This window comes from Hyla sarda, chromosome 1 (assembly GCF_029499605.1).
Source record: "Hyla sarda isolate aHylSar1 chromosome 1, aHylSar1.hap1, whole genome shotgun sequence".
In the NCBI taxonomy this organism is placed as follows: Eukaryota; Metazoa; Chordata; class Amphibia; order Anura; family Hylidae; genus Hyla; species Hyla sarda.
Window position 1 is genome coordinate 29826668 of NC_079189.1, and position 122568 is coordinate 29949235.

Here is a 122568-nt window from a genome sequence, read left to right on the forward strand (position 1 = left end):
TGTTAGGGGCAGAGATCTCCTCGGAGGAGCTAGATCGGGCCCTTAAACATCTCAAACTTAATAAAGCCCCTGGTCCTGATGGCTTCTCCGGGGATTTCTTCAAGATCTTGGCAAATGAGGTAGCTCCCTCCCTGCTGGTCCTGTATAACTCTTACCTTTCTGGTGACCCGATCCCACCATCCTCTAATGTGGCGCACATCAGGGTCTTGCCTAAGCCGGGGAAGGATCCTTTATTACCAGGGAGTTATAGACCTATCTCTTTAATCAATGTAGACTTAAAGTTAGTCTCCAAAATTTTGTCTGACAGACTGGCAACTGTGTTACCAAGATTAATATCTCCGGCCCAGGTTGGCTTTGTCAAGGGACGCTCCTCGGTTTCACATATTAGAGCGGTGCTCTCGGTACTGGATGAGGTAAATCTACGGCCCCACAGACATCCCACAGCGGCATTGTTATCGATAGACGCCGAAAAGGCCTTTGACTGCGTTCGCTGGGAATGGCTGTGGGAAGTACTGTCGGCAATGGGGTTCGGAGGGCCCTTTCTCGGTTACTTACGTTCCCTTTATGCCTCACCTAGAGCACGTCTCCACACCATGGGCTTCTTATCTGATCTCTTCACTCCTGAGAGGGGGACTAGGCAGGGATGTCCCCTATCCCCTCTTCTTTTCGATCTGGCCATTGAACCGTTATCTCTCCTCATTGAGAGGGAGAGGGGATCACTAGGTATACAGATGGGTTCTCAAACGATTTCCCATACTTTATTTGCGGATGACATTCTCTTTTTCTTATCTGATCCGGTAAGGACTGTACCGAGGGTGTTTACCATCCTCTCTGATTTTGGGGAGGTATCGGGGTTCCGAGTTAATGTAGAAAAAAGCGTCCTACTGGACATTTCTCCTATTCCCCTGTCTCGCAGTTCTGCATCAATGCCATTCCCGATCCTAGTTACCAGATCCTCAATTAAGTACTTGGGAATATTGGTGGGGAGGTCCCCCTCTTCAATTTACTCTCTTAACTTTACCCCGTTGTTCCGCAAAATAATGGGAGAGTTGCAGAGGTGGATGTCTCTACCACTTTCCTTGCTAGCCAGATGCCACCTACTAAAGATGCTTAGCTTTTCGAAGATGCTTTATCCCATTCAAATGATTCCACTCCTCCTTAAGAGGGTCGATATCCAGTCACTTCAGTCAGCATTTACTAAATTTATTTGGGCCAATAAGAGACCCCGTATTGCCTTATCAAAGTTGATGCTTCCTAAAGAAAAAGGGGGGGTGGGGTTCCCGGATGTGAGGCACTATAATGTGGCATGTATATATAGGCATTGCATAGATTGGCTTAGGGGTGAATCGACATACTCTAACATTGCACTGGAGTCAGCCATGGTCGCACCATGGTCCTTGGCTGGAATTCTTCACTCCAAGCTCCAGAACTTGCCAGCCCACATAAAAAATAGCATTACTATAAGGGACACAATTGCCACGTGGAAAATAGGCAGGGACCTTATGCGCCTGCCCTTTTCCCTGTCTAAGTACATGCCCCTATGGTCCCACCCTGAATTCCCACAGGGTTCGGAGAATAGTTTATTTGCCCTGTGGAGATCAGCTGGCCTTCAATCTGTTGGCCAACTACTGCACCCTACCGAATGTAGATATCTCTCGTTTGCCGAAGTGAGTGCCCAATATGGTCTTGGTCCAGGTCAGCATCTGTCATACCGACAGGTTCTATCCTTTCTAACACCGAGATTGACTGACCTTTCTCGAATAAGCTCAGCTACCTCTTTTGACAGTCTGGTGACCTCAGCCATTCCTTCTCACTCTCTCTCTACACTGTACCGCCATCTGACCAGAAAAGGGAGTGGGATTGCCTCGGCCTCTCTATTCAGATATTGGGAAACCACACTTGGGATCTCTGACTCCTCTGTGTCAATTCTGGAAGGATGGGCTAAGGTACGCAAGGCGGTAATTAACGAAAATTGGAGGGAAACACAATTTAAAATATTACACCACGCTACCTACGGATTCACCATACCCCGGACACCTGACAGACCTGACAGACTGACTGACTGCCCTAACTGTAATGCCCCCTTTACTGATTTATTGCACGGATTAGTTACCTGCCCTAAGACTCAGGATTTCTGGACCGCTCTCTTCACGCTGTTAGATAGAAAACTAAAAGTCGCATTACCTTTGACTCCTTTACTTATAGTCCTACACATACCGCCAGATGATGTCTCTCTGACATTGTTGCACCACACGATTCTGCTGGGGGCCAAGCGGTGTCTCTTAACTCATTGGTTGTCGGCTCACATGCCCTCGCCTATGGATGTTATAGCGCAAGTGAAAAAATATCTGATGCTAGATCGCCTTGAAATTTTAAGGACAAGAGAGAAATCGGCTAAATGGTTTTTTAAGAAATGGAAAACGTTCATGCTGGCCTTTTATTCGAATGAGGAATTGATTTCTTTGATGCAACCATTTACAGACACGACCTGGTATCTTACTAGATCCATATCCGGCTCGTTGGGCCGGCTTCGAGTTCCTGTTTGATGTTGATCCGTATTTCTTTATTGGCTTCTGGGTATCCGATGCGAGGGGATCTCACCTATAGTATCATGATGTTCTCCTGAATGACTTCCGCCGGTTGGCGTTCTGATTATGGCTTAGGATGGGATGGGGGAGGGGTGCGGGTTGCTCGATTGATTTGATAATGCTGCATCGTGATATATCTTGTTGATATGGTTAATATATCTATACTACACATTATTTCACAGGAATGCCCTGTGTGCATGTTTATAAAATTTTAAAAATTTTGAATAAAAATATGTTTAAAAAAATAAAAAATAAAAAAAAATGTAAAAAAAACAAAACATTCGTGCTACGCACACAATAAAAAATTGCTATGCAGTGCAGTGTTATGAAACATTGTTCCGTGTCAATCAGTCCATACCTCCAGTTCCAGACGTGGGACCCGAACATAAAGATCTCAAAAAATACCCCTGATACCTCCATAGGAACAAAAAAACTAAATGATCGGCATCCTTGCCGACTGAAGTAATTTCCGGTGACTGGATCCAAACTTCCGGTTCAAAGGCCTGTGGTATTCCAATTAACGCATGCGTGGTGTTCCGGCTGGAGACTTCAAGCCATCTTGAGTGTTGGCAGGCCCTCTCTCGTAGTATTGGCGCCTGCGCACTTATCGACCGAGCTCGCGCCTGCGCCTCGGCACCTTGAGTTCCCGGTCAACCATCTTAGGTGCTGGAAAGTGGACAATTTAAGGCTTGACATAGTCCCTGTGTTGCCAGTACTTCTCCCAGCGGGCCCCCGGTGTCAGTGCAACTGGTGGTTGTTTCCCCACTGGTAGGGGTTGTTCATCAATGCGCCGTGATGCCTGCTAGACCACCTGCATGGTATGGGTTATAGCAGAGGAGACACCGGCCCCTGATATGGAGAATTAATGTACCCGATGGATGTCTAGCCCGTCCACAGCATCCAGTTCTCCATAGCAGGAAAACGCCACTCAAGTTAAATTGGAGTCCACATCCTGGCCCAAAGCAAATAATAAAAAAGTATAGTAGTAAAATAATATAAGAAAAAGGGACAAATTATAGGAAAAAAAGGGATAATCCTAATGGAGGTTTCAGCTTTCAGGTGGATGATGGAGATCTAGTCGGGTTTCCACATCGGACCTTAAAGTCAACATTCTAAATCAGATCTAAATATACAGATCTAAATATTTACAAGAAGCAGACAGACAACTTAATGATGGCCTAACTTATTTAAAGTCACCTGTTGCCCCAAGATGGAATATTGAGAGGGAAATCAAGCTTGTACTTGAGAATGCACTAGAAAGTTACTTGATTGATAAACCCCTCTTCAATTTTCTCACTGTCACACATCCCAATACTCCGGTACTTTACTTACTACCGAAAATCCACAAGTCCCTAGTGGACCCACCTGGACGCCCGATTGTATCGGGCACTAACTCAGTGACGAGCCACCTCTCCATTTTTCTTGACAAGGTACTTCGCCCTTATGTCTATAATGCGAAATCTTACTTAAGGGATACAGCTGACTTTATTAATAAGATTGAAAGAATTTTCATTCCAGAAGGTACTATACTGGCATCTCTGGACATAACTAGCCTCTATACCTCTATACCACACACAGAGGGAATACAATGCGTACAACAGACCATCATTGGGGATTTCACTTCTGAACAAGTGTCTTTTTTGATGGACATGCTAACCTTGGTGCTTACTAGGAATTACTTTGTATTCAATGACGAATACTTTATTCAACAGTTCGGCACCGCAATGGGCACCAATGTGGCGCCGACCTACGCAAATTTGTTCGTCGCTGGTCTTGAGGAGCAGCGCATCTATGTGTCCCACCACTTCAGCCATGTGCTGGGGTGGTGGAGATACATTGACGATATTTTTATCGTATGGGCGGGCTCCCAAGACCAGCTGGGAGACTTTCATGCATATTTAAATACCATCCATGAGAACATACACTTTACTCTTACCTCTTCCAAGTCTGGTGTCCCATTTTTGGACACCTGGGTAGAGGTCAGTGGTAATTGCTTATCCACTGACCTCTACACTAAGGATACGGACTGTAACTCCATTTTGAAATATGACAGCTGCCACCCTAAGTCGATGCTGAGGTCCCTGCCCACCAGTCAGTTATTGAGGGTGAAAAGGATCGTCAGCACTCCTGACAAACTCGAACCAGCTATGGATAAAATAGCAGACAATTTTTTACAGAGAGGGTACCCGAGGAAACTTATTTCCAGCTGCCGGGATAAGGTTCAAGCAGCCTCTAGACATGATCTTTTAAACCCCACTAAACACGCTTCCATGAACAAAAGAGTAGCGTTTGTGTCAACATACAATAATACTTCTGGAAAAATATCTACCATATTGAGAAAATTTTGGGTGCTGCTCCAGAAGGAGTACCCAAGCATTCCTGAATTTCGAATACCACCTTTGATGGCTTACAGACGCCCTAGGAATCTGAAAGACCAAATCATCAAGGCGGACGTATCCCTGAGGAAACAGACTCAGAGATTTTTGACAGTGGAAAACACTGGCTCTTACCCGTGTAGAAGATGCGTGAACTGCACCTACATGGTGAAAGGCAGTTTTTTTCAACACCCTACTACTGGTAGAAAATACAAAATCCCCTACTATTTGACATGTACGAGTGATTTTGTAATCTATATACTATGATGCCCCTGTAAAAAACTATATGTAGGAGAAACGACCTATGACTTCAAAACACGTATGAATCAACACCGTTACACTATACGGAAACAAAAACAAGATCTACCAGTTCCGAAGCATTTTCTAGAGGCAGGCCATGGAGAAAAGGACCTGAAATGCATGATAGTTGATCACGTCCCCCCCCCCTTAAAAGGGGCGGGGACCGTGTAAGTTTACTAAAAAAGAAGGAACTCAAATGGATTTTCCAACTTCATACCCTCAAACCAGAGGGTCTGAATGTTGACTTTAAGGTAACACATGCTATTTGTAACGCCTAATTGAGATAACGTTGACACATCCTGATCTGTGTAATAAGTGTTTTCCTAGTTAAATATTTTGTAATATATACACTATTTCCTTTATCACATTAATAATACTTTCTTTTTTTTGTGTTCTGATCCAGGTCCGACGTGGAAACCCGACTAGATCTCCATCATCCACCTGAAAGCTGAAACCTCCATTAGGATTATCCCTTTTTTTCCTATAATTTGTCCCTTTTTCTTATATTATTTTACTACTATACTTTTTTATTATTTGCTTTGGGCCAGGATGTGGACTCCAATTTAACTTGAGTGGCGTTTTCCTGCTATGGAGAACTGGATGCTGTGGACGGGCTAGACATCCATTGGGTACATTAATTCTCCATATCAGGGGCCGGTGTCTCCTCTGCTATAACCCGTACCATGCAGGTGGTCTAGCAGGTATCACGGCGCACTGATGAACAACCCCTACCAGTGGGGAAACAACCACCAGTTGCACTGACACCGGGGGCCCGCTGGGAGAAGTACTGGCAACACAGGGACTATGTCAAGCCTTAAATTGTCCACTTTCCAGCACCTAAGATGGTTGACCGGGAGCTCAAGGTGCCGAGGCGCAGGCGCGAGCTCGGTCGATAATTGCGCAGGCGCCAATACTACGAGAGAGGGCCTGCCAACACTCAAGATGGCTTGAAGTCTCCAGCCGGAACACCACGCATGCGTTAATTGGAATACCACAGGCCTTTGAACCGGAAGTTTGGATCCAGTCACCGGAAATTACTTCAGTCGGCAAGGACGCCGATCATTTTGTTTTTTTGTTTCTATGGAGGTATCAGGGGTATTTTTTGAGATCTTTATGTTCGGGTCCCACGTCTGGAACTGGAGGTATGGACTGATTGACACGGAACAATGTTTCATAACACTGCACTGCATAGCAATTTTTTATTGTGTGCGTAGCACGAATGTTTTGTTTTTTTACATTTTAATTGTTGTTACACTTAATTTTTGCAGTAGAACAGGGTTCCCTGTACATGAGATGTATAGAGGTATATTACTGTAAACTTACTTGTTTGTTTACACATGCAAATTATTGTACGCCCACAGGAAGTGAGGTCACATTGTCTTTCCCTATTTAATGCACGCATTATGTAACTTGCACTGCTTGAAGACGGCCACGAGAGGTGGTTGAAACGTCGCTATTGCATTTTGGTGATAAATAAAAGTCACTATTCTTCACTACGCTGGAGTGCTGCTGTGTTTACTTGGTTGCTGTATCTCATATCTATCTATCTCATATCTATCTATCTCATATCTATCTATTTATCTCATATCTATCTCATATCTATCTATCTATCTATCTCATATCTATCTATCTGTCTATCTATCTGTCTATCTATCTCATATCTATCTATCTCAAATCTATCTATCTCATATCTATCTATCTCATATCTATCTCATATCTATCTATCTATCTCATATCTATCTATCTATCTCATATCTATCTATCTATCTATCTCATATCTATCTATTTATCTCACATCTATCTCATATCTATCTATCTCATATCTATCTATCTCATATCTATCTATCTCATATCTATCTATTTATCTCATATCTATCTCATATCTATCTCATATCTATCTATCTGTCTATCTATCTGTCTATCTATCTCATATCTATCTATCTCATATCTATCTCATATCTATCTATCTATCTCATGTCTATCTATCTATCTATCTATCTCATATCTATCTATCTCATATCAATCATCTATCTATCTCATATCTATCTATCTATCTATCTCATATCTATCTATCTCATATCTATCTCATATCTATCTATCTATCTATCTATCTATCTCATATCTATCTATCTCATATCAATCATCTATCTATCTCATATCTATCTATCTTTCTATCTCTCATATCTATCTATCTCATATCTATCTATCTCATATCTATCTCATATCTATCTCATATCTATCTCATATATATCTATCTATCTCATATCTATCTATCTATCTCATATCTATCTATCTATCTCATATCTATCTCATATCTATCTATCTCATATCTATCTATCTATCTCATATCTATCTATCTCATATCTATCTATCATCTATCTATCTATCTATCTCATATCTATCTATCTATCTATATCTATCTACTGTATCTATCTGTACTGTATCTATCTGTTTATTTATAACAGTGTCTCACAGCAAGTTACGTTTCGACCGGCTCACCAAGTCTGAGTGAGCCAGTCGAAACGTAGCTTGCTGTGAGACACTGTTATTTTTTTGCCATGGAATAAACACCTGGATTTCCCCCACCCCAATTTTGTGTGATGTAGAAAGATTACTTTTGCTGTCTGAAGTGGAGGACCCCTAATCCAGGTTCTAGAACCTCCGTGCACCAACTACACCTATTCAAAGGAAAGGGATGTGCTGTATTTATCTATCTCATACAGGGGGGATCAAAAGTTTGGGCACCCCAGGTAAAAAAATTTATTAATGTGCATAAAGAAGCCAAGGAAAGATGGAAAAATCTCCAAAAGGCATCAAATTACAGATTAGACCTTCTTATAATATGTCAACAAAAGTTAGATTTTATTTCCATCATTTACACTTTCAAAATAACAGAAAACAAAAAAATGGTGTCTGCAAAAGTTTGGGCACCCTGCAGAGTTAATATCTTGTGCTGTCCCCTTTGGCAAGTATCATAGCTTGTAAACGCTTTTTGTAGCCAGCCAAGAGTCTTTCAATTCTTGTTTGAGGTATCTTTGCCCATTCTTCCTTACAAAAGTCTTCCAGTTCTTTGAGATTTCTGGGCTGTCTGTCACACACTGCTCTTTTAAGGTCTATCCAGGAACTCATGGGAACGGAGTTTCTGCACTTTTTCCACAGCAGGAACGCAGTTCCCATTAGCAGGAGTCCTGCAGAATGAGCCCTTAAAGGGGTACTGAGCCCCTAGACATCTTAAAGGGGGACTCCGCCTCTATCTCAGCTGCAGCACCCCAGACATCCGGTGCACAGAGTGAACTTCGCTCCATGCTAGATGACTGGCAAAGGGGGGGTAGAGGCTTGTGACGGCCTTCATGCCCCCTCCTATAGACTTGCATTGAGTGGATATAGCCGTGACATCACGGGCCTCCAGCGCTGCACCTAGCACTCTAACCGAATGCCGATGCAGCAGGGAGAACGCGTGGGTCCCCAGCGGTGGGACCCCTGCGATCAGACATCTTATCCCCTATCCTTTGGATAGGGGAAAAGATGTCTAGGGGGGAGTACCCTTTTAAAGGTTACTCCGCTCCCCAGCGTCCGGAACATTGAGTTCCGAACGCTGTGTGTGGGCTTCCGTGTTCACGTCTGCCCCCTTGTGACGTCATGGTCTGCCCTCTCAATGAAAGTCTAAGGAAGGGGGGCACGATGGCCATCAAGCCGCCTCCCATAGACTTGCATTACATGATGTCACATGATGAGGTGTGATGTCACGAGGGGGTGGGTGTGAACACGGAAGCCTGCATACAGCGTTCGGAACTAAATGTTCCGGGCGCTGGGGAGCGAAGTAACCCTTTAAGTGGAAATCTTGGGTGAGTTCCTACACTTTTTTTTCCCAGGACTTGACCCCTGGGTCTATCCATAGATTTTCAATTATGTTGAGGTCAGTAGATTGTGAAGGCCATGGCAAAACCTTCAGTTTACGCCTCTTGATGTAATCCCCCGTGGATTTCGAGGTGTGTTTATGATCATTATCCATTTGTAGAAGATATCCTCTGTTTAACTACAGCATTTTCACAGATGGCATCAAGTTACCATTAAAAATTTGCTGAAATTTTATTGAATCCATTTTTCCTTCTACTAGTGAGATGTTCCCTGTGCCACTGGCTGCAATACAACCCCAAAGCATGATTGATCCATCCCCATGCTTAACAGTTGGACAGAGGTACTTTTCATTAAATTCTGTTCCCCTTCTTCATCAAATCTACCTTTGCTCATTCCGGCCAAAAAGTTAAATTTTTACCTCATCGGTCCACAGAACTTGTTTCCAAAATGCATCAGGCTTGTCTATATGTTCATTTGCAAAGTTCAAATGCTGATTTTTGTGGTGAGGACGTAGAAGAGGTTTTCTTCTGATTACTCTTCCATGAAGACCATATTTGTACAAGTATCTCTTTATAGTGGAATAGTGTACCACAACTCCAGTGTCTGCCAGATCTTTCTGGAGGGATTGTGCAGTCAAACGTAGGTTTCGAATTGTTTTTCTCACAATCCTACGAGCTATTCTGTCTGATATTTTTCTTGGTCTTCCAGATCTTGCTTTAATTTCCACTGTTCCTGATGACTGCCATTTCTTAATTACATTCCAAACAGAGGATATTGACATCTGAAAATGTTTGGCTATCTTCTTATAGCCTTCTCCAGCTTTGTGAGTGTCAACTATTTCCAGTTTCCAATTTTCTAGACAACTGCTTAGAAGAACCCATGGTGCTGATTGTTGGGGCAAAGGTCAGATGAGTCTGGGCATTTAAAACCTTTGAGATTGACATCACCTGGTCTTCCCAGATGATGATTGAGAACAATCCATTACACTGGCAGGTCTCAGCTTTGCAAAGGGGGAAGTGCATGCTATAAATTCTGCAGGGTGCCCAAACTTTTGCAGACACCATTTTTTTGTTTTCTGTTATTTTGAAAGTGTAAATGATGGAAATAAAATCTAACTTTTGTTTACATATTATAAGAATGTCTAATCTGTAATTTGATGCCTTTTGGAGATTTTTCCATCTTTCCTTGGCTTCTTTATGTACATGAATACAAATTTTTACCTGGGGTGCCCAAACTTTTGATCCCCACTGTATCTATCTATTTCATATCTATCTATCTATCTATCTATCTCATATCTATCTATCTTATATATATATATATATATATATATATATATATATATATATAATAGCAAATATGATGCAGCACTCCACAGGTTGCGAAAAAAAGGTGGTTTTATTCCATCATGTGCATAGACAACGTTTCACCAGCCTCACGCTGGCTTTTTTCTTGAAAAAGCCAGCGTGAGGCTGGTGAAACGTTGTCTATGCACATGATGGAATAAAACCACCTTTTTTTCGCAACCTGTGGAGTGCTGCATCATATTTGCTATTGTCTGGATTAAGGAACCGGTGGACCCAGGTTCCAGCTATGCGGGCACCCCTCATCTCACTTTTCTTCTGGATTTTGGTTGTGCCGTTTTTATTCACATTGTATATATATATATATATATATATATATATATATATATATCATGTAGGACTGGGGAGGGAGGTGGGTGCGAGTGAGGAAACACCCCTTCCTGAATATCCTACATATCCAATTCAATCATCTGGGAGCAAATCTCACAGCCCATCCAGCAAATCCCAAACATTTTCAATAAGGTTACATTCCGCTGATTTTGAGTGGCCAATGCATTCTGAAGAGATCATTGTTGTGTTCCTCCAACCACTTCCCAGTGTTCCGACCCATGTAACACAGAACATTGTCCTGTTGAAAGTTGGCATTTTAGTTGAAGAAGACCCCCTGAACAAATAAGTGCAGTTGGTCAGAAAACAGGTCCCTACAGTGTTTACCATTCATGGTTGTATGATGACCAAAGATCCCAGTTTCCCAGACCATGACATTGCTACTACCATCCTGTTGAACCCCAATGGTGCATCCACATGTCCATACAGTTTCATAAGTTTTATGCCAGATCTGGATCCAGCCATTTGTTGGGTCAACAGGAAACAGCATCCGTCATTCTAGATCAAAAGTCTGCCATGTCTCCAAGGTCCATTGACATCTTTCCACGGCCTACGCAAGGTGCAGTTTCCGATGATGCAGGGTCATAAGGGGCACCCTTGTTGGTCTTTGGCAATTAATTTCCAGTCAATACAAGTTATGTCGCATGGGCATTATGAAACTTTATCTTACTTGCCTGTTGTTGTATGCTGGGTCACTGTGGTACTTCATTGCTCAGATACCAAATGGGCCACCCAATGCTCACCTTTTGGATCAAGACACATGTGGTCTGCCGCTGTGTGACCTTCAGTCAGAAGTCTGTCCATGGTTCATTCAGTCTTGGTACTGTTGTGGTGTCCCGGTACCGCATTATATACGGTACCTATTTATGTATGGGTCCCCATAGCCAGAGTCCCTAGGATGTACAGATCCCTGTAATGTAGTTTACCCCTTGTCGCCTCTATTTCTACTAGTAGACCAGTGGTCTATATAAGGTTAATGTAAATGTAATGATTTATTTGTAAATAAATGGTTAATTACTTGTTTCCATAGCGTTGCAGGACCTGCCGGTCATGTGACTAGGTGAACTCTATGGTATTATGCTTAAGGACCTTTGGAGGCCCTGTGACATAAACAATCCCATTACACCATGTAATGGTGAATGGAAGATGTTCGGACCAATCAGATTCGCCCCGCCCCCTGCCCATATAAGGGAGCGGCGGCCATCTTCTCGCTCTCTTGTTCCTGGGCAAGCAAGCAAGACCTGTACAGCAACTGACGCAGTGAGTTAGGCCCGAGCCTTGCGGTGACGGCTGAACAATCTAATTGTAGTGTGTATCAATCCCGAACTCTGCAGCATCACCGGACCTAATAAAACCCCTAAATCCGGACAGATCTGCAAATATCTCCCTAAATTCAGAGACTGTATGACTAACTCAAGGTCCGCAACAACTGCCAGTCACTAAGTAACCTAAGGACTGTTTATATGAGACTGTTACTGTGCCGTGGATATTGCAAGCACTTCAGTAAAGTTATTCACGTTCAAGTTAAATCTCTTTGTGGACCTTCAGTCATTTCATGCACCTATCATTACTGGGAAGGGCGGCAATAGGCCGGAACATTGATTCAGCGTATCAGCCCTCAGCCTGGCGTCACGAACTATAGGGTTAACATTAACCCCTCATTTACCGATACTATACCACCACTACCATACACCCCCCAAGGGCTACCACACTGTGATTTGGGAACAGCCAACAAGTGGGGACCTGGAGCTGTTGGACGGACAGCTGCAGGGGATGGGGACAGGTGAGTATGCTTTTTTTTATTATTATTATTCTTAGAACCCCCACTCCATTTCATAAAATATAATTTCCCTACTTAGAACACCCCCTTAGTAGCTGCCATTAAAGTGATACCATTTTTAAAGATCAACTGGTGCCAGAAAGTTTAACAGATTTGTAAATTACTTATATTAAAAAAATATTAATCCTTCATGTACTTATCAGCTGCTGTATGCTCCAGAGGAAGTTTAGTTGTTCTTTACTGTCTGCCCACAGTGCTCTCTGCTGACACCTCTGTCCATGTCAGGAACTGTCCAGAGTAACAGCAAATCCCCATAGCAAACCACTCCTGCTCTGGACAGTTCCTGACATTGAGAACTTCCTGTGAAGTATACAGCAGCTGCATGCTGGAAGGAAGGATTCATGTTTTTAATAGAAGTGATTTACAAATCTACTTTACTTTCTGGCACCAGTTAATTAAAAAAAAATTAGTTTTCCACCAGAGTACCCCTTTAAAGGGGTACTTTGCCCCCAAACAGCTTATCCCCTATGCAAATATCTAAAGCATAATGTTTAAGATGTCTGATTGCGGGGGTCCGACCACTGGGACCCCCTCCGTGATCTACTGCGCAGTACCCCAGTCATCCAGTCATCTATATAATGGGCGACCACAGCTGTCATGCCCCCTCCATTCATGTCTATGTGGTGGCCCAGTACAGGAATTGAACCCTGTACCCTTGCTGTCCTGTCAGGCAGCCTCCATACAGTGTCCACTGGGCCCCCTGCACCTGTTCCCCTTGTTCCTGTACTTCTATGTCTATGTTATGCTGTATATTGTATATTAAATGTGTTATAGCTTTAAGAACAGTTGACATGTGATTATCCTGATGTCATGTGATTGTAACCCAGTGAGGCAACAAGATCCGGCAGGGAACGGAAGGGGAAGCAGACTTTTATGGACAAGGAACAGATGGAAGCTGATTAGACTGATTGGGCCAGGCACCAATAAGCGGTGCACTGGCCCTTTAAATCTGAGAGCCCCAGCGCGCGATCCATAGAGAGCGGGGCCCCGCGCACCGGGACCCAGCGGGAGATCGGGACAGGTGAGTGCATCCCCGCCGGATCGCATCCCCGCCGGGCACAACAGAACAGCGTCTCTGGTTAGCGCTGCTGACCGGAGCGCTGCAGGGCAGAAGACGCCGCGAGCGCTCCGGAGGAGGAGGGGGACCCGGAGCGCTCGGCGTAACACCAGTGGCCACTTTTATGTTGTCCGCCCTCCAGGACTGGGCGCCGAGGACGGCTGTTAAGAGGGGGAGTTTGTGGTGGCCCAGTACAGGAGTTGCACCCCTGTACCCTTACTGTCCTTTGAGGCAGCCTCCATACAGTGTCCCCTGGGCCCCCTGCACCTGTTCCCTTTGTTCCTGTACTTCTGTGCCTATGGTATGCTGTGTATTGTATATAAACTGTGTTATAGCTTTAAGAACAGTTGACATGTGATTAACCTGTTGTCATGTGATTGTAACCCAGTGAGGTGTCAGTGACCATGTGACCTAAGGGTGACCTATGGTACCCCTCCTTGTCTCCCCCATATAAGCCCTGGGTTGAGCCTCTGCCCTCTCTCTTATTCTCTTCCTGCTTAGCTGAGGAACAGTGAGGTCAAGTCCTAGGTGTGTGTCTGGAGTCCAGAGGAGGCCTAAAGTCAGTCAAGCATCCACGGATTCTCAAGTCCCTTGCCCCATAGATCAAGTCAAAGCCTGGTAAGCTAAAGAAAGGGTGAAGTCAGTCATAGTCTGTCATAGTCAAGTCAGTCCAAGTCATCCTGTCTCAAGTCAGCCTGCATCCAAATTGTCCAAGTCCACTATAAGTCCAAGCAAGCCCTAAGGTCTCTGAAGTCGCTGGTCACCTCCATGGGCCTAGCCAAGCTGTATAGACTGTTATACCTGTCTGACTCAGTAAAGCTGCCATTGTTCCTATATATTGTAAGCGCTGCGGAATCTGTAGGCGCTATATAAATAAAATAAATAAATTGTTCCGTAACTTGGCGTTGGAGTCATTATTTGCCCCCCCGTGCCTAGCCCAGGATACAGCGGTATACCTTCGGATGGTGTAGAGGATAAACCAAGCCCTGGCATCATGAACACAAGGGGTTAATGCCATCTAGGGTAATTCCATCTGCCCTCATCACACCCTCACCACATCTATAGGAGGGGTGTGATGGCTATGTACTAGCCATCATGTCTTCTCCCATAGACATGAATGGAGGGGGCGTGTCTGTTGTGACATCACAAACATGGAAGCTTCAAGCTGCAGTGCCGGCCCATCTTATCCCCTGTCGCGATCAGACATATTATGCCCTATCGTTTGTATAAGGGATAAGATGTCTAGGGGCGGAGTACTATATATTCTCTGCAAGGACACAGCAAACGCATAGTGAAGTGCATCTAGAGTCAACAAGAAAGATATCCGAACTAGATGGTGACTTCCTTATGTGTATATAGAGGTAGAGCCTGTCATAGGGTCAGACACAGTACACGTAAAGTATGTCGGTGTCTGTTTACACAGGGAAATCTTTCTTTACCTTTCACCAGTAAATAAGTGTTATAAAGCATTTATGGCTGCATGTATACAATTACCTCCACTGATAACGCTCAAGCCTTAGGTCAACATTCTAAAGGAAAAGGTGAGCACTTAGGGGTGGAAGGAAGAAAGTAGAATAAATCTAATAGATACTCTAATAATACTCGAGTATAAGCCTAGTCTTTCAGCAGGATTTTTCGTGCTGAAAACTCCCCCCTCGGCTTATACTCGAGTGAACAAAAAAAAAATACGTTTCTGGCTTTAGCTGTGAGGGGATGGTCCCGGCCGTCCATCTCCACCTGTCAATCCCTTCTCAGTGGTCTTCAACCCGCGGACCTCCAGGTGTTGCAAAACTACAACTCCCAGCATGCCCGGACAGCCGATGGCTGTCCGGGCATGCTGGGAGTTGTAGTTTTGCAACATCTGGAGGTCCGCAAATTGAAGACCACTGAGAAGGGATTGACAGGCGGTGATGATGACGGGGGGTTGATGATGACACTGGGGGGGGGGTGATGTATTTCCCACCCTAGGCTTATAGTCGAGTCCATAACTTTTCCTGGGTTTTTGGGGTGAAATTAGGGGCCTCGGCTTATATTCGGGTCGGCTTATACTCGAGTATATACGGTATATTCAATCTGAGTCACATCCTGTAAATCTTTTTTATTTGAAAAATATAAATCATAACAAACATAAAAACCAGCAGAACTTTGCCATAACTAAATACAACAACATGAAATAACATAAACCCAAACTTTACATTTAAAATAAAAGAACATAAATCCTGCCTAACCGGCCAACCCAGTTTTCCCTAAAAATACTAAAAACACACCTTACATAACCAAATATCTAACAACACTCACATACATACCCAACTTGCATTACCAAAAAAGAAACATAAAAATAGCACTATTTAGCTGTAACTCAAAAACACCCAGACTTGGGAAAACACACATTGCAAACGGAAAACACAACAAGCACTCTCACTATACACCATCACAGTATTTAATTTTTTTTTTCTATTTTTTTCTTTTTTTTTCTTTTCACATTTTTTTTTTATAATAACAATAATAATAATAATAAAAATAACATGGGAAAATCACGCATACAAACAGAAAATACAACAGGTACTCCCACTACACACAATTTCCCCCCCCCCCATAAATAACATTAATAATACCATACCACATGCACACACACACACACATATACTTATCTTAACTACATTTTACCTACGAGACCTAGACCAAAGAAAACTAAATCCACAGTGGGACACGAAAATACCAAAAACAATTACTACAAAAATAACTGGTTTGACTGCCATAATATAAAATACAAAAATATAACATATTATACATATAAACTATATACACTATATACACCTATAAAAATACAGAAACCACACCTACAAATACAATCAAGCAACCTACTCTAAACTGTCCCTCCACCCACACCACCCGCCCTCCTGTACATGGGTCAGCATTCCGTACAGTTCATAGTTTTCAATGTCCAGTCCACAACTGACCCATGCCAGGTCCACCAAAACAACCACCACCACCCACAAATATACCCTCCCAACCTAGAACTCCTCCCAACCAACTTTACCATTACCAGCTTTATAACCTATATAAACAAACAATACAACCCACTTTAGGCCCAAATTCGGTGCCTGTAAGCCCTTCATAATCTTTAAATCTGAAAACAAAACAAAAAGCTATGGTGCACATGCATTAGCCCACCACCAGGAAGAAGGATGGCAATCCTGATACATACAAAATTTACATTCTTTTCCTAACTCCACCCTACCTCTCACCCTACCATTATCCCTAAAAATAAACTGACCCTACTATCACCCTAACCCTGTCCCTACATCACTGTCCCTAACCAAAACAAGGGTACTCTACCCAAAAGGTCTAGTGATGTTCCTACAGACCTCCACCTCAGAGAGGACTTTCCGCTGTGTAGACACTAAACACCATACGTTCCACGTGTAGCACCTGACCACTAAGCTGACTAAGAATAAAGTGCCCAGATCACGGCCACCCAGGTTCCTGAATGCCCCATAAGCCCACTCCGTATAGGTAAGGCCGGTAAATTGACTCCAGCCGATGGAAGCCCCCACCCGACTGTAGACCCCTATATTAAAGGGACAATGAAGCAGGAAATGGCCCATGCTTTCCAGCGTGTCCCTGCACTCTTCTCGGGGACATCCCCGGTCATCACATATAGCTTACCCTCAAAGCAGCGCCAGGCCAAGTCCCCAAATTTCTGGGGGATCCTTTTATTGTTGAAAAGATACAACCTCACCCTCAGATCCCGACCTGGGCAGTCCCTGAGTGCCAGAGGCTTCTGGAAGTGGGTCAACAGAACCCGTTTGTGAAGAAACTGCCCTGACTGGGTCCTGATCTCCCACACTCCCAGAGTCGGGGTAGCGTAAGCTGGAAGATATCCATGGGGAGTACGGAGGTCCTTCACTTGCCCTCCTGTCTCCCAGTCCCGGAAGAAAGGCCGAAACCATTCCATGCAGGAGAGTACCCACTGAGGAGCCCTCTCTGACCAGAGGTTTGAGATGTTAGCTTTCAAGAAGTTGTTCGTTAAGAACACCACAGGGTTCACTATAGATAAACCCCCTAGTCTCCTTGTGCGGTACATAACCTCCCTCTTGACTAGGTTCATCCTGTTCCCCCATAACAGTTGGAAAAACAGGCTGTAGATCCTTGTGCAGTGAGCCTCTGGCAAGATACATACACTGCCCAGATAGATAAACAAGGGGAGCAGGTACGATTTGATCAGGTGTACCCTTTCCCTGAGGGTCATAGACCAACCCTTCCACTGGTCCACCTTGGCATCCTGGAGCTTACCATTCCAGTTTTTGGTGGGATAATCATGTTGGCTGAATGTGATGCCCAGAATTTTTGCTGACTCTTGGGGCCCTGGAAGAGTGTCCAGAAGATCAAAAGTGGGATCTCCCCCTCCCAGCCAGAGACTTTCACACTTATCCCGGTTGATCTTAGACCAGGATGCCTCTGAGTAGCATTCCACCTCCGACATCACCACATCGACCTCCTCTCTCAAGGACACGAAAATGGTGACATCAGCGTACACCACCACAATCTGGGCGACATCCAGCTCCGCCAAACTTATCCCGACTCCTGCCAAAGGCCCACAATCTAACCACTGGACGAAGGGATCGATTGTGAACACATATAAAAGTGGGCTCAAAGGACAACCCTGACGGACTCCGGACCCCATCTCAAAAGAGCGGCCAAACCACCCGTTCACCAGCAGGAAACTCTCTGCCCCTGCATACAAGATCTTAAGCCAATTAACAAAAGTACACGGTAAGCCATATCTCAGGAGGACGGACCAGAGGTACTCGTGGTTCACCCGATCAAATGCTTTGACCTGATCCAGGGACAGCAAGTACCCCTTCCAGAGATCCGCACTACTCCGCTCCACTGCCTCCCGGACACTGAGAACAGCACTTAAGGTTCTGCGGCCTGGAACCGAGCAATTCTGGGCCCCCGAAAGGAGCCAGGGTGCAAACTTCAACATTCGATTAAACAGTATCTTGGCCAGAAGCTTCCTGTCCATATTGAGAAGGGCTATGAGCCTCCAATTCTCAATACGGCTCGGATCTTTACCCTTTCAGAGAAGAATCAGGGCTGACCTCCTCATTAACTTCGGCAGAGTGCCCGAGGAGAGACACTCATTGAATACCTCAGTCAAGAGGGGAGCTAAAGACCCCTTAAAGGTCCTGTACCACTCGGATGTTAAGCCATTCGGACCTGGTGACTTCTTAGGGGCAAGCCCCTCGATCGCCAGTCTCACTTCCTCTTCCCTGATTTCTTCTGCCAAAACATCAAGAGAGGGGTCTACCCCTGGCTCAGGAATGGTTTCATCCAGGAAAGCCGACATCCTGTCTCGATCCAGATCCTTCCTCCCCAAGAGGTGCGAGTAGAAGGATCTGACGACCTCCAGGATCCCTGATTTGGACTGATTCAGAGATCCCGTAGTATCAATCAGTCCTGAAATGACTTTACTACTCACTGATATCTTACAGTTTCTGTAAGGGTCGGGCGAGTGGTACTTTCCAAAATCCCTCTTAAAACCCAAAGATGCGTGCCTATCATACTGACACCTCATCAGCAAGGTCTTCACTCTGGAGGAAGCTTCTCGGCCACCTCTAGTAGAGACTAGAAGCTCGAGTTTCCTCCTCAGACCCTGATACATGCGATGCCTGTTCAGGGACCTGAGGCTCAAGAGCTGGCAGAAGAACCCCACAACCTCCTTCTTGAATATCTCCTACCACTCCAGCTTATTACTACAAACATCCAGTAAAGGTACCTGAAGAAAATCCTCAAAGGACTGTCTTACCTCCGCTTCCTCCAGGAGGGACGAATTCAGCTTCCAATAACCTTTACCCATTCAGGGGGGTCTCTGAAACATTAAGGGAAAACAAAATCATACAGTGATCGGAGAATTCCACCTCAACCACAGACACTGCGGAACAGATGGCTTCCTCCTTTAAATAAAACCTATCTATCCTAGACCTGCAGCTACCTCGATGAAAGGTGAAACCCGCGTGGCCAGAGGGGCTCCGGATGTGGGCATCCTCTAGGCGAGCTTCCTTAACTATATTATTGAGAGCTATGCTATCATAAACCAACCGATCATTGGAGCCTCTCCTATATTGGGATCTCGTAACATTATTGAAATCCCCTCCAAAGATCACCTGTCGGCTTCTAAAAAGAGCTCTTGCCCCTTCATGAGGACATCTAAGATCAGGCACCTCCCCATTTCTAACTCAATAACCCATCTGCATTCAACAGGTGTGGTAAAAAGGACCGCCACCCACTATATGGCTCAGCCACAAGAGACCAGTGGGAGAGACCGCGCCTCAACTCTCTCCTGGCTATTACCAGGGAGGCTAGATCTGACAACCTGGTCTCTTGTAAAAAGAAAATGTGGGCTTCAACAAGGCCGAGAAAATCAAAGGCTGCAAATCTAGCCGTATCTGACTTTATTCTGGCACAGTTAATAGATGCCAGCGTCAATGGGGTGTGTGCCGCCATCATGGGTGATTAAGTTATATGGCCCTAACCCCCTCATTTCTGTCTCTTCTTTACCTCCTCATCCCCAGATGAAGAGGCTTCTTTCTCTTTTAACCTTTTTTTGGACTCTAACTGGTCCATTTTTGAATCCCCATCTCCGCCTGGCTCTGGTTTGGCCCCATCCCCTGAGGAAACTGCCCCATCAGGACAGGGCCCCGTACCCCCTGGAGGCTCCCCCACTTCAGGCACCCCATCCTCGACCCCCCCCTCCAAGGGCAGGTAAGTTTCTGCTTGGGACCTGATCCGTAGCACAGGGACTAGAGGGCTCCGACCTCTTCTTTCCCCCTTCTTTTTTGGCCTCTCTTCACCCTCTTCATCCACATTTTTATAGTGGGAGGAATCGGAAAGAACGGCCTTGCTGCCTTCTATTCTACAGATTCTCCTCAGTTCCTCATCCAGCACATTCTCCCCCAGGGCCTCAGCAGTTTCAGGACTAACCTCTGGAGCAGGGCCAGAAGCGACCCCTGCCACATGCAAACTCTCCAGTTCCCTGCTCCTTCTCCGATTAGCCTCCCGCCTCAGCTTGGTGGGACTTTTCCTCCTCACTGACACTGTTGCACCTTCACCCGCACTCGTGCCCCCCCCCCCCCAGCTGAGGCAACATTACTGCTCTCCCCAGCCAAGGTGACCGTAGGACAATGGCTGAAAGGGTGTCCTAAGACACCACACAGATGACACCTGATCTGCCTACAGGATGTGGCAAGATGACCTATCCCACCACACAAGGCACAGATCTGCACGGTACAGGCTGAACTAAAGAGAGTGGGGCTGTCATACCTGTGACAGACCTTGGGCTGCCCCTGGTAGAAAATTTGGATTCTGTCTCTCCAAAGAAAAGCAGCTGATGGGATGTGGGCAACAGTGCTCCCTGAATGCTTTAGTTTGACGGAAAACGTTCAGGCCCTAGACCAGATCCCATGTTCTTTTTCGGCATGACCGTCACATCCCCATATCGGCTGAGCCAGGTCATGATGTCATAGCAAGATAGTGACTCGTTACGTGTCAAAACGGTCACTTTCTTGGCTAAATTCTGACGGGATATTGCCTTTACGGTGAAATCCCTCCAGCCTGGCTCGCTTTTCACCACCTCATAGTTCGACCAGAAGAGTTCCAAACTCTGTGGGTGAACAAAGCTGATGTCAAACTCAGAAGTACAGTAGGGGTGGAGGAGCTCAACCACCTTACCCCAAGGCGGACACGCATCTTTGCCCCACATACTAAACTGACCACATTCCTATGGCCACTTTCCTGCCCTGATGTCGGGAGGGACCAGACTACCTCCCTGTTTTGTTCTCGGAATGCGCCTAAGCCATGTCTTTCTATCTAAAAAGACAGGTCAACCTCACCTATCCCCTCTACCTGGATTGACCTGTATCCCCTACGTAGAGCCTCCAGGAGGTGCTGTTGCAAGTGACCCCCAGGGCCAGACGGAGATGGGGATCCCCCTGATCCCCAGCAGTGATGCTGGCATAGCTTCTGGGAGAAGCAGCCACTACCAGGGGGCAGTCAAACCAGAACCTGACCTAGGCCCCAAACCCTTATTCTTAACCGAGGTGTCAGCCACCAAACCTCTCTCTGGCATTCCACTACCACTCCTCACCTGCATTTCACTTGCACCCCTCTAATGCATACTAGGAGCACCCATCTCTTGCACCTCACTTGCACCCCTCTCTTGCTCCCCACTTGCACCCCTCTCTTGCACCCCACTTGCACCCCTCTCTTGCACCCCACTTGCACCCCTCTCTTGCACCCCACTTGCACCCCTCTCTTGCACTCCACAAGCACCCCCATCATCCACACTGCTACTACAACTTCACAGGGGAGAGCCCCGCAACATCAGAACTGGTACCAACTGTATCACCTAGGGGACCTCCCCCTGAACCAACAAGGTCCGGCACAAGGACCTGTACTGTCCACTTCAATCGGGGGACTGCCCTTCCGAACGGGTAACTCTGCCGCCATTTTCTGGTGCCAGGACACGCTCCCCCCTCACAGGAGGGTGCCATTTTTTTCTATAGCACCCACGGCCATTTTGGGTGCACTACTGTATCCCCCATGCTGGCCCTGCTCCACTACAGAAACAGGGTCTGGCAGATTGGGGGACCCAGCACCCTGAACCGACTTCTCAGCTGACCCAGGTTGCTGAAAAGAAGAAAATACAAACTTCACAGCTTGTGTCTTCTTCCTTGCCCTTTGCTTTTTTTCTTCTCCTCTGGGCCCAAATCATCACCAAAAGAAATATTTTCTATACGGGTGGGGGACTCCTGCATAACAATCGCCCGCAAGAGACCCCCATCTCTCAAGTCGCTGCCATCACTACAGTCACTGCCATCATCATCATCCTCACTGGAGGGAGGTAAGGCCACCTGAGCTGGGTTCACATGGTCTTCGCTCAGGGTAAGTGGGGGGTCAGGAGTAACAGTGGTGGCACATACAGAACCCGTATCCATATCCCCCTCAACTCACATCGCCCTCCTCACCTCCTTCACCTTCCTCCATCTCTTCCTCTTCGCTCTGGCAGTCATCTTGGTGGCTTTCTTTTTCCACACCTCTGGAGACCCGCATGCTGGAGAAACGGTTGTCATTAACAAGCTTCTCGCTGACGATGCCCACTCCAGCCACAATGTCCGATCTTAGCTGCACAATCTCCTCCACTTCTTTCTTTAATGCTCTCACCTTTGCAGTCAACGTTGCTCTCTTGGCCTTAGCTGCTGTATCCGCCTGGTAACTTGTAAACTTTAAATCTTCTCTTAAGCCACGTAGTTGTTTGCCAAGCTGCTCATATTGAGCCATCTTCACCTGGATTCTAGATCCCAAAGTCGCCAGGGATTCCCTTGGCCCCTTTACCCCCCATTGCTGGGGTTCTGAGGAGCTTCTTTTCCTGGATGAGCTCTTGTTGGAAGCTTTGCAGTTCCCAGCAAGGGATGGGGGAGGGGGTCCCACATTGCTGTGGGCCCTGGTGGATCTTCTCACCCCATCCTGGCTACTGGCTGTTGTATGGTCCCTCAAACCCCCCGACGACTGAGTGCGGAGAGTGAAACATGAAGCCCTGGATTCCTGGGGCTCCATAGCAGGGAACCTTATCCAGGAGTCTGCCACACACCTGGAGAGGGGCTGATGGAAAATCTGCGTCTCTGGAAGTTACAGGAGCTCAGACACACACAACCTCACTTCAGAGCTGGACTCACTATTCTGCTGGTGGGGTCACTGTGTACATACATTACATTACTTATCCTGTACTGATCCTGAGTTATATCCTGTATTATACTCCAGAGCTCTACTCAGTATTCTGCTGGTGGAGTCACTGTGTATATACATTATATTACTTATCCTATACTGATCCTGAGTTATATATCAGACAGGAGGCTCATATCTTATGCATTAATCTTCCTTTATTAATGCCCATAGCAGAAATTCAAAACTCTTTTAATGAATTTTTACTAAAAAACTTTTAAAGAACCACTTAAAACTACAACTCCCAGCAGTCCATAGGGTGTATTGACCAATCCCTGGCCGGGATGCTTGGTATATAAGGGACTGCTTCCATTGTCTCCTCCTCTTTCTTTCTGCTCATAGCAGAACTTCAGATAAGTATTATCACTGTTGTTTGACTGTCTGGGCATTTCAAGTATAGGTCTGTATTCTATAATACAGTCCTCCCTGTTGCCCTGTGTTTTCATTCTATTCTATTTACCATTCTATTCCATTATATTTTCGATTATACAATCTATTGTTCTATACTCTGACTTTACTATTGCTGCGCCCTTATACCCAACTCCGGGTTTTTTCCCCTGTCAACGGCACACGCCGTCCCTGTGCGGCGCCTGTCACAAGTTTCAACTCATTTCTTCTTCAGCGCCATCTTCGGCACCATTTTGTTTACTTTTCCTCTTCTTCTTCCTCCTTTTCGCGCTCGCTCTGCGCGGAGGGGAGGTAGGCGTGTCTTAGTCAGCTAGCTCGTCCTATCTGTACACAGTGAGCGGTAATCTCGCGAGATTACGCCGCTCTGCGATTTTCAACGCTCCTCCCTACATCGCAATCTCCAGTTCAGTGAGATCGGCGTGAGGGACGGAGCCTGGACTAGTTTTTGCTGTATATTGTCGGTATTTACTGGGAATTTATTCCCTCTTACCCCTTACTGTCCCCAGCTTACCTCTATAGAGCCCTTTGTAGACATTAACTGCTACAGCCCCTGGGTACATTCATATACCCCATACTGATTAACATTATGGCAGATGACAATACTACTAGTTCCCCCAGGGGAGAGGATCCTACCTTGGATGCACCCCTTTACCTGACTGCTGCCCAGATCCAAGATCTGATAAACAAATCAGTGCAAGCAGCGATGTCCTCTGTCCTGCCTCCCAAAAGTTTGCAGCATCCTGCACATACCTCTCAGAAACCCTCATGCAGTGGCGAACCACCCTATAAAAAGGGTAAAGCGTCTCAGAAACGCAATCATACCATCATGGTATCTGACTCCCCGGCAGGGGAAGTAAATTTTATGCACCAGGCAGTTCCCGACCCGGCCTGCCGACCCACTTTGCCTCCAGACTCTAATAGACCCCTGGGCCCCGGGGAGTTGCGCAAGCAGGGGCAACGATCCGCTAGACGGACCAAACCGGATTCATTTGTAGATTCTACAGATGAAGAATCCTCCGCAGAATCCGAAGTGGCTGATGCCAATGAGTCTGACAGTGCAATAGAGGATAGTGGGCATATGGCGATCCCTGAGGACGCTAACCCTGTACCCCAGGGTGACATTGTGTTAGACTCTCGTGGAGAGCCTTTCTTTGACCCAGAGGCTATAACCCATCCGCGCTCTGGAGACTGGGCTCCCACCCCTGAAGTGTCCCAATATATAGAACATTGGGCTCGCAGGTCGGTGGATAAGGCTAACCGCAACAAGTTAAAGGCGGAATGCCCCCGACCATGCATTCCCAAGAAGGTGGTGCTTACGCCCGAAATTGACCCCATACTCTTACGATACCTCACTAAACATGGAAAATATTCCAAGAAGGGTATCGAGAGGTCCTTTAGGACCATCCAGGATCGAATCTTGGACCTCTTCGGCCCTGTCACCATGATTCTCAATCTATCGGAACAGGCGGCGGCAACTGATCAACCGATCGATCTGCTGCAACTTAGAGGTTGGGCCCAAAGAGCAGTATGTCTGCTCGGGTGTGCAAACACCACTTGTGCGACTGAACGTCGACGATCAATCTTGATGAGACTTGACCCACAACTCTCTCACTTAGCGGAGACTGAACCCGGACCCGCTGCCGAGGGCCTTCTCTTCGGAGATACCCTTATCAAGGACATCAACAAGATGGTCGGGCTGTATACCAGCCTTGACAAAGCCCAAACATCCCTTAAGAAATTGGGTTCGGCTAAGGTTTTCACAACGGCCGGCAGAAGCAGGAGCCGATCTGCCGGCCGCAACTACACTACTAGACCGTACAACAGAGCTCCAGCTCCTCAGTACAACCAGGCTCCACAACCCTACCCTGTGCCAGTCGCACAATCATCACCCTTTTTCCCACCCCGCGGACGTCCTTGGAGAGGACGTGGAGGAAGAGGTTACCCCCGCTCCAGACATACTACCGGTGAGTACAACACACCTGAGTTCTTTTCCCATTCCCGTAGGGGGCAGACTGCAACATTTTATCCACGCATGGTCAGCGATTACTGCAGACGCATGGATACTCCGGACAGTGGCAGGGTATCAAATAGAATTCTGTTCCCTACCAGACTTGACTTTAATTCCACATCCCATCCGGTTCTCCGAACTAAACGTTGCTCTTATAGACAACGAATTGCAGGACCTTCTGTCCAAACAAGCGGTGATGGAGGTGGACCCCCTTTCCCCGGGGTTCCTCAGCAACCTCTTTCTAGTCAAAAAGAAAGGGGGAGGTTATCGCCCTGTCATAAACTTGCGAAATCTCAACCAACATGTCGTTTATCGACATTTCAAGATGGAAGGCATCCACTTTCTGCGGGACCTTCTACAACCAGGAGACTGGTTGGTAAAGGTAGATCTGAAAGACGCCTATCTCACGGTTCCCATACATCAGGCCTCCCAACACTTCCTACGTTTCCTGTGGAGAACCAGAATGTGGCAATTTACTTGCCTACCCTTCGGTCTCTCGTCCGCCCCATGGTGTTTCACCAAACTTCTGAAACCGGTGGTGGCAGCCCTAAGGAGCAGGGGAGTGAGATTGATTATATATCTAGACGACCTGCTCATCATGGCTCGTTCCAAACCTCAAGCGGAGGAACATGCCGGCTGGACGGTTCAATTGTTACAACACTTAGGATTCATCATCAATCACGAGAAGTCAGTTCTCGTCCCAGCTCGGGAGATGGAATTTTTGGGATTCTTGGTGGACACCGATCTTGCTGTCCTCAAATTACCCAAAACCAAGCTGACTACCATCCGCAAGGAAATCAGGGCCGTGTTACACAAACGACGAGTGTCGTTACGTGTGCTAGCACGCCTGGTCGGACTTTTATCAGCCTCCATACAGGCCATATTTCCCGCCCCTCTCCATTATCGGGCCCTTCAAAGGCTCAAGTCACTACATTTGCGACAAGGGCTTCGTTACGCGGACGAAGTTCCCCTATGTCCGGAAGCCGTAGTGGAACTTCGGTGGTGGTTGCGTCATGCCGTCGAATGGAACGGCAAGACCATCTTCAGTCCCACTCCAGACTTCATTTTGGAGTCGGATGCGAGTCGTCACGGTTGGGGTGCTCGATGCGGTCTCTCTTCAACAGGAGGGACATGGTCCGCAGAGGAGTCTCTGCTGCACATCAATGCGCTGGAGCTTCTGGCAGCATTTTTTGCCATCAGGAGCCTTCTACCTCGAGCATCCAATTGCTGTGTATTGTTGCGCATGGACAATATGTCTGCGGTCCAATATGTCAATCGATTGGGGGGTCCCAGGTCCAGAGTACTTGCAGACCTCGCGAGGGAGCTTTGGCATTTTTGCCTTGCCCGCAGCATTGTCCCGATAGCGAAATACATTCCGGGGGCTTCCAACACGGTGGCGGACTGGAACTCACGCTACTTGACAGATTCCAGCGATTGGCGGCTGGACCGATCAGTCTTTCAGTCCATTTGCCGCCGGTGGGGTCCACTCTCTATGGACCTGTTCGCCTCCCGACTCAATCATCAACTACCCCGCTTTTACAGCTGGAGGCCGGATCCAGAAGCCTACGCGGTAGACGCCTTCCGCCACATATGGCCCCGGGGGACGCACTATGCATTCCCACCGTTCTCAATGATCCTCAGGGTGCTTCTACATATAACAAACCTGAGGGCGTTGGTGGTGGTGATCACTCCCTGGTGGCCGACACAGCCATGGTTTCCCCTTCTTCTGGGGATGACTGTGGATTTTCCCAGATTGCTCCCTCAGCTCCCTCATCTCCTGTCCAATCCGACAGGGGATCTTCATCCTCTGATCACAGACCACACCCTGCATCTCCTCGCATGGTTGGTTTCGGGGTGCCAGACACAGATAAAGACCTTTCAAGATCAGCTAGGGACCTCCTTGCCTTGGCCTGGGCCCCCGGGACTAGATCGGCATATCGATCAGCCTGGAGACTCTGGGTACGTTGGTGTGATCAACGGCAAGTTGATCCCGTTCAGGCACCTGTGTCTGTAGCGGCCAACTATTTGGCGGATTCTTTTGAATCCGGGAAATCTTATAGTTCTATCAATGTGTACCGATCTGCAATCTCTGCTTATCACACTCCAGTGGATTCTCTACCAGTAGGCAAACACCCTTTGGTATGTCGCCTCCTGAGAGGCGTTAAATTTAAACGTCCTCCTCGCCCCAAGTATCAAGCCACCTGGGACGTATCTAAAGTCCTATACATGTTCTCGGCATGGGAGGACAATGACGCACTTTCTCTAAAATTGCTGTCCTTCAAGCTTACGGTGCTTCTATGCTTGATCTCCATCAAGCGTGTATCAGACGTTCGGGCTTTAGACATCTCCAGGCGACAATTCTCGCCATTAGGAGTTAAATTCTCTGTCGTACGTAGGACAAAAACCGGACTTCATTCTGTTTTCTATCCTTCTTTTCCCACACATCCACGCTTGTGTGTGGTCCGCTGTCTTCAGTCATATGAGTCTCAGACTGCTTTGCTACGTTCCTCGGAATCCTCCCAACTCCTCATCTCTTACGTGCGTCCTCACCAACTGGTGGCTTCAGCCACTCTAGCACGGTGGGTACGCTCTGCTATGGATATGGCAGGGATTGACGTTTCCCTGTTCGGGGCCCACTCGACCAGAGGTGCGATGGCTACTAAAGTGGTCACCGCGGGAGGTTCCCTGGCAGATCTATTGATGGCAGCGGATTGGTCTTCAGAGAACACCTTCCGTCACTTTTATTTTAGACCGGAGGAACACATATCTATGTCAATTCTGTAATTTGTCTGTCATGTATTTATATCATTCTTATGTCTAGCTTTGAACTTGCATAAGATATGAGCCTCCTGTCTGATATATAAATCTAGATTTTCCTAGCTTGTGACGGAAAATATTAGTTATATGAAGACAGGAGGCGAGTATCTTCCCACCCAACCCAACCCTGTCATGGTATTCCTTTTCTTCCCAGGATACTGAAGACGGCATCCTACATGTCGGAGGCTGAGGTGTTCCGGAATTTTTTCCTACTCGTTATGGTGTCCCCGTTGGGACATGGTTTCGGCCGGTGATTCGAGGTCTTATGGAATCGGTTTGGGTTCTATCGTGATTCCAGGTTCAAGTTGCGGCTACAGTTTCGCATCAAGAAAGAGGAGGAGACAATGGAAGCAGTCCCTTATATACCAAGCATCCCGGCCAGGGATTGGTCAATACACCCTATGGACTGCTGGGAGTTGTAGTTTTAAGTGGTTCTTTAAAAGTTTTTTAGTAAAAATTCATTAAAAGAGTTTTGAATTTCTGCTATGGGCATTAATAAAGGAAGATTAATGCATAAGATACTCGCCTCCTGTCTTCATATAACTAATATTTTCCGTCACAAGCTAGGAAAATCTAGATTTATATCCTGTATTATACTCAACAGCTGTATTCACTATTCTGCTGGTGAGGTCACTGTGTACATACATTGCATTACTTATCCTGTACTGATCCTGAGTTATATCCTGTATTATACTCCAGAGCTCTACTCAGTATTCTGCTGGTGGAGTCACTGTGTATATACATTATATTACTTATCCTATACTGATCCTGAGTTATATCCTGTATTATACTCAACAGCTGTATTCACTATTCTGCTGGTGAGGTCACTGTGTACATACATTGCATTACTTATCCTGTACTGATCCTGAGTTATATCCTGTATTATACTCCAGAGCTGTACTCACTATTCTGCTGGTGGGATCACTGTGTGCATACATTACATTACTTATTCTGTACTGATCCTCAGTTATATCTTGTATTATACTCCAGAGCTGCACTCAATATTCTGCTGGTGGGATCACTGTGTACATACATTACATTACTTATCCTGTAGAGATCCTGAGTTATATCCTGTATTATACTCCAGAGCTGTACTCACTATTCTGCTGGTGGGGTCACTGTGTACATACATTACTTATCCTGTACTGATCCTGAGTTATATCCTGTATTATACTCCAGAGCTGTACTCACTATTCTGCTGGTGAGGTCACTGTGTACATACATTACATTACTTATCCTGTACTGATACTGAGTTATATCCTGTATTATACTCCAGAGCTGTATTCACTATTCTGCTGGTGAGGTCACTGTGTACATACATTACATTACTTATCCTGTACTGATACTGAGTTATATCCTGTATTATACTCCAGAGCTGTACTCACTATTCTGCTGGTGAGGTCACTGTGTACATACATTACATTACTTATCCTGTCCTGATCCTGAGTTATATCCTGTATTATACTCCAGAGCTGTACTCACTATTCTGCTGGTGGGGTCACTGTGTACATACATTACTTATCCTGTACTGATCCTGAGTTATATCCTGTATTATACTCCAGAGCTGTACTCACTATTCTGCTGGTGAGGTCACTGTGTACATACATTACATTACTTATCCTGTACTGATACTGAGTTATATTCTGTATTATACTCCAGAGCTGTATTCACTATTCTGCTGGTGAGGTCACTGTGTACATACATTACATTACTTATCCTGTACTGATCCTGAGTTATATCCTGTATTATACTCCAGAGCTGTACTCACTATTCCTCTAAAATGATCTCTCACTTTAAGCTTTAATATCCAGCTCTGCTACATTGTGTGCTTATACAATATACTGGCAGGAAGAGAGTTAACCCTGGGAATATGACAGGCGCAGAGAGGCGGGGCCTGTATAGTATTTGCTCCTATCAGGTGGCAGTGTTGGGATGTCGGTGTAGATACAACCATTCCAGGAAGTATCTACTACAAGAAGAGAAGCGTATTCTTGCTGAGACTGCAGCTTGGCCAGAGACAGACACAAGTAGGTGCAGGAATGATATGTACTGGGTGTCTATGAATTGTATATGTGCTGTGTGATATACTATATATCTATATACACAGGGTATTCACACCACACACTATTCACACTCCTGGACCTGCACCCGTCACATATTTATGACATATCATGTCCTGTGTATACAACGTACTGATCTATATTGAGAATACCTCTTTAACCCTTTAAGGTCCAGCCAATTTTGACTTTTTGTGTGTGTGGAGTACCAGGAGCCATAACTCTATTGTCCTCTTGATGGCGCTGTATGAGGGCTGTTGGTAACATTCCTTGCTGTCCATGTCATCACTGTATGACACTGCTGGCCCAGGCTACCAGGAGGTACGAGAACTGGGCAAATCAGTTGTGGCTTCTGCACTCATACCTTACAGTAGAGGTATATTTAAACTACCTTCTTACCCAATCTTATGCCTGGGATTGCGGTTCTTACCCATTACAACTGTATATTTGACCTTCTGTGACTCAACCTCTGTTTGTCACCTGACCGTGGTTTTTGCCTCCTGATTTTGTATGGTGCTAGCTTCTTGGTTTGACCCTCGCTCATCCTGAATCTGTGAATCTGTTGTTTTTTATGAGTTTTGAGCTATGCTCCTTTATGGGTTTTGACTGCCTGGCTTGCTTTAGATTAACCCCTTGCCTCCTAGCTAGGTACCTATTTTGACCGTGTGTTGCTTACCTGACGTGTATGATTTCCCTGAGCAAAGGGACCATCACCCAGTTGGGGGCCACTGTTTAGGGCTGATCGTTTAAGTGGTTTAGGGTGAGCTCAGATCTTCATTGTTTTCTACCACCTTTGTGTTTGTGTTTTTGCTACATAATTCACATTATTTTATATAATAATTTTGGGGTACATTTAGGTTTACTTAAAAAATTTGGGGCGTGAGGAATGGGAAAAAAAGTTCAAGGCCGCTTGTCTCATGCACTTTATTTGTTATGCTGTTCAATGTGTGTTGTTACCATTAAGGTTATACTGTATATATGGATTATTATTTTTTTTATATATTAAACACTGCAGCCACTTTTTGTGCTTTTAAGCAATGGTCTTTGTATGATGTCAGAGACATCATTTTTTAGTCAATGGTTTTTAGTCAATGGTCATTGTACTTTTTAATGGCACCCTTTATTTTTACCTTGTTATATAAAAAGAAACCTCAATAAAATATTTGTGGGGAGAATTTCAAATAAAAAAATTCTTTTTTTTTTTTTGGGGGGGGGGGGGGGGCTTGTTATTGAAGCATTACTTTTGCAGTAAATATAACTTGTTTATTCTTATATAGCCATATTAAAAAAATGTATTTCTCTAAAACACACAGAGAAAAATGTCTCTATATTCTGACCCCTATAACTTTTTCCAGCTTAGGGGCATTTACTAGGCCCCCGGCTGCTATCTTAACCACCCATCCAATGGGGTGCAGTTCCACTAGGTGATTTCCCAATGGGATATACCACAGTATACCTATAACAATCACCCCTGGCCAGGCTTGCATGTTGCAGTTAAGAGTCAGTTAAGAGTTACTGGCCTGGGCCAATCAGCAGTTGAGGTGGGGCATTTGATTCCTCCTCATCCTTCTAGCTGTGCTTTTGATTTGCTTGATATTATTTTCAGTTCTGACTTGTTAGTTTGCTTTTGCCATGGCTTTGCAGTTTGTATATCTAGTTTTTAGCCTTGTCCTGTTGTGATCTGTATGCAATTATAGTTGGTTTCATCTTGTCTAGTTTGTGTGTGTTACTTGAACCTGGCTTGTATTCTGATCTGTTTGTGTCTTTCTTGCTTTGTCCCTACCTTGTGTGTTGTACTTCTGTTTAGTCTTCTTTGTTCCTGAACCTGTTATTTCTTATCTGTATATTGTCCTGACTTCGGTTTTCTGTTCACTCACCTTCATCCCTAGTAAACCTGCAACTACTGTATATCTTTCTGGAAACCTGTTTGTCATTAATCTCATATCTGCCGTATTACTTTGGTCCTGAAGCTGTTAGTTAATACTCTATATTCCTGCTGTTATATCTTCCTGATACCTGTTTGTTAGTACATTTCACACCTGACATTATATCTTATCTTTTTTCCCTGTTTATTTGTTCTTGCCTGTTTACTCTTTGTGTCCTGACCTGTTTCCCCTGTTTTGTTTATTATTTTTACTTGTAATGTTGCTGTACCTTTATACAGTGCAGGGACCGCCCTCCAGTTGTGGATCCGCTCTCTAGGGCAAATATGCAAGTAGGCAAGGAAAGGGGCTCTGTGTAAGCCCACGGCTGCACAATTCCCTGCCTGTAACAACAATACTAAAGCATTATTTCTTGTGAGTAATAATCTAATAGGCAATCGGTTAGGCTTTGCTGTTGGCCAGATCTAATAGGCATATAGCCGTAACCATGTTTGATCCTTGAAGTTGTTGTTAGGTCTCTTGCTGCCAGTGACACCCCACAACTGCATCGCAGGGACACCAATGGCTGAGACCCCTACCTCAAATAAACTATTTTGATGCCACAGTCAATAATTCTAGATAGAAAACTGCAATTATTGAATACAAAGCCAGGAATGGACAGAAATTCAGTTCTTTGTTTTCGAATGGTTGACCCTATTTAGAAAGTATAAAATAGGTTTATTAATAATTTTCAAGAGAAATTATCATCCTTACTACTACAACAGGTAGAGGTTAAATGGGCACTGTCATTGAAACACATTTTTGCTATTTCACCCCTTATGGTAAATAAAAAAAAATTCTAATGTACTTTGTTTAAAAAAAATGAAGTTTTCTATGTTTTATTTGTGTTTAAAAAAAGCTGCCACTAGGTGTCTCCCTACTTGTCCAGAGCACATTTCCCCCTATCTCTTGCACAGACTTTGGACGCCTGGTGGTCTGGCAGAAGTACAAAATCAGAAAATGCCAAGGGGGTGTATTCAGCCTTATCCAATCATAGCTCATCTCACACTGAACTGCTCTGGGCTATGTAGCGCATAGTGAGGGAGGAAGTTCTCCCTTGTATGGCTTAAGATGATGTCACGCCTGCTGGGGAACGCCCCTTCCCAGTCTGTGAATCTGCCTGACTGAGCAGAAAATACAGAACAATATCAAGGTAGGAAACTAACAAATAATAAAAATACGGGCAGAGGTTGGTTTCATGATGGGGGCAGCGAACTGGGAGGATTATAAAATTTAGATCATTAAGATCCTGACAGGTACTCTTTAAGTAGGTTAGGCAGTGTAAGTGTTTGGCCTGAAAAGTCTTATTTTCCCATGTGAGCCGTGGTTTTATCTTCTTTCCTTTTTTTTTTTTTTTTTTTTTATAACAATCATATATGGAATTTTTCACTTTCAACTTTAAAGACTTTGGCGCACTTTGGCACATTTGCAATGTGTCAATGTTTAAAGACACGTGTAACCTTATTCATGTATATGATGGAAAGAAAAAAAAGGTACATCATAGTTCATCAGGCCTTCAGTGTCAGTATATAGCTGAGGGTCCCTCAGTGTCAGTATATAGCTGAGGGTCCCTCAGTGTCAGTATATAGCTGAAGGTTCAGTTGGTCACATGAGGTGGAGGGATGAGGTGTGGATTTCATTCATTTCAATAGTCATGATTTAAAGAAAGAAGACATTTTAAGAAGATTCCTTGGACAAAGAACTATGTGGTTGCCTGGAAGCATTCATGGATTATATGATGTGTGATGGCAATGGCCATCCCTGTCGTCCAGCTTCTTTTTCCAAAGTAGAGACTATTTATGGTTAGTCTAGTTGTTGCTCATTTTTGAAGGATCTGAAAAAAACAAATGAAAGGTGTTTAATCATTTGCAGGATATTGAATCAAATACTTATCAGCAACATGACTGAGAAGAATAATAGTTGGATATCTGTTATGTAAGGCCAAGACTGTCAGGGCCACCATGGTGTGAAGTGATTACTCCTGGTAAAAACCCAATTGGGATGGAGTAAGAAGAAGCAGCAAGACATTTTGCAACCTGTCTACTAGAAATTAGGATAACATTTTATAATATTTAGTAAGGGAGTAATGTTATTGGGTTGTAATGCCATCATCTAGTGGGTCTTTCTTAGGTGTGAGGAGCACAAAGTCCATTACAAAGAGGCCATGTAAATTTTGTTATTGAAAAGGATGTGGGATAGTTGGTGATCTGGGCTTTGAGTATCTGGTAGTATGAAGCCATGAGGGTCAGGAGATTTAACCCCTTAAGGACCAAGCCCATTTTCACCTTAAGGACCAGAGCATTGGTACTGAGACACTCTGGCAATTTTTCATTTTTTCAGTCTCCCACCCCGGCCTGCGCGCCTGTGAAGCACGGCGGAGCAGGGGGAAAGGTAAGTCTCAATGTGCATTGCGTGTGCATGCGCACTGCGCACATAGCGTCCCCCTGAGTCACAGGCGAGCAGGCTGGGAAGGGGATATACTGTATGTAATGGGGATGTTGCGCCGGACCTCCCGGCCCCAGGACCATCCATCCTTCCGGCCCCAGGACCAACCATCCTCCTGGCACCAGGACCATCCTCCCGGCCCCCTGCAGAAGGACATTGAAAAACAGCTCAGCTGAATGAAGCTCTTTCCTCCCATCTGCACCCATCTGTCACCCATGTACACCCCTCAACACCCCTGTTACCCATATACACCCCTCTGTCACCCATGTACACTCCTCCACACCCCAAACACACCTGTTACCCATGTACACCCCTCTGTCACCCCCTATGCCTCCCTGTCACCCATGTACACCCCTCTGTCACCCATGTACACTCCTCTACACCCCCAACACCCCTGTTACCCATGTACACCCCTCTGTCACCCCTATGCCTCCCTGTCACCCATGTACACTCTTTTACAACTATCTGTCACTCATGTACACCCCTCTACACCCCTGTCACCCATGTGCACTCTTCTACAACCATCTGTCACCCATGTACACCCTTCAACACCCCTCTGTCATCCATGTGCACTCCTCTACACACCTGTCACCCATGTGCACTCCTCTACACCCTCTGTCACCCATGTACACTCCTCTACACCCCCAACATCCGTTACCCTTGTACACCCCTCTGTCACCCCCTATGCCTCCCTGTCACCCATGTACACTCTTCTACACCCCCAACACCCCTGTTACCCATGTACACCCCTTTCACCCCTATGCCTCCCTGTCACCCATGTACACTCTTCTACACCCATGTATACCCCTCTGTCAACCCCTACGCCTCCCTGTCACCAATGTACAGCCCTCTGTCACCCCTATGCTTCTCTGTCAGGCATGTTCACTCTTCTACACCCAAGTACACTCTTCTACACCCATGTACACCCCTCTGTCAACCCCTACGACACCCTGTCACCCATATACACTCTTCTACACCTATGTACACCCCTCTGTCAACCCCTACGCCCCTTGTCACCCATGTACACTGTTTTACAACCATCTGTCACCCATGTACACCCCTCTGTCACCCATGTGCACTCCTCTACACCCCTTTTACACTTATACACCCCTGTATTCCTCTTCTTTTATAAAAGGGGAATCTGGATGATGATGCTGGAAAAGTGTGGAGCTTAATAGGTTTGTTTTGCAGGTTTAACGGTGAAGAATTTTGGCTGGAAGAAATTGTTATGATGACCCGGAGAAGAGAAGGGAACAACCCTGATTTTAGAAGATGTCACTTGTGAGTTGCATAGATACATTGATGTTGTGCATTGCCCCCCCCCCCTTTTTTTTTCTAGGGTACGCCACAATTTTTTTTTTATCAAGCCAAAAAAGGTTGGGAACCACTGCTTTAAGCATTAATAACTCTGGGATGCTTTTACTTTTCATTCTGATTCTGAGAATCAGAAAATCCTCCCCAAAATTTTTAACCCAATTTCTCTCGAGTAAGGAAATACCTCATATGTGAATGTAAAGTGTTCTGCGGGCGCAGTAGAGGGCTCAGAAGGGAAGGAGCGACAGTGGGATTTTGGAGAGTGAATTTTGCTGAAATGGTTACATTTTTACAAGGGGTAATAGGAGAGAATGCCCCTCAAAATTTGTAACCCCATCTCTTTTGAGTAAGGAAACAACCCATGTGTGGACGTCAAGTGTACTGCGGGCGCACTACAATGCTCAGAAGAGAAGGAGTCAGATTTGGCTTTTGGAAAGCAAATTTTGCTGAAATGGTTTTTGAGGAGCATGTCGTATTTAAGAAGCCCCTGTGGTGCCAGAACAGCAAAAAAAAAAAAAAAAAAAACACATTGCATACTATTTTGGAAACCTCACCCCTCAAGGAACGTAACAAGGGGTACATTGATCCTTAACACCCCACAGGTGTTTGAAGACTTTTCGTTAAAATCGGATGTGTAAATAAAAAATTTTTTCTCAAAAATGCAGTTTTCTCCTCAAATTTTACAAGGCGTAATAGGAGAAAATGCCCCCCAAAATGTGTAACCCCATCTCTTTTAAGTATGGAAATACCCCATGTGTGGACTTAAAGTGCCCTGAAGGCGAACTACAATGCTCAGAAAAGAGATGTCGCATTTAGGAAGTCCCTATGGTGCCAGAACAGCATGGCACACTATTTGGGAAACAACACCCCACAGGGAAAGTAACAAGGGGTACAATGAGCCTTTACACCCCACAGGTGTTTCACAAATTTCTGCTAAAGTTGGATGTGAAAATGAAAATTTTTAATTTTTTCACTAAAATGCTGGTGTTACCCCCAATTTTTCATTTTTACAAGGGGTAATAGGAGAAAAAGCCTCCCAAAATTTGTAACCCCATTACTACTGAGTATGGAAATACCCCATATGTGGATGTAAAGTGTCTGCGGATGAACTACAGGGCTCAGAAGAGAAGGAGCGTCATTGGGCTTTTGGAGAGATAATTTGCTTTGAATGGAAGTCGGAGGCCATCTGCGTTTACAAAGCCCCCATTGTGCCAGAACAGTGGACCCCCCCACACACACACACACACGTGTGACCCTATTTCGGAAAATACACCCCTCATAAAATGTAATAAGGGGTGCAGTGAGCATTTACACCCCACTGGCGTTTGACAGATCTTTGGAACAGTGGACTGTGCAAATGAAAAATATAATTTTTCATTTTTGCAATGCTGGGATTTGTTGTTTTGCAACAGCTGGAGGCTCCGTTTTGGAAACAGTGCCATACGAGTTGTTTTTCATTTTTATTGGGGGGGGGGGGGGGTTAACTGTGTAGGGGTATATGCAGTGTTTTACTTTTTATATTGTGTAGTGTAGTGTAATGTTTTCAGGGTACACTCACACGGGCTGCGGGAAACTCACTATACTCTGTACTTTCGCATGGGGGAAACCAGCTGTGGCAAAACTACAACTCTCAGCATGCCCTTTGGCTGTCCTTGAATGCTGGGAGTTGTAGTTATGCAACAGCTGGATGCACACTGGTTGCAAAACACTGAGTTTGTTACTTAACTGTGCCTCCAGCTATTGTAAAACTACAACTCCCAGCATGCACGGTCTCTCAGTGCATGTTAAGTAACAAACTCCGCATTTCGCAACTAGTGTGTGTCACGATGCCGGCTGGCAGGTAGTGGATCCTCTGTGCCAGAGAGGGATTGGCGTGGACCGTGCTAGTGGACCGGTTCTAAGCCACTACTGGTTTTCACCAGAGCCCGCCGCAAAGCGGGATGGTCTTGCTGCGGCGGTAGTGACCAGGTCGTATCCACTAGCAACGGCTCACCTCTCTGGCTGCTGAAGATAGGCGCGGTACAAGGGAGTAGGCAAAAGCAAGGTCGGACGTAGCAGAAGGTCGGGGCAGGCAGCAAGGATCGTAGTCAGGGGCAACGGCAGAAGGTCTGGAAACACAGGCAAGGAACACACAAGGAACGCTTTCACTGGCACTAAGGCAACAAGATCCGGCAAGGGAGTGCAGGGGAAGTAAGGTGATATAGGGAAGTGCACAGGTGAACACACTAATTGGAACCACTGCGCCAATCAGCGGCGCAGTGGCCCTTTAAATCGCAGAGACCCGGCGCGCGCGCGCCCTAGGGAGCGGGGCCGCGCGCGCCGGGACAGAACAGACGGAGAGCGAGTCAGGTAGGGGAGCCGGGGTGCGCATCGCGAGCGGGCGCTACCCGCATCGCGAATCGCATCCCGGCTGGCAGCGGAATCGCAGCGCCCCGGGTCAGAGGACGTGACCGGAGCGCTGCCGCGGGGAGAGAGAAGCGAGCGCTCCGGGGAGGAGCGGGGACCCGGAGCGCTCGGCGTAACAGTACCCCCCCCCTTGGGTCTCCCCCTCTTCTTAGAGCCTGAGAACCTGAGGAGCAGACTTTTGTCTAGGATGTTGTCCTCAGGTTCCCAGGATCTCTCTTCAGGACCACAACCCTCCCAGTCCACTAAAAAAAAATTTTTCCCTCTGACCTTTTTGGCAGCTAAAATTTCTTTGACCGAGAAGATGTCCGAGGAGCCGGAAACAGGAGTGGGAGGAACAGATTTGGGAGAAAAACGGTTGAGGATGAGTGGTTTGAGAAGAGAGACGTGAAAGGCATTAGGGATACGAAGAGAGGGAGGAAGAAGAAGTTTATAAGAGACAGGATTAATTTGACACAAAATTTTGAAAGGACCAAGATAGCGTGGTCCCAACTTGTAGCTAGGGACACGGAAGCGGACATATTTAGCGGAGAGCCATACCTTGTCTCCAGGGGAAAAAACGGGGGGAGCTCTTCTTTTCTTATCCGCGAACTTCTTCATGCGTGATGAAGCCTGTAAGAGAGAATTTTGGGTCTCTCTCCATATGATGGAAAGGTCACGAGAAATTTCATCCACAGCGGGCAGACCAGAGGGCAAGGGAGTAGGGAGGGGGGGAAGAGGGTGACGGCCGTACACCACGAAAAATGGGGATTTGGAGGAAGACTCAGAGACCCTGAAGTTATACGAGAATTCGGCCCATGGGAGGAGATCTGCCCAGTCATCCTGGCGGGAGGAAACAAAATGTCGCAAATAATCACCCAAGATCTGGTTAATCCTTTCTACTTGTCCATTGGACTGGGGATGATATGCAGAAGAAAAATTTAATTTAATCTTGAGTTGTTTACAGAGAGCCCTCCAGAATTTAGACACGAATTGGACGCCTCTATCCGAGACAATCTGCGTAGGCAACCCGTGAAGACGAAAAATGTGTACAAAAAATTGTTTAGCCAACTGAGGCGCTGAAGGAAGACCAGGAAGAGGGATGAAATGTGCCATTTTGGAGAATCGATCAACGACCACCCAAATAACAGTGTTGCCACGGGAAGGGGGTAAATCAGTAATAAAATCCATACCAATCAGAGACCAAGGCTGTTCGGGGACAGGCAGAGGATGAAGAAAACCAGCGGGCTTCTGGCGAGGAGTCTTATCCCGGGCACAGATAGTGCAGGCTCGCACAAAGTCCACAACATCCGTCTCCAGAGTCGGCCACCAATAGAAGCGGGAGATGAGTTGCACAGATTTCTTGATACCCGCATGACCTGCGAGGTGGGAGGAGTGACCCCATTTGAGGATTCCGAGGCGTTGGCGAGGAGAAACAAAGGTCTTTCCTGGAGGAGTCTGCCTGATGGAGGCAGGAGAAGTGGAGATCAGGCAGTCAGGTGGAATGATGTGTTGCGGAGAGAGTTCAACTTCTGAGGCATCCGAGGAACGAGAGAGAGCATCGGCCCTAATGTTCTTATCGGCAGGACGAAAGTGAATCTCAAAATTAAATCGGGCAAAGAACAGAGACCACCGGGCCTGGCGAGGATTCAGCCGTTGGGCAGACTGGAGGTAGGAGAGGTTCTTGTGGTCGGTGTAGATAATAACAGGAGAACTTGATCCCTCCAGCAGATGCCTCCATTCCTCAAGTGCTAATTTAATGGCTAGAAGCTCTCGATCCCCGATGGAGTAGTTCCTCTCCGCTGGAGAGAAGGTCCTAGAGAAAAAACCACAAGTGACAGCATGCCCGGAAGAGTTTTTTTGTAGAAGAACAGCTCCAGCTCCCACTGAGGAGGCATCAACCTCCAATAGGAAGGGTTTGGAAGGGTCAGGTCTGGAGAGGACGGGAGCCGAAGAAAAGGCAGACTTGAGTCGTTTAAAGGCGTCTTCTGCTTGAGGAGGCCAGGACTTGGGATCAGCATTTTTTTTGGTTAAAGCCACGATAGGAGCCACAATGGTAGAAAAATGTGGAATAAATTGCCTGTAATAATTGGCGAACCCCAAAAAGCGTTGGATAGCACGGAGTCCGGAGGGGCGTGGCCAATCTAAGACGGCAGAGAGTTTGTCTGGATCCATCTGTAGTCCCTGGCCAGAGACCAAATATCCTAGAAAAGGAAGAGATTGGCATTCAAACAGACATTTCTCAATTTTGGCATAGAGTTGGTTGTCACGAAGTCTCTGAAGAACCATACGGACATGCTGGCGGTGTTCTTCTAGATTGGCAGAAAAAATTAGGATATCGTCCAGATATACAACAACACAGGAGTATAACAGATCACGAAAAATTTCATTGACAAAGTCTTGGAAGACGGCAGGGGCGTTGCACAGTCCAAAGGGCATGACCAGATACTCAAAGTGTCCATCTCTGGTGTTAAATGCCGTTTTCCACTCGTCCCCCTCTCTGATGCGGATGAGGTTATAGGCGCCTCTTAAGTCCAATTTAGTGAAGATGTGGGCACCTTGGAGGCGATCAAAGAGTTCAGAGATGAGGGGTAAGGGGTAGCGGTTCTTAACCGTGATTTTATTAAGACCGCGGTAGTCAATGCAAGGACGTAGGGAGCCATCTTTTTTGGACACAAAGAAAAATCCGGCTCCGGCAGGAGAGGAGGATTTACGGATAAAGCCCTTTTTTAGATTCTCCTGGACGTATTCGGACATGGCAAGAGTCTCTGGGGCAGAGAGAGGATAAATTCTGCCCCGGGGTGGAGTAGTGCCCGGGAGGAGGTCGATAGGGCAATCATAAGGCCTGTGAGGAGGTAGAGTCTCAGCTTGTTTTTTGCAGAAAACATCCGCGAAGTCCATATAGGCCTTAGGGAGACCGGTTACTGGAGGAACCACAGAGTTACGGCAAGGGTTACTGGGAACCGGTTTTAGACAGTTCTTGGAACAAGAGGACCCCCAACTCTTGATCTCCCCAGTGGACCAATCCAGGGTAGGGGAATGAAGTTGAAGCCAGGGAAGTCCAAGGAGAATTTCCGAGGTGCAATTGGGGAGGACCAAAAGTTCAATCCTCTCATGATGAGATCCGATGCTCATAAGAAGGGGCTCCGTGCGGAAACGTATGGTACAGTCCAATCTTTCATTATTTACACAATTGATGTAGAGGGGTCTGGCGAGACTGGTCACCGGGATGTTGAACTTGTTGACGAGAGAGGCCAAAATAAAATTTCCTGCAGATCCAGAGTCCAAGAAGGCCACTGTAGAGAAGGAGAAGGCAGAGGCAGACATCCGCACAGGCACAGTAAGACGTGGAGAAGCAGAGTAGACATCAAGGACTGTCTCACCTTTGTGCGGAGTCAGCGTACGTCTTTCCAGGCGGGGAGGACGGATAGGACAATCTCTCAGGAAGTGTTCGGTACTAGCACAGTACAGGCAGAGGTTCTCCATACGGCGTCGTGTCCTCTCTTGAGGTGTCAGGCGAGACCGGTCGACCTGCATAGCCTCCACGGCGGGAGGCACAGGAACAGATTGCAGGGGACCAGAGGAGAGAGGAGCCGAGGAGAAGAAACGCCTCGTGCGAACAGAGTCCATATCTTGGCGGAGTTCCTGACGCCTTTCGGAAAAACGCATGTCAATGCGAGTGGCTAGGTGAATAAGTTCATGTAGATTAGCAGGAATTTCTCGTGCGGCCAGAACATCTTTAATGTTGCTGGATAGGCCTTTTTTGAAGGTCGCGCAGAGGGCCTCATTATTCCAGGACAATTCTGAAGCAAGAGTACGGAATTGTACGGCATACTCGCCAACGGAAGAATTACCCTGGACCAGGTTCAACAGGGCAGTCTCAGCAGAAGAGGCTCGGGCAGGTTCCTCAAAGACACTTCGGATTTCCGAGAAGAAGGAGTGTACAGAGGCAGTGACGGGGTCATTGCGGTCCCAGAGCGGTGTGGCCCATGACAGGGCTTTTCCGGACAGAAGGCTGACTACGAAAGCCACCTTAGACCTTTCAGTGGGAAACAGGTCCGACATCATCTCCAGATGCAGGGAACATTGGGAAAGAAAGCCACGGCAAAACTTAGAGTCCCCATCAAATTTATCCGGCAAGGATAAGCGTATCCCAGGAGCGGCCACTCGCTGCGGAGGAGGTGCAGGAGCTGGCGGAGGAGATGACTGCTGAAGCTGTGGTAGTAACTGTTGTAGCATAACGGTCAGTTGAGACAGCTGTTGGCCTTGTTGCGCTATCTGTTGTGACTGCTGGGCGACCACCGTGGTGAGGTCAGCGACAACTGGCAGAGGAACTTCAGCGGGATCCATGGCCGGATCTACTGTCACGATGCCGGCTGGCAGGTAGTGGATCCTCTGTGCCAGAGAGGGATTGGCGTGGACCGTGCTAGTGGACCGGTTCTAAGCCACTACTGGTTTTCACCAGAGCCCGCCGCAAAGCGGGATGGTCTTGCTGCGGCGGTAGTGACCAGGTCGTATCCACTAGCAACGGCTCACCTCTCTGGCTGCTGAAGATAGGCGCGGTACAAGGGAGTAGGCAAAAGCAAGGTCGGACGTAGCAGAAGGTCGGGGCAGGCAGCAAGGATCGTAGTCAGGGGCAACGGCAGAAGGTCTGGAAACACAGGCAAGGAACACACAAGGAACGCTTTCACTGGCACTAAGGCAACAAGATCCGGCAAGGGAGTGCAGGGGAAGTGAGGTGATATAGGGAAGTGCACAGGTGAACACACTAATTGGAACCACTGCGCCAATCAGCGGCGCAGTGGCCCTTTAAATCGCAGAGACCCGGCGCGCGCGCGCCCTAGGGAGCGGGGCCGCGCGCGCCGGGACAGAACAGACGGAGAGCGAGTCAGGTAGGGGAGCCGGGGTGCGCATCGCGAGCGGGCGCTACCCGCATCGCGAATCGCATCCCGGCTGGCAGCGGAATCGCAGCGCCCCGGGTCAGAGGACGTGACCGGAGCGCTGCCGCGGGGAGAGAGAAGCGAGCGCTCCGGGGAGGAGCGGGGACCCGGAGCGCTCGGCGTAACAGTGTGCCTTCAGCTGTTGCAAAACTATAACTCTCAGCTTGCACTGACAGACGAAGAGCAAGCTGGCAGTTGTAGTTATGCAACAGCTGGAGGCACACTACTACAACTCCCAGCATGCCCTTTGGTTGTCCGTGCATGCTGGGAGGTGCAGCTATGTATGGCTGGAGGCACACTGGTTGCAAAACACAGAGTTTGTTACCTAACTCAATGTTTCGCAACCAGTGTGCCTCCAGCTGTTTCAAAACTACAACTCCCAGCATGTACAGTCTGCCAGCGCATGCTGGGAGTTGTAATTTGCCACAGCTGGAGGCACACTGGTTGAGAAACTCTGTGTTTCGCAACCAGTGTGCCTACAGCTGTTGCAAAACTACAACTCTCAGCCGAAGGACATGCTGGCAGTTGTAGTTATGCAACAGTTGGAGGCATATTTCTACAACTCCCAGCATGCCCTTTTGGCTGTCTGTGCATGCTCAGAATTGTAGTTATGCAACAGCTGGAGGCACACTTTTTCATAGAAAAAAATGTGCCTCCAGCTGTTGCATGACTATAACTCCAAGCATGCACAGACAGCCAAAGGGCATGCTGGGAGTTGTAGTTGTGCAATCAGCTGTTGCAAAACTACAACTCCCAGCATGCCCTTTGGCTGTGCATGCTGGAAGTTGTGGCTTGGCAACAGCAGGAGGCGAACAGGCCTCACTTGCTGCCGTATCCTGCCGTCTCCGCCGCTCCTGCCGCTGCTCCTGCCACTGATGTCCCGGTCCTGTCGCTGCCTGAGGGGACCCAAGCTGACCTCCGCTGAGGGAAGTATGACCCCACACAGCAGGACAGTAATTGGTCAGTCGTTCCGACCAGCAAATCACGTGATCATGAGGTGGCACCTGTTCCATCTCACTCCTGCTGGTAAAGAGTGATAGGTGCCATCTCGGATGGCACCTATCACCCTTTTTTTCTGGTCACTGGAGACCCGATTGACCCGGAATCGCCACTAATCGCCGGTCTGAATTGACCGCCGACATGGGGGGGGGTCTCATGACACCCCCCCCCCCAGGAGTTTGCATGGGGTGCCTGCTGAATTATTTCCTCAGGCATCCCGGTTCAGTTCTCACCCTGCGGGGACCGAAATTCCCACCGGCGTACAGGTTTGCCCTGGGTCCTTAAGTACCAGGATATCAGGGGTTAATATGTAGTAATGTGATATCCTGAGATAACGAATTAAGATGCAGCCAGAAGACAAATGTTTAGAAAGGTATGCTTGGTGTATGGGAGCTTGGTTCCTTTCTGTCCTTCTTGTAAATTCAAGACCTCTTTTAGCTCGTGCTAGGGTTTTCTAGAAGATGTTTGGCCTTTAGGTAATCCTGTATATAGGAATCAGAGAGTTAAAAAGTACCTGCCATCAAACCATATTTTCTAACCTAACTCAGATAATATTCCCTAACTACTCCTTACACCCCTCCTGCCCTTAAAACATTTTTTCCAAGCTTTAAAAAGCTCTGTATCATACCTTTCCCCTTGCTCACATTATCTGAGCTAGAGAAAGTGGGCGTTCCCCAGCAGACGTGATGTCACTGAGTCCTGCGAGAGCTTTGTCTTGCCACGCCCCGCACGCACTTCCCCAGTTTGGTCTCCTGCCAGGCTGGGAGTAGACCAAACTAACGCAGCAGGGAACAGAACAGGGCCACCTAGTGACCGTTGTTTTCAATCACATTAAAATCATAGAAAGGTTGAGAATTTTAACAGCAGGTAAATAGCAAAATGTCTTATAATTACATAAGGAACAATACATTACATGTTTAGTATGGTGACAAGTGCTCTTAAATGATGAATGTTCACTGACTCTCCAGAAGGTCTGAGTGTATTTTGTTATTTGTCGGTTCAGTTTAGCAGTGGATTACATAGGATGTTATGGTTTCTTATTGAGCTATGCCACAATAGTGGAGAGTTAGGGTTTGGTTCACTGCCATCAAAGAAAATCCCCCAGTTTGTAAGAATTCTCTAAAATCACCTGAAGATAAAAGAATGGAGGGGAAACTCCAGTCTCTGATGGTTTCTGGGAACTCATACAGTTTGATTTGGACATGGTCCCACACCGCAATGTGTCCAGTCCTGGTAGCTGATACCTTTCGACAATAAAAAAAATTAATCAGTGTTAGAATGTCCATTATGTACCTAATCTCCTTCTGTGGTGTGGGTCACCCGCCAAGGATCACAAAAGGCTCAGGTGTAGCATTTTCCTGATCAGTATCGATGCAGACTTTGTATCATATGGGGAAGTCAAGGACTTGTCCAGATGTAGGACGAGCACTACCCAACAGGCTTAGTAAGACAGGGCCAGTATGTCCATCAAAGTCAATCAGGTACTTAACTTTTTATATAGAACAATGTTGTGATATTCAAAGAGGAACAAGCACTTAAAAGGGGTACTCCTCCCCTAGAAATCTTATCCCCTATCCAAAGGATAGGGGATAAGATGTCAGATCGCCAGGGTCCCGCTGCAGGGGACCCCCGGGATCTACCATGCAGCACCCACCTTTAGCGGCTTCCGGAACCGATGGAGGTCCTCAGGCTGAGTCCATCTCGACCATGAGGACGGAGCATAGTGACGTCACGGCTCCGCCCCCGTGTGATGTCACGCTCCGCCCCCTCAATGCAAGTCTATTGGAGGGGTGAGACAGCTGTCATGCCCCCTCCCATAGGCTTGCACTGAGAGGGTGGAGTGTGACGTCACACGGGGGTGGAGCCGTGACGTCACTATGCCCGTCCCCATGATCGCCAGTAAACAGACCCGGAGCAAACACGCTCCGGGGACTGATTCTAACGGGGTGCGGCGTGGAAGATCACAGGGGTCCCCAGTGGCGGGACCCCCGCGATCAGGCATCTTATCATCTTATCCCCTATCCTTTGGATAGGGGATAAGATTTCTTAGCGCTGGAGTACCCCTTTAAGGACTGCAACAGTGAACACCATCTTGAAAGTATGCCCTTGATGCCATCTCCAGTAACCCTACCAGTCATGATTGGATAATATAGATGCAGATAGACTATAAATAAGAATCTTTTCAATGTATATCCTATAGAAAATGCTCCGCTACAGAATCTCTGTAGTCATTCAGTGACCACAGTGGGAACTGTGATGGCAACCATATAGGCCTTTCTCCTATGACTGAATAGAACTCAAGAAGTAAACAAAGATATTTATTATGATTAAAAATATATACTAAAATATTCTTTAACTTTTTACTAATTCATTTTTCACTGACCTATTGAATTCTGCCTGAATAAAGTCATTCAATGTTTAAAGTCAGTGGATAAAAACCTGTCCTCAAAGGGGTTATTCCAAGATCAGGTTCGACCAATGGGATCCAAACTGATCTCAATAATGGAGACCAGTTGTCCCCGAGTGGCAGTGTTCATGCTCAGCCACCACTCCATTCATTGTCTATGGTATTTCAAGATATTGCTGAGCTCTGTATTCAGCCGAAAGGGATCCGCGGATCCATAGATAGATGGGGCGGGTGGGTGTATGATGGATGAACATAACACAGTTGAGTGGATGAAGAAGTGATGGACAATTGGACAGTTCAATGGATTGATGAATGGACAAATGAATTAATGGCCTAATGGGTGGACAGAGGAATGTACAGTGTAGATGGATATGTCAATACTGTCAGGTCCCTGGGGTCTCACGCTGGAGCCGTCACCCGACAGGTCAGGAGAACAGTGTTCCAACGCTTTGCCTCTTAGCTCTCTGTGGTGCCTCAGAATGATGAAAGCTAACTTTAACTAAGCATCCTCCTGCCGATCAGGATGGATTAAAAACCTGAGTTAAAGGGGTATTACAGGAAAAAACTTTTTTTCTTTTTTAAATATATATCAACTGGCTCCAGAAAGTTAAACAGATTTATAAATTAAATAGAGAGGGACTCGGCACCACCTAGACTAGCACTAGGATAAAGCGATCTATTCGGATATAGCAGGCTATTCGGTCTGTCAGTGTCTTCCCTTGCAACAGCTGGAGGGACTTCAGTGGTGCTCAACGTATAAGACAAGTCCATACAAAATGCAAGCAATAGAAGAAGGTAGAAACGGAGCAACTCACCACACCGACACAGGTATTCTATGCAAGTGGTTCTTTATTCCAAAGCTTCAACCATGGAAGACAAGCAGGGGAGAGTGAGGACGGGACGCGGGGGTATCCACTCAGTGACGGGACTGTTTGGCGCCTGAGCGCTTCGTCAGACCGGGATAATGAGGTCACAGGAAGGGGAGTGCTTTAAAACAGGTAAATCCTGATGACGCTGCAGGTGAACTGCAGGTCATTGGTTCTTAACTTAGATACAAAAGTGTATAGTAAAACGTGTTATACAAACATTAAAAGCAACTTCCTATTATGCAAACTAACAGTATTATGTAGTTAGCTACTATAAGAGTGCACCATACTCCTGTTTTTCATTAAGTCCTAGGGGACCAGTGGCATCCGTCCGGATGATCCATCTGGCTTCACTTCTTAGGAGTTGTTAGTGTCTGTTCACACCTCTAGGGGCGTTTTCTACACGTTCTATTCCGGCAAATTTAATATCATCAGGGTTATTGTTATGGTGTGAGCGCATGTGGGTGATAAGACGGGGAGCCCCTAATCCAGTAGTTAATGATTTTAGGTGTTCCCTTACTCTATGATAGAGGGGTCGAATAGTCTTTCCCACGTAATATCGCCCACATGCGCAAACCAGGCAATAGACCACATAATTTGTCTTGCAGGTGAAAAATTGTTTCAACTTAATGTCATGCCCACCTAACTTGACTATGTTATCTTTTAAATTATTTTTACAATGTTTGCAGGAACCGCAAGCAAAATTGCCTACAGGGCGAGAATCGGTTAACCAATTAGTATTGGGTTTTTTAAGCCTTTTCTTTTTGTTATAAAATCTTGAAAAGCTGTGAAGAGAAAGATAGTAACCTGGAGACAGTAAAAAAAATGAGAATATTATAGTCAATCTCATGGACATGGTGTTAAGTGACGACCAGATACGAGTATTGAATAAAGGGTTACATTTTGGTTTGCAGGAACCATTTGAATATTTTGAATTTGAAGAAGACATGGCTAAAGCCATCCGCAGATTAGCTTTAAAAAAAAATTTTGCCATACAAAACAAAAGCGGTAAAAAACCAGACAACATTGTGAAAAAAGAGGGGGAAACCAAATGTACGATAGGCCCCATAGGGTTAAGAGTGGCCTCAGGGCATTCCATACAGAATGTAAATGTTATACATACTTTAATGTCATTATCGGAAGAAGAATTAGAGATGGAACACATTGACATGGGGAGGAAGACCTCTTTCGGGGAGGCAACCCCTCCCATTTCAATCCACCCGTCTTCCCGGGCAGCTCTGTGGATTTATTCCACAGAGCAGTATGTCAAGACGTTAAATCTCTGATCTACCCCCCTATAGTACATAATATCTCCAAGAAAGAGAAAGAAGCCCTAAGCAAGTTAGCCGAAAGAGAAGACATAGTTCTGTCCCGAGCTGACAAAGGGGGCTCCGTTGTCCTTTGGTACAAAAAGGATTATGATTCCGAAGATGAGCTTCTGCTCGGAAACATAACCGTTTATGAGAAGCTAAAAAGCGCACATTATTACATAAACACGTCAACCTTAATATTTTGACAGAAAAAAACAGCAGAAAAACTTCTACCAGAAACCCCATCAAAACCCAAATGGTATATCCTGCCAAAAACCCATAAAGCTGCAATACCTCCCCCTGGGCGACCCATAGTGGCCGGAATAGGGTCCCCCACTTCCTACCTGTCTGGCTATGTAGATTGGCTCCTATCCCCACTTCTTCCTCATATTCCATCCTATCTAAAAGATACTGGAGAACTCATTTCAGCCCTGGACACTTTCCATTGGCAAAATACCTACACCTTGGCTTCGATTGACGTAGAAAGCCTGTACACCCGCATTCCTCAGAGTGCGGGTGTGCAGGCTCTCCGTAAATTTCTTACTGCATCAGATAAATCCCTAGCCTTTATAGAGTTTGTCACGGAATCCACTTCATTCATTCTAAATAATAATTGTTTCCAACATGGCGAACAGTGGTTCAAACAAAGGCTTGAGACGGCCATGGATACGCCCATCTCTTGTTCCTTTGCGAATATCTATCTCGCTTTGTTGGAAGCTAAGTATGTATTTACCACCAGTAACCCCTTTGTAAAACACATTAAACTTTTCCTGCGTTACATTGACGATATTTTTGTGGTGTGGGATGGGACAGAGGCACAGTTTGATCATGTAAATGACATGAATATGACTTTTACGTACACTTTTGATAATAAGTCCCTTGAATTTCTGGATGTGCAAATAGACATTATTGACGATTGTATCGTCACGTCGGGATTTAGAAAATCCACATCCAGAAATTCAATACTACACTACGCCTCTTCCCATCCCACACACACAAAAAATGGGATCCCGAAAAGTCAGTTCATCAGACTGAAAATATTTAATAATAACCCTGATAAATATAAGATACAAGCGGACGCCCTACAGGACAGGCTGAAAAAGAGGGGATATCCAGATAAAGTACTTAAAGATGCTAGAAGGACCGTGGACCAAATCCCAAGACATTCTTTACTGAAATCACAAAAAAATTAAAATAACAATAATAGGTTTACTTTTACCTTCAAAAATACTAAAATGAATGAAATAATTAAGAAATCAATCCGAAAACATTGGTTTATGTTACAACAAGACGAAGACCTCAAGTCTCTGACAGAATTGAATCACATAGTAACACATAGAAGAAATGTAACTATTCAAGATTTTTATTACAAAAAGAAAAGGCTTAAAAAACCCAATACTAATTGGTTAACAGATTCTCACCCTTTAGGCAATTTTGCTTGCGGTTCCTGCAAACAATGTAAAAATTATTTAAAAGTTAGCATAGTCAAGTTAGGTGGGCATGACATTAAGTTGAAACAATTTTTCACCTGCAAGACAAATTATGTGGTCTATTGCCTGGTTTGCGCATGTGAGCGATATTACGTGGGAAAGACTATTCGACCCCTCTATCATAGAGTAAGGGAACACCTAAAATCATTAACTACTGGAGTAGGGGCTCCCCGTCTTATCGCCCACATGCGCTCACACTATAACAATAACCCTGATTATATAAAATTTGCCGGAATAGAACGTGTAGAAAACGCCCCTAGAGGTGTGAACAGACACCAACAACTCATAAGAAGTGAAGCCAGATGGATCATCCGGACGGATGCCACTGGTCCCCTAGGACTGTTTGTATAACATGTTTTACTATACACTTTTGTATCTAAGTTGAGAACCAATAACCTGCAGTTCAACTGCAGCGTCATCAGGATTTACCTGTTTTAAAGCACTTGTTACGCCGAGCGCTCCGGGTCCCTGCTCCTCCCCGGAGCGCTCACGGCGTCTCTCTCTCTGCAGCGCACCGGTCAGACCCGCTGACCGGGAGCGCTGCACTGACATTGCCGGCGGGAATGCGATTCGCATAGCGGGACGCGCCAGCGCGCGAATCGCATCCCAAGTCACTTACCCGTCCTGGTCCCCGGCTGTCATGTGCTGGCGCGCGCGGCTCCGCTCTCTAGGGCGCGCGCGCGCCAGCTCTCTGAGACTTAAAGGGCCAGTGCAACAATGATTGGTGCCTGGCCCAATTAGCCTAATTAGCTTCCACCTGCTCCCTGGCTATAATACCTCACTTCCCCTGCACATCCTTGCCGGATCTTGTTTCCTTGTGCCAGTGAAAGCGTTTAGTGTTGTCCAAAGCCTGTGTTTCCAGATCTCCTGCTATCCATATTGACTACGAACCTTGCCGCCTGCCCCGACCTTCTGCTACGTCTGACCTTGCCTCTGCCTAGTCCTTCTGTCCCACGCCTTCTCAGCAGTCAGCGAGGTTGAGCCGTTGCTAGTGGATACGACCTGGTTGCTACCGCCGTAGCATGACCATCCCGCTTTGCGGCGGGCTCTGGTGAACACCAGTAGCATCTTAGAACCGGTCCACCGGCACGGTCGACGCCAATCCCTCGCTGACACAGAGGATCCACAACCAGCTAGCCGAATCGTGACAGTAGATCCGGCCATGGATCCCGCTGAGGTGCCGCTGCCAAGTCTCGCTGACCTTACCACGGTGGTCGCTCAGCAATCGCAGCAAATTGCCCAACAAGGACAGCAGCTGTCGCAGTTGACCGCCACGTTACAGCAACTTCTGCCACTGCTACAGCAGCAACCATCTCCTCCACCAGCTCCTGCACCTCCTCCGCAGCGACTGGCCGCTCCCAGCCTCCGCTTGTCCCTGCCGGACAAATTTGATGGGGAATCTAGACTCTGCTGTGGATTTTTGTCTCAATGTTCCCTGCATATGGAGATGTTGTCGGACCTATTTCCTACAGAACGGTCTAAGGTGGCGTTCGTAGTGAGCCTTCTTTCTGGAAAGGCCTTGTCTTGGGCCACACCGCTCTGGGACCGCAATGATCCTGCCACAGCCACAGTCCAGTCCTTCTTCGCTGAAGTCCGTAGTGTCTTCGAGGAACCAGCCCGAGCTTCTTCTGCCGAGACTGCCCTGCTGATCCTGGTCCAGGGTAATTCTTCAGTAGGCGAGTACGCCATCCGATTTCGTACTCTCGCTTCCGAATTATCTTGGAATAACGAGGCTCTCTGCGCGACCTTTAAAAAAGGCCTATCCAGTAACATCAAGGATGTGCTGGCCGCACGAGAGATTCCTGCCAACCTGCAAGAACTTATCCATTTGGCCACCCGCATTGACATGCGTTTTTCTGAGAGACACCAGGAGCTCCGCCATGAAAAAGACCTAGATCTCTGGGCACCTCTCCCACAGTATCCTTTGCAATCTATGCCTGTGCCTCCCGCCGAGGAGGCTATGCAAGTGGATCGGTATCGCCTGACCCAGGAAGAGAGGACTCGCCGTAGGGAAGAAAATCTTTGTCTGTACTGTGCCAGTACCGAACACTTCTTGGTGGATTGCCCTATTCGCCCTCCACGTCTGGGAAACGCACGCACGCACCCAGCTCACGTGGGTGTGGCGTCTCTTGGTACGAAATCTGCTTCTCCACGTCTCACTGTGCCCGTGCGGATTTCTCCTTCTGCCAACTCCTCCTTCTCAGCCGTGGCCTGCTTGGACTCTGGTGCCTCTGGAAATTTTATTCTGGATTCTTTGGTGAATAAGTTCTGCATCCCGGTGACCCGTCTCGTCAAGCCGCTCTACATTTCCGCGGTCAACAGAGTTAAATTGGATTGCCACGTGCGTTACCGCACAAAACCCCTCTTAATGTGCATTGGACCCCATCACGAAAAGATTGAATTTTTCGTCCTTCCCAACTGCACCTCTGAAGTCCTCCTCGGTCTGCCATGGCTCCAGCATCATTCTCCCACCCTTGACTGGACCACCGGGGAGATCAAGAATTGGGGCTCTGCTTGCCACAAGAAATGCCTCTCCTCCCAGTCCCGTCAGGCAAGCCTCAGTGCCTCCTCCTACACCTGGTCTCCCCAAGGCCTATCAGGACTGTGCCGTGCCTCCTCATGGCCCCCGTCCTGGTGACACCCTGCCCCGTGCCAAGCTTCACCCTCTGCCCTCCCTCCCCATTCCCACTCCTGCTGTACTGCCTGCCTTTGAGGAAACCCTACAATCACTCCCGGTGTCCTCGTCCCATGTGAAGCAGTTGCCGGACAAAAAAAGGGGGAGACCTAAGGGGGGGGTACTGTTACGCCGAGCGCTCCAGGTCCCTGCTCCTCCCCGGAGCGCTCACGGCGTCTCTCTCTCTGCAGCGCCCTGGTCAGACCCGCTGACCGGGAGCGCTGCACTGACATTGCCGGCGGGGATGCGATTCGCATAGCGGGACGCGCCCGCTCCCGAATCACATCCCAAGTCACTTACCCGTCCCGGTCCCCGGATGTCATGTGCTGGCGCGCGCGGCTCTGCTCTATAGGGCGCGCGCGCGCCAGCTCTCTGAGACTTAAAGGGCCAGTGCACCAATGATTGGTGCCTGGCCCAATTAGCTTAATTGGCTTCCACCTGCTCCCTGGCTATATCTGATCACCTCCCCTGCACTCCCTTGCCGGATCTTGTTGCCTTGTGCCAGTGAAAGCGTTTAGTGTTGTCCAAGCCTGTGTTACCTGAACTCCTGCTATCCATATTGACTACGAACCTTGCCGCCTGCCCCGACCTTCTGCTACGTCTGACCTTGCCTCTGCCTAGTCCTTCTGTCCCACGCCTTCTCAGCAGTCAGCGAGGTTGAGCCGTTGCTAGTGGATACGACCTGGTTGCTACTGCCGCAGCAAGACCATCCCGCTTTGCGGCGGGCTCTGGTGAACACCAGTAGCCTCTTAGAACCGGTCCACCAGCACGGTCCACGCCAATCCCTCGCTGACACAGAGGATCCACAACCAGCTAGCCGAATCGTGACAGTACTCCCCTTCCTGTGACCTCACTATCCCGGTCCGACGAAGCGCTCAAGCGCCAAACAGTCCCGTCACCGAGTGGATACCCCCGCGTCCCGTCCTCACTCTCCCCTGCTTGTCTTCCATGGTTGAAGCTTTGGAATAAAGAACCACTTGCATAGAATACCTGGGTCGGTGTGGTGAGTTGCTCCGTTTCTACCTTCTTCTTTTAGTTAGATTTATAAATTACTTCTATTAAAAAATCTTAATCCTTTCAATATTTATCAGCTGCTGAAGTTGAGTTGTTCTTTTCTGTCTGGCAACAGTACTCTCTGCTGACATCTCTGCTTGTCTCGGGAACTGCACAGAGTAGAAGAGGTTTGCTATGGGGATTTGCTTCTACTCTGGACAGTTCACGAGACAAGTGTCATCAGAGAGCACTTAGACAGAAAAGAACAACTCAACTTCAGCAACTCATAACTACTGAAAGGATAAAGATTTTTTAATAGAAGTAATTTACAAATCTGTTTAACTTTCTGGAGCCAGTTGATGTATAAAAAAATGTTTTTTCCTGGAGAACCCCTTTAAGTTCTTCTCTGCGGCATCGCAAAGAGCTGAGGAGAACAGCCTTGCAATCCTGTTCACCTGACTTGTCAGGTCCAAGGGTCGGTGTGAAGCTCCAGGGACCTGACAGGCTCCCTTTAATGAAACGAAAGTCAAATGAAAGAGAATGGATGGATGGATGGATGGATGAATGAATGGATGTTGGTTTGTTGGTTGGATAGATGCATGGATGGATAATGAACAGATAAATGAATGGTTGGTTGTATAGAAGCATTTATGGATAGATGAAATGGATGAATGGATGTATGCATTGATCGGCAGATGAATGAATAGACAGAAGAGTTGACAGACGGATACATAGAAGGATAAATGGTAAGATGGTTGGTTGGTTGATTGGTTGGATGGATAGATGCATGAATAAATGGATGCTAGTCAGATTAATGGATGGTTGTTTGTGCAGATGCATGGTTAGATGGATAATGGAAAAATGAATGCATGGTTGGTTGTACAGATGCATGTATGGATAATGGTTGGTTGGACAGATGCATGTTTAGGTGGATGATGGACGGATCAATTGATGGTTGCATAGCCGCATATATGGATGTATGGCTGGACAGATTAAATGGGTACTCCGGTGGAAAACTTACTTACTTACTCCTACTCTGGACAGTTCTTAAGATGGACAGAGATGTCAGCAGAGAGCACTGTGCTCGTGATGTCAGCAGAGAACTCTGTGATCCAAAAAGAAATGAATTTCCTCTGTAGTATTCAACAGCTAATAAGTACTGGAAGGATTAAGATTTTTTTATAGAAGTAATTTACAAATCTGTTTAACTTTCTGGCACCAGTTGATTTAAAAAAAAAAAAAAAAGTTATCCCCTGGAATACCCCTTTAACCTCTTAAGGACCCATGACGTACCGGTACATCATGAGTCCGCACCCGATCTATAACCCGGGGCCACGGCGGGTCGGGCCCAGCCTCTAACAGCGGCCGGGACCCGTGGCTAATAGCGCGCAGCACTGATCGCGGTGCCGCGTGCTATTAATGGAGTACTCCGGCGCGCACTTTTTTCCTTTTATCCCGTCCGGGCTGCAAAATAAAAGAAAACACACTTTCTCTTACCTGCCAACGAGCCCCCGGAGCTCCGGTACACTCCGGTACAGGTGTTCGGTCCCCGGGCTGTATTCTTCTTACTTCCTGTTAGCCCGACACATCACACGGAGCATCAGCCTATCAACGGCCGAGGCAGGACATCGCTGCGGCCCGGGGACCGAACACCTGTACCAGAGTGTACCGGAGCTACAGGGGCTCGTTGGCAGGTAAGAGAAAGTGTGTTTTCTTTTATTTTGCAGCGCGGACGGGATAAAAGGAAAAAAGTGCGCGCCGGAGTACTCCTTTAACCCTTTAGACGCGGCGTTCAAAGTTGAACACCGCGTCTAAAGTGAAAGTAAAACCATGCCGGTTAGCTCAGGGAGCTGTTCGGGATCGCTGCAGCGAAATGGCGGCTTCCCGAACAGCTTACATGACAGCCAGAGGGTCCCTACCTGCCTCCATGCTGTCCGATCGCCGAATGACTGCTCAGTGCCTGAGATCCAGGCATGAGCAGTCAAGCGGCAGAATCATCGATCAGTGGTTTCTTATGAGTTTCCTATAAGTAGGGTATCATTTTAATCGTATGGACCTACAGAACAAAGAGAAGGTGTCATTTTTACCGAAAAATGTACTGTGTAGAAACGGAACCCCCAAAAGTTACAAAATGGCATTTTTTTTTTCAATTTAGTCTCACAATGATTTTTTTTTCTGTTTCGCCGTAGATTTTTGGGTAAAATGACTGACGTCATTACAAAGTAGAATTGGTGGTGCAAAAAATAAGCCATTATATGGATTTTTAGGTGCAAAATTGAAAGAGTTATGGTTTTTTAAAGGTAAGGAGGAAAAAACGAAAATGCAAAAACGGAAAACCCCCGGGTCCTTAAGGGGTTAAGGATAGATTGACAGACAGACTAAATAAATAGACTAGATGAATAGATTTAAAGAAATAGATAGGAGAGATAGATAGATACAGTAGAGATAGATAGATAGATAGATAGATATGAGATAGATAGATACAGTAGAGATAGATAGATAGATAGATAGATAGATAGATAGATAGATAGATACTGTAGATAGATAGATATGAAATAGATTGTGTATGGATGAATAAACAGATACATGGATAGATGGATGAATATATGGGTGAATTTATGGATGGATGGATATATGGATTAATGAATGAGTGGTTCAATGTTTGGGGCAATGGATAGGGGCAATAATGAATAGATTCAGGGATGGATGATGATTTTTGACCCATTAACATTCTTTTTTTTTTCCTTCTAGGGTAAAAAATGGGTTATGCAGAAGATAAGTTCATGGAATATCTGCGGAGGAATCTGATTCTTATAGAGTCCATAAAGGTTGATGAGCTCCTAATTCCCCTGTCAAATTGCCTCTCGGCGGCTACCGTGGTAAGAGCCAGTAGACTAACCAACAACTGGATCATTTCTGATGCCTGTGATCATTCGGTTGTACTGATCATGTCTTATACCGTACAGCACTATATGGTACTAATAACTTCTCTTCAGTGCCTCCTTCATGTTGTGGAGTCAGTAAGTGACACCAAATCCACGCCCCTTTGGTGGAGGAGCTGCAAAATTGTAAGCAAAATGAGGCTTGTTAAAAATGTGCAGCTTTTTTACGCTAGAAAAGTAACATACAGATCTTGATAAATTTCCCCCAAATAGGTCACAAGACAATGGGATAAATTGTGCAGAACTGAAACTGAAACTGAAAGTGCAAGCTTGTAAAAATGTGCAAAAAATTTGGAAATTATAAATTCCCACCATTACTTTTCTGAAACGGGACAGTGAGTGAGACAGGAATTAGGAGCTAAATCACCAGAATTCACTTATAACAAATGTCATTCAGTGAATGTTATTCATCTTATTCCCATGATAACACTTCCTGTCCTAGTCAGGGGGGTAAAAGAAAAAAACAATTGCTTGTTATTTGACCCAGAGTCCTTATGACAACACTAAGCTACCAGAGTGAAGGAGCAGGAAGAATTGTCATGGGGGTAAGAAAATAGCACAAATATTATAATTGGTCTATGTAAATGGAGGTGACCTGTGTATTTTACAGGAGAAGCTGAACGCTTACGTGAGAAACCAAGGCAACAGAAAATCGGTGCTGGATTTCTATCTAGATCTGAGTAGAAGTGACAATTGGGTGAAACATTTTATAGTGGCCCTCAGACACTGCGAACATAATGAACTGGCTAATGAATTTCAGAGGATATATTCGTCTTATCAGCGTCCAAACTGTAAGTTAAACCCTGTATAATTATGTATAATTATGTGGACCATGTTTACACAGCGAGTGGTCAAACCCCCCAGTTCATACAATGTGGCGTTCAATGACGTGGCGGGTCAGCATGCGCACTCAGCGGCTCAATTCTTTCTTTATATAACCTTGCTTTCCTTGTATAAAGCTTGTTACGCCGAGTGCTCCGGGTCCCTGCTCCTTCCCGGAGCGCTCGCGGCGTTCTTCTGTGTGCAGCGCCCCGGTCAGACCCGCTGACCGGGAGCGCTGCACTGTTATCGCCGGCGGGGATGCGATCCGCGTAGCGGGACACGCCCGCCCGCGGGTCGCATCCCAATCATCTCACCTGTCCCGTTCCCCTGCTGTCATGTCCCTAGAGAGCGGGGCCGCGCGCGCCGGCTCTCTGAAATTTAAAGGGCCAGTGCACCACTAATTGGTGTCTGGTCCAATCAGTGGTAATCACTCCCAAACATATATAAACCCACTTCCCCTTCCTGTCCTTGCCGGATCTTGTTGCCTTGTGCCCTGTGAAAGCGTTATTGTGTGTTCCCAAGCCTGTGTACCCAGACCGTCTGCTGTTACCCCTGACTACGAACCTTGCTGCCTGCCCTGACCTTCTGCTGCGTCTGACCTCGCCTCCGTCTAGTCCTTCTGTACCGCGCCTGTCTCAGCTGTCAGTGAGCTTGAGTCGCTATCGGGTGGAACGACCTGGGGGTTACCTGCCGCTGCAAGTCCATCCCGCTTTGCGGTTGGCTCTGGTGAAAACCAGTAACCTCTTAGACTCCGTTCCCCTGGCACAGCCCACGCCCATCACCCCACTGACACAGAGGATCCACCTCCAGTGTCCTCTCTGCATACCAGTCCGGATCCTGACAAAGCTGTTCTTATTGGAGCCATTTCTCTAGTGCCATCTATTGCAGGTAGCTTCCCTATAAGTCAATGTTTGACCCAGGAGCCTTGGCCCATGACTGGGGATTGTAGCCAAGCCAGAATTTCCTCTAAAATGAAGAGACATCCATCTGTAGACATTTGTTTTGGGATTTCTCTCTCCATACCCTGCAAGTACCAAAATATCTGTCTACAGATGGGTGTCTTTTTATTTAGGAAAAAATGGCTTGCCTAAAATCCCTAGTCATCAGTCAGGTCCCTTGGGTCAGACATTAAAGGGGTACTCTGCTGCTCAGTGTTTATAACAAACTGTTCCGAACGCTGGAGGCAGCGCCGAGAGCTCGTTATGTCATAGCCCCGCCCCTCATGGTGTCACGCCCCATCTCCTCAATGCAAGTCTATGGGAGGGGCATGACGGCATCACGAATACAATGGGTTATTGCCATCTGCCCCTAGGATAACAACATCTTCCCTCTTCACACCCCACTACCACACATGTGTTCTTGAAACTTTATTGACCCAATAGCTAAATGTGTATATGTTCATGGTCTGTTTGCAGCTACACAGTCTTCTCCTAGATCCCTACCTCCATCAGCGAACAATTACAACCAGAAAACACCTAAGGAAAATCCACAATGTAGCTCCAGCCTCCCTGGACACATGCCCCCAACAACCCAAGACACACAGCCAAGTCCTCCAGCTTCTCAAAGAGTCAACCAGGTCCAACCGGAGCAGGAGATGTTCCAACATTCACCATCCCACCCGAACCATGAGTTTAGAAGCCTTCCTCCATTACCACCCTGCTCACCTGATCCACCTCCAACCCAGCTTCCGAACAATCTCTCGGCACCAATTTGCTCAGACATAAGTACATCAGAAGATGATTCAGTCAGGAATCCAGTCCCAGAAACAGCTCCATACTCGACCACACCCTCTAAGAATGATGTTGAGGTAGGTTCTTCGAAATATTGTGTTCGAAAGAGCAAATGACAGTAAACTTGTGGTTCTTGTTGCATACAGAGATGCAGGTATAGGTGGTGCAAAGATGTCAGTCACAAAGGCCTGATACCAGAGAAGAACCCTTAGACTTCTTTGCCGCAATAGTGAACAGTACTGCTATCAATAACACATGATTGATGAGGAGAGAGGGCTGCTAAAGATTTTGCATTAAAGGGGTACTCCGGTGGAAAACTTTTATTTTGTTAAACAGATTTGTAAAGTACTTATATTAAAAAAAAAAAAAACGTACTCCTTTCAGTACTTATTAGCTGCTGAATACTACAGAGGAAATTATTTTCTTTTTGGAAAACAGAGCTCTCTGCTGACATCATGAGCACAGCGCTCTCTGCTGACATCTCTGTCCATTTTAGGAACTGTACAGAGTAGGAGAAAATCCCCATAACAAACCTATGCTGCTCTGGACAATTCCTTAAATGGACAGAAATGTCAACAGAGAGCACTGTGTTCCAAAAAGATAAGAATTTCCTCTGTAGTATTAAGCAGCTAATAAGTACTGGAAGGATTAAGATTTTTTAACAATTAATTTAGATAGTAATTTACAAATCTGATTAACTTCATGGCACCAGTTGATAAAAAAAAAAAAAAGTTTTCCACCGGAGTACCCCTTTAAGCATATAAGTTCCATGCCTGTCTGTACCTGCATAGACTAGAAACTGAATTGTCGACTGTGGGTAACAGTGTTTCCTAATGGTCTTGGTAGTTTATCAACAAGCTTGAAAGAGCGAGAGGAGTCCGTCAGACCGTCTTCTGAGAATGTATCTCTAGCAAAGGTTAGTCTACTAAAAAGAGTACATGTCATTTAAGAGTACCTGTCACCAAACTATACTTATGATATATTGTTCCTTATGTAATTATAAAACACTTTGCTATTTACTATTGAAATTCTCAGCCTTTATATGTTTTTAATGTGATTGAAAAAACGGCCACTAGGTGGCTCTGTTCTGTTCCCTGCACAAGTCACACAGTTAGTTTGGTCTCCTTCCGGCCTGGCAGGAGACCAACTCAGGAAGTGCATATGGGACATGGCGAGACACAGCTCTCACAGGCTTCAGTGACATCACGCCTGCTGGGGAACGCCCACTTTCTCCTGCCGGGAGCTCACACAATTTGAGCAAGGGGAAAAATATGATAAAGAGCTTTTTAAAGGTAGGAAACATTTTTTAAGGTCAGGAGGGGTGTTAGGAGTATTTAGGGAATATAATCTGAGTTAGTTTAGAAAATATGGCTTGATGACAGGTACTCTTTAAGGGGGTACTCACTGCTTGGAACAAACTGTTTAGAACGCTGGAGCCGCCGCTGGGAGCTTTTGATGTCATAGCCCCGCTGCCTCATGATGTCATGCCCCGCCCCCTCAATGCAAGTCTATGGGAGGGGGCGTGGCAGCTGTCATGCCCCCTCCCATAGACTTGCATTGAGGGGGCGGGGCTATGACGTCACGAGCTCCCAGCGCCGGCTCCAGCGCTCGAAACAGTTTGTTCCAAACGCTGAGCAGCAGAGTACCCCTTTAAGGAATAAACCCAAGCTACAAAGCAGTAATACCAATTTTGATTTATCCAAAAAGGTTCCAGAGACTCGCCCTTCTCCTTCTTATAGTCCTTCCACAAGCAGTGATCGAGGGGCTGACAATTGGAAAAGTCTATCTTTGCATGACAAGGTGAGAAAGGAGAATGACACATTTCTATGCTGGGTGATTCCTTATTGCTGGGTTAGTGGATCATCATCTTTCTAAACCAAGATTACCCTCACCATTAGGGGCCCAGAAGATGCTAATGTATTGTCCCAGTACAGCTGTTTCAGTTGTTGGTGTCTGAGTATGTAAAGGTTTGCTGGAGAATCTTGCTAATGTATTTCCTTGCATTGCACTTAGTTTCATGCGTACACTGAGGTCTTACAAATGGCTAATGGTTAATATATTTTACATAGCTGCATCTAATGTACATCTTAATGGTGATTTGGTCACATGTCATTGCCTAACCAATAACTGCAGGAGAAAGGCCCTAGTCCAGTCATCCGCTCCTAGGGAAATGGGAGGACCAAAATCTGTCAGAACCAGTTGAGGCCTAGTCTTTACATGTCCCTTAGTTCTGCCTTCACTGAGGAGACAAAGTAAGGCCTAGTCCGTAGTGAGGAGCTTTGTTCCTGAATCCGTCTAAACTACGGGACTTTAGCGGGAGAAAAATCATATTGCAAGCAACTCACACCTGAGGGAAACCTAGAGAACCCCATCCAAAGTCAGTGGGGCCTGGCAATGTTTGACCCCGACCCGCTCAGGGTTATTTCAGCACAAAAAACAAACAAAAACAAGTGGACATCGAATGGAATGGAACAACTTAGCCCAAAGTGGTCTGGTTTGCTAATGCATACTTTCCAACTTAGACGGACTGTAAAGGAGGGATATATATATATATATATATATATATATATATATATATATATCTCAATAGTGGACATTCACATTCAGTAGTGGTTATGTCCCCTAGCCACTCCCTCCTGTTAATTAGCAGGCATAGATGTAGAGTCCCTTAGGGTGGCTGCAGTCAGGAGCCTGAGCATTGCCCTCCGGCAGGCAGGCAGTGGCTGCAGTCATGCTGTCAAGGCTCTCATCCTGGAGGAGTACTGGCCAAGGACATCTCTTAACGCAAGTTGGGGGAGAAGTAACAGTGGGAGAGATTTGTGGCCAAGGACGGGACAAGCAATGTGGCGCACAAAACATTCCAGAGGAGGCACGCTTCCTCCTGGATTTGTTCAACACTATGGGTGACCTGAGCTATCAGTGGCTCGGGACGATTTCACATACCCCTTCCCCTGACCTGGGTGCCCAAAGGCAGCTGCCTAAGCTGCCTTATGGTAGCGCCGGTGATTTAAGGTTTTGGGAAATTAGAAGAACGTGAGACCGCAGGACATCCAGTGCAGCCGTGTCACTTCCCCTCTATAGCCAGCAGTGTTTATTTGCTACTGTTTGCACACCTCCCCCCTGCCTCCCAAAAGGCCTCGTCACTTCCCAACAATGTGCTCAAAGCAGAGTTCTTGGGTTAGGGTTAGGGCACCAGTATTTCAGCATTTGCTGGGACCAAGGCTCATCACACTGTGCCCGTGTTTCAGAATTTACTGGGACAAACGCTAAAGGAAAGTGACATGGAGAGGCATGGAGGAGGTGGGCCACAGCCCAGCAAATGAGCACATAGCCGGCTGAGGAGGGGAAGTGATGGGGCCACACTGGGCATACTGTGGTCCCACATTCTTCTGGAGTCCCGTACAACCAACTCTAGATCACTGGCCCTGGCTTAAAGTTTACCTTAGTGTTTTGCTGCACAGCATTACAGTTTTCTACATTGTACTGTTTGTGTGGTGAAAATACTACATATACTACAAACAGGAGTCCCTGCACTGGCCGCTTTCTCATGACCTAAACTGACAGCTGTCACTGTCTTCATTTGCTGTGCTATTCCACTGTTATAAGCCGTTCCTGTTATGGGGAGAAATTACTTTATATCACTCATATATGCTTCTGAAATAATACTGCAGCCTTACAAATTATTATTTGAATGTTAAAGGGGTACTCCGGTGCTTAGACATCTTATCCCCTATCCAAAGGATAGGGGATAAGATGCCTGATCGCTGGAGTCCCGCTGCTGGGGACCCCCAGGATCATGCACGCGGCACCCCGTTTGTAATCAGTCCCCGGAGCGTGTTCGCTCCGGGTCTGATTACCGGCGACTACAGGGCGGGCGGCGTGTGACATCACGCATCCACCACCGTGTGACGTCACGCTCTGCCCCTCAATGCAAGTCTATGGGAGGGGCGTGATAGCTGTCACGCCCCCTCCCATAGACTTGCATTGAGGGGCGGAGCGTGACATCAAACGGGGCGGAGACGTGACCTCACACGACGCCCGCCCTCTAGTCGCTGGTAATCAGACCCGGAGCGAACACGCTCCGGGGACTGATTACAAACGGGGTGCAAGATCACGGGGGTCCCCAGCAGTGGGACTCCCACGATCAGGCATCTTATTCCCTATCCTTTGGATAGGGGATAAGATGTCTAAGCACCGGAGTACCCCTTTAAAGCAGGATTACCTCAGTTCATATGGTTTATTATGCAGGGTCTCCCACTAATTAGACTTGGCCTAAGGAATGTTTTACATGGTCGTGTAACAATCTCAATAGACACCATGAAATAAATATGACGTTTCTCCTGCAGGAGTCTTACTTCCCCAGGTAGAGACAGACTTTAAGAGGTCACCCCCTCCCCCCACCCATGTCCCCTGGATGAAACTGAGCAAAGCTGCTGAGCGCTGTAGTGGCATAAATGTATGGGGTGTCTTCTGGGATCTCATAGATTTATGGGAGTCTGGTCTAGGATCCAATTATTTTCCTTTTTTATTCTGATAAATTTAGGAGTGTCTTCTGGGATCTCATAGATTTAGGGGGTCTGTCTGCTCTAGGCTCTAATAAACTGAGGGCGGGGGTCTGGAGTCTGGTAAATTTAGGGGGTCTGGTATAGGATATGATAAATTTAGAGGGTTTGTTTAATTTAGGGAACTGGTCTGGGCTATGACTATTTAACCTTAAAGGAGAACTACGGGATTGAAAAATGTATCCCCTATCCTAATGATAGGGAATAAGTTTCAGATCGCGGGGGGTCCGACTGCTGGGGGCCCCCGCGATCTCCTGTACGGGGCCCCGGCTCTCTGGTTAGAGAGGGCGTGTTGACCACCGCACGAAGCAGCGGCCGACACGCCCCCTCCATACACCGCTATGGGAGAGCCGGAAATTGCCATAGGCAGCGCTTCGGCTCTCCCATAGCAGTAAATGGAGGGGGCGTGTCGGCCGTCGCCTCGTGCGGTGGTCGACATGCGCTCTCTATGCAGAGAGCCGCGGCCCCGTACGGGAGATCGTGGGGGGCCCCAGTGGTCGGACCCCCCGTGATCTGAAACTTATCCCCTATCCTTAGGATAGGGGATAACATTTTCAATCCTTAGTTCTCCTTTAAGGACGTAGGGCGTTACCTGTAACCCGGTCCCGGTGTTTAAAACGTTGTGACCCCACATCACACCAGGTCGGTCCCGGCTGCTATTCATAGACGGGACCCTGGGCTAACAGCGCGCGCCACCAATCGTTGTGCTGCGCGCTATTAACCCTTCAGACGTGGCAATCAAAGTTGACCGCCGCGTCTGAAAGTGAAAGTAAACGCTTCCCGGCAGCTCAGTCAGGCTGATCGGGACATTGTGATAAAATCGCGATGTCCCGATCAGCTAGGATGCGAGCGGAGGTCTCCTTACCTGTCTCCGCTGCTTCTGATCTGGGTTTGATTGCTCCAAGCCTGAGCTACAGGCTTCAGCAATCGAGCCCCTATCTCGCTGATTCATGCAAAGCTATGGCTTTGCAGGGATCAGCATAAGAGATCAGTGTGCGCAGTGTTATAGGTCCCTATGGGAGCTATAGCACTGCAAAAAAAAAAAGTTAACCCCTTCCCTAATAAAAGTTTGAATCCTTTTCCCATTAAAAAAAAAATGTGTAAATAAAAATAAACATATGTGGTATCGCCGTGTGCGGAAATGTCCGAACTATAAAAATATAATGTTAATTAAATCTACGGTCAGTGGCGTACGCGCAAAAAAATTCCAAAGTCCAAAATTGTGTATTTTTGGTCACTTTTTATATCATGAAAAAATGAATAAAAAGCGATCAAAAAGTCCGATCAATACAAAAATGGTACCAAAAAAAACACCTCAGAACATGTCGCAAAAAATGAGTCCTCATACCGGCCCGTACGCAGAAAAATAAAAAAGTTATGGGGGTTAGAAGATGAGAATTTTTAACATATAAATTTTCCTGAATGTAGTTATGATTTTTTTCCAAAGTACGACAATATCCAACCTATATATATATATGTAGGGTATCATTTTAACCCTAAAGAATAAAGAGAAGGTGTTATTTTTACCGAAAAATGCACTGTGTAAAAAACGGAAGCCCCCAAAAGTAACAAAATTAACAATGAATGTTTTTTCCGTTTTGCCGTGGATTTTTTGGTAAAATGACTAATGTCACTGCATAGTAGAATTGGTGGCACAAAAAATCAGCCATCATATGGAATTTTATGTGCAAAATTGAAAGCATTATGATTTTTAGAAGGTGATGAGGAAAAAATGAAAATGCAAAAATGGAAAAACCCTGCGTCCTTAAGGGGTTAAAGGTCGGGTATTGGGTCTGAAATAATTTTGGAGTCTAGTCTAAATGCGAATTAATTCAGGGGAGTCTGGTCTTGGGTCTGATGGGGTAAGGATTCTTGCCTGGGGTAAAAAACGTAACTGACCAGTGACTGTAAGGTTGCATACCCACGGCTGTCTGTCCCCGTTTATTTTTCCCGTTTAGGTTCCGTTGTTGCTGTAAATGGATTACAAACAGTTGTAAAATAACCCCATTGATGTCAGTGGGATTTTTTTACAATCCTTTCACATCTGTTTGCACCCGTCTGCGCTCATTTCCGTTTTTTTTTACAAGAGAAAAGACGGTGCATGCATTATTTTTTTCTCCCGTCCAATAAACAGAAGAAAACGGATACAGTACATTTAACATTGAAGTCCATGGAAAACAGATGAGCCTTTAATGTCCGTTTGCATCCGTTTTTTCAATCCGTTTTTTGATCCATTTTTACTTCTGAGCATGCTCAGGAAAAAAAATGTTTTTGGTTTATTAACTGAACAATAAGGGATCCAAACAGACACAAACAGGTAACATCCATCTGCATGCGTTATTGTCATTTTTTTTTTTTTTTTTTTTTTTAAGTCTGTTTTTATTTTTGATGGGAGAAGAACGGGACGGGTCTAGACAGCCGTGTGAAGGGAATCTGATCTGAAATGATTCTGGTTCTATTTTCATGAAGGTTGAGAATGTTCCAGACAAGAGTCCAGCAAGTTACAGTCCTGTAAACCCAGAAACTGCTAAAGAGGAACCGAAAAGGGAATGGACACTGAATCAACAGGTGAGAAACTATATTATAGGATAGATAGATAGATATGAGATAGATAGATATGAGATAGATAGATAGATAGATATGAGATAGATAGATATGAGATAGATATGAGATAGATAGATATGAGATAGATAGATATGAGATAGATATGAGATAGATAGATAGATAGATATGAGATAGATATGAGATAGATAGATAGATAGATTGAGAGATATGAGATAGATAGATAGATAGATAGATATGAGATAGATAGATAGATATGAGATAGATAGATAGATATGAGATAGATATGAGATAGATAGATAGATATGAGATAGATAGATAGATAGATAGATAGAGAGATATGAGATAGATATGAGATAGATAGATAGATAATAGATAGATAAATATGAGATAGATAGATAGATTAGACATAGATAGATATGAGATAGATGGCATTAACCCCTTGTATTCGTGACCCCAGGTCGTGGTTTAGCCTATAACCACCTGAAGGTATATCGATGGATCCTGGGCTAGGCACGAGGGCAATAAAGACTCCGATGCCAAGTTACGGACAACGGTAGCTTTACTGAGAGTAGATAGTTGGTAAAGTCTATACAGTTCAGCCAGGGCCCAAGGAGGTGACCAGTGACGCAGAGACCTTAAGGCTTGCTGGGACTTGTAGTAGGACTGGACAATTGAATGCAGACCACGCTGACTTGACAGATGACAGGGACTGACTTGACTTGACTCATAAAGCTGTGACTTTATCTTACTTGACTTGATGGTGGCTGCAGGACTGGACTTTGAGGCCTCCAACACTCTGGACACACACACTAGACAAGACTGCACTGGACCTCAGCAGGAAGAGAGAGAGAGAAGCTCCACCCAGGGATTATATGGGGGAGGCAAGCAGGGAGCTCTTGGGATCACCTGGTCACTGGTACCTCCCGGGTAACAATCACATGACATATCACATGATATAACTCTTAAAGCAAAATGATATTTTATAACACTTTACATGGTAAAAACATATTAACAAAGGGGAAACAAGTGCAGGGGGCCTTGGGGACACTGAAGGAGGCTGTCTGACAGGACAGCAGGAGCTTGGGGTAACACCTCCCATACTGGGCCACCACAAACTCCCCCTCTTAATTAAAGTCATCCTTGATGCCCAGTCCTGGAGGGCGGGGGACTGAAGTGGCCACTGAGGCCTGGTGACAGTTCCTGGGGCATTTATGCACAATGTCCTTCTTAGGTCTGGATTACGAAACAAGATAAGGATGAGTCCATTTGGCACGGTGAATGTCCATACATGCTCTTGTAAACATATGGGGTTAATTTGACTTTGTAACTGCTTTCTGAAAACACTCAAGACAACAATATACATATCAATATACATAGATTCAGGGATTGGGCTGCCGGAGGCTATCTACCCAATGCTGCTGGTGCCCCTTGGTTCTCAACTCTTCTTCCCAGAACCCAATATAAGTTGTTACACTATACAACAGTGTTACCTTTACATTTATCAATTCTGTCGCTCTACGTGTATTATTTAGATATCAGGTGAACCCTCTGGCCAGCAGAGTACCCTGTACACGTGGACAGGAGAGAAAACAGACATATAACTGTATATATTGAGAACTTGTGGACTGGGACGACAAATAATGTTACAGTCCTATATTTTACTACGTGGACCACTTTTACCATATGTAAATTGACTATGTGTGGTTCATAACTTTACATTATGGGGGAGATTTATCAAAACCTGTGCAGAGGAAGAGTGGTGCAGTTGCCCATAGCAACCAATCAGATTGCTTCTTTCATTTTCCACAGGCCTCTAAAGAGGCCTGTGGAAAATGAAAGAAGCAATCTGATTGGTTGCTATGGGCAACTACACCACTCTTCCTCTGCACAGGTTTTGATAAATCTCCCCATATGAGTTAATCTTTGTACCTGGTGGGAATCTATCATGGCAGGGAGGTAGTGGCTACGCTTGTCCTGACTGGGTCAGGATTAGTGTTGCTCGCGAATATTCGCAATACGAATATTCGCGAATATAGCACTATATATTCGCAATTACGAATATTCTTTTATTTATTTATTTTTTATATAATAAAATTTATTTTTTTCACAGTACACATTACAGTGATCATCCCTCTCTTCTTCCAGCTTGTGTGGTGTAAAGAAGGCTCTAATACTACTGTGTTAGACTGGCGTGCGAATTTTAGCATATGCGAAAAGTAGCATATGCAAATTTTCGCAGATTCTAATTTTTTTATATGCTAATTTTCCCATATGCGAATTTTTGCATATGCGAATTTTCGCATATACGAAAATATGATGCGAATATTACGAATATGCGAATTTAGCGAATAAATGACGAATATTCGGCCATATATTCGCGAAATATCGCGAATTCGAATATGGCCTATGCCGCTCAACACTAGTCAGGATACCTCCCATATAGATCGCCATGAATAAATGACACTATACCCTTAGACATTCCTGTACAAACTTATTATACACATTTTATTACAATACGCAATAACCGTTATAGTACACCAATATAAGCATTTACATATGCAAAGGTAATGAGCAAAAATATATTACTCTAATGGTATATACATATTTTCATTGTACCGCTCCACAGTCCTAGTACATTTTAGAGTTCTTAGTAAAGAATCACAGCTAGAAGCCGGGCACGTACACTTACGCAATTGGTTACAAATAAACTTCTTGACAAGTTCCTCAGACACTTTTCTTAAACGATGCATAACCTGTGGAGAACAAAAGTACTTCACAAAGAAAGTTAATGATATATATCAGAATTATCAGGGGTAGACTTCCCTAACTTTGGAACTTGCCATCCCAGCCTCGCCGGTCGGACTGCTTCCGAGACTGGGACATGTAATGGGGTCCACGGGACTGTGCCCCCTCTAATGGACTCACTCGGGTGTTCCAGTTCACCCAGGCAACGTGGACTCTGTAATGGTGGGGCTGATGGTGATCACCATTTCTACTGCAGCGGCTTGCGCCATTGGGGGAACAACGGTTGGTGCCTGTTGGGCCGGCCAAACCTCCTCTGCGGGAGTAGGCCGAGGCACTTCAGTTGGTGTCCGCTGGTTAGGTCAAGCCTTCTCGACCACAGGAGTAGGCCTGGGCACATTCACAGACGACTGTGGTAGATACTTTGGTGCCATGACAGGCACTTCAGGCATGTAGACCTCCTCCTAGACGGTACCTCTGACTTTAGGCGGCAGCAACCCAAAGGGATCGGCGTCCTAGTCGTACGATGGGAAATAGGCAAAGAGAATCTGGGTAATTATGCCTGATTGGTACACTAGGGTTTCTGCACTAGCGGAGGCCACAAATCTATAATCACTTACCTCTTCCACGTCTTGTGTTAAACATCTAAGGTGCCTATTAAAGGGGTACTCCTCTGGAAAAAAAAAATATATATTTTTTTTATCAACTGGTGCCAGAAAGTTAAACAGATTTGTAAATTACATCTATTTAAAAATCTTAATCCTTCCAGTACTTATCAGCTGCTATATGTTGCACAGGGGGTTCTGTTCTTTTTGAATTTCCTTTCTGTCTAACCACAGTGCTCTCTGCTGACACCTCTGTCCATTTTAGGAACTGTCCAGAGTAGGAGCAAATCCCCATAGAAAACATATCCTGCACTGGACAGTTCCTAAAATGGACAGAGGTGTCAACAGAGAGCACTGTGGTCAGACAAAGAAAATTCATAAAGAAAAGAACTTCCTGTGCAATATATAGCAGCTGATAAGTACTGGAAGGATTAAGATTTTTAAATAGAAGTAATTTACAAATCTGTTTAATTTTCTGGCACCAGTTGATTTAAAAAATAATGTTTTCCAGAGGAGTACCCCCTTAAAGGCAGCGTGTTATAGAGATCGTGTTATCTGCTAAATTAGGGGATGTAGTCTGGTGCCCGGTGACTGTAAGTTAAGATTGTGATTTAACATTATTCTGGTTATATTTTCATGAAGGTTGACAACGTTTCAGATAGGAGTCCAGCAAGTTACCACCCTGAAAACCGAAAAGCTGCTCAAGAGACACCAAACAGGGAATGGTCACCAAATCAACAGGTGAGAAACCATATTATAGGATAGATAGATACATATGAGATAGATAGATAAGAGATAGAGATAGATAGATAGATATGAGATAGATAGAGATAGATAGATAGATAGATAGATAGATAGATAGATATGAGATAGATATAAGATAGATAGATACATATGAGATAGATAGATAGATGTTAGATACATATGAGATAGATAGATGTTAGATAGATATGAGATAGATAGATAGATAGATAGATATGAGATAGATAGATAGATAGATAGGAGATAGATAGATAGATATGAGATAGATAGATAGATAGATAGATAGATAGATATATATGAGATAGATAGATAGATAGAGATAGATAGATAGATAGATATAAGATAGATAGATAGATATGAGATAGATAGATAGATATGTGATAGATAGATAGATAGGAGATAGATAGATATGAGATAGATAGATAGATATGAGATAGATAGATAGATATGAGATAGATAGATAGATAGATATAAGATAGATAGATAGATAGATATGAGATAGATAGATAGATGATTTGCCCAAATATCAAGGTTTAGTTCTTTCAAAGCATTGCAAATATTTAACCTTACAATGCCCAAATAATAATCGGTAGTGCCATATGGTGGCCTGATAATGGACCCAACCATCAGTGCCCATGTAATAGAACCAGCAATAGTGTCTATTAAAGGGGTACTCCGGTGGAAAACAATTTATTTTAAATCAACTGGTGCCAGAATGTTATAAAGATTTGCAAATTACTTCTAATAAAAATATTAATCCTTCCAGTACTTATCAGCTGCTGTATGCTACACAGGAAGTTCTTCTCTTTTTGAATTTCTTTTCTGTCGGACCACAGTGCTCTCTGCTGACACCTCTGTCTATGTCAGGAACTGTCAAGAGTAGGAGCAAATCCCCATAGCAAACCTATCCTGCTCTGGACAGTTCCTGAAATGGACAGATGTGTCAGCAGAGAGCACTGTGGTCAGACAGAAAAGAAATTCAAAAAGAAAATAATTTCCTCTGTAGCATACAGCAGCTGATAAGTACTGGATGGATTGAGATTTTTTTTTTATAGAAATTATTTACAAATCTGTTTAACTTGGCACCAGTTGATTTAAAATAAATTGTTTTCTCCCGGGGTACCCCTTTAAACCTCTTCCACATCTCGTTTTGGACATCTCAGGTTTGTTGTAGGGATCTGCTTAATTAGGAGTTTGGTTTAGTGTCTACTAATTTAGGGCATCTAGTTTAGGGCCTGATAAATCTAGGGATCCAGTCTGAGGACTGATACACTTAGGGGGTCTAGTCTGGGCTTGGGTCAGAAATATTGTAGGGACGTGGTCATGGATTAGAATTAGTTATGGGGTCTGCTCTGGGATCTGAGTTAATTTAGGATTCTCAGCTGGTGTCAGTAATGAAGTGACCAGTGACTGCTGAAAAAGGAATCTGATCTAATAATATTCTAATAATATTTTTTTAATAAAGGTGAACAACGTTCCAGACAGGAGTCCAGCAAGTAACCGTCTTGTAAACCCAGAAACTGCTAAAAAGGAACCGAAAATGGAAAGGACACAGGATCAATGGGTGAGAAACTATATTATAGGATAAATAGATAGATAGATATGAGATAGATAGATAGATATGAGATAGATAGATATGAGATAGATAGATATGAGATTGATAGATAGATAGATAGATAGATAGGAGATATCTAGATAGATAGATAGATAGATAGATAGATAGATAGGAGATATCTAGATAGATAGATAAACACAAAAAAGGATAAGTTGTCCAGCACATACTGATACCAAACTACTGCATGGACCTGGCATACAGGTGCACGCTGCTAGGCTGAATATACATAAGCAGGAGAATACAGCAGCACACTGCTAGCACAAAGATACAGATAAAACATGAAATGCTATATTGCTACAATGCAAAAAAATTAAAAATTGAGGTGCTTTGCTCACCGTTTGCATATTGCATTGTAGCAATATAGCATTTCATGTTTTATCTGTATCTTTGTGCTAGCAGTGTGCTGCTGTATTCTCCTGCTTATGTATATTTAGCCTAGCAGTGTGCACCTGTATGCCAGGTCCATGCATTAGTTTGGTATCAGTATGTGCTGGCCAACTTATCCTTGTTTGTGTTATACATATGGGGGAGTGGCTACCTCCATGATGGCTCCTGCACCCCACCCATCTTTATAAGGTGCTGGATGTTCCAGACCTTGCAAGCCTAGTAACTGATTGCACAGAGGTACATTCACAGTGTAGGGTCCATCCCAATGAGGTCACCTTATCGCGGTGGGATGGTCCAAACTATTTTGCCACCAAATGGTGAGCAAAGCACCTCAAGTTTTTCATTTTTTGCATTGTAGCAATATAGCATTTCATGTTGTATCTGTATCTTTGTGCTGGCAGTGTGCTGCTGTATTCTCCTGTTTATTTATAGATAGAAAGATAGATATGAGATCGATAGATAGATATATACATAGATAGATAGATAAATATGAGATAGATAGATAGATATGAGATCGATAGATAGATAGATAGATATATACATAGATAGATATGAGATAGATATGAGATAGATAGATATGAGCTAGATAGATATAGCTACACGAGGTGAAGGCAGCACATCCAAGAAAGTACAGTGGGTGGGTGCAGACTGAGGCTTGAGAAAGGCAGTGAGATACTGCTGAAACGTTGTATCTGAACATGGGAAATTAAACCACTGCTGTTTTGGAATCTCTTGGTGTGCTGCTGAATCATTGTGATAGATAGATAGATAGAGAGATTGATAGATATGAGATATATAGATAGATAGATAGATAGATAGATATGAGATATATAGATATGGGATAGATAGATATGAGATAGATAGATATTAGATAGATAGATATGAGATAGATAGATATATGAGAGATAGATATATAGATGGATGGATAGATATGAGATAGATAAATAGATATTAGATAGATAGATAAATATGAGATAGATAGATAGATAAACTCTCCCTAATCCCCCTCCCCATCTGCACTGACTCTATCCCTGTAATTATTTTGCCTCAAACCCCTACATTTATACCTTTTTCAGATCCTGTTCGGCAGCTCAGTCTCCTGCCGTGAGCGAGGGGAGGAAGGGGGTGTGGCCCGGCAGACGCAACGTCATCTGATGCCTGCCAGGGCTCACATCCGCCCTTCTTCCTCTATGCGGTGATCCCTCTCGGGAGCGCATAGAGGCCCAGCACACAGCAGTGTTTCACAACCATGATGCCTCCAGCTGGTGCAACTCTACCACTACCAGCTGGAGGCACCCTATTTGTGAAACTATAGTCTCTAAATTTATTTGCCCATGTATTTAGTTTCCCAGTAGAATAAAAAAATCTAGCAAAATTATTTTCTCAATAGAAGATTTCGATCAGACTCTTGGAACGCAGACCCGATCCTATCTTCTTGTAGGGCAGCGCTGCACTGACATTTGGCCAGCACACGTCGGCTCTCCTGGTCAGGGGGCGGAGACTGGTGACGTGGCTTGCCATGTCTGATTGATGGGTAGGGAGCGGCGCTGAGCTCGTCACGTGGGCCGGCTGCAGTCTGAGATTTCGGACTCATGCCAGGCCAGCATGAGTCCGGAATCTAGCAGAGACTAGCGGCCGGCTTATGTAGGGAACTGCTAAATTTTGAGGTCTAGTCTGGTGTCTATTATAAGGAGGTCTAGTCTTGGGTCTGATACATTTTTATTATCTAACTTCTTCAGCATCTCAAGTACCTATGGAAAGCAGCTTGGTTGTAGGAGTCTGAAGAAATTAAAGGGGTCTGGTCTGGGGTCTGATCAATTTAAGATTCTCATCTGGGGTATATAATAAAATGCGATGTGTCTGTCAGTAAAGATTCACTGTCTAAAACAATATTTAGAGTTATAACAAAAATATATTTATTGAATAAATATATTTTTGTTATTACTCTAAATATTGTTCCGGTGCTTGTGTGTGCATTCATCATAGAGTGTGTAGTGTTTTCTTTTTAATATAGTGTCTATATATGGACACTCTATTGCACCCCGGTTTTATTATTAGTGCTCAGCCCCCCCCCCCCCCTTCTCCAATATTATGTAAGTAAAGGTTGTGATCTCATATGATTCTGGTAATATTTTCAAGGTTGACAACATTCCAGACAGGAGTCCAGCAAGTTACCGTCCTGTGAACCGAGAAGATGCTCAAGAAACACCAAACAGGGAATGGTCACCAAATCAACGGGTGAGAAACCATATTATAGGATAGATAGATACGAGATATAGATAGATAGATAGATATATAGATAGATACGAGATAGATGGATACGAGATAGATAGATACGAGATAGATAGATATGAGATAGATAGATATAGATAGATAGATAGATATGAGATAGATATGAGATAGATAGATAGATAAGAGATAGATAGATATAGATAGATATGAGATAGATAGATACATACAGTATGAGATAGATATGAGATAGATAGATGTGAGATAGATATGAGATAGATAGATAGATAGATATAGATAGATAGATTGATAGATAGATATAGATAGATAGATATGAGATAGATAGATAGATACATACAGTATGAGATAGATAGATATGAGATAGATAGATATAGAAAGATTGATAGATAGATAGATAGATAGATAGATAGATAGATATAGATAGATATGAGACAGATAGATAGATATAGATAGATAGATATGAGATAGATAGATAGATAGATATAGATAGATAGATAGATAGATAGACAGATAGATAGATGTGAGATAGATATGAGATAGATAGATAGATAGATATGAGATAGATAGATAGATAGATGTGAGATAGATATGAGATAGATAGATAGATACAGTATGAGATAGATATGTGATAGATAGATGTGAGATAGATATGAGATAGATACATACAGTATGAGATAGATATGAGATAGATAGATGTGAGATAGATATGAGATAGATAGAGATAGATAGATAGATGTGAGATAGATATGAGATAGATAGATAAATAGATAGATAAGAGATAGATAGATATAGATAGATATGAGATAGATAGATAGATACATACAGTATGAGATAGATAGATGTGAGATAGATATGAGATAGATATAGATAGATAGATTGATAGATAGATATAGATAGATAGATATGAGATAGATAGATAGATAGATACAGTATGAGATAGATATGAGATAGATAGATGTGAGATAGATATGAGATAGATAGATATAGATAGATTGATAGATAGATAGATATAGATAGATAGATATGAGACAGATAGATAGATATGAGATAGATAGTTATAGATAGATAGATATGAGATAGATAGATATAGATAGATAGATAGATAGACAGATAGATAGATGTGAGATAGATATGAGATAGATATAGATAGATATGAGATAGATAGATAGATGTGAGATAGATATGAGATAGATAGATAGATAGATAGATAGATAGATAGATACAGTATGAGATAGATATGAGATAGATAGATGTGAGATAGATATGAGATAGATAGATACATACAGTATGAGATAGATATGAGATAGATAGATGTGAGATAGATATGAGATAGATAGATATAGATAGATTGATAGATAGATAGATATGAGACAGATAGATAGATATATATAGATAGATAGATATGAGATAGATAGATATAGATAGATAGATAGACAGATAGATGTGAGATAGATATGAGATAGATATGAGATAGATAGATAGATATGAGATAGATATGAGATAGATAGATAGATAGATAGATAGATGTGAGATAGATATGAGATAGATAGATAGATAGATAGATATGAGATAGATAAAGTATGAGATAGATATGAGATAGATATAGATAGATGTGATAGAGGTAGATATGAGATAGATAGATAGATATGAGATAGATAGATTTGATATAGATGGATAGATATGAGATAGATAGATTTGATATAGATGGATAGATACCAAATACCAAGGTTTAGTACTTTCAAAGCACTGCAATTATTTAACCTTACAATGCCCAAATAATTGCACAATATTATGCCCTGATAATAGAACTGTGGTGGACCACTGGTGTATGGCGGGACCACGGGTGTAGTGGTGTGAGTGGTGGGATCAGATGGTATTAATCCCGGGAGCTTGATGGTATTAACTCCTGGTGTTCGTGACGCCAGTGTGGTTTTAGGGCTCCGGAACACCACACGCCCGGATTCTCTGCTATCCCAGTTGCTAGTAGTGAAATGAGAGTCCACAACCTGTTATGGTCGAATGAAGGCTTTACTGAGTATAACACAGATGGAATTGTCTTCACAGCTATGGCCAGAATTCCCAGAGAGGTGGCCAGGACCCAGAAGGACCTCGCAGCTTGCTGGACCAATTATACCTGTAGTTAACTTGACTCGAGATTAGACTTGACTTGACTATGTGCAGGACTTGACTAGCTTCAGTGACAGCAGACATAGACTTGAGACTTACTGTAATGACTGTAGCTTGTGGGGTCTTCCAGATGCTGATCACTTGCAGTGAGATCTCTGGTGGTTGCTGTGCTCAGCAAAGACTTGAAGCTTGCAGCAGAAAAAAATTGTAATGGCCGCCCCTTTATATAGTGGGGGGCTGGACTAAAGCCCATTGGTCAAGCTGCGGATCATAGGTTAAGCTGGTGCTCTCTGGGAGAACATGTGACAACAAATCATGTGACTGAATAACATAACATGTGACAGACTTACACAGGTCCTTGAGACCTCCCCCAGGTCCTCTATACTAACTATACATAGGGATCCTGTCTAGGCATTAATTAAAGTGACATACACACCTCTATGAAATCAACAGGGGGAGACCTTACAGGGGAGTCCCCAGGTCACTGAGGCGCTCAACCTCACAGGGCCTAAAGGTATAGTGCAGGACCACGTCCTGTACTGGGACATCACAGAACCAACCATATCAGTGCCAACCAATAGTGCCTACTCAGTACAATAAGATTTCTGCATTAGTGGAGGCCACAAATCTATTAACACTTTCCACTCCCAGGTGCCTACCAAAGGCAGTGTGTTGTAGGGATCTGCTAAATTAGGGGGTCTAGTCTGGTGTTTGTTAAATTAGAGGGTCTAGTCTACGATAAATTTAGGGATATAAGCTGGTGTCTGATATATTTACTGTGTCTAGCATGGAATCTGACTAGATCTGTCTAGTCTGGTGTCTGATAAATTTAGGGGGTTTAGTCTGGGGTTTGATAGATTTAGGGGGTCTGGTCATAGATGGGATAAATTAAGGGGTCTGGGTCTGTATCTATTAAATTTAGGGAGTCAAGTCTGGGGCCTGATAATTCTAGGGTGTCTGGTCTGGGGTCTGGTGGGCGGGGTTATGTTAATAATGATGATTCACTGTGCACTTCCTGTTTGACATGTGATAATGAGGTCACATGTCTGAAGGAAATAATTTAGGATTCTATATAAAGACAAAGGTTGGGGTTTTGGACGGACTGAGCAGTATTATCTGCCTACCATTTATGTAGATGCGCCCTCTTGAGGTGGTTATATCCTCCCCTTATGTTTTTGTAGGAGGCTACTCTGGTTAGAGCAATTGTAATTGTTTTTAATTGTACTGTGTGTTTTATGTATCCATGAATTTTTGTACATCATTCACTTATAAAGATTAATATTTTTTACAGAATATTGTTGTTATTGATAGGTGTGCACTGCACTTTAGTGTATCTGCTTTTTTCTCCTTTCGTTTTGTATATGGCTATTGGTTTATACTGTTTTGCACCCTGATATGCACATTGATATAGAGGTTGAGCCCCCATGTTTTTGTTTGATTGGTCTGGGGTCTGATCAATTTGGATCTGGTGTGGTTTTGATAAATTTAGGCTGTCCAGTCTGGAATCTGATAAATTTAGCTTGTCTAGTCTGGAGTCTAATAAGTTTAGGGGGTCCAGTCTGGGATTTGAAACATTTAGGGGGTCTGGTCTGGGGTGTGATACATTTAGAAGGTCTGGTCTCAGTCTAACAAATGTAGTGGTCTGGCCAGAGGTCTGATAAATTTAGGGGGTCTGGTCTGAGTTGTGATAAATTTAGGGGTCTGCATATGTATCTGTTATATTAAAGCAGTATAATCTGGGGTCTGATAAATCTAAGGCAGCGTTTCCCAACCCGGGTGCCTCCAGCTGTGACAAAACTACAACTCCCAACATGCCCGGACAGCCAAAGGCTGTCCGGGCATGCTGGGAGTTTTAGTTTTGCCACAGCTGGAGGCACCCTGGTTGGAAAACATTGATCTAAGGGGTCTGGTCTCAGATTTGATCAGTTTAGAGGGTCTAGTCTGTGGTCTTGTAAATTTAGGGGGTCTAGTCTGAGGTCTGATAAATTTATGATGTTTGGTATCTAATAAAATTTAGGGGTCTGGGGTTTGATAAATCTCTGGTTTGGGTCTGATATATTAAGCAAGCTGGGTACTCCAGTCTGATCACTTCTGTCTGACCACAGTGCTCTCTGCTGACACCTCTGTCTGTGTCAGGAACTGTCCAGAGCAGGAGAGGTTTGCTATGGGGATTTGCTCCTGCTCTGGACAGTTCCTGACACAAACAGAGTTGTCAGCAGAGAGCGCTGTGGTCAGACAGAAAATAAATCCAAAAAGAAAAGAACTTCCTGTGGAGCATACAGCAGCTGATAAGTACTGGAAGGATTAAGAAGTCATTTACAAATCTGTTTAACTTTCTGTGACCAGTTCATTTAAAAAAAAAAATTCCACCGGAGTATCCCTTTAAATATTGTGGGGATGTGGTCACGGATTAGAATTAGTTATGGGGTCTTCTGTGGGATCTGAGTTCATTTAGGATTCTCAGCTGGTGTCAGTAATGAAGTGACCAGTGACTGCTGAAAAAGGAATCTGATCTAATAATATTCTAATAATATTTTTTTAATAAAGGTGAACAACGTTCCAGACAGGAGTCCAGCAAGTAACCGTCTTGTAAACCAAGAACGGTCACCAAGTCAACAGGTGAGAATCTATAGTGCAGTATAGATTAGACACGGACGCCAAAATATCAAGGTTCAGTTGTTTAAAGGTATTGCAAATGTTCCGCCATACATTGTTCAGAGATTAGCAGCATAGAGTGTACACTACCTAGCGCCTTATGTCCAAATAATAAAACTGATTCTAAAAATGAAACTGATCATTGTTCGTACAATAGAACCAGCAATATTGCCTACAGAATAGAATAGAGCTCTTGCACTAGGAGAGGCCACAAACCTGGTACCACTTACCTCTTCGGCATCTTATGATAAATATCTCAGGTGCCTATGGAAGGCAGCTTAACTATAGGCCCCCGTTCATGAGCTTAAAGGGGTATTCCAGGCAAAAGCTTTTATTTATATATCAACTGGCTCCGGAAAGTTAAACAGATTTGTAAATTACTTCTATTAACGACGATCAATAGCAGACCAATAGCAGGGATAGGAGGGGTGGCACCCCTGCCACCTCACTCCTATGCCTACAGGGGGATCGTGGGTGTCTTAGACATCCGCGATCCCCCTTATATTCCGGGTCACCGGGTCACCATAGACCCGTATGACCCGGAATCGGCAAAAATCACAAGTGTGAATTAATTTGCGATTTGCGCCGATCGCCGATATGGGGGGGTCTAATGACCCCACATGGGCATTTGCGCGGGGTGCCTGCTGATTGATATCAGCAGTCACCCTGGTCCTGTCCCCGCCCGGCGCACGGCGGGGACCGAAATTCCCACAGGCGTACGGATACGCCCTGGGTCCTTAAGTTGTTAAAGGGGTACTCCGCTGCCCCATCGTTCGGAACATTTTGTTCCGAACACTTGGAGCGGGCGGTGGGGATTGTTACGTCACAACCACACCCTTCGTGATGTCACACCATGCCCCCTCAATGCAAGTCTATGGGAAAGGGCGTGGAGACCCCTCCCATAGACTTGCATTGAGGGGGCGTGGTATGAAATCACGAGGGGCGTGGTCGTGACATCACGACCCCCGCCGCCGGCAACCAGCGTTCTTGAGATCTGGGAGATGTAACATTTTATTACTGTTGTCCTTGGCATAATAAGATCCAACAAAAGGAATTAAAGGGGTATTCCAGGAAAAACCTTTTTTTTATTTATCAACTGGCTCCAGAAAGTTAAACAGATTTGTAAATTACTTCTATTAAAAAATCTTAATCCTTTTAGTACTTATGACCTTCTGAAGTTTAGGTTGTTCTTTTCTGTCTAAGTAATCTCTGATGACACCTGTCTCGGGAAACGCCCAGTTTAGAAGAGGTTTGCTATGGGGATTTGCTTCTAAACTGGGCGTTTCCCGAGACACGTGTCGTCAGAGAGCACTTAGACAGAAAAGAACAACCTTAACTTCAGAAGCTCACAAGTACCGAAACGATTAAAACATTTTAATAGAAGTAATTTACAAATCTGTTTAACTTTCTGGAGCCAGTCGATATATAAAAAAAAAAGTTTTTTCCTGGATAACCCCTTTAACCACTTCAGTACTCTTAGCACTAGTTTTCATCAACTTTTAACATCTAGATTTTTGCAGTACTCAGTTAAACCAACCATTCCAGACCCAAATATGTTTATAAAACATCAGGAGCTGAACCTCATGCACCATACCTTATCTGGAAACCAAGGCTAAGAAAGTCCTGAGTATCTCCTCTCATCCCCAGATGTGTGGGGGAGAGGGAGGGAAAGCTACAGCAAGGTCAGCATAGACTCAGTATTCAACAATATATTTTGTATTCTAATTTTAACCCATTGCTATCCTTTCCAAATACAGACCTAGTTGTAGTTTTGCAACAGCTGGAGGCACATTGCAAAACACAGAGTTAAGTAACAAACTCCCAGAGTTTTGCAACAAGTGTGCCTCCAGTTTACAAACATGTGTGTTAACAAAGCCCCCCCACTTGTGACCCCATTTTGTAAACTACACCCCTCACGTAATGTAATAAGCGTGAGCATTTACACCCCACAGGTGTCTGACAGATTTTTGAAACAGTGGTCTGTGAAAATGAAAAATTTAATTTTTCATTTGCACAGCCTACTGTTCCAAAAAAAAGTGTAAATGCTCACTGCACCCCTTCTGTGAGGGGTGTAGTTTCCAAAATAGGGTCACGTGTGTGGGGGGTGTGTGTGTGTGTGGGGAGGGGGGGGGGGGGTTCACTGTTCTGGCACCATGGGGGCTTTGTAAACGCACATGGCCCCCGGTTTACATTCCATACAAATTCTCTCTCCAAAAACTCAATGGCGCTCCTTCTCTTCTGAGCTTTGTAGTTCACCCGCAGAGCACTTTACATCCACATATGGGGTATTTCCATACTCAGAAGAAATGGGGTTCCAAATTTTGGGGGCATTTTCTCCTATTACCCCTTGTAAAAATGTAAAATTTGGGGAAAAATCTTTTCGTAAAAAAAAATTTTTTTTTCATTGACACATCCGACTTTAACAAAGTCGTCAAACAACTGTGGGGTGTTAAGGATCACTGTACCCCTTGTTACGTTCCTTGAGGGGTGTAGTTTCCAAAATAGTATGCCATGTGGGGTTTTATTTGCTGTTCTGGCACATAGGGTCTTCCTAAATGCGACATGTCCCTCCAAAAACCATTTCCCCCGAAAATCACTCTCTAAAATCCCATGGTCGCTCCTTCCCTTCTGAGCCCTCTAGTGCACCCACAGAGCACTTTACATACACATATGAGGTATTTCCTTATTCGAGAGAAATTGGGTTACAAATTTTTGGGGGATTTCTCTCCTTTTACCCCTTGTAAAAATTCAAAAAATGGCTCTACAAGAACATGCAAGTGTAAAAAATGAAGATTTTGAATTTTCTCCTTCACTTTGCTGCCATTCCTGTGAAACACCTAAAGGGTTAACACACTTTCCGAATTTCATTTTGAATACTTTGAGTGGTACAGTTTCTATAATGGAGTCATTTATGTATTTCTAACAGAAAGGCCCCTCAAATCCACTTCAAACTGGACTGCTCCCTGAAAAATTCAGATTTTGAATTATTCCTGAAAATTTTGAAAATTGCTGCTATACTTTGAAGCCCATTGAAGCCCCTTCAAAAAGTAAAAACATTTCTACTTTATGATGCAAACAAAAAGTAGACATATTGTATTTGTGAATCAAGATATAATTTACTTGGAATGTCCATTTTCCTTACAAGCAGGAAGTTAGAAAAGTTAGAAAAATTAAAAATTTTCATTAAATTTGGGGATTTTTCACCTAGATAGGAGGCAAACAACAACAAAAAAATAGTGGTCTCAAATGGCAGGAGGTGCTCAACTCCAAATGCAGTTGTGCATTTATACTGGGGGAGCAGATCCTGCCCTTGTAGTCTGTTGCTAGCAAAAAAGCATACAATGGAGGATGCCTGCAGCGGACTACAAGTGCCACCAGATAAACAGTGTGGATGTGTAACAATTAGAACAATACAATACAGGTATATAGGTGCACTACTGTGGTAGATGTATACAGTGACATTGGCTATTCCTCAACACTGATGTTAAAATTGAGACATTCGCCAGTATATCCTTATATGAAGGACATACCAGAGCCCGCACACCAATGCCAAGGTTTCTCAAATGGCACGGGACATAATGATAATCCTACCAGTGCGTGATAAGCAAAACAGGGGCCAGTGGGCAATTACAACAGCATTAGGTCGACTCACAGAGTCCTCCCAGGTACCCTCCAGCATGACTAAGCACACATACAATGGGAGGATGAAGGCAAACTGCAAGCCCCACCTAAGTTGGCTAATATAGGTGCATGGCCTCACAGGTGCTACCTTCATGCTGCCTGGAAAATGTTCCAGGTGCATTACATATGGAGTTTACACACCTCCAAGTATAAAATTTTAACAACAACAAAAAACGTGGTCTCAAATGGCTGGAGGTGCTCAACCCCAAATGCAGTTGTGCATTTATACTGGGGGAGCAGATCCTGCCCTTGTAGTCCATTGCTAGGGGCGATCCCCAGCATAAAATGCATACAATGGAGGATGCCTGCAGTGGACTACACTGACCCCTGTTTTGCTTATCACGGACAGGTAGGTTAGTGTTAGGTCCCGTGCCATTTGAGAAACCTTGGCGTTGGTGTGCGGGCTCTGGTATGTCCTTCATATAAGGATATACTGGCGAATGTCTCAATTTTAACATCAGTGTTGAAGAAAGGAAGCAAGTAACGACGTCAATTTACCACTATGTTAAAGTAGAATATGTCACGGAAAAACATTCTCAGAATCAGAATAAAAGGTAAAAGCATCCCAGAGTTATTAATGCATAAAGTGACAGTGGTCAGAATTGCAAAAAAGGGCTGAGTCCTTAAGCTGAAAATGGGCTGAGTCCCTAAGGGGTTAAAAGGGGTACTCCAGTGGAAAACAATGTTTTTCATATTAACTGGCTCCAAAAAGTTAAACAGATTTGTAAATGACTTAATTAAAAAATCTTAACCCTTCCAATACTTAGCAGCTGCTGTATACTACAGAGGAAGATGTTTTCTTTTTTAATTTGTTTCCAATCTGACCACAGTGCTATCTGCTAACACCTCTGTGCATGTCAGGAAATGTCCAGAGGGGAGCATATCCCCATAGAAAACCTATCCTGCTCTGGACAGTTCCTGACATGGACAGAGGTGTCAGCAGAGAACACTATGGTCAGACAGAAAAGAAATTCAAGCAGCTGATAAGTACTGGAAGGGTTAAGATTTAACTTTTTGGAGCCAGTTGATATGAAAAAAATTGTTTTCCACCGGAGTACACCTTTACACATCTTCTCCCTTGAGGGGTTAAAATGTAGACCTCAGTGTATGATAATAGCCAAAGTGTATAGGAGATTAGTAAAATGACAGTACACTGCAATACACTAGAATTGCAGTGCACGGTTCAAGCTATTTCATATTTAAAAGATACCTGAGATTTCCCCAAAAAAACTTTTGAAATACCCTAGCGACTTTTCAAAAGTTTTTATCAGCTAGGGTCTAAGTGTTTAGACCTCGACCAATCACAGAAGCATGTGAGCGACACAGTCGTAAAACATAACAACTATATAAATGTTGTATCACTATCATTGTTCTGACTCGCAGAATAAAGATAAAGCTAACCTGTCATATCACAGAAAAAATTATGCTTCTATATGTTACTCACTAGGCCATGCTGATGCTTGACATGTCTATTCTATGTGTCCAGCTACTGTATTTGGCTTACAAATCTCTCCGTTCTGCTGCTCCCTCACTCTAACATCCACTTTTTAGGAAGGAGTGTGTCTGAGGCAAGCACCGAGCCCGCCCTCACTCATCATGCATTCACTTCCTTCCTGACTCTGCTGTGCTGGGTCTCTTCATCCAATCACTGCAGGCTGCTTTGTAACTCCCTCCCCTCTATTTTCATGCTGCAGTCTGATAGGACAGGAGTGAGCACAGAGGAGTGCTAGTCCCGCCCTCACTTACTAGACTTTGTCCTGGCCTGTACTTCAACTAAGACAAAGATGCTGCTGCAGCCGGACAGGATTATGTTCTGGATGGTATGGGGACCCCTAGTGGGCTTTTGTTTAAGCCATGATTTCTATAAAAAGGAGATTCATATTTTTACCAAGTATATTAGAAAAGTTAATGTTTTGCGAACATATAAAAAGTTTTTGAATCTGACAGTGCCCAGTTTCGTAATACATTATATGGTTAAAAAAAAGGATGCTATTAAAAAGTATGACTTGTCTAACAAAAAAATAAGCTCTCATATATTTCCATCAACATAAAAATAATAACACTGTGGATGGAAGGGGAGAATGAAAAAAAAACGAAAACTTATCATAGCAAAAAGAAGTCAAGACCACACGGGAATCAGAAATGGTTCTCCCTGCTACCTTAGACCACCAGGGTTGATGACATTGGGGGAGGTTTATCACTACCTGTGTAGAGGAAGAGTGGTGCAGTTGCCCATGGCAACCAGATTAATTCTCTTATTTTTTGAAGAGACCTGTATAAAATGAAAGAAGCAATCTGATTGTTGCCATGGGCAACTGCACAACTCTTCCTCTACACAGGTAGTGATAAATCTCCCCCATTATCCCCTTTACTACTCTTGACATTCATGGTATTTTGAAACTGTTTTATTTTTAGTTTTTTTTTACAAATTGGATTGATTCCATATGAATTCTGTTGTACCACATAATGTTTTAATTATGTCCTTTTAGGTTCCTTCAGGATCATCTTGCAGACCATTGGACAACAATAATGATGAGGAGGAGGAGGAACACTTATCAAAACCAGGAGTACTGATGTCTACACCAGACTTCGTAGGTTCCATCAACTCAAGTGGAGCATCATCGGAACTGTCCCACGCACCTGTTTTACAAATCAGTGACTGTACGGAGAGAAGCGAATCGATCAATGCTGGTGGCCGGTCTTCTACACCCATCAAACGGAATCAAGCTCCACCGGTAAACACCCCAAACAGCCGAAGCATCCAGATACAGGACAGAAGGAGTCCCGAGGAGAATGACTTCACGTTTGACTCAGGACGTAACAGGCGACTGGATGAGTCCTCATCGAGGCATCCGGAGGAGAATAGTTTCGACATTGGAGATGTCAGGCACTATAGACTTGAGTACGAAGACACACCAGAAGAGGACCTCATGGAGAACAATGACTCTGCTCTAAGGACCAGACTAAGGAAAACTCCAGATGCCGGTGAGTCAAATGATCAAAAAGCGCAAGAGAATAGCAAAAAGCCCGAAGGAAGGGATTACGAAAGAAGAGCCTTGATCGCCATCACCGTTGCTTCTCTCTGTCTTTCTTTATACCTCCTATGGAAGAGTCGAAACAACTAGATGCATTTAGGGCTTCCAAACCTAAAAGAACAAAGAAGCTGCTATACTCGTTCACATACGTATGTTATTGTTTCCTTGAGGTACAGATGAAGCACTTACCGCAACGTATTCTACAATTAGCCTCTACCTAACTCAGAATGGCTAATACTGAGAAGAGCTGAAAACAAATAGTCCGGAGCCTTTCTCTCCTCACCTGGTTGATAGTCAGAGGATCTTTGTACCCATTAGATCCTTGCTGATTTTCATTGACTTCTATCTAATGCACTGTTTCCCAACCAGGCTGCCTCGAGCTGTTGCAAAACTACAACTTCCAGCATGCCCGGACAGGCTGTCCGGGCATGCTGGTAGTTGTAGTTTTGCCACAGCTGGAGATACCCTAGTTGGGAAATACTGATCTTATGTGTATGATAAATACACAAATGATTTCATAGGATTTTCCCAAAAATCTCCATGTCACAGGATTTATTATTTGGAGTAAGCCTATTTTCCAGTGAGCATTCCAATCTTTACAAATGGATGAACTTTGGGTTTAGGTATTTCTCCCATGGAGTGCAATGACACTTAGGTTGCACTGCACACATACAAGTCTTCTATATACCTTCTAGTTTTTTTTTTTTGCCTATATTACATGCGCACTCACCATCACTATTCCTACAGCACTATCTGTTTCATTCAAGCACAGCTGCCTCCATGTATATATGTAAATACATAAGTAAAAGATATCTGAGGTCTTCAACCCACCTTTTCATACACCAGCTACTATGCCCTCAAGGTGCTTTATGTCTAGACCGAAATATCTTCGGCCTTATTTTATGTCTTTGTATCATTTTTATAAAAATCTGCTGCTTCTAAATAAAAATAGGATTGTTCACTATAATCTGCTGAATGGAACCTTATTGCTACGCAACTAAATACTTGCTGCTGTCTGCCTAGTACCAGGAGTTCCAATAATGTTAACTTCTTTCAAAGGTATAAAGACCGTCTCTTTACAGGTATCTTTCCTGGAAGGGTATGTTCACACTGAGGGTTTGGAGAGGAATTTCCACGAGTAATCCTGCTTGCTTATTCCTCTCCAAATCATTCAGCAGTGAAAAACCCTTAGTATGTAATGAAAATTCTGCTCCTCAGTTCACACTGAGGAATTTCCGCTAGCGGAATTCTGTCACTGCATTCCGTTCCGCATGAAGAATGAACATGTTCTTTCTTCATGCGGAATTCGCGTCGTAACTCCATAGAAGTCAATGTAAATTTTTTTTCAGGCCGCCACACTTCCGCACGTAATTTGCGCGGAATTTGCACGGAAATTGCGTAGAATTCGTGCAAAATTTTTTATTTTTTTTACAATGTCTCCTATGCCGCGCTGAACTCTGCACTGATTTCTGTGCGGAATTCCGCGCACATTCTGCGCAGAAAAAAAACTGTTATTTCTGAGCGGATTTGTTCAGCACAAATTCCTTGCACATATTTGTCAGTCTGAACGTACCCTAAGTCAATGTCCAACCACGTAAACAGGCTTAAATCACGAATAGCAAGTTAAAAAAACTTTTCTAAACTAACTCAGGCTATGTTTCCTAACTATTCCTCTAACTAACTAACACCCCTCCTACCCTTCAAAAAAAAATTCAGAGCTTTCAAAAGCCCTGTATTATACCTTTATTCTTGATCACATGTGCAATCTCCCAGCAGGAGAAAGTGGGTGTTTCCCAGCAGGCATGACATCACTGAAGCCTGCTGGGGGACCACTTCCCCCCTCACATTGTTGCAGTGCTATGATGAATAGAAGACCTCAAGCTCTATGCATGTTTCAGTATTGGGGGGGTCTGGCTGTTTGTTTACATCTCCTTTGAGGTCAAAGGCTCTTTTGAAGTCATGCACTCTGGTCCCATCATATAATCAAACAGATAAGGGGCCAGGAAGAGAGAAGACCCCCTGGTGGGATCAGAGGGGAGGGGGGAATGGAGTCTCCCTCCCAAGAAAGCAGATATATTTAAACAATGCTAGACTCAGAGTTGTTCAAGGCTGTGCCCCAAGCTGACAAGACCATCCTAAGAACAGCACTCTCACTCACTCATGAACTGATACCATCATGCTGTAAGAACTTCATCTTTTGTTTTCTGAACTTGTCTTGCTAAACTCTTTTATATATTTTTGTAACTGTATGTCATTTGTTTCTGTATTTTTATATAGTCGGCACAGTGATACCTTTTATCAGATTAAATGTTTTATTAATCAGCTCTGGTCTTTGATCTCTAAATATATGAGCTCACCTTTCTGAAGGAGGCTCTGGTAAAACACGTTTATCTAAGGGTTAATTTGGTGACTTGCTGGGACTTGTAGTGGATACCCAGAGGTCTGGTGGCTTTAACCCTTGCACCATCACACTCTCTCTAATGTCTTGGCTGGACCGATAGGGTGTGATCGTGACAGTCCACAAAGCACTGTTTTGTTGTTGTTTTTTTTTTCTGGGGGGATCCTGTGGTTGGATGCAACTTGTTGAGTAAAGGTGCAAAAGGAAGATGTTAAAAATCAAGGTGCACAGTCAACTAAACTGCAGCTACATACATGGTGTTCATCCAACACGTTTAAATACACAACTTGTTGTTCCTTCGCAAGGATTGTCTAGATCATCAGAGTGGTTTCAGGGCCACTGAGTTTAAGGGAAGTAGGAAGAAAAGACTCCAGTGGTCAAAAGAGCAAAAATGTATTAACCCCTTAAGGACCAGGGGTTTTTCGTTTTTGCATTTTCGTTTTTTGCTCCTTGCCTTTAAAAAATCATAACTCTTTCAATTTTGCACCTAAAAATCCATATGATGGCTTATTTTTTGCGACACCATTTCTAATTTGTAATGACATCAGTCATTGTGCCCAAAAATCTACGGTGAAACGGAAAAAAAATCATTGTGAGACAAAATTGGAAAAAAAACGCTGTTTTGTAACTTTTGGGGGCTTCCGTTTCTACGTAGTACATTTTTCGGTAAAAATGACACCTGATATTTATTCTGTAGGTCCATACGGTTAAAATGATACCCTACTTGTATAGGTTTGATTTTGTCGTACTTCTGGAAAAAATCATAACTTCATGCAGGAAAATTGATACGTTTAAAATTGTCATTTCTGACCCCTATAACTTTTTTATTTTTCCGTGTATGGGGCGGTATGAGGGCTAATTTTTTGCGCCGTGATCTGAAGTTTTTAACGGTACCATTTTTGCATTGATAGGACTTATTGATCGCTTGGGTTGGCTCCAGGAACATTACAGTGACTTTTGCTTGGTCATCACATTACCCAGATCTAAAGACATCTCTCAACAAGGTTGAATGGGCTGTTCAGAGCATGTCCATCTTATGTGCAGCAACTGCAAGAAGTCATCCTGTCTATGTAGGCCTATATTGCTGCAGAACGATTTCATTACCTAATGGACTTTATCCTGTGATGATTTGTTGTGGATTTAAATCTCAAAGGAAGTCCTAAAGGCTACTAGAATATTCTTGCAATATAAGCATATTTATACACTATCTAAGGTCACAGGGTTGTAGCACAGTCTACTGACCCTTGGCCACCAGGCAGAATCATGGTGAGCCAAGGAACAGGATGCATGTGAAAATAATTCCTGGCATGGTTGCGCTATAGAGGAAAGTTTTAAAGAGTTGAAGGATTCTTCTTGTCTCTGATCCCTTCTGGTATTGCACGTGGTGCCACATGTGCAGCATGACTGAGCATAACCTCATGTTTCCTGTTTGAGTGTAGGTCAAGATACAGGTCAATGTCTCAAGATAGAATTTTTGAGAAGTTTTGCCCTGTTCCTCAATTTCTAAGGCTTCCCCAGACAGAAAATAGCAGTTACTGTAGAGATACGAACAGAATGTAACCTACATGTATCCCAATGTGAGAAAGCTCAGTAAAGCCCCTCTAACAGAGTAGAATATCAGAATATCCTGAAGAAATCATTTAGGCTTCTTACTCCAGCACTCTCCCCATCTGTATTGCCCCACAGACTAATAATGTCCACTTTGTGTCCATGATTTTAAGACTTTATGTGCCTCCAAATAGTACTTCCTCTGTGCCCCCATTTAGTAGTTAGGCCCCTTTGTCCCCTATAGTAGTTGGGTCCCCTATGAGCCCCATGTAGTAGAAAGACTCCTTCTGTGTCCCCCATATATTATTTTAACCATCTATGTGCCCCATATAGTAGTAAAGCCCCCCTTTGCCGATATACAGTAGTTAGGCCCCCTTTGTGCCCCCATATAGTAGTTAGGCCTCTTCTGTGCCTTTATTTAGTAGTTAGGCCCCCTTTGTGTCCTCATGTAGTAAAGCACCCTCTGTGCCCCCATATAGTAGTTAGGCCTCTTCTGTGCCTTTATTTAGTAGTTAGGCCCCCTTTGTGTCCTCATATAGTAAAGCACCCTCTGTGCCCCCATATAGTAGTCAGGCCCCCTCTGTGTCCCCATGTAGTAGTTAGGCTCACTCATAGTAGTTAGGGCCCTCTTGCCCAGTCACCCAGTACATATGCGATCATTATGTTCCTGTGACAGGAGACCATTAAGTTTAATCTCTTAATAACTGCCAAACCAAAACACCTTTTTACAGTAGTTGAGAGTAATTAAATATAGATGCTAAGCCCCTCTATATGCGACGGGTGTCAGCTGTATATTACAGTCGACACCTGCCAGCAACTGCCGGCACTGGAATTTAGACCGATCTGGAAGTTTAACCCTCTGCATGACCAAAAAATAGCAATCCCGGCATGCAGAGAATAAACTCACAGGTGCCACACATGTCAGGGGTCTGATCTGAACCCCTGCGGCACAATTGGAGACTATCAAGCAGACCATCTAGGAGACTATGTAGGAGACTATCCAGCAGAAACCCTTTTGGGTTTCATGACATGGACCATTGTCCTGTTGAAAGACGGCACAGTGTTTTAGGAAGACTTGGGAAGATATGGGTTCAGATGGTATGATTACAATGTTCCTAGGGCCGGAAAAACTCCAGACCACCACAACACCACTGGCCTGTTGAACCCCAGTGCACTCACAGTATACGGCTTCATGCTTTTAATGCCAGAGAGGGACCTGGCTATCTGTATGGCTTAAGTGGAAATTGGGCTTTCCACTCTAGACAACCTTCTGTCATGTGTTCAAGGCCCGGAGATGTTTTTTTCTTGGCCAATTCGAGACGTTGTTTGCCATGATGCGGAGTCAACAAGGGCACCCAAGTCAGTCTTTGGCTATTAAAGGGGTACTCCGCTGGAAAACATTTTTTTTTAATCAACTGGTGCCCAAAAGTTAAACAGATTTTTAAATTACTTCTGTTAAAAAATCTTAATCCTGCCAGTACTTATCAGCTGTTGTATGCTCCACAGGAAGTTCTTTTCTTTTTGAATTTATTTTCTGTCTGACCACAGTGCTCTCTCCCGGTTGCCTCTGTCCATGTCAGGAACTGTCCAGAGCAGGAGAGGTTTGCTCTGTGGATTTTCTCCTACTCTGGACAGTTCCTAAAATTGACAGAGGGGTCAGCAGAGAGCACTGTGGTCAGACAGAATAGAAATTCAAAAAGAAAATAACTTCCGGTGTAATATATAGCAGCTGATAAAGTACTGGATGGAATAAGATGTTTAAATAGAAGTAATTTACAAATCTGTATAACTTTCTGGCACCAGTTCATAAAAAATAAAAAAATAAAATAAAGTTTTCCACCAGAGTGCCCCTTTAAACCGCAGTCAACGCAAGGTACCCTGAGAGGTCAACATAGTATCTGAAAAGTCTCATTGGTTCACTTCCTGGGCTCAAATTCTGACTTCCAATATGAGATTGTTACATATATTCTAACATCATTATGTACATTGTGACATCATCATATATATTGTGACATCATTACGCACATTGTGACCGCATTACGCACATTGTGACATCATTACGACATCATTATACCCATTGTGACATCATTGCGACATCATTATGCCCGTTGTGACATTATGGTACATTGTGACATCATTGTGTGTGTTGTGACAGTCTTGCACGTATTGTGACATCCTTATGACATCGTTTATGCCTATTGTGACATCATTGTGTAAACTGTGACATCGTTACAAGTCTACGTTCTACACCGTTCTACACCGTTACGGATATTTTATCATCATTATGTATACTGTGACATCATTACTTATATTGAGACATTATCATCATAACATCATTATGTGAATTGTGACATCCTTCCGTTTACTGTGCCATAACTATTACATTGTTACGTATATTGTGACGCCATTAAGCACCTTGTGACATCATTAAAACATCGTTCTGTATATTGTGGCTTCATTATATCGTTACATATATTGTGACATCATTATGTGAATTGTGACACCTCTACGTATATTGTAAAATCATTATTAGTATCAGTGTTTCCCAACCAGGGTGCCTCCAGCTGTTGCAAAACTACAACTCCCAGCATTCCCGGACAGCAGCATGCTGGGAGTTGTAGTTTTGCTACAGCTGGAGGCACCCTGGTTGGGAAACACTGATATAGATATATATATATGTGTTGTCCCGGTACCGCATCCTATACAGTACCTGTATATAGGTCCCCATAGCCAGAGTCCCTAGGATGTCGGGGTCCTTCTTATTTAGTCCACCCCTTGTCACCTCTCATCTAGATATTAGTTATCTTACAGTTTACTCAGAGTTTCTATAAATGTAATTGTACAAATGTATATAAGTGGTTAATTACCTGTACGGAGCGTAGCAGGACCTGCGGGTCACGTGATCAGGTAAACTCTATGGTTTTTGCTTAAGGATCTTTGGAGGTCCCTATGACTTTTTGCGCTCACAATTCCTTGTAACAGTGAGTGACAGATATTCGGACCAATTAAAATGGCCCTGCCCCTGCCCATATAAGGGAGTGGCGGCCATAGCTCGCTCTCTTGTTCCCAGGCTTTGATGAGAGAAGGATCTGTGCTGCTGTCATCAGTGAGTTTAGGCCTGAGTCTTGCGGGGACAGCTGATCATTACCAAACCGTGAGTGTATCAATCCCTAAGCACTCTGCAAGATCACCGGACCTTATCTATCCCCTAAATCCGGACGGATCTTCGCAATTAACCCTAAATTCTGAGATTTATAATACAAGTCAAGGTCCGCAACAACTGTCAGTCACTGAAGTGTATAGAGACTGTATTGATGAGACTGTCACTGTTCATTGGATGTACCGCAATCCTTTAAGTAAAGTTTATCCAAGTTCAAGTTCAGCTACCTTGTGGACCTTCCGTCATTATTTGCATGCACCTATCGTTACTGGGAAGGGCGGCGATAGGCCGGAGAATTACCTCAGCATACTAGCCCTCAGCCTGGCGTCACGAACTATAGGGTTAACCTTAACCCCTGATATACTAAAGCAAAACCCTGACTACACTACCACTACCCCAGAGGCCTACCACAAAGCCTTTTTGGCATCATGAACAGGATTCGGGTGTGTGCCTACGACAGTCGCCACTAGTGAAAGTGTACTCCCCCCAGAGAACGAACTTTATTCATGTACTGTGACTTATACTCCGGAATAAGGGGTTGCGCACACGTTGCTGTGTGGAGGAAGTGCGCATGTAAAGTAAGGGGGGAGGCGAAACAGTACAGCAGAGCTACAAGCTGTGAAAGGAAGAACTGAAGTTAGCGTGGGGCCTCCCTGCGCTCGTGATCCAGAGACCCCGCCCACCGACGCCCTCGGTGCCGCGGCGGCCATTTTGTTGGAGTCTAGTGCCGGAAACCAACAAAGAGAGATAGTTCAGCGTGGGAAAAGGTGCAGAGTGCGACAACGGGTTGGAAACTGTAAGGATCCGGAACAGTACGGGACTCTGAGACACAAGTTGCCGAATTGAAGTCCTATATAGAGTCACTTCAGCTGCCGATCAACGCACTCAAATTTCAATTAAAAGCTATTGAGTTTCAAATCACCGCTCTCAAATTTGAAATCTACGCTCTCAAGTTCCAGATTAGAGAACAACTGCGTATCTCCTTGGGACCTAGGAATTCAAGATCTATTTAAAGGGCCAGCATACCAAATACAGAGATGTCAGAACCTGCAGCCCCACAGTCCCACTCTGAACAGCAAGGGGGCGATGCTTCGGTGGCCCCACCAATGGGGTCTCCACCCCAAGTCAGAAGGGTGTTGCCGCCTGCACCAACACTTTCTACCTCACAAAGACGTGCTCTACCTTCAATTCCAGCAAGACCTCCATCACAGGCGGAGCAGGACCCAACAAGTCATCCTTCAGTCTCTCCCTATGTGTTGGGAGCCCCTGTTGCGGCACCTGTCTTCTTGGGGAATCATGTGCTTCCCACCTACAATGGTGACCATTTTACATTGAGAGACTTTAAAGAAAAGTGCTGGCTGTGCAAAATCCCGACATGGCTTTCCCAGCTTTTAAGAGACTAGCGGTTAAAGTGATAGAATCAGGACCTCAGACAGAGGAGGCTAGTGTTCCCGCTACAGAATCTCCGGGGCCCTCGCGCCAGCCACCTGGCCCTTCTCAGTCTGCCCCGCCAACACCTTCTTCTATCCCTTGGACAGCTGACCTACAAGACATTAAACAGGACATTGAGCAGTTAGCCAAGGCCTTTAAAGAAATGGCAGTACGGCCAAACTCTTCTAGATCTGCAACCCCGCCACCTAAGAAACCTGACCCCCATCCTGCTGGTCCACCTAATACCCCTCCTGTGAGACCACCTGGAAATCAAAGACCTTTCTGTAGATATTGTAACAAGAATGGACACTGGAAGAGCCAATGTTGGGCTTTAAACGGGCATCCCCTGGGGTCGAGGACCACACCCCAGGAGTAGCGGCTGAAGGTCCAGAATCAATTAGCGACAAGAAAGGACTTGTCCTTGTGAAATCTTCTTGTCCTTATGTACAGGTGATAGTTGAAGGTATCCGGTTACAAGCTCTGATAGATACGGGGTCTCAGGTGTCACTATTCTCCAGGGGGTTTTCTATAAGTATTGGGTCCCAGAAAGGTTGTGTGAACCTCAGGAAGCGGAGTTTAGAGTAATTGCGGGGAACGGGAAACCAGTACCCAGGCATGGCTACTGGGAGCCCACGGTGCAGGTGGGAAAGCATGTGTTGGAAAGGCAGGGTGTGATTGTCACCAATGTTAGGGATGAAGGAGCAGCTGATTTCATCTTAGGCATGAATATTATGAGGCACTGTTTTGATGATATTGTGTGTGCACTGCATGCATCTCTCCCTCACTTGTCACCCCCAGGCCGGCGAGCTGCCCAACACCACCTCAAAATCCTCCAAGCAGAACAGAAGTTCGGGAATTATCAAGGAGAAATCTGTCGAGTAAGGATTCAAGATATACGAGCCGTTAGTCTACAGCCACAGACGGAGACGGTTATTTGGTGTAGAGCCCGACCCGGGGTGAAAAATCAAGATTATCAAGCGCTCTTGGAACCCATCCTACTAGAAGATTGCCCCTTGGTGCGAGCTGCTAGAAGCCTGGTAACAGTACGTAATGGGAAAGTTCCGGTGAGACTTATTAATCTCTCTCAAGTTGCCGTCCGACTACCCAAGTATACCCCGGTGGCTACCCTGCACCATTTAGATGTCAGAGATATGGTCTCGAAGACACAAGTGGTTCAACGAGGACCTGACCAGAATCCTGTGGAACCTTGGTGGAGCCAACTACAAATAGGAGGCGAAGATACCCCCAAGGAACAGGTGGAAGGAGTATTCCAGGTAGCTAAGAAATATCAAGAAGCTTTCAGCAAGTTCCTTGAAGACTTTGGCAGGACCACCATGATCAAACATAGGATTCTCACTGGGGACAGTCCACCCATTAAGGAGAGACATCGCCCCGTGGCTCCTGGGATGTATCAGACCATAAAGAAGATGCTCGTGGAGATGAAAGAAGCTGATGTCATCCAGGAAAGCCAGAGTCCTTGGGCTGCGCCTTTGATCCTGGTGAAGAAAAAAGATGGAACTATCCGCTTCTGCGTGGACTACCGGAAGTTGAACGGCATAACTCATAAGGATGCCTATCCTCTCCCCCGTATTGAAGAATCCTTGACTGCATTGGGGGTCTGCTGCCTACTTTTCCACACTGGATCTGACGAGCGGTTACTGGCAGGTGCCAATGGCGGAAGAAGACCGAGAAAAGACCGCATTTGTGACCCCCATGGGTCTCTTCGAGTTCAAAAGTATGCCCTTTGGACTGTGCAATGCACAGGCTACTTTCCAATGCTTAATGGAGCGATGTTTGGGGCATCTTAACTTCCAGAGTGTTCTGTTGTAGTTAGATGACGTCATCGCCTATTCCCAGACATATCAGGAACACCTGGATCACCTGAAAGAAGTTTTCCTTATTCAACATGGACTCAAGGTTAAACCTTCCAAATGTCACTTGCTAAAGCCACAAGTCCACTATCTGGGACATGTTGTCAGTGCTCAAGGGGTCCAACCTGATCCAGACAAAGTGAGTACTGTGAAAGAGTGGCCTACACCCAGGACGGTACGGGATGTCCGAAGTTTCCTGGGATTTGCTGGTTATTACCCAGGCTTCATCTCCCATTTTGCTCAAATTGCTAGACACTTAACCGAATTACTGAGAGGGACCGCCCGGGACAATTATAATGGAAGGCTCCCCATACAGTGGGCTGAAGAACAAGAAGATGCCTTTCGAGCCCTGAAGTACCTCCTCACGGAACCCCCCATTTTGGCATATCCTGACTACAGCCTGCCGTTACACCTAATCAGTTGCCAATAGCTGTTGCTCCCTGTCAACCACCATTGGTTGCTACACCAATCATCAGTCCTGCTCCTGTGACTGCTTCAGTTCTTGATGCCCCTACTCCATCGGTCTTCAGAGAGCCCCCCCAGTCCAATCGAAGATGTTGCTTCTGTTTCCAGCCCTCCAGCTGGTCCCTCGGGGACTGAAGTTCATGAGGAATCTCCAAGTGAAGGGACTCCTGACTCGGAGGTGGTGTTGCGGCGGTCTCAAAGGACTAAACAGGGCAAACTACCCATAAGGTACCAGGACTCACATTTAGTACCTGCACACATGGTACCTTTGATAGCCCTCTTCAGTGCTCTGCCTATAACTTTTCAGTACTCTAGATTACTGACTTAAATGTACTACCTCAAGTTTCTCTAGTGCATACACCAAAATAAATATCTCACTTTAGAAAAACACTTTAGGGATTGTAGCCTATTGAGATTCAATTCCTGCCACTGTTAGGTACACTTCTTCTTCTTTGCGTGTGTGAGATGCTCTGCTTGGCCAGTAGGTGCTCTTGCAAATATAGAATTAAACAAGTAATTCTTAAAGTAACCTAGGTAGGTTATGTGAAGTGCTCTAGGGGTAAGTAGCGTGTAGCCGATAGACCCTAGCAGCCAACCTTGCTGTGACCTAGCTTCCGGCTTGCCAGTATACCTTATGTGTACTAACAGGTAACTCATAGTTGGCGAATAAAATGTGTGAGATAATAAAAATGTCTAGTCAGCTTGACGCTAAAGGTATATAGAGCTGTACTAATGTTTAGTTAGCCTCATAAAGATGTGTAGAGAGCTAATAAAAATGTCTCCGGAGCTAGAAACTACATGTTAGAAAGCTGCCTAATTATCAAGTAAGCTTTAAAATGTATCATAAGTTTAATAAAATGTTTTAGAAGCTAGAAACTAAGGGTTAGATAGCTTTGTTAATGTCTAGATAGCTTCATTAATGTCTAGATAGCATTAATGTCTAGATAGCATTAATGTCTAGATAGTATCAATGTCTAGAAAGATTTATATTGTCTAGTTCAGATACTAGTAAGAGTATCAGAGAATGTAAATGTGTTCAATGTTTACTTAGGATGTATAGCAAACTTGTAAGTATCATCCTAGTCTAGTCCTAGTCCCTCTGTCTTAGGGGACAGGTGTCGAGGTCGACTTATCTTAAGTAAGGGGGTTTGTGGTGTCCCGGTATCGCATCTTATACGGTACCTGTATATAGGTCCCCATAGCCAGAGTACCTAGGATGTCGGGGTCCTTCTTATTTAGTCCACCCCTTGTCACCTCTCATCCAGATATTAGTTATCTTACAGTTTGCTCAGAGTTTCTATAAATGTAATCGTACAAATGTATATAAGTGGTTAATTACCTGTACGGAGCGTAGCAGGACCTGCGGGTCACGTGATCAGGTAAACTCTATGGTTTTTGCTTAAGGACCTTTGGAGGTCCCTATGACTTTTTGCGCTCACAATTCCTTGTAACAGTGAGTGACAGATATTCGGACCAATTAAAACGGCCCTGTCCCTGCCCATATAAGGAAGTGGCGGCCATAGCTCGCTCTCTTGTTCCCGGGCTTTGATGAGAGAAGGATCTGCGCTGCTGTCATCAGTGAGTTAGGCCTGAGCGTTGCGGCAACGGCTTATCATTACCAAACCGTGAGTGTATCAATCCCTAAGCACTCTGCAAGATCACCAGACCTTATCTATCCCCTAAATCCGGACGGATCTTCGCAATTAACCCTAAATTCTGAGATTTATAAAACAAGTCAAGGTCCGCAACAACTGTCAGTCACTGAAGTGTATAGAGACTGTATTGATGAGACTGTCACTGTTCATTGGATGTACCGCAATCCTTTAAGTAAGTTCAGCTACCTTGTGGACCTTCAGTCATTATTTGCATGCACCTATCGTTACTGGGAAGGGCGGCGATATGCCGGAGAATTACCTCAGCATACTAGCCCTCAACCTGGCGTCACGAACTATAGGGTTAACCTTAACCCCTCATATGCTAAAGCAAAACCCTGACTACACTACCACTACCCCAGAGGCCTACCACATATATATATATAAATATATATATATATTGGCATCATTCAGTATAGTGTGACACAATGAATACATCGTTTCGTACATTGTGACATCATTATGTATATTGTGACATCATTACGTATATTGTGACGATGTACATGTTATTAGCCCGGTTGCCATTATATTGTGACACCATTGTCAGCCATTTGGTGCCTGCAGGCTGTATTGTTGGCCTCCCAGGCGGCTGTAGACATGACAGGGGATATTTCTTCTTCTCCCCAGTAACAATAAGGATGTACAGTGAATGCTCTGCTTCTTCTGCTTCCAAAAATAACCCCTCCAGAGGCTCCTGACTGACATCCTCTGTCGTCGCCATGGAAACCAACCAGCTGTCACTCACTGAGGAACCCCGCCCTCCACTATAGTCTTCTCCCCCCGTGATTGGCTGCGGCTCGCGTCAATAACTCGTTCTCTGGGCGCTCATTGGCTGCTGGAGCTGACTGGGTTCAGAGCGCATGCGCCATCCGTCAGTGACGGGCTGCTGCTGGAAGCCGGCGGCGGCGGAGTGGTGATGGCGCAGAACGGTCCGGCGGGTCCTGAGAACGATGAAGCGGGAGGACAGGACTCGGTTTTCCGTTGTAGAATCAGCTCGACCGAGACTCCGTCCGCCGGACCCTTACGGGAGAGGCTGAATTCGGTCCCGAGGGCCCGGCCGCGCCTCGACTCCCTGCGAAAAAACAGGCCGCGTAAGTGACGGATGGATGGCGGAGAGGAGTGGGGCTCCTGCGGATGGCGCTGTGCTAGGTGGGGGGGAGGAGTGAGGCCGCCATGTTTGTTGTATTGCCTATTGATAAAGCGCTCTTGTATAGGGGATGCGGGGGTAGGGGAGTGTACGCGAGGGGCGGGGCTATTCAGATAACAGGCGGGGGAAAAAGTGCGCGACCATCGCAGTGGGCGTGGTTTTGCGTAAATCGATAAGGGCGTGTCTAAGCGAGGGTGTGGTTACCGTGGAGGCACTCCCTCTATAACCCCGCCCTCCCATCTAATTCTCTACTCTGATCATTGTAATTACGGACCCCCCCTATAGTTCTGTCTCCTCCCACATTCACATTAGACACCCCCCCATCATGAGCACATAGGATGTACAGGGTATTTACATGGTGGGGTCTCTAGTGGGGAGGGGTTGTAAATACATGAAGGGTCAAATATATAAGAGGGGTCTATAGTGGGAAGGGGAGGGGTCATAAATACATGAGGGGTCTATAGTGGGAAGGGGAGGGGTCATAAATACATGAGGGGTCTATAGTGGGAAGGGGAGGGGTCATAAATACATGAGGGGGTCTATAGTGGGAAGGGGAGGGGTCATAAATACATGAGGGGGTCTATAGTGGGAAGGGGAGGGGTCATAAATACATGAGGGGGTCTATAGTGGGAAGGGGAGGGGTCATAAATACATGAGGGGGTCTATAGTGGGAAGGGGAGGGGTCATAAATACATGAGGGGGTCTATAGTGGGAAGGGGAGGGGTCATAAATACATGAGGGGTCTAGTGGGAAGGGGAGGGGTCATAAATACATGAGGGGTCTATAGTGAAAAGGGGAGGGGTCATAAATACATGAGGGGTCTAGTGGGAAGGGGAGGGGTCATAAATACATGAGGGGTCTAGTGGGAAGGGGAGGGGTCATAAATACATGAGGGGTCTAGTGGGAAGGGGAGGGGTCATAAATACATGAGGGGTCTAGTGGGAAGGGGAGGGGTCATAAATACATGAGGGGTCTATAGTGGGAAGGGGAGGGGTCATAAATACATGAGGGGTCTATAGTGGGAAGGGGAGGGGTCATAAATACATGAGGGGTCTATAGTGGGAAGGGGAGGGGTCATAAATACATGAGGGGTCTATAGTGGGAAGGGGAGGGGTCATATATACATGAGGGGTCTATAGTGGGAAGGGGAGGGGTCATATATACATGAGGGGTCTATAGTGGGAAGGGGAGGGGTCATAAATACATGAGGGGTCTATAGTGGGAAGGGGAGGGGTCATAAATACATGAGGGGTCTATAGTGGGAAGGGGAGGGGTCATAAATACATGAGGGGTCTATAGTGGGAAGGGGAGGGGTCATAAATACATGAGGGGTCTATAGTGGGAAGGGGAGGGGTCATAAATACATGAGGGGTCTATAGTGGGAAGGGGAGGGGTCATAAATACATGAGGGGTCTATAGTGGGAAGGGGAGGGGTCATAAATACATGAGGGGGTCTATAGTGGGAAGGGGAGGGGTCATAAATACATGAGGGGGTCTATAGTGGGAAGGGGAGGGGTCATAAATACATGAGGGGGTCTGTAGTGGGAAGGGGAGGGGTCATAAATACATGAGGGGGTCTATAGTGGGAAGGGGAGGGGTCATAAATACATGAGGGGGTCTATAGTGGGAAGGGGAGGGGTCATAAATACATGAGGGGGTCTATAGTGGGAAGGGGAGGGGTCATAAATACATGAGGGGGTCTATAGTGGGAAGGGGAGGGGTCGTAAATACATGAGGGGGTCTATAGTGGGAAGGGGAGGGGTCATAAATACGTTAGGGGTCTCTAGTGGGAAGGGGAGGGGTCATAAATACATGAGGGGTCTATAGGGGAAGGGGAGGGGTCAAATTCGTGAGGGGTCTATAGTGGGAAGGGGTCGTAAATACATGAGGGGGTCTATAGTGGGAAGGGGAGGGGTCGTAAATACGTGAGGGGTCTCTAGGGGGAAGGGGAGGGGAGGGGTTGTAAATACTAGAGGGGTCTATAGTGGGCAGGGGTCATAAATACATGAGGGGTCTATAGTGGGAAGGGGAGGGGTCATAAATACGCGAGGGGTCTCTAGGGGGGACGGGAGGGGAGGGGTTGTAAATACTAGAGGGGTCTATAGTGGGGAGGGGTCATAAATATATGAGGGGTCTATAGTGGGAAGGGGAAGGGTCATAAATACGTGAGGGGTCTCTAGGGGGAAGGGGAGGGGTTTTATATACACAAAGCAGGTGGGGGTTAGAGACATGGTGGGGTCTGTAGTGGGAAGGGATGGGGGTCATAGACAGAGGTTTGTACTATAAATGGGTGGAGTTAGACACAGGTGTGTAATGAGAAGGGGCAGGGTCCTGTATATACAGAGGTGTCTATAATGTGAAGGGGCGGGGACTTGAATATACAGAGGTGTCTATAATGAGAAGGGGCGGGGTCATGTATATACAGAGGTGTCTATAATGAGAAGGGGCGGGGTCATTTATATACAGAGGTGTCTATCATGAGAAGGGGCGGTGTCATGGGTGTGTATGAGAAGGGGCGGGGTCGTGTGTGTATGTATATAGAGGTGTCTATAATGAGAAGGGGCGGGGTCATGTATATACAGAGGTGTCTATAATGAGAAGGGGCGGGGTCATGTATATACAGAGGTGTCTATAATGAGAAGGGGCGGGGTCATTTATATACAGAGGTGTTTATCATGAGAAGGGGCGGTGTCATGGGTGTGTATGAGAAGGGGCGGGGTCGTGTGTGTGTGTGTATGTATATAGAGGTGTCTATAATGAGAAGGGGCGGGGTCATGTGTGTGTGTGTGTGTGTGTGTGTGTGTGTGTGTGTGTATATATAGAGGGGTGTGTATGAGAAGGGGCAGGGTCGTGTGTGTGTGTGTGTGTGTGTGTATAATGAGAAGGGGCGGGGTCATGTATATGCAGATGTCTGAGAAGGGGCGGGGTCATGTGTGTATATATAGAGGGGTGTGTGTGTATATATAGAGGTGTGTGTGTATAATGAGAAGGGGCGACGTGATCCCAGATACAGGAGAATGTTCTTCTTTAGTCCCTGTCCTCCATGTCTGTGCCCTATACAGCGGTCCTGGGTATTAGTGTTCTACATGATGGCCCCTCCCCCACTTCTGTGGCCATAAAGTGATGCTGCCCGTATTTGATAAGTGCATATAATGGGAGCTGAGTAGTGACGTGATTATATTGTGGGGGCGGTCGGTCTATTGAAGCGTCAGTCTCCTGAATACTTAGGTCGTCCTGACTAGTAGACGGATATATTGACCATTGCCCCTCCCCCGACGGCTGGGATTGTGATGTGATGATTCTTGAGTGATCCATCGGCTGATGCACCCTGCTGATGACCTATGACCTGATCACATCCCAAGCTTCAAACTGCTGCACATACACTGCCACGTCTTTAATTAAAAAAATTAGGGATGCACTGGAAGGGAAATTTTGGTCTGAAACCAAAAATTTAGCCTGTGCTTGGCCGAAAACCAAAAATGCATGGCCCAACTCACTTATTTTTTTATTCTTTTTTTTCAGAATTTCTGACCTCTAACTTTTTTTTCATTTTTCCGTATGCGGGGATGTTTGAGGGCTTATTTTTTGCGCCGTGATCTGATTGGTACCCTTCTTGCTCTGTTTTTTTTTCTTTTTCTGATAAAAATCAAATTTTTTTAATTAATTTATTTTTTTTACGCCATTCACCGTACGGGATCATTAACATAATGTTTTTATGAACTTGACATTCACGCAATCAGTAATACCATATATGATTTTATTGAAATTTTTAACACTTTTTTTTTTTTTTATAGTTTTTATTAATAGGAAGAGGGGAATTTTGATGTATTTATATTTTTTTTTATTGGGAGGGGCTTATTCACTGTTTTAACCCCTTATCTCGATGTCCCGATCAGCCCGACTGAGCTGCCGGGAAGCGTTTACTTTCGTTTTCAGACGTGGCGGTCAACTTTGATCGCCGCGTCTGAAGAGTTAACAGCGCGCGACACAACAATCGGTGCCGCACCCTGTTAGCCCAGAGTCCCGGCTATCGTTAGCAGCCGGGACTGACCCAGTGTGATGCGGGGGCACGGCGTGACCCCGTTTTTCACACCGGGACTGGGCTCAGTACGCCCCGAGTCCTTAAGAGGTAAAAACTGTTTTTTTTCTTATACACTTATTATTTTTTTTTATAGTTTTTAGATAGGGATCGGCCGATAATCACGATTTTGGGCATTATCGGTATCGGCAATTACCTTGCCGATAATGCACCGCGACCGCCCCGACCCGCCGCACCGCGACCGCCCCCCCCCTTGACCCACCGCGTCGCACCCCCCACCGTAGTGCTGGGCGGTATACTGGTATGAACCGGATACTGTTTTTATTTTTTATTTTTCTCCCCCACGGTATGGATTTTTGCCCATACCGCTATACCAGTTGGGCCCCTCCCCCACCCTCCGAGTCAATAAAAAAAAAAATTTACTTACCTGTAATGGGGGTGGTCCGGGCCATCCTTCCTGTAGTGTCCGGGGGCGTTCCGGGTGAAGAGTGAATCGGTCCGGGCTGTCCTTCTCCGGGGGTCCTCTTCTCCACTCCGGGCAGGCTCCGGCCTAGTACGCTGCATAGACGCCGCTACGTCGTGATGTCAAGTGCGTCGCTGTGCACAGGCGTCACTGCGCAACGGCTTCTATGCTGCGTTACTAGGCAGGAGCCTGCCCGGAGTGGAGAAGAGGACCCCCGGAGAAGGACAGCCCGGACCAGTTCACCCTCCACCCGGAATGCCGCCGGACACTACAGGAAGGATGGATGGCCTGGGCCACCCGGACCGGCAGGGGGAGAGAAGCGGGTGGCGGCGGCGGCCTATGGCTTTAAATCAATGATCCCGCTTTAAATCAATGATCTGCAGCGGTGTCGCAGGGGGTTAAATAGCCGATAACTTATACCGGAATATCGGTATAAGTTATCGGCTATCGGCCCTAACCTCCACCGATTATCGGTATCGGCCCTAAAAAAACGATATCGGTCGATCCCTAGTATTAGACCAGTGTTGCCCAACCAGGGTGCCTCCAGCGGTTTCAAAACTACATCTCCCAGCATGCCCGGATAGCCTTCGGCTGTCCGGGCATGCTGGGAGTTGTAGTTTTGCAACCACTGGAGGCACCCTATTAAGTATTTTCGGCCAAAATTTCAGTGCATCCCTAGTAAAAATCCTAGCTGCCTATTGTCACCACGTGGGGGCGATCTTCCTATAGCACAATATGTCTTGTGTCCTTTAGTCCTCTAATCTGATGACATAATAATGCAGCAGTTCCTTGGCCCCTCGGGGACTATAACGTATGTGTCTTTTGTCCTAGCCTTTCCTTGGTTTGGCTTGGATATTGGTGGGACGCTGGTCAAACTTGTCTATTTTGAACCCAGAGATATCACGGCTGAAGAGGAGCAAGAGGAAGTGGAGAGCCTCAAGAGCATCCGCAAGTACCTGATGTCCAACGTGGCTTATGGGCAAACCGGCCTACGTGACGTCCACCTGGAGCTGAAGGATCTGACCTTATGTGGTCGGAAGGGAAACCTACATTTCATCCGATTTCCCACCCATGACATGTCCGTCTTCATCCAAATGGCACGAGATAAGCAATTCTCCAGTCTTCATACGTCCTTGTGCGCCACCGGCGGGGGGGCTTACAAGTTCGAAGAGGAGTTCTTGACCGTAAGTGATATGAGGTACCATCTTATAGTCAGCTAGTGATGGAAACGGGTGGAGTGAGGCCCAGACTATAGTTGGCAACTTCTGCCATGTGAGTCGGGTCCCCGTCCGGTCCTTTCGTGACGTCTCGCCCGCACCGTCAACGAAAGTCTATGGGTAGAGGGGGCGGGCGTGACGTCACGAAGGGGCCGGGCGTGACGTCACACCCGCCGGCTGCGAACACGGAAGCCCGCACACAGCGTTCGGAGTAATGAACTTCCGGACGCTGTGAGCGGAGCTCCGAACTGCAGGGCAGCGCACAACCCCTTTAAAGTGCCCGCTTTAAATAATTGAACTGCAGCAGCTCCTGGTTCCCTCCCCGTCCACGGTTTTATAGTTACATGTGCCCTGGGGACTGCGGTCCTTCATGCTCCGGTGGTCTCCTGATCTGTCACTGGGCGCTGCGTATTGACGAGTGACGTCCTCAACACGACGTCACTCGTCAGTCAGTGCGCGGCGCACAGTGACAGATCAGGAGTCCCCAGGGCACATGTAACTATAAAACCGCGAAACGGGGAGGGAATAGAGCAGCGGCACTCTGGCCCCACAGAAGCCACTGCACGTCAATGATTTAAAGCGCTTGCTTTCAATCATTGAACTGCAGAAGCCGCCAGAAACAGTTTATCGAGGTACACCTGCACACACACACACACGCACCCTCATTTTTCCAAGGATATTTTGGTATAAAAAAAAAACTCTTACCAAAACTTCCTTGGAAAAATGAGGGTGCGTGGTATACCCCAATAAATACGGTACATAAAAGGGAATCAACACGGTAAAGGAGGAGAAGAGATTTAAAAGAAGAAAAACTACTACAAGAGGACATAGTTATAAATTAGAGGGGAAAGGTTTCTGCCGTAATATCAGGAAGAATTACTTTACTGAGAGAGTAGTGGATGCATGGAATAGCCTTCCTGCAGAAGTGGTCGCTACAAATACAGTGAAAGGATAAGCATAATGCTGTCCTTCATATAGGATAGGGATATCCTTCATATAGGATAGGGATAAGGCTATCCTTCATATAAGATAGATATAGGTATAAGGCTATCCTTCATATAAGATAGATATAGGTATAAGGCTATCCTTCATATAAGATAGGGATAGGTATAAGTATATCCTTTATATAAGATATGGCTAGGTATAAGGCTATCCTTTCATATAGGGTAGGGACAAGTAAGATTCATAAGTATTCAGAATATTTGGCAGGCTAGATGGGCAAAATGGCTCTTATCTGCCGACACATTCTATGTTAAAACTGCACATGGTGTGAACTGACCACAGCCCACTTATGAGTAATCAGTTCACCTGGATGATCTTAATCAGCCTAACTAAAAGACCAGCTGCAGTGATCAAACACCTAGCTGCAAAGCCAGAGGATTCATGGGAAATGTAGGCAACATTAGGAAATAATTTCAGTAATGGAATTTTAATCAATATGGCAACAAACGTATACCTTCATTTTAAGGTAAAACAGGTAGCACAAGGCATACACGAGCCTCTACATTCTCAAATAATAGTTTATGATGCACTGTATCAGCAAAAATTCCCAGTGCTTCTTTAACCCCTTAAGGACATGCACCGTAATTTGATTTTAGTTGTAATTTTTATCTAAATGAAGCCTGGTTTAGTTAAAGAGCATTGTTGTATATACCGTATTTATTGGGGTATACCACGCACCGGCCTATAACACGCACCCTCATTTTACCAAGGATATTTGGGTAAAAAAAGTTTTTTACCCAAGTATCCATGGTAAAATGAAGGTGCGTGTGTGTGCGCGTGTATGCGCGTGTATACCCCGATATACCCCCAGGAAAGGCAGGGGGAGAGAGGCCGTGGCTGCCCGCTTCTCTCCCCCTGCCTTTCCTGGGGTCTAGAGCCCTGCTGCCGCCGCTTCTCTCCCGCTGGCTATCTGCGCCGCTGCCCGTTCTCTCCCCCTGACTATCGGTGCCGGCGCCCCATTACCGGCGCTGATAGCTAGGGGGAGAGAAGCGGCGCCGACAGCCAGGGGGAGAGAAGGGGCAGCGGCACCCATTGCCGGCGCCGCTGCCTTGTTGCCTCCCCCCATCCCCGGTTGCATAATTACCTGTTGCCGGGGTCGGGTCCGCGCTGCTTCAGGCCTCCGGTGTGCGTCCCCTGCGTCGTTGCTATGCACGGCGCGGCGCACTGACGTCATGCGCCGTGCAGCGCATAGCAACGACGCAGGGGACGCACACCGGAGGCCTGAAGCAGCGCGGACCCGACCCCGGCAACAGGTAATTATACAACCGGGGATGGGGGGGGGGGGCAGCGGCGCCGGCAATGGGTGCCGCTGCCCCTTCTCTCCCCCTGGCTGTCGGCGCCGCTGCCCCATTGCCGGCGCCGCTTCTCTCCCCCTGGCTATCCTCGCCGGCAATGGGGTGCCGGCACCGATAGTCAGGGGGAGAGAACGGGCAGCGACGCTGATAGCCAGGGGGAGAGAAGGGCCGGCAGCAGCGCTCTAGACCCCAGGACAGGCAGGGGCAGAGAAGCCGGCAGCGCTGGCTGTCTCTGCACCTGCAAAGCCGCTGCAGTTCATTGATTTAAAGCGCACGCTTTAAATCATTGAACTGCAGCGGCTTATCTGCGTATAACACGCACATAGACTTTAGGCTAAAAATTTTAGCCTAAAAAGTGCGTGTTATATGCCGATAAATACGATAATTATTAAAAAGCGAAACCACTGTTAGTAACATATTAAGGGGTATTCCAGCAATAGAATCTTATCCCTAATTTACAATATAACTACTATAATACTACCCCCTATGTACAAGAATATAACTACTATAATACTGCCTCCTATATACAAGAATATAACTACTATAATACTGCTCCTATGTACAAGAATATAACTACTATAATACTGCTCCTATGTACAAGAATATAACTACTATAATACTGCCTCCTATATACAAGAATATAACTACTATAATACTGCTCCTATATACAAGAATATAACTACTATAATACTGCTCCTATATACAAGAATATAACTACTATAATACTGCTCCTATATACAAGAATATAACTACTATAATACTGCCCCCTATATACAAGAATATAACTACTATAATACTGCCTCCTATATACAAGAATATAACTACTATAATACTGCCTCCTATGTATCAGAATGCTATAATAGTAATATAGTTGGTGTAATGTATTTTTTGTCCCCAGGTCGGAGGACTTCAGCTCTGGAAGCTGGATGAGTTGGATTGTCTTATCAGGGGTGTCCTGTTTATTGAATCTGTTGGATTTAATGGGCAGTCTCAGTGCTTCTACCTGGAAAACCTTAAAGACCCTGAAAAGTGCCAGAAAATCCCTTACACCCTGAAGAACCCATACCCGCTGCTGCTGGTGAACATCGGTTCCGGAGTCAGTATCTTGGCTGTATACTCCCCAAACGACTTTAAGCGGGTGACTGGCACAAGGTGGGCATCTGCTGTGTTTATTGGTAGCACTGGTATCGCTAGAAGTGGCTGCAGGTGGAGGGTCCTCACTTTTCTGTCACCAATAGAGACGAAATCATGCAGAACAATTGTCACTCACCTGTTGGCAGCCACATGGGGGCACATGCTTCCTCCTTGTATTTTCTGTTGTGAACCTAGTGGCAGCTGTTTCGAATAGGGATCAATTGATGGTAGATTTTGGCCCTCTACATCCTTTGTCTGCAAAACAGTCACCAGAGGGGTGTGGACGGGGCGGCAGCTTAATTTCCTCACCCATTGAAACAAAACATGCACATTGAGCTGAGCCCAGCATGCACGTGTATTAAGGGGGGGGGGGGGTTCTTGCTGTATACTATTGGGGGCCAGTGATGGGTACTGTGCACCCGGTTCCCCAATCGGGTATATGTATGCAAAGCCAATTACATTTTCAGAAGTAAATGGGAAATGTCCAGTGCTTGACTAAGGAACGATTCTTTTATTGATACGCCAAAGTAGACATACAGGAACACTAAGTGACGCGTTTCGGCTTGCACTAGAAAGGCTTAATTTTCAGCTGTCAAATATATAAATTTTCTTTGATATTTATAAATTTGAATCCAGACTTCCAAGGATTAAAGCCGGGAGCTTGTGACGTCATAGCCCCGCCCCCATCGTGACGTCACACCCCACCCCCTCAATGCAAGTCTATGGGAGGGGGCGTGACTGCCACCGCTGCGTGCGGAGGTCGACACCCGCTATCTGGCCGGAGAGCCTGGCCCCCGTTCAGAGAGATCGCAGGGGGCCCCAGTGGTCAGACCCCCCGCAATCTCAAACTTATCCCCTATCCTTAGGATAGGGGATAAGTTTTTCACCACTGGACTACCCCTTTTAATTGTTTTTTTTTATTTTTATTTTAATAAATACCATTTGTATTTGGAGCACTGACTTTAAAATTTTCTTACAATCCAAGATTTATTATGTACCTTATCTGTTAGTTTTGGTTACATCCTTGAGGTCTGGATTCAATTTATGTATGTTTTTTTTTTTTTTCTCCTTTTTGCACCATCGGGTACTGGTGAACATCCAGTGTGACCTCGGTTAGGCTGGGTCCACACTACGTTTTCTCCCATACGGGAGCGCATACGGCAGGGGGGAGCTAAAAGCTCGCGCTCCCGTATGTGACCGTATGCGCTCCCGTATGTCATTCATTTCAATGAGCCGACCGGAGTGAAACGTTCGGTCCGGTCGGCTCATTTTTGCGCCGTATGCTCTTTTACAACCGGACCTAAAACTGTGGTCAACCACGGTTTTAGGTCCGGTTGTAAAAGCGCATACGGCGCAAAAATGAGCCGACCGGACCGAACGTTTCACTCCGGTCGGCTCATTGAAATGAATGACATACAGGAGCGCATACGGTCACATACGGGAGCGCGAGCTTTTAGCTCCCCCCTGCCGTATGCGCTCCCGTATGGGAGAAAACGTAGTGTGGACCCAGCCTTAGTATAGGTGTGAGCTTTGTTACCTTTCTTTCATATTTGATAGCTCAAAATTAAATTGCTGTTCCAAACACCCAAATATTTATAAATAAAAAATTTGTATATGTGTAATATATATATATATATATATATATATATATATATATATATATATATATATATATATATATATATATATATATATATATATATATATACATACACTTGATCTATTTATATCTCACAATGTCCGGCATTTATCATTGTAGGTGTAAGTGAAGCATTTTTCTACACCTTTTTTTTGTGTGTGCTGGTGATGTGTAGGAGAACCACATTTATTAAATGGTCACAGAGCATTTGATATATTTTGTGCAGGTTAAACTTTTTCTGAAATTTCTCTCTTCACATACACCAAAAAGCTACGCTAAGTCTGGGCTGGAGACTTTTCAGTGGCTTTGCGCCTCTTTTGCACCTTTTCACAAAAAAGGCGCAATTGATAAAACCCTTCCATATCGTGTGTATTGCCAAAATCAGTGGATTGCATCTCAAAATCAGCCTATATGTGTAAACCAAAAGGCGCAAAATGCTTGCACCTTTTCTAGACACAAAAAGACAGTCTAAAGGCAATGATAAATGTCGGCCAATGTGTATATGTGTGTGTGTGTTCCAGCATCACGTCCAAACGGCTGAAGATATTAAAGGGGTTATCCAGGAAAATACTTATTTTTTTTTATATATCAACTGGCTCCAGAAAGTTAAACAGATTTGTATATTACTTCTATTAAAAAATCTTAATCCTTTCAGTACTTATGAGCTTCTGAAGTTAAGGTTGTTCTTTTCTGTCTAAGTGCTCTCTGATGAAACGTGTCTCGGGGAAACGCCCAGTTTAGAAGCAAATCCCCATTGCAAACCTCTTCTAAACTGGGCGGTTATTGTTTTATTTTTTTTTTATTTTTTTTTATTCTTTGCAATCAAATACAACCTAAGACCAGTAGAAAGTACGTTGAAGATAACAATATTGTATATAGTGTGGATATACTAAGAGCAAAAAGAAAAATGTGAACTTATGAATCATAATCTTAAATTTGCTTGTAAATAAGAATGAGCATAACAAGTAAATTAGCACATTAAAATAAATTAAGCGGTGAGCCCACTTTTACAATGTTGTGAAGCTACCAAAGGCTGTTTTAGAGATATCAAAGGTATCGTAAAGGCCCATAGGGTCATACTATGCCACTAAATGTAGCAATTATCAAAAATGATTAAAATATATATATATTAAAATGTATGAATGATAAAAACATAGTAAAGTTACTTCTGTGATGCCGGACACTGTCATGTGTTTTTTTTTTTTTTTTTTTTCTGCTAGTAATTTTGGCTGTCTTGTGTCCTTTCAGTCTCGGGGGTGGAACGTTTTTTGGCCTGTGCTGCCTTCTGACTGGATGCTCCACGTTTGAGGAGGCGCTGGAGATGGCTGCTCTGGGGGACAGCACTAAAGTGGACAAGCTGGTGCGGGAGATTTACGGGGGAGACTACGAGAGGTTTGGGCTGCCGGGTTATGCTGTGGCCTCCAGGTAAGGGCTAGTAATGGACACTGGTTAGGATCAGTGCATCACATATATAAGGACCATCTGATGCTCCTGATCTCCTCTAGTATATAGATACAGAATATTTATATATGTAGAAACCAGTGACTTTCTGGGTGTCTGTATTAAGAAGTTGTCTTTTTCTGTCCATCTCCAGCTTCGGGAACATGATGAGTAAGGAGAGGAGGGATCTGGTGAGCAAGGAAGACTTGGCCCGAGCCACCCTCATCACCATCACTAACAACATCGGCTCCTTAGCCAGGATGTGCGCCGTGAACGAGGTAAAGCTTTCATGGAAAAAATTAAAACTATTAACTTTTGCTAATCTGGCATTTGATTTGGAATATTTTCAGCCCAAGTGTAAAGTCTATTGGGGGGGAGCAGAGAGGAACAAGTAGACTCCTTCCTTTACATATCACCTGGACATCCACAGCTGGCTGTGTCAGGGTTGTTACCTCTGCATCTTGTATTTCCATAGCACCGCAACAGATCTCAGCTCTGGAACAGATCTACAGCGTGGCTCTGAGCTCTCAGCTTCTTTACAGTGCTGCCTTGTAGCATCTCAAGTCAAGCAGCATTGTACAGGGCTATGAGAGAGCAGAAGTTGTCTCGTCCTGTCCCAGAGATCGTGAGATTTTTCAAGAAAATGAAGTATTTCTCACAGAAAAGGATTGCAGTAACACATGTTTTGCTATACACATGTTTATTCCCTTTGTGTGTGTTGGAACTAAATCAAAAAAGGAGGAAAGAAAGCAAATTGGACATAATGTCACCAAACTCCAAACATGGGCTGGACAAAATTATTGGCACCCTTTCAAAATTATGGAAAGATAAGATTTGTTTCAAGCATGTGATGCTCCTTTAAACTCACCTGGGGCAATTAACAGGTGTGGGTAATATAAAAATCACACCTGAAAGCAGATAAAAAGGAGAGAAGTTCACTTAGTCTTTGCATTGTGTGCCACAATAAGCATGGACAACAGAAGGAGGAGACGAGGACTTGAGAACCAAAATTGTGGAAAGAGCAACAATCTCGAGGTTACAAGTCCATCTCCAGAGATCTAGATTGGCCTTTGTCCACAGTGCGCAACATTATCAAGAAGTTTGAAACCCATGGCACTGTAGCTAATCTCCCTCGGCGTGGATGGAAGAGAAAAATTGATGAAAGGGGTCAACGCAGGATAGTCTGGATGGTGGATAAGCAGCCCCAAACAAGTTCCAAAGATATTCAAGCTGTCCTGCAGGCTCAGGGAGCATCAGTGTCAGCGCAAACTATTCGTCAACATTTAAATGAAATGAAACGTTATAGCAGGAGACCCAGGAGGACCCCACTGCTGACACAGAGACATAAAAAGCAAGACTACATTTTGCCAAAATGAACCTGAGTAACCAAAATCCGTCTGGGAAAACGTCTTGTGGACAGATGAGACTAAGACAGAGCTTTTTGGTAAAGCACATCATTCTACTGTTTACCAAAAACGGAATGAGGCCTACAAAGAAAAGAACACAGTCTCTACAGTGAAATATGGTGGAGGTCAATGATGTTTTGGGTTGTTTTGCTGCCTCTGGCACTGGGGGCCTTGAATGTGTACAAGACATCATGAAATCTGAGGATTACCAATGGATTTTGGGTCGCACTGTACAGCCCAGTGTCAGAAAGCTGGCTTTCCGTCCGAGATCTTGGGTCTTCCAGCAGGACAATGACCCCAAACATAGGTCAAAAAGCCCCAGAAATGGATGACAACAAAGCGCTGGAGAGTTCTGAAGTGGCAGCAATGAGTCCAGATCTAAATCCCATTGAACACCTGTGGAGAGATCTTAAAATTGCTGTTGGGAAAAGGCGCCTTCCAATAAGAGAGACCTGGAGCAGTTTGTAAAGGAAGAGTGGTCCAACATTCCGGCTGAGAGGTGTAAGAAGCTTATTGATGGTTATAGGAAGCCACTGATTTCAGTTATTTTTTCCAAAGGGTGTGCAACCAAATATTAAAGGAAAACGGTCACATGTTTTGTCCCGCACTATCCACAGGTATCTGTGGATAGTGCGGGAGATGCTGAACAATTTGAGTTCTACCTTGCCCGGATCTGCTGCGCCGTTTGCCCGTTACAGGTCTTTTTCTGTGTATTAAAATTAGCACTTAACTGGCAAAGGCGGGGTTACTGCCTTCAACTGCCACTGTGTTGTAACCGCCGCCCTGCCCGCAGCACCGCCCGGCTAATGAATATTCATATATTGCCTTACTATGTTGTCTCAAACTGCCTACACCCTTACTTCAGCACTGCTCCGGACGAATGAAGCAGCGCTGAAGACCGCTTCCGGGTGTAGTGAGAAATTCTGTAACGGGCAAACGGCGCAGCGGATCCTGGCAAGGCAGGACTCAAATTGTTCAGCATCTCCCGCACTATCCACAGGTACCTGTGGATAGTGCGCGACAAAACGTGACCGTTTTCCTTTTAAGTTAAGGGTGCTAATTTGTCCAGCCCATTTTTGGAGTTTGGTGTGACATTATGTCCAATTTGCTTATTTTATTTATTTATTTTTTCCTCCCTTTTTTGGTTTAGTTCCAATACACACAAAGGGAATAAACGTGTGTGTGTGTGTGTGTATAGCAAAACATTTGTTACTGCAATCCTTTTCTGTGATAATGTGTGTGCAAATATGTACTATGCAAATCAAAAAATGTTGCAGTATTGATTTGCATCTGCATCACTGGACTAATATGGCTGCCCAAATTTTCTAATTAAAATTTTATTTATATATAATCTCATTTTAATTATTATTATTATTAATTTATTATATTTCACACCTCATTGGTATCTCTGCAATTCCTGACTGGGCCAACCGCTTTATTTTTTTTTATTTCTTTTTTTACGGTATATTCTAGACCATTGTTTCCCAACCAGTGTGCCTCCAGCTGTTGCAAAACTACAACTCCCAGCATGCCCGGACAGCCTTTGGCTGTCCGGGCATGCTGAGAGTTGTAGTTTTGCAGCAGCTGGAGGCACACTGGTTGGGAAACACTGTTCTAGAAGATATAAAAGGCCCTTTAACCACTTGATAACTGAGCCTGTCAGCATGGCAATATATCTCAGCACTGGAACTGCAAAGCTGTGATGCACTAAATGATATCATTATTGCCTCTTTTGCATGTGAGCAGTTTATTTATTCTGTTTTTCACACTAAATCCTTCAGTGTTTTAGGCCTGGTTCACATTACGATTTTACTGTCCGATTAACAGATAGTGACATTGGACAAAATCGGATTACCTGAAATCTTCTACAATCTGTGTATATGTATGTATGTGTGTGTATGTATATGTATATGTGTATATATATATATATATATATATATATATATATATATATATATATATATATATATATATATATATTATTTTTTTTAATATATATATTTATATTATTTTTTTTTAATATATTAATATATATATTTATATATATATATATAATTTTTTTATATATTAATATATATATTTATATAATTTTTTTATTTTATATATTAATATATATATATATATATATATTTATATATATAAATTAAAAAAAGTTTGGTATCAAAAATACCGTACAGCTGAAAATTTCATCAGATTTTTCACAAAAAATCTGATCATGTTTAGAAGATGTAGGTCAAGGGCAATAAAGATTATGAAGACACTACTGCGCATGTGTAAAATGAAATCGTGTGCGATAAATCTGATGAAATCGCACAGTCCCACAATTCAATACAATTTACATTGGCCATAATAAAAACATCGGACACTATATTTATTTCAATCCGATTTTGAATCTGGCCAAAAAAAATCGTGGTCAACCTACTGAATGGAAGTCAATGGATACGACTTGGCTGCAGATTTGTACGATTTGAAGGTAAAAAAAAATCGTGGGGAAAAAGTAAGATGGTAAAATCGTGATGTGAATGCCCCCTTACAGTGCTGCAGATACTTTAACCCCTTAAGGACCTGGGGTTTTTCTGTTTTTGCGCTTTCATTTTTTTCCTCCTTACCTAACCCTTTCAATTTTGCACCTAAAAATCCATATGATGGCTTATTTTTTGCGCCACCAATTCCACTTTGTAATGACATCAGTCATTTTACCCAATTGTGCGACATAATTGAAGAAAACACCATTTTGTACATTTTGGGGGCTTCCGTTTCTATGCAGTAAACTTTTCGGTAAAAATGACACCTTATCTTTATTCTGTAGGTTCATACGATTAAAATGATACCCAACTTATATACCATATTTTTCGCCCTATAGGACGCACCGGTGTATAAGACACACCCAATTTATAGGTGCAAAAGCTAAAAAAAAAAAAGATTTTGAACCCAATAGTGGTCTTCAACCTGCGGACCTCCAGATGTTGCAAAACTACAGCTCCCAGCATGCCCGGACAGCCGTTGGCTGTCCGGGCATGCTGGGAGTTGTAGTTTTGTAACATCTGGAGGTCCGCAGATTGAAGACCACTGCATAGGAGGTAATACTCACGTGTCCCTGCCGCTCCGGACCCGTCACCGCTGCCCTGGATGTCGCTCCATCGCTGTCGCCGTGTCCCCGTCGCTCCGGAACGTCTCTGCTGCCGGCCGGGTATCCTCGCTCTCCGTCGCCGTCTTTACGCACGCCGACGCACGTATGCGACAACGAGGAAGGAGAGCGCCGGCCATACAGGGGATCCCTGAACGGAGAAGACACCGAGGAGGCAGGTAAGGTCCCTCCCGGTGTCCTGTAAGCACTAACCCGGCTATTCAGTCGGGCTGTTCGGGACCGAACAGCCGGGTTAGTGCCACTTTCCCCTCAGACGCGGCGGTCAGCTTTGATCGCTGCGTCTGAAGGGTTAATACAGGGCATCACCGCGATCGGGTCCCGGCTGTTGATGGCCGCAGGGACCGCCGCGATAGGGGTGTATTCGCCGTATAAGACGCACCGACTTTTTTTCCCCCCGGTTTTGGGGAAGAAAAAGTGCGTCTTATACGGCAAAAAATATGGTAGGTTTGATTTTGAATTTATACGTTTTAAAATTGTCCTCTTCTGATCCCTCTAACTTTTTATTTTTCCGTGTATGGGGCGGTATGAGGACTCATTTTTTTGCGCAGTGATCTGACGTTTTTATCGGTACCATTTTTGTATTGTTCGGACTTTTTGATCACTTTTTATTCATTTTTTCATGATACAAAAAGTGACCCAAAAAAAACGCTATGTTGCGCCTACGCCATTGACTGTGCGGTTTAATTAACAATATATTTTTAGAATTCTCACATTTCCGTATGCTGCGATACCACATATTTTTATTTACACTTGATATTTTTTATTTTTTTTATTTTTTTTTAAATGGGGGGAAAAGGGAGTGATTCAAACTTTTTATTAGGGAAGGGGTTAAATGAGCTTTAACTTAAAAAAAATTTATTTTTTATTTTTATTTTTTTTGCAATGTTATGACGTCACGAGGGGGCGGGCCTGAACTCGTAAGCCCGCACACAGCGTTCGGAACTCAATGTTACGTACGTTGGGGAGCAGAGTAACCCTTTAACATCATAGGTGATGGATTGTATACAAAATCATGTACACTTTTTTTTTTTTTTCCCCCATATCTACAGCTTCATAACTGTGGTACTGACTGTAATTAAAGGGTTACTCCACTGGAAAACACTTCCCTTTTAAATCAACTGATGCCAGAAAGTTAAACAGATTGGTAAATTACTTCTATTAAAAAAAATCACAATCCTTTCAGTACTTATCCACTGCTGTATACTACAGAGGATTTTTTTTTTTCTTTTCGGATTTCCTTTGTTTGACCTCAGTGATCTCTGCTGACTCATTTTAGGAACTGTCCAGAGTAGGAACAAATCCCCATAGCAAACCTATCCTGCTCTGGACAGTTCCTGATATGGACAGAGGTGTCAGCAGAGAGCACTGTGGTCAGACAGAAAAGAAATTCAAAAAGAAAAGAACTACACAACTTTTTCTGGATCATACAGCAGCTAAGTACTGGAAGGATTGGGATTTTTAAAAGAAGTAATTTACAAATCTGTTTAACTTTCTTGCACCAGTTCATAAAAAAAAAAAAAAAAAAAAAAAAAAAAAAAGGAAAAAAAACAAATTCCACCAGAGTGCCCCTTTAAACCACAGTCAACGCAAGGTACCCTGAGAGGTCAACATAGTATCTGAAAAGTCTCATTGGTTCACTTCCTGGGCTCAAATTCTGACTTCCAATATGAGATTGTTACATATAGAGATGAGCGAATTTACAGTAAATTCGACTCGTCACGAACTTCTCGGCTCGGCAGTTGATGACTTATCCTGCGTAAATTAGTTCAGCTTTCAGGCGCTCCGGTGGGCTGGAAAAGGTGGATACAGTCGTAGGAGACTCTTGTCCTGCACTGTCCAGTCCTCCTTGAGCTGATGCAAGGTAAGATGTTCGGCCTCTGTTTTATGTTAATTATGCAGGAAGGGAAGCTGAAGCTCATGTTATGGAGTTTGTATTGGAAGGGGTCAGGCTGGGGGTCCCGAGCTCATGTAACCATGTAGAGCGGTACAATATGGGATGGCCAGGACTCCTCATCATAGCGATGCTTTAAAGGGACTTCTCTGTTCTTTTGCCTCCTACAGAACATCAGCCGTGTGGTTTTTGTGGGCAATTTCCTCAGGATTAACACCATCTCCATGAAGCTGTTGGCCTACGCACTGGACTACTGGTCCAAGGGGCAGCTGAAAGCCCTCTTCCTGGAGCATGAGGTAACGTACTAGGACCTGCCATCTGTTACACAGGTCTGGGGGGGTCTTCACTTATGTCTTCTAAAGGGTACGTTCGCACTACGGAATTTCCCGATGTGAACGTAACATTAGTGTGAATGAGTCTCCGACCCGTTCACACTGCCGAATTTCATCGGCGGACAATTGGCTGAAATTGTTCAGCGCAAAGAAATAACATGTTAATTCTTTGCGTGGATCCCGCGAGCACTGCATAGCTGTCAGTGGTGACAGCTCGGTGCCCTGCAGCCCTAGCGCCGAGGTATTTTTGGCGGCGGTGGCAGCGAGCGGAGATTCCGCAGTGTGAACGCACCCTTATATGGACTCTATATTAAAGAATTTTGGACACAGAGCACTTTCACGACCGGTTGTCACAATAATTCCATAATTTCAGTCCTTTACTGTTCTTAAAGGGGTTGCCATGACTAAGGAAATGTTTGTCCGAAACGCGTATGCTGCTGCACTCTGCCTGTATTTTATTATGCTTCAATAAAATGGACTTTTACTTGGTGTCAGACATCATTTTCTACGTCCTTAAAGGGGTACTCCACTGGCCAGCGTTTGGAACATTTTGCTTGCTGGGTGCAACCGTCGTGATGTCACAGCCACGCCCCCTCAATGGAAGTCTTTGGGAGGGGGCGTGACGGCAGTCACGCCCCCTCCCATAGACTTGCATTGAGGGGGCGTGGCCGTGACATCACGATAGCTTCCTAAACGAGCGGTGGGTGCTGCACATGGTGGTCCCCAGCAGCGGGACCCCTGCTATCAGGCATCTTATCCTTTTGGATAGGGGATAAGATGTCTAGGGGCGGAGTACCGTAAGTTTGCAGACTTGTCATTCAGGGGTCTGGGAAAGAGAAATTTTGGGGTCTCTATGGTAGATGCAGTGGTAGCTCTAATTTCTAGAGAAAATGCTTATGAGAGAAACCCCAAGATGCTGATCCTCCTCTCCTTTTTATTTTTAGGGTTACTTTGGAGCGGTCGGTGCTCTGCTGGAGTTACTGAACACGACCTGACAACATGGCCGACATCTCAGCAACTGATCAAAGATATATATATATATATATACACACACCAAACGTTATGCACTACAGGCTGGGCCGGCATGTATGTACCACAGGCCCTGCTCTCAGACGTCTCCATGTAGACGGAGCGTCCCCTTTCCCAGCGCTACCTCTTTCTCCCTGCAGGGGCAGTATAGAGATGGTTATAGGAGGACAGTAATAAGGGGGTTTGTGGGTCGCAATCCCTGTAAGAAGCACTTACACAAGCATGCAATGTACACCAGGGGGCGACTTCTAGCAGGATCGTAGTGGATCAGTAGCGCTAACACTCCTTAGCATTGGTGATAGGGCTGAGAATGATCCCTACTGGCTGGTGTTATCCAGAGGGGATTATAATGTGACTGCATGAGCAATCGTGGTTTTCTGTAGGGTTTTATTTATTTTTTATTTTGCGTTTCCAACTTTTTACCCTACAGCTATTGCAGAACTACAACTCCCATTATGCCTTGACAGCCTTTTTACTGTCAGGGCAGTATGGGAGGTGTAGTTTTGCAACAGCTGGAGAGCCACAGGGTGGGGAACACAGTACCAGAATATATCAAAGGGGTAGTCCGCTGCTCAGAGTTTGGAACAAACTATTCCGAATGCTGGAGCTTGTGACGTCATAGCCCAACCCCCTAATGATGCCCCGCCCCCTCAATGCAAGTCTATAGGAGGGGGCGTGACAGCCGTCACGCCCCCTCCCATAGACTTGCATTGAGGGGGCGAGGTGTGACGTCACGAGGGGGCTATGATGTCACGAGCCCCAGCGTTCGGAACAGTATGTTCCAAATACGGAGTTAAAGGGGTACTCCGGTGGAAAACCATTTTATTTATTTATTTATTTATTTTTAAAACAACCGATGCCAGAAAGTTCAACAGATTTGTAAATGAATTCTGTTAAAAAAAATATCTTACTGTATACTACAGAGGAAATTTTTTCTTTTCTTTCTGACCACAGCGCTCTCTGCTGACACCTCTGTCCATTTTAGGAACTGTCCAGAGCAGGAGAAAATCCCCCATAGCAAACCTCTCCTGCTCTGTACAGTTCCTAAAATGGACAGAGGTGTCAGCAGAGAGCAATGTGGTCAGAAAGAAAATAAATCCAAAAAGAAAAGAATTTCCTTTGTAGTATACATCAGCTGATAAGTACTGGAAGGATTAAGATTTTTTTTTATTTTTTTTATTTTTTTATTTTTTTTTAATAGAAGTGATTTACAAATCTGTTTCTGGCACCAGTTGATTTAAAAAAAAAAAAAAAAAATATATAATAATAATAATGTTTTCCACCGGAGTACCCCTTTTATTACTGCACTACCACCTAGATCAGAGCTTCACATAATCATAGAGCAGTGGTCTTCTTCAACCTGTGGACCTCCAGATGTTGCAAAACTACAACTCCCAGCATGCCCGGACAGCCAACGGCTGTCCGGGCATGCTGAGCGTTGTAGTTTTGCAACATCTGGAGGTCTGCAGGTTGAAGACCACTGCCATCGAGTATATCCTAAAGGTCTGGCTACCTGACGCCACCTCTAGGGGAAGCTTATTTAGCCTAATATTTCCATGCAGTAATAACCAGTTACTTTTTAGTAGGAATTCCGCTCCCTGAAGGGCGGTGGGTGATGCTATGACACGGTTCCCTTTTACCACTGTGAACAAGTTGTTTCTGCAGTAAGCTGGCACGCATAGATGCGTATAAGGCTAGAGAAGAACGGTTTGCGCATCTTCGCCTGAAATGGTGGTGCAGAATTAGCCACCTGTCGGGGCAATACAGAAATCTGTTAATGGGTTACACAGTACACGGGGGGGGGGGGGGGGGGGGGGGGGAGGGGGGAGAAAGGGGAGAAAGGGCATCTGATGTACTGGC

General features: G+C 45.0%; 2 protein-coding genes across 7 annotated transcripts; both read left to right on the forward strand.

The window, feature by feature from the left end:
- The first annotated feature begins 30651 nt into the window (after positions 1-30651).
- Positions 30652-89309, forward strand: MAVS (mitochondrial antiviral signaling protein). Of its 5 annotated transcripts, none has more exons than XM_056553515.1 (11): positions 30652-30749; positions 57273-57400; positions 58074-58254; positions 59701-60092; positions 61723-61815; positions 67047-67145; positions 71132-71230; positions 72717-72815; positions 75393-75491; positions 80178-80249; positions 86456-89309. In XM_056553515.1, the coding sequence occupies exons 2-11, from the start codon at positions 57281-57283 to the stop codon at positions 87089-87091; spliced, it is 1890 nt and encodes a 629-aa protein (XP_056409490.1). In that variant the 5' UTR covers positions 30652-30749; positions 57273-57280; the 3' UTR covers positions 87092-89309. The 5 variants fall into 5 exon arrangements, with proteins under 5 accessions (XP_056409490.1, XP_056409540.1, XP_056409544.1 ...); XM_056553565.1 differs by having other exon boundaries at positions 58074-58253; positions 59709-60092; XM_056553521.1 differs by lacking the exon at positions 30652-30749 and adding an exon at positions 36202-36427.
- An 11004-nt stretch (positions 89310-100313) lies between these two features.
- On the forward strand, positions 100314-121341 carry PANK2 (pantothenate kinase 2). 2 transcript variants are annotated; one of them, XM_056553585.1, is made up of 7 exons: positions 100314-100617; positions 106007-106359; positions 109588-109841; positions 112711-112887; positions 113057-113180; positions 119518-119643; positions 120624-121341. In XM_056553585.1, the coding sequence occupies exons 1-7, from the start codon at positions 100443-100445 to the stop codon at positions 120672-120674; spliced, it is 1260 nt and encodes a 419-aa protein (XP_056409560.1). In that variant the 5' UTR covers positions 100314-100442; the 3' UTR covers positions 120675-121341. The 2 variants fall into 2 exon arrangements, with proteins under 2 accessions (XP_056409560.1, XP_056409575.1); XM_056553600.1 differs by having other exon boundaries at positions 100478-100617; positions 106071-106359; positions 120624-121340.
- The last annotated feature ends 1227 nt before the right edge of the window (positions 121342-122568 follow it).

Coding starts and splice junctions, on each gene's coding strand:
- MAVS (XM_056553515.1), top strand. CDS start 57,281: ATGGGTTATGCAGAAGATAAGTTCATGGAATATCTGCGGAGGAATCTG. Junction 72,816..75,392: donor AAAGGACACAGGATCAATGG/GTGAGAAACTAT, acceptor AATATTTTCAAG/GTTGACAACATTCCAGACAG. Junction 75,492..80,177: donor AATGGTCACCAAATCAACGG/GTGAGAAACCAT, acceptor TTTTTAATAAAG/GTGAACAACGTTCCAGACAG.
- PANK2 (XM_056553585.1), top strand. CDS start 100,443: ATGGCGCAGAACGGTCCGGCGGGTCCTGAGAACGATGAAGCGGGAGGA. Junction 106,360..109,587: donor TCGAAGAGGAGTTCTTGACC/GTAAGTGATATG, acceptor TTTTGTCCCCAG/GTCGGAGGACTTCAGCTCTG. Junction 113,181..119,517: donor GGATGTGCGCCGTGAACGAG/GTAAAGCTTTCA, acceptor TGCCTCCTACAG/AACATCAGCCGTGTGGTTTT.